This window comes from Melanotaenia boesemani, chromosome 24, assembly GCF_017639745.1.
Source record: "Melanotaenia boesemani isolate fMelBoe1 chromosome 24, fMelBoe1.pri, whole genome shotgun sequence".
NCBI lineage: Eukaryota > Metazoa > Chordata > Actinopteri > Atheriniformes > Melanotaeniidae > Melanotaenia > Melanotaenia boesemani.
Window position 1 is genome coordinate 20,536,512 of NC_055705.1, and position 144,179 is coordinate 20,680,690.

At 38.2% G+C, this 144,179-nt stretch overlaps 6 protein-coding genes across 13 annotated transcripts; 3 read left to right on the forward strand and 3 right to left on the reverse strand.

The window, feature by feature from the left end:
* Positions 1-5,195: 5,195 nt before the first annotated feature.
* On the reverse strand, positions 5,196-39,643 carry cfap221 (cilia and flagella associated protein 221). Of its 4 annotated transcripts, none has more exons than XM_041978628.1 (25): positions 39,629-39,643; positions 26,744-26,900; positions 26,495-26,595; positions 25,278-25,364; positions 25,088-25,183; positions 24,685-24,785; positions 24,422-24,525; positions 21,653-21,812; positions 20,068-20,185; positions 19,854-19,980; positions 19,604-19,715; positions 19,339-19,426; positions 15,979-16,068; positions 15,353-15,448; positions 14,141-14,228; positions 13,926-14,017; positions 13,729-13,809; positions 11,111-11,218; positions 10,859-10,990; positions 10,700-10,785; positions 10,552-10,624; positions 10,252-10,352; positions 7,922-8,011; positions 7,723-7,842; positions 5,196-5,864 (listed from the first exon to the last, which is right to left on the reverse strand). In XM_041978628.1, the coding sequence occupies exons 2-25, from the start codon at positions 26,850-26,852 to the stop codon at positions 5,747-5,749; spliced, it is 2,478 nt and encodes an 825-aa protein (XP_041834562.1). In that variant the 5' UTR covers positions 26,853-26,900; positions 39,629-39,643; the 3' UTR covers positions 5,196-5,746. The 4 variants fall into 4 exon arrangements, with proteins under 4 accessions (XP_041834562.1, XP_041834561.1, XP_041834560.1 ...); XM_041978627.1 differs by lacking the exon at positions 39,629-39,643 and adding an exon at positions 35,534-35,601; XM_041978626.1 differs by lacking the exon at positions 39,629-39,643 and adding an exon at positions 27,296-27,406.
* LOC121635472 (secretin receptor) lies at positions 27,596-37,113 on the forward strand. Of its 2 annotated transcripts, none has more exons than XM_041978633.1 (13): positions 27,596-27,977; positions 28,066-28,162; positions 29,414-29,527; positions 29,989-30,089; positions 32,521-32,630; positions 32,746-32,878; positions 33,967-34,120; positions 34,218-34,278; positions 34,373-34,442; positions 35,324-35,415; positions 36,380-36,518; positions 36,602-36,643; positions 36,723-37,113. In XM_041978633.1, the coding sequence occupies exons 1-13, from the start codon at positions 27,936-27,938 to the stop codon at positions 36,906-36,908; spliced, it is 1,341 nt and encodes a 446-aa protein (XP_041834567.1). In that variant the 5' UTR covers positions 27,596-27,935; the 3' UTR covers positions 36,909-37,113. The 2 variants fall into 2 exon arrangements, with proteins under 2 accessions (XP_041834567.1, XP_041834568.1); XM_041978634.1 differs by having other exon boundaries at positions 34,373-34,418.
* A 4,115-nt stretch (positions 39,644-43,758) lies between the features above and the next one.
* Positions 43,759-46,925, reverse strand: LOC121635475 (acyl-CoA-binding protein-like). The gene is made up of 4 exons (XM_041978636.1): positions 46,816-46,925; positions 46,568-46,685; positions 44,075-44,137; positions 43,759-43,870 (listed from the first exon to the last, which is right to left on the reverse strand). The coding sequence occupies exons 1-4, from the start codon at positions 46,819-46,821 to the stop codon at positions 43,797-43,799; spliced, it is 261 nt and encodes an 86-aa protein (XP_041834570.1). The 5' UTR covers positions 46,822-46,925; the 3' UTR covers positions 43,759-43,796.
* Positions 46,926-47,054: 129 nt separating this feature from the next.
* On the reverse strand, positions 47,055-56,048 carry LOC121635471 (metalloreductase STEAP3-like). Of its 3 annotated transcripts, XM_041978630.1 has the most exons (7): positions 55,990-56,048; positions 55,761-55,859; positions 54,934-55,176; positions 53,593-53,859; positions 52,973-53,500; positions 50,952-51,116; positions 47,055-49,171 (listed from the first exon to the last, which is right to left on the reverse strand). In XM_041978630.1, exons 2-7 carry the CDS (start codon positions 55,761-55,763, stop codon positions 48,884-48,886), a joined length of 1,494 nt encoding a protein of 497 aa, XP_041834564.1. In that variant the 5' UTR covers positions 55,764-55,859; positions 55,990-56,048; the 3' UTR covers positions 47,055-48,883. The 3 variants fall into 3 exon arrangements, with proteins under 3 accessions (XP_041834564.1, XP_041834566.1, XP_041834565.1); XM_041978632.1 differs by lacking the exon at positions 55,761-55,859 and having other exon boundaries at positions 55,990-56,018; XM_041978631.1 differs by lacking the exon at positions 55,990-56,048 and having other exon boundaries at positions 55,821-55,983.
* A 12,121-nt stretch (positions 56,049-68,169) lies between these two features.
* Positions 68,170-70,801, forward strand: LOC121635474 (complement C1q-like protein 2). Its single transcript, XM_041978635.1, has 2 exons — positions 68,170-68,968; positions 69,610-70,801. Exons 1-2 carry the CDS (start codon positions 68,369-68,371, stop codon positions 69,787-69,789), a joined length of 780 nt encoding a protein of 259 aa, XP_041834569.1. The 5' UTR covers positions 68,170-68,368; the 3' UTR covers positions 69,790-70,801.
* A 30,691-nt stretch (positions 70,802-101,492) lies between these two features.
* LOC121635399 (homeobox protein engrailed-1-B-like) lies at positions 101,493-105,577 on the forward strand. Of its 2 annotated transcripts, none has more exons than XM_041978518.1 (2): positions 101,493-102,341; positions 104,392-105,577. In XM_041978518.1, exons 1-2 carry the CDS (start codon positions 101,807-101,809, stop codon positions 104,721-104,723), a joined length of 867 nt encoding a protein of 288 aa, XP_041834452.1. In that variant the 5' UTR covers positions 101,493-101,806; the 3' UTR covers positions 104,724-105,577. The 2 variants fall into 2 exon arrangements, with proteins under 2 accessions (XP_041834452.1, XP_041834453.1); XM_041978519.1 differs by having other exon boundaries at positions 104,404-105,577.
* Positions 105,578-144,179: the final 38,602 nt, after the last annotated feature.

Below are 144,179 nucleotides of genomic sequence, written 5' to 3' on the forward strand. Positions count from 1 at the left end.
GGAAGATTAGCAGCTGTTTTCTACTTGTGAATAATTTTTCTTTGTGTATAATGATCAGCTCCAAATTGCTTGGAAATTACCTTATAACCTTCCCAGACTGACAAGCAGCCCTGACATCTCACGTCATGAAAGTCCTGGAGAGACTCTTACTGGCTCACCTCAGCAAGCAGGTGAACACCTTTCAGGACCCATTACAGTTTGCATACCGTAATGGGCTTGGGGTTGAAGATGCAATCATATACCTGCTTCAGAGAGCCCACTCTCATCTGGACCAGTCAGGCAGCACTTTGAGGGTCATGTTCTTTGATTTCTCAAGTGCTTTTAATACGATTCAGCCTGCTCTGCTGTGTGAGAAGCTGCAGAAATTCCAGGTGGATCCCTCCACAACCACCTGGATTTACGACTACCTCACAAACAGACCACAGTTTGTGAGACTGAAAGGTTGTGTGTCTGAGATGGTGGTCAGCTGCACTGGAACACCACAAGGGACTGTACTTTCACCATTTCTATTCACGCTGTACACCTCAGACTTCCAGTACAACTCTGAGTTCTGTCATCTGCAGAAATACTCTGATGACTCAGCAGTTGTTGGGTGTATCAGTGATGGACAAGAAGCAGAGTACAGAGAACTGGTCGGTCAGTTTGTGAAATGGTGCGGTGACAATCATCTCATCTTGAATACCAAGAAAACAAAGGAGATGATTGTTGACTTCAGGAGGAACAAGAACACACATAGAAGTGTTTCCATCATGGGAGAGGAGGTGGAGGTGGTGGAGGAATACAAGTACCTTGGAGTTCAGCTGGACAACAGACTTGAGTGGAAAAGCAACACTGAGTACATTTACAAGAAAGGTCAGAGCAGACTCTACTTCTTAAGGAAGCTGAGATCTTTTAACGTCTGCACCAAAATGTTACAAATGTTCTACAGGTCTGTTGTTGAAAGTGCAATCAGCTTTGCAGCAATCTGCTGGGGCAGCGGCATCAGAACCAGAGACTTGAAAAGAATTAACAAACTGATCAAGAAAGCCGGTTCTGTGCTTGGAGTAACTCTGGAGCCGCTGGAGTTGATCATCAAAAAAAGAATTCTGTACAAGCTGACGAAGATAATGGAAGATCCTTCACACCCTCTACACAACGCCGTGACGAAACAACAGAGTGTGTTCAGTGGGAGGCTTGTTCAAGTCCGATGCAAGACAGAGAGATACAGAAGATCCTTCCTTCCAGCAGCTATCAGGCTGAAGAACAAAGCCCTTAATTAATTAATGTGATTGTTTTACTAAAAAAAAAAAAAAAAAAAAAAAAAAATTACTACTACTACAATATTGAATTTCCCTTTGGGATTAATAAAGTATTTTTCATTCATTCATTCATTCATAAAGTCATGTGTTGTTGGTCACCTGACACATTTACCTACATGAATTCTTTTTTTTTCCTGGTCAGTAAAACCCTAGAGGTGAAACTTTCTTCCTGTCACAACTAACTTCAATGTTGGGATTGTTTCATGTTTCTGTTAAGCAGAAACCAAATGAGCTCATCCTTTTTCTCCAGGCTAGTAGTGATAATAGAAAATATTTCCAAACATGGATAAGGAAGCGCTGTGTCCGTCTTGGGACTTAAAATCTAGTCTATAATTTCTGTTCACTTTGCAGTCATGAAGCTTTGTCACACATCACAAGAGCAGCAGTTGCACCACATCGACGTGTTTTCAGCAATTCTGCATTGCTTCAGGCGTCGTCAAGTGTTGCAGCACACTGACATTTAAAAGTACAACACATTAACACTAAAGAAGTGTGAAAGCAAACGTGCCAAATGGAATTCCTCTATTCTTAATGTATTGTTAAGTCTCTAATTAAGAGTAAGTTAAATCAGACCAAAGGAGAATTACTTCAAATTAGCCTGTGTGGCAAAAATAGACCAAAATATCCATTATTCCTTATTAAGAAGTCTAAAGGAAAAGTTCAAAGGTTTTGACTGAAAACATGCTTGGGTAAAGAAAAAAACAATATGAAGAATTTAGCATGATCAAGGAAAAAGAAAGCGATTGAAATGACATTTAAAGGAGAGGCAATTACCAACAGGAGTCATGCATGTTTTTCCTTCTTATCCAAAACAACTTGAGCGTAAGTGCACAAAATAAAGAACAGCACCTTTACAAAAACACTCAGGAGCAGCTTATAATTTTCTAAAGGGTATTTTAAAAAAAAAGCTCTGAGCTATAAAGCAATGAACAGCCTGGCATTTTGAAAAAAATAGAAAATGACTCACACCTCGATGATAAGTGTGCAAAAATGAGAAAGATTAAATGGCCATCTTAAACCTATGCTACACTCTTAGTTTGAGTTATGATTCTGGCTTCATGTTCCCATCATGGTAAAAATCACTTTAGGTTTGATGACTAGGAGGTAGCAGAGACAATTTAAGTCACGAAAACTCTGAATTTCTAATGTTGTAAAGCAATGTTCACCAGTTTAGACCATTTTGCAGCATGAGCCCAAAAGAAACCATTGCTGCTGTTTTAATCCACCCCTTAGTAATATTAGCCACATTTTTCCAGTCAAATCAACGGCACAACTTCACTTAACAGAAATAGGAACTTTTTTTTTTTCAAGCAGGACAGGGAGTAGATCTGTGATCTGCAAACCAGGTGTTTAAAAAGAAAAGACCAAAATAGAGATGTTTGGTCGCAATTCATGGCAACATATTTGGAGAAAACAAAACGGCATATCAGCAGAAACAACTCATACCAACTGTGAAGCACGGTGGTGGAGGGCTGATGATGTGGGCCTGTTTTGCAGTCACTGAATGGACCATGAACTCCTGTATATCAACGTATATTAGAGTCAAATGTGAGACCATCACTCCGACAGGACAATGATCCCAAACACGGCAGAAGATCAGAACAGAATGACTGAAAAAGAAGTACACTTCATCCCCCAACAGAGACCATCATGGGTCAAGACCAGTTTTGCCTTAGGAGGCCTGGGTGGGGGTAGTAGGGAGTTTCTATGCTTTATGGTGGCTTCTGGTTGCCTGGTGCACCCAGCAGCCCGACCCTATGAGGGGTCACAGTTACATTTCCATGATCACACTTATCACTTCACACAGTAATGAGTGTGATTGTGATTCTCATCCTCAATAGTGCATTATTATTCCAATCTCAGATCAATAACACTAGCAGTCTGCTAACTTCCATCTATTAAACATTAACAGCTCCTCCCTCACCCCCATACTGCCTCTATCCTTGTCCACAGCCTCGTTACATCCCTTACTGATTGTTGTAACTCTCCTCTTTCCCCAAAAGTCCCTCCATAAGCTCCAACTGGTTCAGAACTCTGCTGCTCGCATGACCACCAAAACCACCCTCATATCATCATATCACCCCCATCCTACAGCTACTCTGATGGCTCCCGGTTAAGCAGAAAATGTGATTCATACTCATTCTCTATAACTTCAAGGGTATATATAACCTCACCTTTTCTTAAACGTCTGACCTCCATCACATCGCCACCCCAGCCCGCTCCCTCAGATTCCTCCGCTTTCATCAACCTTACTGTGCCCCCTGCCCACCTCAGCACCATGGGAAGCAGAAGGCAACGGCGATGTGGGCCAAGCATGTGCAGAAACATGCACCACAGAAACCATCATTTCATTTTGTGATCCAACTTGTGATTTCTATCTGGGTTAAATAACTATTTAATATCTGTTTGTTTATTTATCTGAGGTTGAATTAATCAATTTTTTTGTGGGAGAAATTCACTAAATATGTCTTCATTTCTGACTGAATAGTGACTTTATTAAAATCCAGTTCACCTGTGCTCACTTCTCGAGCCTGCCTCCATTAAAAACCTGCTTTTAGTCGGCTTCGTGATGTGCCAGCTCGGTTGTTTTTTTTCACCTAAATGCACTCAAATTTTGAGATAGCGAGAAGAGCTCAGTAGCGTAATAATAAATAGGCTTTTCAGTGGTTTTGCTTTGTAAATGGTTTGTGGCACCTGGTCACTGCCGTTGCTGTCCTCAAGGACAAGAAGAGCAGACCCAACATCAGCGGGACGCTGCTAAAGTTCAATGTAAGTGAATTTGTTGCTTCACTCAGACCTATGTTGACATATCAGTATAAGATGAAATTATGTATTGAAGTTTTTAGTCTGTATTCCAGTTACTGCTTCATATTTGACCTTCTTCTTGAAGTCTTTCCAAACATTTCATTCAAATCTGACCAGAATTTTTTAAATTTTCTGATTAAAAAGGAATGTTTCCTCTCTGAGACGCCACATTTTTGAGGCAAAACATCCCAAAACACAAGGAGAAGTGTTGGAAAATAAGTCAAATAGAACGTGTGTAGAGGACAAAAACAGTCTGTTTGAGCAGCTGGAAAAAGCGACTCTTGCTGCTGCTTATTGATGATTTGTCCCGGGGTTGTAAACAGTGGTCGATGGAGCGCAGACAGTTTCTCAGAAATGACCTCTTGCTTTGACTCTGTCTTCTTGTGGAAATTTCAGAGGATGGCCTCGGTCATGGTCGGAGGAAACGTGTCGAGCTTTATTCTCGCCACAGGGTTCTGAACAAACTCAGGCGGCTGATGCATTTGATGCTTCATCTTTCAGCGAGGATGCAGAGAAGAAGAATAGCAGCTGTGTTAAGGTTGTAAGCCTTAAAGCAAAAAGAGCTGTTAAAGGAAGGATAGAAGATACTTTTTTGGTGGAAATGTGGGTTGCAGCTCTGATTTGCATTTTATCTAAATATATACCATCGCTTTAGCTGAGCTTTCTTTAAGATTTTAACCTATAAAAAAACGCAAAAGCTGCTTATACAATTCACTTATTTGTGGAGTTGTTATGAAAACAAAAGTACTGTCCTTTAAAGAGCACCCTTTACTGTCGCCTCCCTGTATTATGACAGGGTAATCGAATGGCTACAGGTTTCAGTATTCCTGTGAGGATGCAGCCACACGTCCAAACAGTGTGACCTTCTTCGCATGTCTCTGAATGCAACGGGGAGTTCAAACGGCCAGTTCAGTGTTACTGTAGTTCTCTACAGCACACACATTAAGTGAAGGACAAATAAAATTCTATGCCCTCCTCTGGCTGTTAAACTCACAGAGTCGGAGCTCCCTCTACGGGTGACAGAGATCTGTGTGGCTGGACTCCAGCCCAGTGAGCTTGTCAGCTCTTTCCGCAATTAAATCCTGACTTTAGCTGCTTTCTTTTTTATTACAACATAAATGTGAATATTGAGGTCTGATGCTACAAATCAGCAAGCCGCTGGACAAATTAACAGCTGAATCTTCATCAGAGCTCAATTAAGACTCGTGGTGAGAACAAAAACAGGAGCATAAATTACTTTACGGTGCAAGTGCAATCTAATCAAGAAAGGGTCGGTCATGTTTTATTGTCACCAAACAGAAACAAGCTTCGTGTTTCATAACAACAAAAGGAAAAAATGATCTTTAATTGTGTGCAGTTGTTCTGTATGTTTGGCAGAATGTGCTGCAGCTGTGCTGGGGGTGGAGAGATAACACATTTCCAGCTTTTCTAAGAGCACAGGAGAAAAGCTTGCTGGTAAATTTGAGTGGGTAGGGAGAAGGTTTATTGGTGGGTGGGAAAAGTAACCAGGTTTTATTTTACTGAAGTATAAAGCAGACAAAGGAGAGCCTTGCATGTGGTGAGTGGGATGGCTGCTGCATAATGTGTCTCTGGAGTCCTGTGATAGTCTTCATATACAGTATGTGTTTGTATGGAGGTTTTGCCTATTCAGAGTTCTCTCCTGGTGAATGAGGCGATTCAAGCTGCTTCAGTCTGGTCATCACTCTTTTTCCCATCTGGCTGATCTCAGACCTGTGGGTCACCTCCATCTCTCTCTGGTGCCTATGACAGAGCAGATCAAGATTATTGATGGAGGAATTAAAGCTGCTGAGGTGAACAGAAAGATCCACCATGTCTCTCTCAAATGGATGGAAACACTTTAATGTTTGAAATTAAACTGGTCTGAGGAATTTTGTAATTAATAATATCTCAAATGTTCCTTCTTTCATCCACTGTTTCAAATTTATCTGTGCTTCATTATGTAAAAACATCATTACCATTAAAACTGGAAAAACTTATCAAATGCAATAGAAAAGAATTACTGACCAACTTTATTATATTTGGATATATCTTAAAAAAAAATTTAAGATATTATGAGAAAGGCAAACAAAGAAAGATATGTTAATATAGGTCTGTCAGATTTTACAATCAGCATATTAACAGGTACCAGGTGAGGGTGCCAGCACTGGGTATAAAAGGAGCATCTACCAAGGATTTAATCTTACAAAACAAGATTGGGTCCTAGCTCATTTCGTTGTGCCAAAGTCAGTCAGAAAATTAGAGCAATTTTTTTTTTATTTGGACTACAAAGCATCATTTTTAAAGTCTAAAAGAAATAAAATGAATAAAAAAAATAATAATAAATTTAAAAGAAATTTAAAAAATGAATTAAAAAAATTCAGCCTAAAAAATAAAATACATAAATAATATTTACAAACCAAAAGGAAATTAAATGAATTAACAAAGTTAAAGTCTGGGTAAAACAAAGTCAAAGGTTTGAATGGAGTGATATATGTCTGATAGTAGTTGCTGAAAACATTAAAATGCACATAATTGTACTTTGTCAACTTATATTTTATTTATATGTTGAAAAAAAGAAACTAAAGAAAACAGCAAACAGAACCTGTTGGCCTGGTTTGGCACATAAACCAGGCCAACAAGGATAAAAATAAATGGCACCTGCATGACTCCATATTACTTAAAGGACTACACTGTCCTTAAATAAATGTCTATAACAGACCTTCAATCCTCTAATTGTAAACACCCCAAAAGGCAGAATCAAAGAGCAGATGCCAGTCCAATAAAATAGCTTTTCTTTAATTCAGTATTTACATTAAAGCCACAACATTTAAACTCTAAAGCAGAGGTGCCCAAACTCTTTACCTCCAAGGGCCAAAGTAAAAATGTACCAGTGAGCCTCAGGCCAAAGACAGCGATTTAACGGTGAAACACAAATAAATGTAAATCATAGTTCTTTCAATTGTTAATGCATGCAAATGCATTCTTTTCCATCACTGCAAATAACATGCTACCACTTTCACAATAAACTATGACATATAAACATATCATTCATAGACGAACTGCGGCCGATTCACATGGAGACATGGCCTTGTTGCGACTTTGGCGCTTTGAGGGTTAACTTTAATCTGGAAGCTAAATAATTATTTGCTCCCCAGTGTCATCCTCAGTGTCAGAAATTTATAGTATCAACACTTTTGCATCATAAAAATGTGTTGCCTTAAAAAGAAAGGTCAAACTGTTCCCCTGCATACAGGGGAAGATACAAAATGAAGGCTCGTGAAATATTTTTAATTGTTATGACAGCAGCTGAAAACCTGCATCATACCCAGCCTGTTCCAGCTCCCGGGAAACTGTTGCTGGAAGGAATTTCAGTCACACCATTTGCTCATTCATTAACTTCATGTTTGGTCAATCCTGACTCCTTCCCCCCTAAAACCTAAACATGTTTTTTTTGGACATCTTAAAAGAGCCTTCTGTGTCTAAACTTAGACGTGCATCTTGTCCTGCATAGGAAGCGCTTCCTTTATTGTAAATATTCATTCATCAGACCTGAAACTGGACTGAATGGATGAGCAATCTTGTCTTGGTAACACAGGCATCATGCTGGTGGTGTACTAACCTGGCTGTTACTCCTGCAGCGAGGTTGCTATTGGAGACCAGAGCTTTCCCAGACAGGAACTCTGCTCTGATCATCTCTGGTGTCAGCTGGATTTCTGAACCTTCACACCTGCACACAGTTCTGCAAACACATCAAGGAGCTGATACAAAGAGTTTCCAGCAAAAAGAGCCTCATTGTGTGAAAGGTATTGTGTGCTTACTGTGTGTCCATTAGTGCTGGATCACTGGGGAGGGCAGGGAGAGGACGAGGTGCTGTGAGTGGAAGAATATCAGTGTTGTAGTCGACAGTTCTGCAAAAAACACACACAAAACACCAGAAAAGTCTCTGTATCCATATTTACTGAGTCAGGTTTGCTGGAGAAGTTTCATTTTGGGTTTATTTTCTGCTTTCACTGTGTCCACTCAACACACATCACTGTGTTTGTGTTTACAAGACAAGACACTGTGGCTATAACCGGCGAAGCGGTGACAGAAAATTAATAAGCCTGAGCAGAGAGGCTGGGGGAGATTTTTTTTCCCATCGCATGAATAAAGACAAATATTTCCGCAGTTGTCCTGCAGATCAGTGCTGACAGGCATAAAGCCAATCCTTTGCCTCACCAGGCGTCTGATGATGCAACAAGAGAAAGGTGAGGGTAGATGCTCCTAAATGATGCGGTTTTCTCATCAAATAATCACTTGAAACAGTTTCAGGCATCGAGGAATGCAGCTTCATTAGCTCTGCAACGTTCACTTTGGTACCTAAATGAATGCCAGCCTCGAGAAGGGTCAGAACACACCACCTTCACACAGCTGAATGGTAAAGGATGTGATAGAGTGCAGAGAAAAGCATTCACAAATAGCACAGGACAGCCAGATGCTGTGTTTGCTAACATTACATTAAAATATTCACTGTACTTTAGACTGAAGCCTGAATAAATCATTATTTCTCAGTGTAAGTCAGTTTGCCTCCATACAGTATGACCTATATTCAACAACCACACTCAAACACACCTTACATGGGGTAAAGCTAAACAACAGGAACACAAAAAGAGAATATTTCATAGTAATGAGTGCTTCTCTATTCCTCCAACTGAGATATGAAAGTAGTTAAATTGAGAATTTTTGGCTAATAGAAATTTTTTTCAAAATCAGAATTTAAAATTAATTAAATAGATAAATGATAATAAAATAAAAAATAAAATTAAAGGAAAAAAACAAATAAAATAAAACAGAATAAATAAAATAAATTTACACTAAAATAAAATAAAATAAAACCCAGTGCGTGAAATCCAAAATACAGAATGACTTCAAGTGCAAAATGCTGTCCCAACCAACCTCCTCCAACCCCATGAATGTAAAATGAGTTCTCCTGGATTTATTACAAATCGACTACCTGACATCCTGCAACCTGACAGGTGGTGGAGGTTTTGTGGATTTCTCTATTACATATTTATGTAAGAAAACTGCAAGAAGTCCTGTTGCTGGAATGAGAGACGATGGCTTAGATACTAAAGCTGGTAAATAGTGGTGCAAGCTGAAGGAGGACGTCGAAGAGGAGATCCTCTCCAAGAAGGTAAAAATCTAGGTACCTGAGGTAAGAATGAAAGGTTTTCAAAGGTTTTATGGATCAGGACATAAAACATAATTTGGGCCTCATCAGGTCTTAAAATAAGGTAAAAAAAAAAACAAGCACAGCAGAACGACAACACATGGCTTATAACATACTTATTTAATAAAAACTAAGTTAAAGTGTAGAAACAGTGTTAAAACCTAAGTGCAGCACATAATTCAACAACTTGTGTTTGGGATGATTGTCCTGTTTTTAGCTATTTGATTGCAAAATACTTTGGTACACAGCAGCAGCATCTTGTTAATAAGGGGCGACACCCCCATCAAGAACACTACATCTCTTAAACATAAATTATTTAAATAATGCAAACTTACTAAGTACATTAAAATAGATTACTCATAAAATGTGCCTGCTTGTGTCTGGTTGTATTTAGTTAACTTCCTGTATAAATATGTAAGTTTCATGGGTGATACCTTTACCTTTTGGCAAATATGTGACCTGAGGCTGCTCTCGCAATGGTTTTATAAAGATCTTCTCTGCGTCTATGTTAATATTGTTATAGGTTCTTTATTTATTCTATGATCTTGATTCTCCAGCTGTCAAAGAAAATTATACCCCTAAAGTTCAAATTTGCAAGGATTAAATGGATGATGAACAGAGTGATGTGAGCAGAAGACCCTGCTCACATTACCTACAGTAAACAATATTTCACCTCATATACGGGTGTTAAATGTGGGAAATATAGCCTCTTGTTTATCATTTGCTAAGCTGCTGTTATTATGAAGTCATTCTTTCTATAAATATCAGAGGCAGGAAGTAGCACAGTGTTGTAGAGGCAAACCATGATTCATTTATACCAGCAGGAAGGTAAAAGCCTTTTCAGGCTTCACAGCTCACATTTTAAAGCCGGTCCGGTTGAGGTTCAGCTAATACAGCACTTAACCGGACCAAATAAAACACACATAGTTTCTGACCTACCTGCGTGGAGCACAGTCACTGGTGACATCTGGCTGGTTGGACAGGCGATTCAAGAAAACAGATTCAAAATCTTTCCATTTCATGACCCCAGCGATCGCTTTCTGTTTTCAGGAAAGAAAAGTTTGATAGGAAACAGGTGCTGTTTTCTGTTATCCTGTTACCCCAATTAAAAAAACAAAAACAAGTAAAATCTCACTTCAATCTAGCAGAAAAAAATGCCTCTTTGAATTTCAAGTCACAAACAAACATGGTCAAGTACTTTAGAGACACTACAAGCATTTCAGATGAACTCATAAAGACCTTGTGATGGAGAAACTGAGTGTGTGGCGTTTGTGTCTTCGAGTCACATATGTTGCTCCCAGGAAGTGTGTACCTGCATGAAAAGCAACTCATTTAAAAATGTTTTAAAGCTCACCAAGATTTAAAGGTAGCTGAGGTTGCCTTTTACCTCGGCAGAGGGCAGAGGTGAAACTCCAAATCGCTCTCAAGGTATTTAGGGTGAGGTTTGTAGGTCTGAAGCCCCGGGGCTGGATTCTAAGACATTATATTACACCATCAATATGCTGATACACATGCATGAAGAATCATTGATAAATCACAGCCTTACAAAGACTTGGAGTGCGTTTGCTGGAAAAGGTCTGAGCAGAGCTTCAGGAGCCTTAAAAGAGAAAGTAACGGTCTCCTCTTCCTTTGCTTTGGGCTCCACTGCTCTGACAAATTGGGCTCCGTCTTGAGGAGCCTAAAAAGATTATTAAAAATGCAAGAAAAGAGCAGACAGATCATGTTGGAAGCAGCTTTTTCTGCTTACAGATGATCTGTTATGAATAATAGAAGGCTTATGTTGAGGTGTGAGAGTTACCGGGGCTCCGTTGCGAAGGGGTCTTGCCAAAGTTGTGGGAATATAAGAGTTAAATGCTTCCCAGGCTGAAACGGGCTGGTAACCCATGAGCTTGTAGTGCTGGGGAACCTAAAATTCAGATTATTATATAACTTAAAATTATTTTTGATGATTACAAAACTTTCATGTGGATTATTTAGGAGAAATTAACAAAAACAGCATTTAGAGAATCATTTCGAACACAGTGCAATATTTCCCATCACAGTCCATCCTCTTTGCACCTGTGAAAAAACACATTTTCCCAGTTGACTTCTTGCTTGTACATCCCTTTCTCTTTTGTGTAAAACAAAACCATTAAAACAAAGGATTGCTGAGGATTCCTGTGCTCCACTGTGTCAGCTGAAATCGGTTTGTGTTAAAGACAGCAGCAGGACGGATTCTGCTCTAGAGATTAGTTGTTTCTTTCAGGGACAGAAATCAGGTGACCCTTCAGGACTGAATCCATCCTTTAATACAGAGTCTAGTTTATCCTGTCAGGAGAGGACAGAAGCTAAGCTGTCACAGGGAATAGACACTGGTCAGTCTGCGCAAAGTCAAACAAACATATACGCTCACACCTAATTTAGAGACATCAGTTAACCTGTTTTTGGACTGTGAGAGAAAGCATGTGCAGCCAGAGAAACATGCAAACTCCCCAGTTAAGCTTAAATCCAGGAACCGAGAGGCTTTGGAGGATGTTGTTTGCCTCCACTGTCACTTGTGTGTCTTCAGCTTCAAGGTAAAAGTGAAGTGTGTAACCTTGTCAACATTTCCATGTGGTGTTACAGTGAGAGACCATGTGTGCAACCAGCAGTTAAAACCACAGACAAACATTTTTACGGACTCAGTCATGGACAAAACAAAGCTTAGTTTGAGTCTTTGACAGTTTTTCTACTCTGATTTTGTGGGATTTTTTAGCCATCTGAAGCTTTCTAAGCTAATTTAAAGCACGAAACAATTATAATCATGTAAAAAAAAAATTAAAAACGGCAATCTTAATGAACAAATTTGACTTCTCTGGGGTGGGTTTTAGTCAATGACTTGTTTTTCTGATGAAAAGAACACAATAAATGCATGAGAACAAAAGCTATGATGAAATGTATTGACACTTTGCCAATGAAAGAAATGAAAATATTCAGCAAAGACAAAATCCAAAAGACCTAATTTAGTTGTGTGGAAATGCAGGAGAAGTTGGGAAGGGGTCCAATCAGACTTTGTCTGCATGTGTGGTAAGGTGGGGACAATCAGGCTACATCCACATGGAGACAGACATAATTTCATTTTACGAAATATTTTTGTAAAGACAAATTCTTACAAGAAATGTAAACGCTGTAGTATATCTGCCAGGCCAGTTAGTGGCGCTGTAACGCTGCCACAGGAATACACTAAAACCAGAGAAGAAGACATGGAGCATGAACATAAACTTGCTGGATCTGATCAAACATACAAAGAAAAAGAGAATAGAAAACAATTTCATCAGTATTGGAGCCTGGTAGTAATACTGGATCGGATTGGCCCCAACTTTATCAAAACATTTAGTTAACTAAATCTATAGTAGATTTAGTTAACTGTAGTATTATTTTATTTAGTTAACTAAAACTCAATGAATCAGATGACAAAATTATGACAGAAACTAAATGATCATTTACTTTGCCATTAAACTGTTTAACTATACTTTCCTATGCCATGTACTTTTTCCTTTTTACTATTATCTGTATAAATGCTTTGTATTTTCTATGTATAATGTTTTTTTTGTGTGTGTTTTAGGGACTGCATATGGAAATTAGCTGAAAGCTACAACCCGGTACAAAACACATTTTCCTCTGTGATCAGTGCTACTGTACATGTCCCCCGTTCAATAAACTAACGGGACTCTAATCCAGCTCTGTTTGGAGTAGATATAGAGGTTTTGTTATACTTCAGACCATTTACATATAGGCAAAAAAATAAATAAATAAAAGATAATGACCCCAACATCACAATAACATCATAGCAATCAATAACAAGTAATAGTCTGAAATTTAAAATTGCAGGAGATCTAAATAAATCAGTCGTTCCAGTGAAAAACGCCATCCTTAGGCTACAGCTGACCTTTTTTTAACTATATCCAACTGTGTTAATACTCATGTAAAATGTGTAAGTGACATTTTTTTTCCTGTTAAAACTTGTGAAGGTGAAAAGAAAAGCCTAGAACCAAAAGGTTGAAAAGGGTCACATAAGAAATCTTATGGTTAATGTGATAATTAACAGGAGAGAAGTGAAGGAAAACAAAGCAGATGCTGAATTTTGTGAGTCATTAAAGGGAAAAAAGGCCAGCTGGGCGGACTGTGCGTGCGCTTCAGGTCCATGTCCGGGTTTTTTTGGGTGCTCCTGTCCACACAGATGCCCCGTTAAGTTAATTGGTGATGCTAAGCTGGTGTGAGTGTGAGCACATATGGTTGTCTGTCTCTATAGTAGACTGGAAACATGACGGGAGTGTGCGCTTCCTTTGGGCAAATGTCAGATGGAAGAAGCTGCTCTGCAGGAACGTCCTAGCATGACAGATGAATGGATATTTTTACTGTAAGCGTAAAAATCTAGAGAATGCAGCAAATACGCACCTGAAGCTTGAAGAAAGGAATGTGCGTTGTCACGGTGACATCAACCGGATCCACAGGCACCATCATTAAATTACTGAGAGCCTGGAAATATCAAGATAAATGGAAAAATTTGCTCAGCTGAAGACTGATTCCTTTCTCTGCAGGGCAGAGGTTGGAATAAGCATCGTTTGGTGTTGGCACTTCTGCGTTGTACTCACTAAAGGGTCATCCTCATTAGAGAAGATGGGGAAAGATGGTGGAGAGATTTTGTCTGGAGAGATTTTCAGCTCATTTGTCTTCTCCTCCTCAGCTGATGCAAAAAGAAAAAAAAAAGAATTGCAGGCAGTAGTTTGCATTTGTTGTACAACTGAATGAAGAGGGCACTTTTGAGATGAGAGTATGTCTTAAATAGAAGATCACAGGGTAATCACACCTTTCTGTGTTGAGGTAAATGTCTTCATGTTGTCTGCCAGTTTCTTCAAACAGGCCAGTATTCGCTTCATGCGACACTGGATCACAACCTGCAAGAGCGAAGACCAGCACAGCATGTTACCAGTCTGCCAAACTTACAAGTCTAAAATTGGCTTGTAAGTTTAAATTCTTAAATACTTGTCATTTCAGAGCAGGGATCAGAGAGAATTCAGGTTCACTTCAGTGTAAAAGCTTTGTGGTGCGAGTGTGACTGTCTGTGTAGTACAATTCCTCCAGTTGGTGACATACATAGAAAAATATACAACCAGATTATTATTATTAATAAGTCTATTACCAATAATTGTAATAACAATATAATGAAAATTCTTTTCATGATAACTAAAAAACATGGATAATAATGGGAACTAGGAACAAAATGCATGCTGCAGGAGTGCAGCCAGGATGTAATACCTGTTTTTAAGATGTGCATGTGGACTGCTCTTAGACCTGACAAGGACAGAGTCAGCTCTATGCACACTATTATTATAAGTGGTGCTAGGAGTGGAAATGATGCCTGTGGGTCCTCAGACCAGGATTAGAGGGAGATGACCCACAGCCCTCAAAAACAGCCCCCAGACCCAAGAAAGGGAGCCTGTTGATCAAGAACCTCCCAGTAACTGGATTATTATTAACAAATGTTCTGATCTGAGCTCCTCACCCCACATTAATGCAATCCTATCAGCACCGACCCCCAAGTGGGTCGAGCCCAAACACTCCAGTCGCAGTGGGTGGGGAAGACTTTAACAAATATCATAACTGGCAATTAAGTCAGAAGTCAGCATAATTGAAAGACCTAATAAATAAATAGAATAAAAACTGGGTTTAAATATGTCATACTATGATGCTAATTGGTATAATAATAAATATAATTATAATGCAGATTTAATCCTCAGTGGAAAAAAAATACTAAAGTCTTTCACTTTAATGAAAATATTCACTCTATTTGCTGTAGAACTTCATATTTTATTGTGTATCCCATTAACTATAAGTTATTCTTTTAGGGAACAGGGAAGAAAATGAAAAAGCAAACAGGTGAGCTCCACTGAAACGCTGACAGTCAGGAATTTCCAGATGAGTGAACTACAAAGACGAGGCTCTCATAAGGTAGAAACATAGAATGATGTGCATCTTTGCACATCCTCATGCATGTGTGCATTTTTACATGTACGTTTACCTTGCACGCTGCCTGCTGGAAGAGTCTGATGGCCTTATGCTTCAGCTCCCACTGAATACTGGTGTAAAACTGGAAGGATGGTTCTCCCTCTGGGGACTGGAAGAGGGTGGATAGATGTTCACTGCTGACTTTAACAATATAAAAGTTATAAAGTAAGAGCTTTTTATGTCTAAACTGATAAAAGGCCAAATTAAATTGTTTTTTTTGTTTTTTTTTTGGCTATGTTTCCTCCAAAAACAGTAGCATGACTGGTTGATCCATTACTGGAGAGCTCCATCTGTTTGACCAATCAGCTCATTGGATGCAGAGCTGGTAAACACCCTCCTGTACAGGATGAGTGGCCAATATCTTTTTACATTTTCTAGAAAATGGACAACTCAAGCCAGCAGGAAATCCAACAAAATAACTTTCTTTCCTTGCCGGGTCCAAACACCAGATGGCATACAGAGCAAAACATGTAAAAATCCTTCTAACTAAATCTGACTTTTGGGTTTTTGACACCTCTGTCAAGTCAATTATTCTACATTGAAGCTAAAGTTAATCTGCTCTGGCATCGCAGCTGTTTAGTAATGTTCATGCAAAGCAAAATAAATCATATTTAAAGTTTAACAAAAGTTTAAAAGAACCTGTCCTGCATCATGAAGCACCCGTCTGGAGGAAAGTCTGGTACAGTCAGAGGAAAAGTCTTCATCCTGCGTCAAATCTCCTCTTTTTACCTGCAACACAAGTGGTTAGCATTTATTGATGAAGGTTTGTGGTACTCACAGATTTTATGCACATAAAATGACTTTTAGACTGAAAAAAACACCATTAGTCGACAGTTATACCTGCATTTGAGTTTTTGTTTGTTTTAATACTACTTTGCATGAACTGGTAACTATAGCTGTACTAAAAATGACACAGAGTCTCTCAAGGCTCTATTTTGGGCCCCCTATGGTGAACAAAGGTAGGGAAAAGGAAAGCTTATCAGAATTCAGAATAACTTTGTCTCCAGAGGGAAATTTGTCAAGGACATCAGTGTAGCTGTACTGCAATCATGATATATATTTTTTTATATATATAAATCAAGTTTTGGGGTGCTAAAAAACACTTTTCAAAGATTATTTTGTTTTTACCTCATTTTGTTTAAATTTTACAACACGTACACTGTAGTGCACAACAGGACTTTATTGATTGTGAGCAAGAAACATTAACAAAGTTCAAAAGCTGATTGTGAATTTAAAATGTCCACTAAAATGTTTGTAAAGAGGATATCAATTAATATTTAACATATTTACACAAAAGCTTCATAGGAAAATGGGTGTTACATTAACTTAGAACTCACTGACTTTTTAATAGCCATGGGCCACTGGTCTTGGAACAACTAATTTCACCAGACTTTTCTATTTCACAAAAGACCATCTATTTACGATAGAGGAGAAAGCACTGGGATTTTTTGGAGACACAGAGGAACATTTGGCAATTCACACACCTCACCTACATTTTGCTGTTGCACCCAAACATTCGTTACCTGAAAGGCCTTGAACCTGTAACCATTTCAGGCATGTGGACTGTACCATATTTTCTGATCATTATTTGATCGTTTACATTTTTAGTTTTATTTCTGATCATATTTTCTGAAATACAAGTTAAATCAATTAACTGGTGCACATTTCTATGTGTTAACCTTTTTGGCTCAAAATCAAAAATCCCAGATCCCTACATGTCTGTTTTGGCCCAGTTAGGACAATGACACACTTCAGCTGGCCTGGTGTCTTTGTCCACTACATCTGGCTCAGCATCTTGGTCCTCCTCGTGTAGTTCCTCATCAGAGTTCTCACCCTCTCCTGTCATGCTCACTGGGCTTTCATCTTCTGAAAAACCTGAGTCTGAATCTCCTTTATGTTTCTGTTAAGAATTCGTTCTGCCTCTGTTAGCGAGCTGTCCACTAGAAAAATGTGAAATAAACACAAGAATAAAGTCCTGATGTGTACTACAGTATACATTGATAAATTAGTCATTAAACTAAATAAGTTTGGTACTGAAAACTTACTCAAATTACCTTTTAGATGTTCATTTTTGAAAATTGATCCAAATAAAACATTAAAAAACATTTCAAATATAAATATCATGCTTAACTTTCTTTCTTCCATAAAATGTGCCTGTTGAGATGCTAGCCATTTTGGAAAGAGAAAAAGGAAAGTTGGCAAGAACACACCCCCACACATGAGATGTCATCTTAAAGCTACGTTGCCCTCTCTAAGAGACATTAGGACATAGCAGAGTGGCATGTATAGTATGAGAGAGATGAGCAGAAAATAAATGTGTACTACAGTGCACAAATATGCATTGCTGGGTATCAGAAGGATATATATAAAGAGGCCACTGTTTTCCAGCATCAGATTTCTTGACAGGACAATCTAACATTATGATTGTTTTACAGATCTTTTTAACGTGGCTTCTAAAACTTATCTGATAAAATGTACTTTGTGTCTGCTGGTCACCCTCTGCTGCAGATGAAGCTGTAAACCTGATCACCGAGCAGAAGTGAGTTAAGATCATCAATCAAGATTGCCAGAGGACTTACAGAAGACTCAGATAACTCATCTTATCATGAAAACAAGGGTTCCCATAAAACACTAAATTGTAGTGATATGAGGTGTTTGCGTGTTATTTGTGTGCGTAATGTAAACAGCTCAGGTGGAAAGGAGACGATGGAGGAAGTGCTGTTAAGTGTCAGAAATTTCAGTCAACTATTCAAACAAAGTTTTTGGGGGATACTCGCACACACAGCCCCATATTTTTTAAAGCTGATATTAATTTGGTTCAGTCTACTTATTTTCAGGGTAACTGTAAAATTGATCACTTAAACACAAACTGCTTTTTAAAAAGGGTGAAAATCCCAGAGTGGATTTAGTCATACAAACTTTTGAATTGGGTTATGACATCGGTATACCTCGGGAGTGTCAGTGAAGTGATTAATTATCAACACATCTGGTAAATGTCACACTAAATTACAACTCAACAGCCTTCTGTCTGCAACAGGAAAACCAGTAAATTCATCCTGCAATAAACAAGCATTAAAGCAAGGAGGGAGGACGCACCAACCACTTATTCCTCTGTGCACATGACAGAGGATGAACAGATAAACCAAACAAAACTCAGACAGGTTTAATTCTCTAACTATATTGTGATTGGTGCAGACCTTCAAGAGTCAGTGGTGAGCAATTACAGGAAGCAAGATTTAAGTTCCCACAAACATTCAGCTATGTTTCAACTGCAAGAACATAAGAATTAATTCTTGTGGGTCTTATCAGGCCTTAAAATGAGCTAAAGCCTCAGATGAACAAGTTAAATAAGCTCATACACAGAGACATCTCGGTGCAGCTGCCGCAGGTTTGAATCCCATCTGGCAGCTGTTATAAAAGCCTCTTGAACCAAAATAAAAAACATCTTTGAGAAGACGGGATTTTCCTGTTAAACTGTTGAATGATTAGACACACACCCCCTGGAAAAATGAGAGGGGAGAAAAACGGAAAACATGGAATTTGGGCAAAAATGTAAAAAAATAAATAAATAAATAAAAATAAATAAATAAAAGAGTTCATAGGGCCCTACAAATGTATACGGTTGTGGGAGAACTCCGCCACCCAACGGGTGAAGGTGTCATTGCTGTCTTTTTGTTATTCCTTTACAGGAAATAAAAAAATATATATATTGACATATATATTGTTTATTATCATTTAACCAAAAAATATTGAGATATGATTTGTGATCCTTATCACTCAGCCCTATTTAAAATGTAAGAAAAAGATCTCACACAGTCAAAATACACTAGATAAAGATTAAATTCAAAAGTTTCACTGAGAAACACACTTTCCTTCCAATTTTCATGTCTAGAGAGCCATTCCAGACAGATCTCAAAAAAGAAAAATTCCCTGCACAGGGCTTGAGGATTAAAAGAAAAGGACTTTAGCAGAAAGTCCACATTAATTGAAGAATCTCACCATGTATTCATCCAGAGCTGTCTCTCTGTCATCCACTACCTGAATCATGCTCTGCTTTGACATAGGCTCCATACCCAGGTGAGTTTTCCTGTGGGAATAGAAATACAATAATGGCCATACATGAATTTATGTTTTAGAACAAATAATAAATAAATAAATTACGATTTTCTTCTCAAACTGAACGGCTATTGGTTTACATACATCTACCTCAACAATAAAAAGTTTAGCTTTTTACAGTGAAACTTAAATAAAAAGTATCTGAAACCATTTCAGCTGGTTGGCTTGTTCCTCTCTCACAGCTTCTTGGACCTTTTTTATGAAAAGCGCCTCCTTTATCTCCCGACTCTGCAGTGCTGCCGTTTTCCTGCAGGACAAAGCTAAAGCAAAGAGGTGCCAACAACACAAACAAGCAAGTTTACAGTTTTAAAGAACTAAGGTAACAAACTTAAAAGATACAAAAAAAAAACAACAACAAATCAGATGGTGTGTGCTTCAGCTTTAAGAGTAAAATCTACCTTGCTGCAGGTCTTTGGAGCTGAGTTTACTGACATCTTTTATCAGCATCTTTGCCACCCCTGCAGGGGTACAGACATCTAGTGAGGGTGTTAGTCCATGCTTAACATCACCCTGATCTCTTAGTGTCTGAAGAAAAGGGAAAGAAATAACCGACTACTGTACAGATACAGTAAATAAACGGGCTATCCCTCCGTTTGTTGGCTCTGCCTTTACCTGATCAGCCTCTTTGGTTGATCTGGTTTTGCTTCGAGGAGGCACTTGGATGGCAGGTTGAGGTCCTCTGTATTCTCCAGGTCCTGCATCTCTTTGGCTTGTCTTTCTTTCCGACCAGCTACCATGCATAAAGATTAAATAAAAACACACAGGAAATGCTAATTTGGCAGCAGTTAACATTTATAAATAAAACTGAGGCAGGCTTGCTGGAAAATTAGAACAAAGTAGCTGAAACTCTAAATGTAAGGTGATTTCACGTGATTAAAACTTTATTGTCCCAACAATTTTTAAATAAAATGTAAAAAAAAATAAATAAATAAACATTTATATTATACATTATAATGTGGTTAAAGTTTTAATGTTCGAACATTTGTTGTAATATGATGCAAAAACACCGACGTATTCTCACAAATTGAATTAAGTTGACAAAAAAAAAAACAAAAGTCAAAGTTAATTTAAGAAGGTTTATAAACGACAACTAAATGCTGCCTATTCAGCTGTAGGAAATGGTTTTCCTTACATGAACAGCAGCATAATCAGGTCTTATAGCAGAGACAGATTAGTTTAACACAAAGGGTGCTGATGTTGTGGCATAGGGACAGCTAAGAGCTAAAGAGTGTGGGGGGTGGCATAGAGGCTGAACACTGGGGTCACCTATCAGATCATCCCTTCCATGTTATTTTAAGCAAGTGCAAAACACCTCTCAATAAATTTAATTTCAAACACTGCAGAGTTGACGCTCTGACGCAGTGCCAACAAGATTAAAAGATTAATGGCCTATATTAAACAACATTAAATTTAATATATTGATAGAAAATGCAACACAGAAGCATGCTCATTAAGATATTAGGAGAATAATCTCCTCCATCTCTTTCAGATAAGCCAGTAAGGGGCAAAAGGAAACAAGCAGGTGTCAGACATTGCTTCACTCTGGCTGAGGCACACATTTTATTACCTTTCACATGCACATATCATATCTGTTCTTTGGTTCCACAGTTGGAAACAACAAGCAGAGCGAGAATGTTTTATATGCTAAACTTCCATTGAGAAGCATATCTGTCTTGCTATCGCTGCACAAGCTACCAAGTTATTTTCATGAATTATTAACTTTTGGCGAAGATAACACCAGACAGTGCAGTGGAAGGAGCTGCTGCTGTGTGATGGATAGCACCCTCGTTCTCATGGGAAGAGAATCTAACACTCGGTTTTATGCTGGCTGAAAGAAAATAAATGAGATCTTCCAATCACACAAGGCCCTTTACTGTGAATTCAGTTGCATGCATGTTTTTTATCCTCAACTAGTTTGGTTGGTAGTTTGCTCAAAAATCTACTCAAGCGTCAGGGTGTGAGATCATGATAAGATAATGAGACAGTGGAAAATACAAAAACAAGACCCCTTAAAAACAAATCATTTAGGTGACTTTCAGTTTTAGATGTTGGTATCAGACATTTCTGTGTACATTTACTGCTTCACTGTGAGACATGCTAATACACAGGACACCTACAATTCTAATAATTTTATTTAGTCAGCACTTATCTTATGTGTAAAAATGTTTAAATACTTTTTTAAAGGATTTTCTGTTACCTGAGGGCCAAGTTTGGAGCTGAGCTCCCAGTGATGGTACACAGGTAAGGTTTGGTGTTAAACTGTGAAAGAACCAGCTGGAAGGTGACTTGAGAAGTCTCATACTGGAAAGGACTAAAGGTCACGGTGATCATGGCTTCAGCCATGGCTGGTATCACACCTGGAAGAACAAGTTTAGGTCAGTGATTTGAAGCCAGAGTTGTTTAATTCTGGTTGGCTAGCTGCAAGACTGTCGCATCGAAATTAAATCAGTTACAGTAGGAGGAGAGGAGAGAAACTTTAAAGCAGTAACTCAAAGCAATTTGGTTAAACTGGCTAAGGAGAAATCTTTAAAAAAAAGTTTTTAAAAATAAAAAAAATAACTAAATCTCTATATAAACAGTTTTTTTTAAAGTCATTGACAAATAGGTTAATAATAAAGATCAACTATTTAAAAGGTTAAAAGCAGCAGATAAATTCTTCAAAATGAACAGCTTATAAAATGAAACTCAATCTCATTTGTAATTTGTAATTTATATTCCAACAAACTGTTAGATAACAGTTTGTTTAGATCTTTACTATTTTCTGAACTAAGCTGCATTTGCTTAGTAAAATGTTTTATTTCTCACCAGTAACTTTCACCACCTGTGGATGTTGGTAGTGACTGCATCGTTTATGGCTGTTCCACTGCCCTGAAGGCCACAGAGTTTTGTTTTGTCATCATTTTTTCCAGGTATGATTTACTTTTGTATAATTTTTAATGAAACAGGTAGAATGAAATAATAACATTTTTATTTTTTATTTATGTTTTAATGTTGTTTTCTGTTTCAAATATAATATATTCAGGCAAATTTTATGGGACCTTTAAAATCTTTATATAAATTTCAGAGGATTTAACTTGTATAGCTCCAATTCCACTAACGGGTACGGGGCGGTACAATACTGGTTGGTGCAGTACGGATCGGTACAGTAATCATTGTTGCAGGCAGTGTTGGGAGTAACGATATTACTTTTTTGGGTAACAAAGTAAAGTAATGTATTCATTCTCTCTCTGTAGCGCTTGGTCCAATACGGGTCGCTGGTAAGCTGAAGCCTTTCCCAGCATTAACAGGTGAGAGGCAGGTACACCCCGGACAGGTCACCAGCCCATCGCAGGGCCAACACACAGGGGATGAACAACCATTCACACTCGCACTCACTCCTAGGCAGAATTTAGAGTCATCAATTAGCCTAACATGCATGTGTTTGGATGGTGGGAGGAAGCCGGAGTACCTGGAGAGAACCCACGCATACACAGGGAGAACATGAAAGAAAGGTCACTGCCCTCAAGGCTTGAACCTCTCCCCCAGCCAAGATTCAAACTAGCAACCTTCTTGCTGTGAGGCTGCGGTGCTAACCACCACACCACCATGCAGCCCGTAAAGTAATGCATTACACTTAAAATACTGGTAACGAAATTACTTTACTGAACTACAGTAACGCGTTTTCCTGCGTTACTCGAGCCGTGTTTGCCTACGTGTAATGTTCTGATCTGTTTTCAGTGGTACAAGCATGCTGCTGCCTGTGTATGTGCTTGCCTGGACACGTTGCCATAGAGATCGATTTGCGTGACGTAGCTGATTGCAGCCGGCGCCAACCAAAGCTGGAGACGGAGACAGGGGCTTTTGGTCAGTGGCGATATTCGCATTATTTTCAGTTCAGTCCAGTTTCAGTCCAAATTTGTGGTGAAAGGTCCTGCTCGCCGGTCAGTAGGAGTCCTTCAGCGGTTTTCAACATTTCCTGGAGCGCAGCAGTCGGTCACACAGACAGAAATTAACAAGCTAGTTGCAGGGTTCGTTGTAAGACACATGCTCCCCCTGTTGACTATGGAATCGTCCAGGTTTAGAAAAGTACTAGATAAAATGATTATGAGACAAGTGTGTCCATTTCTTCCCACAGACAAGGATGTTGTCCTTGTGGTTTTAAAGACATTTTGAGTACAATATACAGTAAACACTATGCAGATAGGCAGTGATGATTCAGTTTGCTACTTGCAACTATAAAATTCTGGATAATTTCCCCAAGAAATAAATTATAAGTTTTATAATCTATGTTTAATTTGGGCTCCATTTGTCTTATTTCAGACAGGTGTGAAAATCTGGTTATAATTAAGATCATGTTCATGATTAAATAAAGAGTAAAACCAAAGTTTGTTGGTCTCTTGTTGTGTTGAAGAATGGTGGAAAAAAAAAGAAGCATATATGGGCATTTCTAAAAAGAGAAACTCATTTGTATCTCTTCTTCTCAGAGTTAAACCAGCTGTAATCCACATCCCCAGTGCTTTTTCCGCCATCTGTTATGATGCTTTCCAGACCATGAATACTGCTTTGTGTCAGTGTGGGGAAACTGGAGGCATGTCCCGTAATGACTTATGTAACACAACGCTGTGTGCCGAGGTTCTCAGAGTTTCCTGGCTTGTTCTTTCTGATGTGTTATATTCTCAATCTAGGAGGTTAAATGACAACAATAGAGGAAAAACTTTATACATCCATTTTATTTTGCATATAAATGCTTAAATTAGTCAGAATAACACTGTGTTATAATCCAATGTTTTTATATACATATATTTTGGATTTTTTATTAAATTATTTAACACCTGCTGTGGTAAATCTGTGACAAGCTTTATTATTTATTAATTATAGTTTATTTTATTACAGTTTTTTTTTCTTTTCAGTATATTGTTTCTGTATTTATTTTGTTTTTATATGCCTGTAAATAAATTCAGGTGTTAAGAGGTTAATGAGACCATACCTGTGAGGGGATGGATGGTGAAGGCCTCATGTGGCTGAACAACAAACACCTGAAACTCAAAGTCAATGGGACAGCTGCATCTCAGAGGAATGACATGGCAGACACTAGAGACCGGGAAGAAAAAGATAAAACTATTTTTTTCTGTGATTTGACACCAATAGGTGAAAGGAAGCACGCTTGATTGTATTGAAGAATACAAAGAGACAGGGAAGACCTCAGGCAGATAGAAGGTAAAAAATCCTCCATCACAGATCTCCACAAACCTTTGTCCAAGTGGTACGGCTGATAAGTCAATACGAGGAGGGATGTGCAGGTCATCGATGACAGGGTAAGCATGAACTGGAATTAACAGGTTCTCTTCCCCCTTTGAAAGTGCGTAGGCGGGTGGAATGAACAGGACAGAAAGAAAGCATCAGAGAGAAGACAATGGGTAAAAGAAGGATCAAGATAAGAGAAATCTTTAAGATGAACACAGAGATGTGTCAGGAGAAAAGGTAAAACAGCTTGGAATTGTTCCTGCTGTTAAAATGTTTGCCAGACTATGAAAGGTGTAAAATAAGAGATGTTTACGGTAGCTGGCTAGCAATGCTTTTATCTTAAATGTAAACTGTGAGAAAGAAAACATGACTTTCGGAACAAACACCATCCAAACTGATATAAGCTAACCTGGCAGTGAACACGAATGCAGTCGTAGAAGTAACGCCACTCATCTGGACAGAATCCGACCTTCAGACTGTAGGCGAGGCCTGGGATGAGTCGATACTGGATGGAAAGAAACGCTTGAATTGTGAGGGATGATGATGATTGTACTTATGGATATGTGGAATTATTAACTTAGATCCAAGACATTGAATACCTTTTTGGTGTAAGTTGTTTGGAAGTACTTGGTTAGGGTTGGAATTATATGAATATTCACAACATCAGATGAAATGTTTATCAGTTTCTGTTGCAAAGGAAAAGGAAAAAGAAGAATTCATTTGTTTTCAACTAATCATGTGAATCTGAGAAAGTAATTTACATCCAGGCATGCAGTTTAAAATCAGCCCCTATTCATTAAAAAAATAAACTTTCTCCTGGTGTAATAAATTCTTGACAAGTATTTTTTTTTCCTTTGATTTCATTACAGAAAATATGAAACAAATATATGTAAAGAGATCCATTTCAGACCTAGAAGTTCTTCCTGCCTGTTCTGTTCTTCCTGCAAGGCAAAGTCAGGGCTGTAGGAAGGTCAGTACAGTACGTACACCCTCTTCTTCCTCAGCAATGCCTTTGTAATGTGTGCAGAATGTGGAAAACCTGTGGTCTTGAAGGCAACACTTGCCTGTGGTTATAATTGCTATTGATGAATTATGTTTTTTGCAGGACTGGAGATTTGCCTGTTTCTATTTTGCATAGCATTAAAAAAAATTCAAGGAATCTGGAAGAATTCCCACATGTAAAAGGGAAAGGTGCAAGACTAAGCTAGACACCAGATTAATCCCCTTCAACCTTGATCTGTAAAGCACCTGGTGTTAAGACTTGTATGATTTTCTTGCACATTTATAGACACAACAGTTCACTGCCCATATTTGCTCTAAAAGACTCCAAATAATGACTACAATCACCTGCTTGAAATAACATCAATTTTAACTCGTAACTTTCACAAAAAAAATCATATCCCAACCTTTGTAAAGCATGTTATAGGCCTGAAATGGAAAGAAAATGAATGTATATCAGTGAGAATGAAGCTGCTTAATTAAAACACACAATGTTCTGAGTTCACACAGTTAAAAATTAATATAAAGATAAAATAAATAAGATAAAAAGTCTAACTAAATCTAAGAATCACCTTTTTCTTGGGACTGGTGATGACCATTTTTTAATCTGTGTAAATTAGCTTGAAATTGTACTCTATAAGAACCTACTGGCTCTCCCTTACTCATCACATTTGCCTGCATTTCACACCAGGGTAGAATCTATAAACCACTTTACAGCTGAGGCCGCTTAAGATTGACAAAAAAAAAAAAAGCTAAATAACTCATTAAGGAGAAAGTGACAAAAAAAAAAGTCCCAACACCAGGTGAGTTCCCTCACCAGGATCTTTACATAACTCCCTCCGAGTTTGAACCCACTGAAGTGAAGCTCTGGGGGTTCTGCCTGGATCTGACTGTTGCTTCTCAGTTTGGAGTGGATTTCTATAAGGAAAAAAAGACATGTACTAGTGTACAAATACAAATTTTAGGAGAAAATAAACAGAGTGGATTTAACACAACAAAAAGTATCTGGCACTGCTTTAACAGCAGTATGTAATTTGCAGTTTCAGAGATGATGCTTGACATATACTCGATTCCAGCAGATGATTGGGGATGCTGGCTCTGCTCCTCTCCTCCACCAGCTGGCTCAGGGGCAGTGGTGTCCCCCTCCTGAGGGGCTCAGACAGGGCCACCTCCATCTTGGCAAAAGGTCAGCTCTGGCTCCTCATTGGAGAAATGACAGAAGGCTGGAGGAGAGTCAAGGAGACAGCTGTGACTTTGGAAATCTTACAAGGGTAAACCCAGAACCAAGTCATTAGCATACAAGAGGAGAGGCGTCAGGTTATTTTTATGTGACCAAACTGAAGTTAATTAAGTGTCCTCACTTGAGTAGTTGCTACGTATATTTAAGTTATTAGCTAAACTTCCAGAATCTATAATCTCTCAACCGTATCTATGCAGTAAAACCGGCAATTACCTATGTCAAAATTAGGTTAAGCATTAGCAAGGAGGATAACATAAAGAAGCGACACAAGCCATTATTCCATGTAAGCTCACGTTAATGTCGAGAAAGGCGACTTTATACGTGCTTCTTTAACTTATAAAGACATAAAACTTCTCAGATTGTAACTCCACGACTTACTTATAATACGGACAAAAAGCTGTTCTTAGTTTCCAAAATAAACCAGCTATATTCCGTGTCTTTTTGTACCGGAGATATTTTTCGTTTGAACCATTTCTGTTAATGGTAAGGACGCCACCAAAGCTATCGTTACCATAGTGACACTTGGGTTGTGAAGGGGCGGGGAAAAGGGAGCTGGGAGCGAATGTGATTCGTTGACTGAGCTTTCAAGTAGCCTCTATCAAGCTAGCTACAATGATACCACAAGCACGTAATTTCCGTTCAAAATACAACTTTTGGTAGCGTGTAACACTAGTTTACATTCGTTTAAGAATATAAGATTAAAGTAAAAAGACATTCATTGTTATTTGTATTGAGAATAAGTCTTTTTTGCAATAACATTCACGCCCTTTATTTAGCGTGCAAATACATTAATGATTTATTTTGATTACCAATAAAGGCATTTCCGGTTGTATTCAAGCTACCTTTACAGCAGCGCCTATTACTGTTGTGATAGTGCATAATTGTCAACATTCTGCATGAGTCCATGTTTGATTTTCTGGGCTCATATATCTGCGCTTTTCACTCTGATCAGATATGTGGCTTGGAGTTTGAACCTAGGTGCGCATCCTCGGCAGATAAAGGGACCCTGTCCTAAATAATGAAGAAAGTTGTACTCATTGGGGTGTTGCTTTTACCCCAGGTGAGGAAATAGGTGCCTTATTTATAGTAATAGATGATCATTTAAAGATCAAATGCAGCATTTCTTTCTTTTTAAAAATATTTTTCAGGCGAAGTCATCAGCAGGCTGTCATCCTCACCCCAATCTTGTAAAAGAGGAAGAAAAGTGCAAGAATGATTTTTTGTTGGAGTCACATAAAGCACCAGGTAAGTCAGTTTCTGAGTTGTACATTAATAACATATTGTGATGCCCACAAAAGAAAAAATACTTATTAAAATCTGCCATTGGAAAGAATTTGATGCTCAGGTTTGTTGCTAATGTCTAAAGTCAGTATAATAATTGAATTGAGCTTTTTAATTTACAAAAAAAATAATGTTTTAGTGACAGCTAGTGGTCATAGAACAAAATGCACTTTGAAATCTACAAACTAAACCTAAACAGCCATTCACTGCACACCGGAGGACAATGATTATGCTTTAGTAACTGAGTCATGTGTAAGGTTGATTTGAGGTACAAAATCAAAAATCATTCAAGTTCAGTCCAGCCATCCATTTTCAGGACCACTTTTTAGTGTTCAAGCCTGCGTTTGGTTTGCTTATTATAGTTTATGTAATCCAAATTCCCCCAAAAAAGTTTATTAAATCAAAGCAAAAGCAGAATGCAAGGATTTGCAAATCTCTTAAACCATTTTTCATTCCAAACAGAAAATCAAAACACACATTTTACCATCATTTGAAAAATATGAGCTCATGTTAAATTTGATACCAGCAACACATCATAAGAAAAGTTGGAATAGGGGCAACAAAAGTCTGGAAAAACAATTTGTACAAATCAGAAACAACTGGAGGAACATTTGATACCTAATTAAGTTAACTGGCAACACGTCAGTAACATGACTGGGTATAAAAGGAGAATTTCAGAGAGGCAGAGTCTCTCAGATGGAAAGATGGACAGAGGTTCACCAATCTCAGACAAACTGAGTCTTAAAATTGTGGAACATTTTCAGATAAATGTTCCTCAACATAAAATTATGAATAATTTGAAGATTCCACCATCTACAGCGCAGAATGTCATCAAATGTTTCCAAGAATCAGCATCTGACAAAAAAAAACCCAGTAAAACTGCATCCTTCTGTAACTTGGTGTTGTCATGTTGTTTCTCACATCCCCAGATGTTTACAGACAGTTGCTAAGAGACAGAGAGATGCTACACAATGGTAAACATCACCGTTTAAACTTGTGATGTGTTGCTGCCTTCATATTCAAAATTAGCTAATATTTCCAATGAAATGGTAAAATGTCTCAGATTCAATATCTGATGTGTTGTTTATGTTCTATTAAGAATACTGCAAATCATTGCATTTTAAATTATATTTTACACAGCATTCCAACTTTTTTTGGACATGGGGTTGCAAACTTTAACCAGAAAATGTGCCATTTCTCTTTTTTTCTGTTGAGAAAACAACATCAGTGTGCACTGCCAGGGAATGTGGGATGACTTGAACTGCTGGCCACCTGCTTCTCTTGGAGAAACAGTTTCTCAGCCGTGCCCAGAGTTTTTTAATTCACAAGGTGAGATACGCTCATTCACACACACACACACACACACACACTGATACCTCTTATCCATACAACGCTGCACTGGTTAATTATTTGCCAGCAAAAACAAATTTGTTTTCATAAGGGAGTGAGACATCTTCCTCCTCTCAGGTCATCTATCTAAACAATCGGCCATAAAAAGCTTGTGTACACATGGTCACTTTTTCATAATGAGAAAAGAGTATTAGATTTATGTTGGAAGACAAAGGTGATAGATTCCTTCATAAATTATCTGGAGAGCTGGAGGTTTATTGGAGAGACAACATGAATGTGTTTTTTTTTTAAATCACATTCACCAGGTCTAATATTTGATGTTCAGAAACTGCACACCACTGGCCTCTTGTTTCTTATTATTCGTCATAGCATTGTTCTGTCTGATAAAATTTTCACCCTGAAATGACAGATAAACGTGTGATTTTATTTGTATTTTGCAGGCAAAGTTTATCGCAATTGTACTGTCAATGGATGGACAGACCCACTGATCCCACATGAAGATGCATGTGGTTTCAATGACACATTTCACCTTCCTGGAGAGGTTGGTAGTTTCTAAAATCTGCGCACTATGTGTAGTTTATCTTATATATAAACAATTAGGCAAAAATCATTCCTCGTTTCTTTGTATTTTACTTCCAAACAGCGAGAGTTGCTTGTAATCTTTTAAAGTGGTCTTGAGTGTTAAGCTCTCCAGGCAATCTGGACTTCTTGCATAGATTTTCTTTGGACGTATGCTGATTTAGCTCTCGTTTTCAGTGCAATCTCTGTACCTGTCCATTATCAAAGGAAAGTCGTAGATGCCTAACTCAAATGATAAACCAGTCTTAGATCAAGCTATCAGCTAAAAATCTGGTATATCTGGTGTGAAATGTGTCCTTAAAACATTTAAAGAAGCATGACAAATGGAGGATAAAAGAAGAAGTGTCAGGCCAGCATACAATCTGTATCTGAATGTGATGTCCTTAATCAAATAATTAAATAAAAAAAATATATATCCAGCAAATCATGTGTGGCTGTCAAAACAAAAGCTGCAGGAATGAAATTAGGTTAGAAAAGTTAAACAAATTAAAGAATGTTTAATGCTGAATGTTAAGAATGGATTCAATCGTATGCTAGCTGAAAGAAATAAACAGGTTTAAAGTCTGATAGTACAAGCCTGAGGTAAACCATCACATGAGGGAAGAATTGGACCAGGTAAAAACTGATACCAAAATAATTCATACTGTCAGATGCTAATATTTTGAGACAACACACTGTGGTTTCTCTTCATTAACCACCATTGACTATTACCATTACTTGAACATTACCTGGTTAAGCCCAGGGCAACACATGCCTCATCATATTTAGATGTCATTTTGGTTTTTTTGTTTAGCATAAATCTCTGTTCTTGATTCATCATCATTTGCACATTGGTACTTTCACAAGTGTGTCCATGTCCCCAAATTTCCCTGAGGGCTCTCCGAAGGGATTAATAAAGTATTTCTATTCTATTCTATGTTTTGCAAGCAGTGCAAAAACTAAGTTAAGTTTTATTTAACCTTGCTGTGCCCCCCCTCCTCCCTTGTCATGATTATGGGCCTCTTCCTCAGTTTGGGAAGCACTGAGCTAGTATGATCAGTGAGCAAATCCTACTGGTTCTCTTACTTGCAAACTGAAAGGTGGTCGACTAAGGCTGGATATCATTCCCAGTTTAGAATTCTTACTGTGGATGACAAACGTGATATTACTTGTTTAGCATAGACTCAGAAGCAAAAGGGTTTGAGCTAGCAGAGCTTTGTCCAAGGGTTAAAAAGCTAAAGTAAAAGCTAGGGATTTGAGAAGTTACATGCTTAAAGACCATGCAGAAAACAATTCACATCTGTACATTTTTAACATTTAGGTTAGTCATGTACTTTGCTTCCCCTCTTCTGGTATATGCTAAGCTATGCTAACTCTGTCCAGGCTCTAGTAATATCACTTTTAAGCAAAGCAACTTTATTTATATAGCACATTTCATTCTCTAAGGCAATTCAAAGTGCTTTATAGAAACAATAAAAAATAAAGAGATAAAAAGAAATAAAATACAGATGATAAAAAGAAAATAAAAGAAAAGCTATGCAGTGCACATGGTGAAACCAATCACAAGGCACCGGCAAACAGCAGGGTTCAGCTGAGTTTTGAAGGTGGTTAGAGTTTGGGCGCATTTAAGGTCATCGGGAAGCTGGTTTCATCTATGTGCTGCATACTAGCTGAAAGCAGCTTGGTTCTGACCGGTGATACTACCAGCTGACTTCTTCCTAAGGATGTCAGAGCCCTGTTGGGTTTGTATACTTCAAGAAGATCAGACAAGTATTTTTATACCACTGAGTGATTTATAGACTAGCAGCAGCACTTTAAAATCGATTCTGTAGGTAACTGGCAGCCAGTGTAAAGATTTAAGAACAGGACTGATTTTAGCATATAAACATAAAAGAAATCGTTCTACATAATATTAAATACACTTTTAAAGGTATCAGAAATAGAGAGGGTCAGCTACAAACTAGCTAACCCAACCCTTGTCTTGTGCATCTGTGAATGAAGAGTAACCAGGTCCCTGCTGCTATGTTCAGTAATTAAATGTAATTGCCAAACTAAATGCTTATATATCGTTATCTTCATAGCATAACTGCCCGAGTCACATTTTGGCCAACTTGTAATATCTGCCTAACTACTCTCCAACACTGATTCACTGCGTATTATTCCTTATAAAACGTTGAAACATGACTTAGGCAATTAAGCTATTAGGCTAACAATATAGCATCTGTAAAACAGAAATTGAACAGAGTTGGCATGTTATGGAACATAGTTGTGATACTTGCTACTGAAAACCTGACCCTTATCTAATTTTATATAAATTCGGCTAAAGCAGATTCAATAAGTCGAAGTACAAATATGATTTCTAATAAGAAAATGTCAAATTATTTTCTTTGTGCTGTTTATTTTGCATTGTTCAGTCCACAGACTCCCATTTGTATTTCTCTTACGTGAAAACCATGTACACAGCTGGATATGCGCTCTCGCTCATCTCTCTGGCCATTGCTATCACCATATTCTGCCTGTTTAGGTGAGAAACATTTATCCCATTCTTATCAACATAAACTGCCATGCCTATTTTTCTAGCTTTTGGCTGCACATTATTGACCTGAACACAATTTAATGCTGAGTTAATACTGTTCCAGGAAACTGCACTGTACCAGGAACTACATTCACATCCAGCTGTTTATCTCCTTCATTCTGAGAGCCATATTCATCTTTATCCGAGACACTCTGCTATTTACAGATGAAGACTTCTATTACTGTGACTATTACCCGGTATGGATGTACTACTGACTCAATGTATTTGCACTATAAAATACAGGACACTTAGGCTGAGAATGTACTTGTTTATTAATATATTTCCACTGGGGGTAAATTCAGATAGATTCAGATAGATAGAGTTTTTGAATTTGTAGAGTATAAATAAAACAATAAATGTGCCACTAATAGAGGAGGTTAGCATTTGGTACATTCATGGCAGAAAAATGACAGCAGCGGTATTGTAAGGCCACTAAAAGAAGCATGGTTTGTCTCCTCATTGTAACATTCGTTCATTTTTACTGCTTTCAATCCTCAGACCTTACGTTTGGTTAGGGTCTGCCCTGCCCCTACTGGTTACTCGCATATTGCAGTTTATGAATGTGTACCATGAATCTCTGAGGACGTCCACAAACAAACAAAACAATGTGAAAGCGTGTATATTCTCAGCCTTAGGGCTATTAGCACTAACCTTGGACATGGGAGAAACAGCTGTTGTTGTTGACTTACTAAATACTTTTTGCCAGGCAGCAGAAATCAATTTAGATTATTATTTTTTTTCATATTCTGAGTAAACAATGTGTAAAACATTAATTAGTGCTACAACAGATGCTATTAAGTGGATTCCTTAATCAAGACTAAAACTCTGTGAAGCATTTCCCCTAATTTTCCACAATTTGTGCTCTTTTTTAAATCACAATCCAACAAAGCCACAATGAGCCCCTCTCTGTGCTGCCTTTTCCTATTCACAAATCAACCAAACAAGCCAACTTAATCTCTTGCCAGTGTGTACTTTAACACTGCAGAATCAGAGGCAGCAATGGCGTGCAGTGTGCTGTATAAAATAAGTGTACAATATATCCCTCGCACCATTTTCCATCCAATGTAGTTGTAAAAGTCGTGTTGTAGTATTCTCATGCTGCGATGAAGGCTTGATTCATGAAAGAACACCCAAAGCAAGCAGGTTCTGCCTCTTTTACTCCCGTGCCCATTGAGAGTATCAGAGTTTAGTTTACTTTGACCACCATGTTAAAGGGGCTACTGGTTTTCTTTTCAAGGCTGTTACCAATGCTGAACATGTTCTCCCATCTAACAATGTGCGGCAGGTGGCGTGTAAGATCGTGCTGATGTTTTCCAACTACTCCATCCTTGCCAACTATAGCTGGCTGTTGGTGGAGGGTCACTTCCTGTTTACTTTGGTCAGCCGCTCTTTCTTCTCCTTAAAGAAACACCTCGTCTGGTACATCGTCTTAAGCTGGGGTACTGCATCATCATCATCACATGGTTTTATTGTTTGGTCATGTAATACTGTTTCTGTGTCTCTGTAACTTTAACCAAGATTTATTTGCTCACACAGGTTTACCAGTTATTGTTATTGTCTGCTGGGGATGTGCTAAGTATTTTTGTGAAAATGAAGGGTAAGAAACTAAAAATATGCTTTTTTTTCCATTTATATACATGTTTTTATCATTTAGTTTGATTTTGCAATTATGTTGTATATTCCTTCCAAAGCTGTTGGGAAACCAGGAGACACGAATGGATTTGGTGGATTCTTCGGGTGCCCGTTCTTCTAACTATATCTGTAAAAGTTTTGTTTCTTTTTTGTGTTTGTGTATGTGTGTTAGTTATTTAAATTTCCTAGCTATTACTCCATTATATCAAAAATTGCTTGATATTTTAGCAAAAGCATTTCTTCACCATGTTGCCTGTATTAAAATAAGAACAATAAAACCCCTCCTATTTGTATGCTAAATGTATAGCTAACACCATTAGCTAGTCAGCTTAGCATAGAATAAAGCTAGGAAATGAGGCAACTGCTAGCTGATTCTGTAAAAATGAGAAATAAAAAGTTTACAGCTTGTTATATCAGGAAATATCGTGCCACCATCTTGAGAACGGGAAGACACTCCCGTTTCCATGCTAAATGTAAAGCTAAACCCTTTAGCATACCATAGAATTCAGAAAAAAACAAAAAAAAGTTTGAGGTTCACTTTAACTCTGCCTCTAAAGTATAAAACTAAACTGTCAGAATCTCAAGTGACTATTAATTACCTACTCACTTTAAAGCCAAAATAAATATATGAAGTCAATAAACCTAGCATGAATGCAGCCTCGCAAATAGAAAAGCTCTTATTTTTACACACCTATATTTGTATACATTAAACAAGAAGCCATAACTATGGACAAAATGTAAAGGCAATTATGCAGCTTTTATCTTTGTGATGTCAACTATTAGCAGAGGCTCCTGCCTTGAAACATTTAACATTCACTACATTGTTCACTTTGCAAGCTAAACAGCTGTTGCAATTAGCTAGTATCATCATTAGCATAGATGTATAAGAATAGTAGGCCGATACATTTTTGTATTTAATCTTCAGCATAATACTTCATATATGTTTTCTTCAAAATATTTAATGATGTACTTTTCAAATTAGAATACAACAATACTTTTTGTGGTTTTAGATGAATCTCATCTTTTTCTTGGGTATTTTGAGGATAATAGTGAGCAAACTCAGGATGCCTGATGCACAGAGGAATGAATTCAGCCAGTATAAGTGAGTATTATTACACTGTGATTCTATTTTATCTGATCGCCAATGCACACCCCAACACTACATTTAAAGAGGTAGAGGAGCACTACACCTTAATCCCAAAAGGAAAGATAAACTTTACCTCTGCAAAATGGAGGATTAGGGCCAAATGGAAGGACCAAGAGGAAGATTGGGCCAAAGTTTGTGCTTGTAAAAGTGAAAACAATGGCTGGTTATTTTTTAAAGTCCTCCAGTTAAATGTTTCATAAAAGGTAATTTTTTCCTACCTGTAAATACAATCAATAGCATCTTTCACGTATTTCTTGTGCCATACAAATAGAAAAAGTACGTTTTTGTGAAACTACCGCTGTTCTACCTCCTAATTCAAACATGCTAAACAGAAGTAGTTCAGCCATCCATTGCTATCTCCTGACAAAGTGACGATAATGTTAGTGTCAAGCTCCATTGAGCCAGCTCAGAGGCGTATCAGCCATGGGATTACCTTCAAAACCCCATTATGACTCTGTATTTTCACACATGACATGAAGCACTAAGATGATACATCTGTCCCAGCTTAAAATGGCACCTTGCTAACTACCATCCCATACAGGTGGCAGTAGGGAAATATGGTTCATATGAATGTTGCCACATCTGAGATGCCATTGCCATAAGAGGAAGAGATGCCATAAGATGTTACAAAATCCTCGTAAAACAATAGTAGGCAAAACATTAACTTAGTTTAGGTTTCATATCAAAACTTTCTGGTAAAGTTTGAAAATGATTATGATTAGGCCACAAATATATCTTTTTTACCTTTCAATTCACACGTAGTTGCTTTTATAGCCACAAGACACTGAATATTTTTCAAACATAGGGTAACTTTGGGCTCCAGAGTCTCAAGATGTTACACTTCAATAAAACTCTTTGAATCATTTTTATAGTGATGACAGCTGTTTTTACCATTAATGCTTTGTTTTTCTGTCACCAGGAGGCTTATCAAATCCACGTTTTTTCTGGTTGCTCTGTTTGGCCTGCATTACATCCTATTTGTTTTTTTACCTGTTGAAGTCAGCAGCTCTGTGTTTAAGATATGGATGCTAGCAGAGCTGGCTCTCTCATCCACACAGGTAACTTGGTGAATATACAAAAGATGTGATGTTGCATCCACTTGGAATAATGGCAAATCTCTAACTTTTTTTTTCCCTATAAGGGTTTTGTAGTTTCTGTCCTCTACTGCTTTATGAATGGAGAGGTAAGAACCGGTCAGCCAATCAGACTGAATATGAGAAAGTGTAGAATGAATAAAAAATGTTTGACGTACACATTTAAAGGTGCAGCAGGAATTTAAGAGAAGATGGAGGAGATGGAGGCTCACTCAGCACCTTCCGACCCAACCGAGACGCTATCATGGCTCCGTCAGCCACAGTGGGTCTCCTCATACGCAGGTCTCCCTGCTGCCCTGCTCTCCAGGCAGTCAGACGACCAGTGGACTCCCAATTGATTCTCTGGAGATGTGATTCAAGTTGTTTTTGTCTCTTCTGTATTTTTCATAAATGGATGATTGAATGTTAGATATACACTTGGAAAACTTTTTGGATGCATTTGTATGTATCTGCGTTTGACATTAAAGTGGACTTTGCATGATTGTGGGGGTGGGAGGTGACATGTGAATGCTATGCTCCAGTCAAACCTATTGCAACCCCCTATAAAAGAAGAATTTTTGACAAACCCCGGACTAGTTTGAGCTAGAATTAGACCTTGAATATAAAAGGTGAAGAACACAAAATTTTGCCATAACAAACACCACAACAGGATGACTCTGTTTGGTAACCATACCTCCATCACCATTGATTATGTCATCTTTCAATTCCTCTGTATATGTATATATATATATATATATATATATATATATTTAATTTTCTCCAGTGTGGAAAAATCCCACTATGCTGCTAATAGCTTCTATAAGTGCATGGGGGTTGGTAAATAAAACTGGTTGCTCATGTGACCAACTCCTATTTTAACAGCTGTAGAAGCAACAATTACTCACCAGTTCATTAGCCTGGGGGTGCGGCGGCTGTCTATCCAGACAGGGCCAAGTGGATGAGCTTTTGATTGTAGCTGCTAATTTTAACATTACTAGCTGTGTCGCCTTTAATAGAAGTGTAACATCTTTTAAAGTTTGTTTTGTAATGCGCTTGTTATTGCTTCCTGCACCCCGCTATAATGCTTTTAATGTTTCACTTAAAGCACTTTGTTGTGTTGTACATGTAATGTGCTATACAAATAAACTTGCTTTACCTTGCCTACTTTGCCCTGTCCTGTTGGAAAGCAGCTAGCGCCCATATGATAACAGTTCTTTCTGCATAGAACATCCTCACAGTTTTTTTATAATTAACTTTAAATAGCTTATAAGGCATGCACCCGCGTGTGCTCATGTAAGTTAGTAACAGTTTCTTTGCATCATTTGAACCTTTTGCAGATTAAGCTGTTGCAAAATCTTGGAGTATACATTTTTCAACAGTTACAACGTTTAATAAGGAAAATACTCACTTAATACGTCAATAATGGACTTGCAAACACAAACCTTTCTATCTTTACCTTTTGTTGGAGAGCTGATGGTAGCATTCTGTGTAGATTCTGAAGTCCTGGTGCTGATTAGCCCCCCACCCAGTGTGTCCTGATCTAACTGCAGCTGCAGGTTTACCCAGGTCTGAATCACAGTATCATTCTCAAACAACTTCAGACCACGTAAATGGCTTCCCATGAGGCCCTGCACGTTGGTCACGGCTAAAGCCTGTGGATTTTAAAAAGGAAAAGCAACAAGCAAAGAAATGATCTTTCTTTTCTACATTCACATAGCAAACACTTCGACCCAAAGTAACATACTACTAGTGATACATTGTGGTGCAATATAGGGGTCAGTGTCTTGCCCTCTATATTTAGACTACTAGGATTGACTACCAGCTTTACGAATAAAGGATGACCAGTCTATCTCCTGACAGACTTGGGCCTATATTGTGCAGTCACACTGATAAAACTAATACAGAAAACAGAGCTATGAAAGCAGAATTCAAGCTAGGCTTACGCATTGTCCTTGTATAGCTATGAAAAGTATATTTAAGACCAACTCAAATCAAGTTTCAAAATATTTAATTATTCTCACAGTGATCACATCAGGTTCCAGACTCCTAAAAGTGTCAACATCCATGCTGATGTTCTGTGTGCTCCACCTGTCAAAGTGGAAAGGAAAGGGTTAAATTAGAGAGCAGTTCTTTGATAAATGACTAGACAGGTACTGTGGATTCTCACCTGGATAGGTCTTAATTAAATTGTAAAACTCAGGAACTGGAACGAAATGATCTGAAGGAAGAGGTACCGATCTCATAGAGGACACTTTTCTGCTCAACTGAACATGCCGTCACATTCAGAAGGTGGGCATTTCTCACAGAGGCCAAGTCTATCTTATGGCTACATGCTGACACCAACCTGATACTGTCAGAGCTGATGGTTTTTAATGTGCTGGTGTTTAAAGAGCACACGTAGGAGTTAATAATGTTCAGCTCAGTGCTGCCCAGGGACTTCCCAGAAGTGTTCAGATACTTTTCGATGATTTCTTTGATCTAAACAATATAAAGGAAGGAAACATCAAGTAATCAAATCAAGTGAAGGAAACTGGTGTTTTATAATTCTGATAATGTCTCTACTCCTACGTTTGCTGTCTCCCAGGTTCCATCTGAAGTTTTCGTGAGAGCTGCCAGGGTGTCAGTTTTAGTGATGTTCTACTTAGAGATGTCATCAAGTGATGCCACACGAGACACTGAACCAAGCATCTGGACCACCTCATCAGGAACTCCTGATGGGTATGCCTAGAAGAACAAAGAATGAGTGGTAACTCAAAACCAAAAATTTAGGGTACATATACAACATTAATCACATTCGAAAGTGCTACCTTCGTGCACTGACACCCACTGCATGATAATATTGGGATTTTGATGATGCAGAAGTCTAAATGCACGTTTGTTCTTTTTCTCCAGATATTTCTAAAATAATATATATATATATATATTTCTAAAATAATATATATATATATATATATATATATATATATATATATATATATATATATATATATATATATATATATATATATATATATATATATATATATATATATATATATATATTGAAGCCTGCAAAACCACAAAGAAAACTCAACTGAAACTCTTATGCAGCTTACCAACTCTTAAGTAGCTGTTTATGGATGTGTACACATCAGCCTGTCCAAACTCTCAGATGTTGTATGTGAAGCTGTTTCCCATAAAACTGACCCTGTTAAAAGGACAGTAATACAAAATGAGTTTCATGCCATCCATCCAGTGAAGACTTACAGTTCCTGGAAGGCGACACCTGTGGTATTCTGTACTTCAGTGTAGCTGATGAGGTTTTTAGTGAGGAATCTTAAATAGTTCTCCAGCAGCAGGTTAAACCACAAATTGACTTCAATTCTGCTGTAGCTGCTCAGCGCCAAGGGCCAGACACAAGGGAGGATCACTACCTTCAAATCATCTGGAACGTCCTCCTAAATGTGGCATTTACAGTACATGCAATTACACATTCAATGACATTAACATTAACAGATTCACACTGGAATGCTAATTCCAACATGTAAATATGGTCATTAATTTAAATGAGGGACATACTTTTTTAAGGAAGGTGGCAGTGTTGTTGAAGTTGTTGAAAATGTCACAAATGCCCGAGTTGTTATTAATCACACTGGATTGACTAAGAAACTGTTGCAGTTCTGAGGTACTGAAGGTAGATGGCAGGAGGGATATTAATGTAGGTAAATCTGGAAAGCCAAAACTGAGAAAAATGCTTCTGAGATAGATGTAGAAGCTTCCACCACTGTAACATTTCAGTGGCACTGGACCTGTTTTATGAATGAATGAATGTACATCAGTTTGGTTACAAATAAATTATAAGGAAAAAAAGGCTTTAGAATAAAACTGGATCAAATAAATTTTGTGGGTCCTTGTTAGCATTTTTAGTCATTCAAATGCAGTGCGAGTTATATCACAAACCTTGGAGGAACAGGACAATGTTTTCATAGATTTCCTTTTGGGTGTTGTTGCTCAGTGATTTCTGTAGCGTGTCAAGTAATGTAATCATAATGAAATAAATAAATAATAAGTAAAAAAAAACACCAGTTATTTTATTTAGAGCAAAATCCAAAAGTGTTTCTTCCAGATTGCAGCTAAGACAAACTTTTTTGCAGTTTCTTGCAAACTGTTAATATGGCTGCTTGAATTCTTACTGTCACGGTCTGCAGTGGAGGTGAGGACCCAAATGCAGGCAGTCAGGGCAGGAGGCAGAACTCGGTACAAGTAACAGGGTTTATTCTCTCAAAAGGCAGGACAGGGAACCAATCACAACAGGGATAAACTAACTACATTTACCGCATATGACCACATAAGAGGACATACGAGGATCTGACAAGGAGTGACTGAAATCCAAGGATATATATACACGGGAGTAATGAGAAACAGGTGAAGTGGATGAATAATTAGACCAGGTGTTCTAACAAGGCAGAAACAGAAACCACAGAGCACACAAGGGAAAAACTAACTTAACATGACAAAACCAAAAACCCAAACCATGATCTTAAAGCAGAAACTAATGACAAAAACCAGAACTATAACCCAAAACATAACTAGAAAACAAACATGACCCACACACAGCTCATGATCGTGACACTTACATCTCTTGGCTGCTGCTACAACTTCAGTTTGGTCACCAGTTTAGGAGGTCGCAGGTCATGGGTCTTGCAACAGGACAATGACCCAAAACACACAGCTAAAAACACCCAAGGGGAAAACACGGGACTATTCTAAAGTGGCCTTCTATGAGCCCTGACCTAAATCCTATTGAGCATCTTTGGAAGGAGCTGAAACATGCCGTCTGGAAAAGGGTCCCTTCAAACCCGAGACAACTAGAGCAGTTTGCTTATGAGGAGTCGGCCAAAGTACCTGCTGAGAGGTGCAGAAGTCTCATTGACAGTTACAGGAATTGTTTGATTGCAGTGATTGCCCCAAAAGGTTGTGCAACAAAATATTAAGTTAAGGGTACCATCATTTTTGTTCATTTTTGTTTCATGAGTTTATTTTTTTTAAATAATTCTGTTGAAGCATGTTCAAAAAGCAGTGTTAAATTTCATAGAATTTTTTATGTATTATTACTTTTGCCAGATTCAAGTTATTTCTGTGACCATTGAGTATTTCTTTCATTATCTGTTGCTTATATAGTCCTGTCAAAAATAACGCTATAATGGCGTTAATTAATTTATGTAATTGTCACGTGTAGCAGGCGGAGGTAACCAGTAACATTGCTACACATACAGGATCCACCAGCTCCACATTTTATCCCTCTGCTATTTATTCTTCTCAGATCGATCATATCGTAGGCCCGTTTATTTATTTAGTTGTTTCACCGGGACACCGGCCCAAGAGTAACGCAGCTCACTGGGAATCCTCCCAGACCTCCTGATTGCCTGACCCTATGTTTCAGCATGAGAAATCAGGATTAGCATGAGAGAATGAGAATTCACTCAAATATGTGAGTCTCACAGCCAATGCGTGAGAGTTGGCAGCCCTGTGTGTACCATTTCTACGATAGCCTACTGTGGCACAGAAATGGAAGGTCAGCCTCGTGGAAGAGGGGTGAGGGTGCAGGGAGAAATGGGAAGGAGACAAAACAGCGGAAGAGGAGGAAGAGGCCAAGTACATAGACGGATTCCTAATGGAATCAGAGCTACAAATGTGGATCGTGCTGTGATCACAATGGCTAAGGCTGGTGAAGGGTGCAGCCAAATGTTGGGAGAACCACTGTAAATTCAATTAATTATTTATTGTTTTAAGTATTCTTTTATAACTAGCAAGAAGTTCCTTCTATGCAAATAATAACATAACTTTAGAATTCTTTCATATTTTATTTCAAGTCTAAACTTAACCTATGTCCACTCCAAAGCTGATAATCAGAATTTGACATTTGATATTTTTTTTTTATCTTTTCAAAGAGATAAAAAGACAGGCATAAGTGTCTTGTTAGTATGCATTTATTAAGTTCATTTATGAAATAGCAATACAGTTGAAATAAAATGGAATAGAAAATAAATTTGAAAAGTTTATATACTAAGGATTAAATAAATATTAGCATTTTTGCTAATTTAATACGATTAATTTTCCCAGATCCCCACATGAAAATTTTACATTATGATTCTTGTGATGGTTTAGTTACAAATCATTTAGATAGTTTAACGAGACAGAAACAGAAATTAGTAAGTAGTTAGTAAGCACTTTTCTTTAAATGTAGGAAAAAACAGAATAATTGCTTATATTATTTAAGATGCTGAAGTTAAATATTTGTTTAGGCTGCTTGTAGTCAGATTTAAAGAACAGCTGTCAGCAAACCTTGAAGAACCCAGTTGTTAAAATTTGGTTTACACATTTTGATAAAACTAAATGTAATAAACATGAAATGTATTTTTTGGTGAGTTTATTATATTTAACATAAAAAAAAACATTTTACTCGATAGAGTTATAAAGGCCCTTCAAGACCCCTCTGCCAGGGTAAGAATTGGGAGAAAAGGGTTGACTTTGGAAGGCAATTGCACTTCCCCCTAGAAATCATACTTTGGTTATCAGACATAAAATCTGTCTTACTCACTGTCTTACAATGTGTCCATTTAAAAAAATGTCCCCCAGCACACCAATCAGTAAATGTAGCTAAAGACATCATAAAGACTTGTGGGCATTAACCCTGGTATTTTATAAGTGAAGTTGACTTCTTAAAAAAAAAATAGGAGTGTATTGAGGCATATTTTTCCTTTTTGGAGCCATTGGTTTAATAAATTTGAGATAAACTCTGAGATTTAGGTCTGTACAGTATGCTGTCTCACATATAGGACAACAGAAACGTAGTGACGCAGTTAGTATGAGTAATTATTTTTAGCTAGAAGAGGCTACATATTTCCTTTTTTTCATACATATAATAGTGTGCTATTTTAGACAAAAGTGTTTAAAATACAGGAAATTGTATTTTTTGTCAGCAAATATTGAAACCACTGCCATGTCTAAAAACTAAACATAGCTAAAGCTAAAAAGTTAGCTTAGCATAAACACTGGAAGCATGCTAAAATGGAAACTTTTGGTCAGCAGAAAGAGAGGTGGTTCATTTTACTTTTTGACAAGTAGATTGTTTCAACTGTCTCCCCTTTTAAAGCTGCTAAGTCTCTGCCTGTTGTCTTTTTTAATTAGCAAACATAAAAATTGCTTCTATCCTAGAGTCAGTTCGGAAACAAAAAGCCTTAAGTGGATTAAAAAAAGAGAATGCTTTATTTCAGTGACAGTCTAGATTCCATATTTTCCTTTCAGCTTCTCCACCAAATCAATGTAAGCTCCCTTTGCTTCTTCGCTGGACAAACCTGTTAATGAAAAAGACAAAGCAGTTGGTTTGTAATGAAAATATAAAACGTAAAACATGTGAGTCTCAGAATTTAGATGCAGCAAATTCAACTCGTTCAAGCCTATATTTGCTTCTCTTGAAAATAATTCTTCTATAAAACAAAGGTTGACTACAAATATTAAATTTTTTGCATCAGCTCTTGCAAACATTGAAGAAATTTTACCTTTTCTTTCATTCCAGGCATCCCATTTAGCTTTTCCTGTGAAATCCAACATTCCTGGACGTTCTGTGGATACAAAAGCAGACACCAGTTGCTGGAATTCACAAAAGTCAACAAACCTTTTAATTTTGATTCTTGGTCTTTCACAAATTCTAAAATGCTACACAAACCTAAACTGGTTGTTTGTTGATTCATCAAGCCTTTATTTAACAAACACAAGTACAAACAAATCATTAAGTCATGACACTGATAAATTTATTCAAAAAAATACTAAAACTATATATATATATATATATATATATATATATATATATATATATATATATATATATATATATATATATATATATATATATATACATACATATATATACACACATACACACACACACACATATAAGTAGGATGGAGAAACACACACACAGGAAAAAATTGGAAAAGAGGCAAAGGAGATGTAAATAACAGTGTCCTAGACAGTTCTCCAATCAGCAGATTAACTAGTGACAGGTAAGGGTGTCAAGATTGGGTATAAAAAGGAGTATCCACCAATTATGCTTCACACTGAAGCATTTCATGCATCAATCGTGGGTCCCTTGCTTTGCAGTTTGCAACTGTAACTTTGTAGCAGTGTAGGCAACAGCCAATGAAAATAGCCTGAATGTGTGACTGAAGTACATTTCCGTAAGTCAGGCCTGCCCACTGTTATCTCAGCATGTTAGTGAAAATCCTGTCCTAGTCTTTCTAAGCAAGGCTGGATGGTGGTTCACCCTTTTGTGGCAAATTCTCTCAAAGTTTCATCAGTGAATTAAAACTTAAATTCCTCAGTTCAAGTTGGTAAATAACATAATATGTGATCTGAAATTCCATTTGAGTGAAGGTACCATTGATTCAGAGGTGTTCATTGGAGGTTTAGAGAGGCAATATTTCCTGTTCATGTCAAATTGTAGACAAAAAGATCAAGTCTGGATGAGTGAAGTTTAACAAAGTTTCTTACAAAAAGAGAAAAGAAAATTGTACAAAGAGAATGTCAACCTGATTCTGACAAAGTCAGGTGAGGTTCTGATGGTAAAGAATGTGTGTAGATACTTTCACCCAAAGAGGGAGGGAAAAATAACTGTAGCTGTGAATAAGACAGAGTTCTGGTCGAGGCCGTTCTTATCTTGACATGTGTTGTTTTGACGCCTTGGTGCAACTTAGAATCTTTCACCAAGCACACATTGTTCTCAGTCAGGGGTCAGGTTAACCTTGTACACAGTAAGAATATGAGTATACATGAAGGATTAATAAAGTGAATAACCCAGTCAGTCACTACAATGCACAGTTACACTCACAAATGCAACTTATGTATATACTTAGCAAAAAGAAGCCTGATGTTAACTATGTCCAGCAGTGTTGTTAACTTCTCTTGGTCCAGAGGCATTCGGGACGAACCCATCATACAGTGGAAATGAGATTACTGATTGGTCTTCAGAGTTCACAACTATTCAGGCACAATGAATCCATTTGGCGCCAAAGTGAAGAATATGGGCCAGTTTTTGAGGCGGGATTTGGGCTAAGCCAGGAATAGACCTTAATCTGTCCTAGTGAAGCCAGCCAATTTAAAGCTCCCTAATCTGTTTAAGGGTGTTTTAGTTAGTCTAAGACTATGGCGTCCTGGATTAAGCTGAGTAAATCTGGTAACAATAAAAACCCAGAATGGAGACAAACACACCATGAACTAGTGTAAATCTGAAAATAAAACCATTTCAGAAGTACACCCTAACCCTCTCTTGTGTTATTGGGCAGCCCAGTTAAAAACCATTATGTTTTATTTCACAAAGGACAAAATGGAATCTTATTTTTTTAAAGTAAACTCTCACTTATCTGCATTCAGCTAGTTCTAAAACTCTCTACAAAAACACTACTAACCCCTTTGGTTTGAGGTTAATATGGTAATAAAATGGTGAAAACAAAAATTCTACTTCAAGTAAAGCAGATAATATTCCTGATCTGTTTGAAATTTAAACAGTCCAAGGGAACTTTCTTACATTGTGTGTGAAACTAGAGCTAAATAAGTTTTGGAATAGATCTATAAAATTATTATTGGAGCCTATTTTTTCCCCCTGTTATCTTAGAGTTTAGTTTGAGGAATAAAGAAAAGATCCTTATAAATTTAAGCTTGCTGCAAGCAAAACAAATGATTCCACTGCCATTGAAAAATGTGTATGTATCCAATACTGGTAAATGCTCTGTGGTGGTTTTATGCATTCAGAAAAGTTTGTGGAGATTTTAGAGAAACATGCTGCCTTCAAGGCCACACCTTTTCCAGGAATTTCACATTCTGCCCACTCAACGAAGGCGCGGCTGAGGAAGATGTCTGGTTTGGGTTGTAAGAAGCTTTATATCAACTTATCAGTGTGAGCATTGTTCACCTGACTTGTCAAACCTCATTTGTACTTTTACCCCACCCCTCTCCAACTCACACAAGAATCACTACTTCCTACACCATCTACTCACCTGCGGTAACGTCACCAACAGTGGCTTGCTTGTATAAACCGTACAGTGCACTCAGTTCTCTGTTATCCGGTTTCTGCTTCAGTACTGTCACCTCCTCGGCTGCTTTCTTAAAGGACTCCTGGTAAAATGAAGGAAAAGTCCAATTTTCATTTGCAAAACCTTTTTACTGTTTCTACCTCATTACATCTGCACATACCTGATTACGAACAGTAATCAAAGTAATATTATTTAAATAAGAGATCACTTACATCCATGACTGCAGCTGCTGGGTTCAACCGTCGTGAGTTAGTACTTGCCAAACCTGTCCAGCAATCATGTCTGAGGAAACCAAAGTGGGAGTTTCCTCACTTACTTCCTGTTCATGTGAGATGTCACCACAAGATGGCAGCATCCACCTACTTTGTGGTCGCTACTGCTGCTGATTTCAGGTCAGCCTGAGAGGAGATTCAGCTTTAATGTTGCAATCACTGCTTTATCTGGTGCCGTTAGAGATATCAGAGCCTCTGACTTGATTTAGAGATCATTAAATATGGTGCGATCGTCTGAAAAACATGAGACCCGACATCTGCAAACATCTTAAGAAACTGACACGTGCTGTGGAAAATTGTTGTAGAAAAGATTTATTCAGTTTTTCAAGGACGTTTTGGTAACGAACACAGAAAAGACACTAGTATAAAATATTTTCATTCTGACTCAGGAAATCATCTTTGGCACAAACAGAAATGAGAAATTACACTTAAATTGATTTTTGATTGAGTTATCAGCAGGTTGGAAGATAGAATCAGGTTGTTGCACGCAGTAGTATTAGGTATGGAGATAGCATAGGCATGGGGATAATAGTTTTCTAACTTATATATTCATATTTGTAAGGGTAACAAGTACAGATTCATTCTGCAAGTCAGAAAATATAAGTTCATTTTGGTTACAAAACATTTCATCCACCTTTTACATGTCTTGTCAAGAGTCAATCAGATTTCTCTGATCTTTAACCAATCATGGAGAGAGCTGAGCAAGACCCCCTCAACCATCATCGTAACAGCCCTGACCCAGCCAACGTTAGGTAAAACAAGGCATACCTCCCACTTTTGGAAACACTGCTCTGTACCTTTTTTAATTAAATATAGTTTTTATAGTTGTTTTTCTTTATAGCTGATATGGACCAATATGTCTGGAATAAAGATAAATAAATCCATAAATGATACTAGCCCTCTTCTCTCCATGATTGGTTGGGTATTAGAGAAATCTGAGTAGATGTGTAAAACATGGGACAAATATTTTTTACTTGTAAAATTTACTAGTAATTTTAGTGCAATTTGTAATACATAAGTTATAAAACTTCTGTCCCCACCCTAGCTATATAATTTGGCAGTGTGTCAGACTTTTAGGTTCCACTTGCATTTAACTTAATAGCACCAGGGTAACAGACGGGTTTATTAGTGAGGAGTTATGCTCAAAAAAGTGCCCTATTGCTGGAGGAAGACCTCTTATAACCAAGAAACTGAAACAACTTTATTTTTATAAACTACTTTGTGCTTCATGACATTAATGTCACAAATATTGTGGCTACAAATAATAAATATTAGATGCAACGGTAATGTTGTCTCCTACTTCTACTTCTGAATCTGACCATCTCCAAAAGTGTTTTTTTTAAGTTACAATATTTGGACAGAAGAGAGAAATTAAACCTGACTAGACAAATGTTAAGAACGACCAGGACGAAGCTCTAAATCACATGAGAATGGAAGTTAATTGTGGGAAAATAAGTATCTCATGAGAAAACTTTACACTTTTTCAAAGACTCCATTGGAGCTTCACATCTGACATCAGGTGACTTTCTCCACTTTGTTCTGACTTTATTATAATATATTAAGCTTATAATATATTAAGTTTATATAACTTATTTAGTTTGATCATATAAAATGTTGGGTGTGCTCAGTTTTATTGTTTTTAGTGTGCAGATGGAGCTAAATCTACACCGGATCTGAAATGCAAGCATTAAAAAAAAAAAAAAAAAAAGCCAAAATAAAGGCTAAAGATCACATATGAGCTGATTTAGCTTTGCTAAGCTGTAACAGTGATTTAAGTTAAAAACTAACACGGTTCTTCTGCTTGACTGATTCTTTAAACAAAGAAAACAAATGCATAGAAACAAACTGGTCATTGCTGACGTTTGTAGTGCTTTAAGGTTAACGATCACCCCTCTGTTGGATCTCTGAGGGTCTTCCAGCTAATTAAGGACCAAAAGAGGCGAGTTTTTGATATATTCCAGAAGAATATAAATATTTGATCCCCTTTGTGCCGATATGGAGCGTTCCCTCAGACGTTGCTGATGTCCTCCAGCCCGTTGCGGCAGTCTTCGGCCGGCAGGGTGAAACGGATGTGTCGGCTCTGCTCCCAGCCGCGGCGGATCTGTCTGAGCCGCCCGGCCACGCAGGGCACGAAGAGCGCCAGGCGGCCCAGCAGCACCAAGATGGGGAGGAGCAGAACCAGAACAAAGGTGGGGGGAAGGTAGAAGCGGTACTGGGATGCATCGAAGGCGCGATTCCACCCATAGAGGAGAGTGTGGACGGTGGCCATGAACAGGGCACAGTAACCTAATGTAGACTGAAAAACAAAGCAGATTTTTAAAGCGTGAGTCAACGACTTGGATGCAGGGACACTGGGAGCTCCTACAAGTAAAGATCTGGCAGAAAAAAAGACACAAACGACTCATAAAAATCATCCTACCTCTAAATATGTAACACATACCGCTAAAAAAACAAAGGAAGGCCGAGTCAGCCTGTTCACAACACTAGACGACTGTTTTGCAGAACACTGCAGACCCTGAGGAAACATGCTGACCCAAACACATATGACCCAAAGAGACCTCACTGGCTTATCAGTGTGTGCTGCATGCTGTACCCTCAAGGCAGGGTCCACAAATCACAAAACCTTCCAGAGAAGAGGCTGTGGGGCTGAAAGTGGCCTCGTTTTTCACTTCACACACGTGATGGCATCTTATCACCTTCAGATTATTTATAGTCTAAGTAAATTCTGCGTGTTTTGTTTACTGCAGAGAAAAACTGCCTTATTTCTCGGTGTCATAGATTCAACAAGGTGTTGGGAAGCACTCCTCAGAGGTTTTGCTCCATATTGACATGATAGCATCACACAGTCGCTGCAAGTCCATGAGAATCTCCCGTTCCACCATGAACCAAATCACCTGAACAACCCTTCACAGCTACAGCAATTGTTCGCTAGGGGAGATATTTTCCAAAATGACCGCTGACCAAGAAAAAAGAAAGAAAGAAAAAAAAAATAAATCTGACTCAACCAAAAACAAAAGAGCAACAATATGTTTACCTGTCCATGAGGGCTACCATTCTGTTGCAGTACCACTGACTCACAGCAATGGACCAAGCTGATGGGGAGATTCATTTGATTTGTATTAACATGAGACTTCTTCTTCTTTCCTTTCTGCTTTTTTCCCTTCAGGGGTCGCCACAGCGAATCATCCGCTTCCATCTGACCCGATATGGAAGTCGTGGGATATATTTGCACAGGTTTTACGCCGGATGCCCTTCCTGATGCAACCCTCTGCATTTATCCGGGGTGGGGACCAGCCCTTAGAGATCACTGGCTTGTCAGGGCTGCAGATGCCAGGTATTGAACCTGGGAGCCTCATACATGCAAAGCACGTCCCGAGTTTAAAGTGAGACTTAAGTGTTTTAATTAATGTCTCATATAAATAAAACACCAACATTAGGCAGAAACAAGCAGACTGAGTCCCAGAAACTCAGGTTTAAGAGGTAATGGAGTCTAGAGTCTGTGAGGGTGAGTGTGCACTTGATGTAAACCAGTACAAAGCTAATGGTTTATTATTTCATTCAAACTGTGCAGGTCAACTCGAAGGTGCTCTGGTAAGCTATGAGCGAGTCTTCAGCTTTTACTCACTATCAGCATGGTGTCGTGCAGCTTCAGACTTTACGTTTTGACACGTTGGGCAGAAACTTGCTTTTCTCCGTGCCGGCTGTCGGCACATGACTAATCTGACGGATTACAGAGGGAAGAAAAGAGGGAAGAACCAGCACAAGCAGACTGAAAAGTCCTGAAATACTGGAGGCCATGATGAGGGGGAGTTTGGGAAGAGAGAAGGAAGTGTGTGAGTCACAACACTTTGGTGGCTTCGTCAGAGCATACGTTCAGCTGAGAATGTGGGGCAGCTGCAGGGGCGGGCAAACATTCAGTCACAGTGTTTAGATGTGTGTGTGACGGCAAGTCCTTCACTGGGAGGTGTGAGAGACATGGAGCGCATCTGAGTGCACAAGTACTCCGTCTGCCTTTTCCCATCATTTCATTCTGTCTTCTACTGTGAGCATGACTGTCTGTGTGCGTGTGCACGTACCTGTATGAAGCTGAACTCCCTCCAGTTAACGGTGCTGGCCACTGAAGGCAGCGAGGTGACAGCCAGCAGGGAGAGCAGCCCGAGGGCCATGATGCCCACAGACAGGTACAGCTCCATCCTCCACACCTCCTCGTCCACCCACGAGTCCTCCACGCCAGCCTTCACCTGAACAAACAATGTGTTCATCTTTATACAAAGAAACATCCAGTTTGAACAAATTGCAAGAATGTAGAAGAAAATCGGATTTCTTTTTGGGGAAAAACATCACAACAATTAAAATAAAGAATCTGAAACTACCTTCAGATACACAGGCAGGCTGTTTTCTACACCTACTACTACGTACCACGCGTACTAGTTAGGCCTGAAACATTTAACCCGCTGAGAGCAAATCTGTTGACATGACCATCAAAACTAAATATCTGAGTCTAATCAAATTACTGTAATAATCTGATCTGGTATGCAGTTCTGAAATGTGATATTCATCCATTCTCAGATTTATTTTGGACGATGTATGTGCACGGGGAGGTCACTTCCTGTCATTTTCAAAACATCCGGTCTGTGTTGTGCCCGTGGCTCAATATGTGTCTTCAACCACCTAAAATCAGCTAGAAATCCTGTTTCTAGCTGAGACAAAAACCCCAGAGCACAGAACAGTCCAGCTTTTAAAATGTCCTGATGAAGTGAATAAAGACGGTTTTACTGAGTGGAGACATAAATAAAACCTACAAGTATTTTGGATCCATTTTAAGCTATAATATGACTCATAAATTCCTACAATGACCGTAGATTCAGCTTGTTCGGCTGCGTCTTCATGATGGACATTAAGTTCTCAGCATAAAACGCATCAGATAAAGTTGTCAACGTCTGTTGTACAATGTAAAATGCAGTTCTCATTACTACAGAATAGGCTATTCTTAACCAGTCTACTGCAGAATTTCTTCTCTAAATCAGTGGAAAATGTACAACTGAAAACACCCCATCATGCATGGGAAAATAACCCTGTTACAACTTAAAATGTGACCTGCACTGTGCTGTTAAAGTTTCCAGGGTAAGGTTTTAACTATTATGCAACTTTCAGTTGATGCTGCATTCACTGTACCTTGGAAAAAGGACACAGCTCTCGCTATATACTTTGCTAATGGCATCACATTTCATTATCCATCAGTTTATAATTCACTTAACCATTTTAACCTCTTCAAGCATTTTTTGTACTTTGTTTTTTTTCTATTTAGTTTTCATTTTGGCTGTGTTGTGGCTAATTTAATATAACAGGCAAAAATACAAAAATTTCCTTCATCTGTCTATAATGGAAAAACAGTTGAATCTGGTGGATTTCAGTAAAAATAACAAATATCACTAATTCTGTTACAAATGAAATGCTGACATTAAAGAATGAATTATTTTAGACTGTAATGACAGTAAAATTAAAAAATGTAGTTTTAATGTAAGTCAATGGGACATTTTTGGCCACAAGGGTCCCCAGAGGGAGCATTTGATATTCCATAAAAAAAAAAAAAAATAATAATCAGTTTTGCTCCCTATTACTAAAAAAATCAAGACTCGACTCACCATCAAAGACCCATCCTCCTAATATCTGTATTTTTTTGGAAAAAATAATGCAATAATTCTAATAATCTGGCATTAAAGGGTTGAAACCTTAAAATAAATTGATTGCTTGGTAGTTTTAAACAGGTCAAGTTGTTTAAGTGATTAAAAAAAAAAATTTAAATTTTATATATTTATATATATATATATATATATATATTTTTATATATATATATATATATATATATATATATATATAGATGATGATGATTTTATAGCAGTTTTTGTGTGTGGACATTATTGACTAAAAAGGTCACCAAATGGTACTAAATTTGAAGAAGACACAAAGGTTAAGTGAACAAATAAATGTGCTAATGATGTTCTATCAGTACTCTATTTAATGTTTTATTATATCATGACAAGGAAATTTGTCTTCTTACAGGCTTTCCTACAGACTACCCTCTGATTCATCTTACCTGTTTATAAGCCATGTTGATGAGTTTGAAGCGTGCAGACTTCCTTAGAGGCAGACATAGGCTATAAATGGCATGGAGAACAGCACACAGGAAGCTGCACAGACCAAACTGCTTCCTTGTGACGAGCCACCGGTCCAGCCGGCCAGGGAAGCGGTTATACTTTGTGCCCCACCACAGCTGGAGGAAGGCGGCAAACAAACCGGGGAGGTAAACGAGTGCCAACATCACCAAGGCCACAGAGGGAAGAGTGACATTTACAATCTCTATGGGCATTTTGTAGAAAGAGCTCTTCCCGGCTGTGATATAGGGTTGTAAGACGTCCCTGAGGAAGTTGTACAGGTAGAAGAAGATGAAAAGGGACAAGGTGCAGAGGATGGGGACGCGCCAGGAGGGAAATAGATAGAGCGGGAGGTTTTCAACCTCCAGCGAGGAAGAAAGTAGGCCCATATCAACGGGGATGAAGCCCATCCTGTGACAGATTTGCTTCACTGAGTTTTTGGCCTTCTGACTGTCACTGCAAAGAAACACCTAAAAAAAAAAAAAAAAACATCAAGTTCAGAAGATTCTTTTCTCCTTTTAACAAATTTCAAATAGATCAAAGAGATAGAGCTCCAGCCCACCTGCCTGTTTCCATCTTGAGGTCCCATCTGAAGCGTCCAGGCTGATATGGTGTTAAATCCTTTGACCACACAGCTCTCCGGAAAAAAGTCTGCCAGCATTTCAGCGTTGGAGGGGCCATCTTGGCTGATGTGCAAACCGTTGCTCACATCCACCAGAGTCTTTCCTGCCAGCACCGACTTCAGTGGCATCAGGGTGGAGTGGTGCTCAGAGAAGATGGCCACAAAGATTAGGTCGGCCTGGCTGGCGGCCTCCATCTGAGACGTCACCTAAAAGACAGATTTACATGGCGCTAGGACAGAAACAAAAGTTTTCCAACTTGTATTTCTGGTTGAGACACTAACATCAAATACAGGTACAAATTAAATCTATAAGTGGGGATTATATCTGCATTGCAGAAAATAGAAGAAAAATAAAATGTTACTTAAAATATGCATGTACTTTCCAACTTGTACAATTCACATATTTTCTGACACCTGCAGCTTATTCAGAACTCTGCTGCTCGAGTCCTCGCTAAGACCAAGAGAGTGGACCACATCAGTCCAGCTCTGAGGTCTTTACACTGGCTGCCTGTTCGTCAGAGAATAGACTTTAAAGTTCTGCTGCTGGTCTATAAAGCTCTGAATGGTTTAGGACCAAAATCAATCAGTGGCCTCTTGACCCAGTATGAACCTACCAGAACCCTCAGGTCATCTGGATCCAGTTTCTTATCAGTTCAGTGAGTCAGAACCAGACATGGAAAAGCTGCATCAGCTTCTTTGCTCTGCATGTCTGGAATAAACTCACAGAAAGCCTCAGATCAGCTGAAACACTCAGTTTATTTAAATCCAGGTTAAAGACCCACCTGTTCTCTGCTGCATTTCACTAGTTTTTATTTACAGTCCAGATCTGGATCTGGTTCTTTAAGCTGGAATCTTTAACCTTGATCATGTTTGAATATTGTTTTTCTCCATACTAGAACTTTATTTTTTGCATTTTATCTATTTTATTTTAGCCTTTTCTTTCTGTTTTTGTAAATTAATTTTATTTCTTTTAATCTTTTTAATGCATTTGTATTGCCTCCTGCATCCTGCTGTAATGTTTTATGTAAAGCACTTTCAATTGTCTTGTACATGAAATGTGCTATACAAATAAATATGACTTGTAATATTTACATGTACTTTCTTCTTTTACATTTCCCTTCAACCAGGCTTGTCTTAGATATAGTTTCATCTTCATTAAACATGTTTTCAATACAACAACGGTTATTATCCCTGGCTGGGAAAGTAAAAAGAATATATAATTATCTCTAGAAGATGGGAAACAAAAACATACATTAAATAGTGTCAGCATGTGTGCCTCACCTCGGCTTCAGCAGGAAACAGAGCCACAGAGCGCTTCGGGGTTCGACTCCCCACCACCACTTGGTATCCGGAGGCCACGAGCCTTCTGGCCAGTGATCGGGAGAAGTCACCTGTGCCCAGGATGCCGATCACTGGATCGCCGGGGTCAGACATGGGCGCTTCTAGGTGCCTGGAGCTTCCCCCTTCACCCCTTTCTCTGATTAATGGCTTCGACATCTCATCGGGCATAATGCACTTACAAGCCTGTACACAGAAGACAGGGTCATTAATATCATCTATTATTATATGTTCATCCATATCATCCTCACCTTGTTATTAAAGAGTGCAATTAATTAACTGAAAGCAGAAGCAGCAGTCTTAATTGAAGTTCCCTGTCATTCTATCAAGCACTAGACCTAAAATAAAAGCAAAACTTGAGTTAAATTTGCAAAGGGTTTTATTTTTTTTATCTATTTGCTTGTATTTATAATAGAGAAATCGCATCCCTACTATGTCTCCAATGGATGTTACACAGGCTAACAGCTAATTTTGTGACTAGTTTTAGCCAACTGGGAAAAAGAAAACAACACGCCTTTATATGAACTTCCAGTCTATTTTACAAACCGGTCCATCAATGATGGGATCGTTTTACGCTTCAGTCCTGTTTTAACCACTGGTTTTAAATCCGACAGTTAGAATTCGGGACACAAAAACTGAATATAGTTGCATTGTGTTGCTGTTATCATTATCCAAACATATGCCGAATTTAAAGAACAACTGTGACTATTCAGAAACTGCACACACTACGGTTGTATTGGTACTGAAAGATGAATAGAAAGTCATAAAACCATAAATGCTAGGAATCAATGCAGACGTTCTCTTCAGGTCAGAAAGCGAGTTGAAGCCACCTTGCTTGTTGTCCTTGGCTGAACTCGTGGAAACTTTATCTTCAACAGAAGAGACTTTTCTTAAAATACACTGAGCGAAAACAGCAAACCGACATCTACATTTCCACAAAACTAGCTTGAGATACACAAATAAGCCTCCGTCTGTGGTTAAATAAACAACTTCACGTACTCGCTGCAGTTTACTCCCCCGATCCCTCCGCGTTCTGGAAACTGCAGCGTTCCTTCCTGTTAACATGACGCAGCAGCGGAAGCCACGCCCCCACGTGCGCGAAGAAGATAAAAGACAGCACGAGCCTCCCAACGAACGTTGAGATTTTAACACTGCAAGGCGTCGGTTATTTCAACTGAAGAAGTGGTGAAAGGAGGTCCGCTTCTTTAAAAAGTCCAGCTGTTCAGCCGCCCTATTGGCTCTTCATTCACTGTCAATTGGAGCTTCTTTTTAAACCTACGTTGACAATTATAAATGCTTTCTGTGTTATAAGCAGCTTTTATGTATCCATTTAAACATGGTTGCATGTAAATGCACGTCCTGATCAGAATAACAGTATAGGTTTGATCTAAATTGTAACAGGTTGCATATAGACATGGCAATTTCACATGATCCTGATTATTTTTTCATGTTTCTGAAGAACTATATGTTTTACAATCTTCTGGAAGATACATAAAAAGTGATCATTTAAATGCATCTCCACTGTTTTCTGCTATGTATCTGGTCTGTAGCACAACACTATCTGTCTTTTGGTGCATCTGCCCACCCTTACTTCTTTCTCATACAGTATGATATAAGTCTGTCTTCGAATGCGACTGGCCACATGGTGTGCTGATAAGAAAAAAGTCCTGCCCTGCCTGCATGGATTCTCAGCACAGCTAGAGCTTCAGTTCTTCCTCAGCTCTTCTCATTCTGCAAAGAATCAGCTCAAAGGTTTAATGTTTTTAATGTTAAATAATATTCTGTCATTGCCTTTTTATTTTTTACATAACGCATCTTTAACGTCCCGACTTCATAACACAAAAAATGAACAACACATGACAAATAACACTGTCATTACTTAATCTTCAAACGCTAATTAAAATGTAATCATTTAATAGCACACAGATGACAAGGCTCCTGCAGCAGCTTGATTCTTGAGGGGTTTTTTTTCTTTTTTTTTATTATTATTAAATTTCTGTATGCATTAAAGGTAGTGCAACCATTAATTTTTTTTTGTTTTGTTTTGTTTTTGTTTTTTTAGCTGTAAACAACACAGACTTAGTTCATTGTGATGAAAACCACCTATATTGATTAAATTTGTATTTTTTTTGTTGGTGAAAAATGGCTCATAATGTCACCTACAGGGGATAGGTTTTGTTTTTTGTGATGTAGAGCCATATTTGTGCTTCACTACATCGCAAGAAAATTTTAAAAACCTCACAGCCCCCTCCTTCTAGATGCAGATAGGCAGGTCCTCGCCTTGCAGGCACAGAAAACCAGACCAACCAACGCATATGGATGGTGAAACTGTGTAGATTTGCTAGTTTCAGGCTTCTATTCTTTCACAGAGTTACTAATTAAATATTCCTGTAATGGGAAAGATTTGTGCTTCTGAGGGGTGTAAAAAGTAACACCAGACATTATTCTTTACCTGCTGATCCTCATCTGGCGACAGACAGCAGCTCAAATCGTAGCAGCAGCAACTTCCAGTAGCTCTTCCTGCAGCTGCCGCAACCTGCCGCGAGTCTCCACAGCTTTCCAGAGCTGCTGGAGATGCTGACAGGCAGCTAACCGCTCAGACTGATACAGTCCAGGGGTCTCATTTATAAAACTGTGCGTAGGATTCTTACTAAAAGTGTACTTACGCCCAAAACCGGAAGTTGGCGTACGCCATAAAATATTCTGATTTATAAAACCGTGCGTACGCACAGGTGCAAGCAATTTCCCCTTTATAAATCACACTCGTCCTTGAAGTTTGCGCAGGTGAATTTGGCTCATGTTCCGCCCACTACACACCCACTTTCCACCATAAATGGTCAATGCAAAGTACCTCAGCGTGTATTAAAATGAGCCAGCTGATCCATGTTGTGATCCATGAACAATGGCAACCGCAGGGAAGCGAACCAAAAAACGCAACTTCACAGAGGCAGAAATCGATGCATTAGTGAGTGAGGTGGAGAGTCGAAAAATTATTTTGTTTGGTAGCCACAGTAGTGGCGTGACAAATAAGAGTAAGTGTCGTGAGTGGCAACACATAGTTACCTCAGTTAACTCTGTGAGCGGGACAGAGCCTTGGTGATCACTGGGGAGGAGAATGCGTTGGTGGGCAAATTGATTATATGTTGATAGGAGATTTATTTTTCTTAGCTTTCTATTTATTTGGAAGGTCCTTAGGCTGTGTGGTTATAGCTCACCTGTGCAGCATATAACACTGCTGTTATGAATCCTTCTTATACTTTAAAGTATATCTATTCTCTATCTATTAATATTTGATATTTAGGGAAATTAGATGTGGAAGAGTGTAGCAGGACGCATAGACAGCGGAGACGGGTTATGAACTCTTGCCGGGTTGAAGTCATGCACGCTGACCAGTGAGCCGAAATCACATCTGCGGTCATACAGCCAGAGCGCAAAATTAATTGGAGACATGGTGACAGGACCCCACGCTGCCACAAGAGGACTCTGGATGCAGTGTGTTGTTAATTCCCCACCTCTCCATCTGTGTCGCCAATTCCCCCAGCCTCCAAAACCAGCGTACGCATGGGTCAGAGCTGCCGTGAAAGACCGCACATTTTCACGTCAAGTTTGTTTTTTATAAATCACAACCTTTGCGTGAAAAGAGGCGTACGCCAGTTTCAGGCCCCATTTTGTGCGTACGCAACGGTTATAAATGAGACCCCAGAACCATCCTGTTCTTGTGTAGCTGAGGAGATTCAGGAGGGGGAAAGTCTTCCACCTCAAAGATCGCTCTGTGGTGTGGGTGCTTTGGGAATCTCGCTTTGCATCTTGCTAGTGGTTGCTGAGCTGCTGTCTGTCAATCATTTCTGCTTGTGTATTCTGACCCGCCCTCTCTCCGCCCCCTGATCACCCCACACTTCCCACCCCAATCCTTGCAGTTTTTTGACATTTTTAAAATTTGGCAGTGGGTGGAGTTTATTCAGAAAGTGGGTGGAGTTACACTTTAATTGATAGATTGTTTCTTTTACGTATTTTTTTGATTGTTTGTTTTTTTAAGTTTATATTTTGCTTTTGTGCTTTGAATCGTTGTCCCAGTATAGTATCGTATGATCCATTTTCAGCCAAACTTTAGCTGTCAGAAAGATGGGCTCACATTTGACTCTAAAATACTTTGGTATTCAGAAGAGTTCATGGTCCATTCAATGACTGCAAGGTGTCCAGATCTTGTGGCTGCCAAATAACCCCAAATCATCAACCCGCCACCACCGTGCTTGACAGTTAATATGAGGTGTTAGTACTGATATGCTGTGTTTGGTTTTTTCTAAACATGCTGCTGTGCGGTACAACCAAACATCTCAACTTTGGTCTCATCTCTCTAAAGCAGCGGTTCTCAAACTATTTTATTCACTAGCCCCCAAAAAACGTACAATGGTGTTTGTGACCCGCACATAATTGTGTGATGTAACAAATGGGTCACCCTGCAACCCTCTTCTAAATGTAAGGCTGGAAAAGTGTCAGAATATTTATAAAGAAGGAGGATAAAAGGGGTTTTTAGTGGTTTACTGCTGTGACACCTCTTGAAGAGATAATGTTAAATTCAGATTTTTAATATGGCATGTAAACTAACTTTGTTTATGCGTTAATGTGTTAACAAAATAAGTGCTAATTTCAAAGATTTATCTCTTTATTAATAATTTATTTCATAAATAAAGGCTATATATTTTTTTACACTTATCTGGCAACCCTAAGGTTGAGTACCATTGCTTTAAAAGACATTGTTCCAGAAGTCTGTTGGTTTGTTCAGATGAAACTTTGCAAACCTTACAAATAAGCTATATTTCTACAAGTATTCTCGTGAACTTTTAACATGTTAATTAAGGCCAGTGGAGTTTGAAATGCAGCTTTTGAAGTCGTTTGCAATTTCTCTGAGTATTGCAAAGTCTGACCATGGGCTGAACAAGCTGGGACGTCCACTACTGGCAGTTTTTTTATTGATAAAGTTAGTTAATGATGATCAGTTAATCAGTTTCGTTTGATTAGAAGCACCTGGTTGATACTTAAATTCTAAAGCCTTGATAATGCTCTACAATAAATACATATATGCATATGGATGAAGCCATCTGTTCATCTTTTGTGTCCTTTAACTGTGCATTTTGGTCTATTTTTTTAAAGAGCATGTGGATGCATAGCCAAATAAAGCAAACAAAGTAGTACAGTGTAGCTCATGTGCAACAAGCAAAAGGAACAAAGTAGAAAAAGTTATGTATTTAAGGGTCGTACAGACCACCACTTCTTGCGTCTCTTTCTGAGAATGTACATTATCATGATTTCCTCCACCGTTGCTATATTTGCTGATGTCCAAAACTGACGTCAGAAATCAGAAGTAAACTCTGGACTCTCCTCTAGTGCAGGGGTGGCCAACGTCGGTCTTTGAGAGCCACAATCCTGCAGGTTTTCCAAATTTCCCTGCTCCAACACACCTGACTTAAACTAATGAGTCATTTTGCAGATCCTCATAGGCTGTTTGATCCATTTAATTTGAGTCAGGTCTGCTGTAGCAGGGAAATTTGGAAAACCTCCAGGGTTGTGGCTCTTGAGGACCGACGTTGGCCACCCCTGCTCTTGTGGGTATGTTCCCTAATAACCATGCCAATGTATAGGACATTTAACAATGTTTAACACTGATTTATCTATTTACATATGTAAAGGGAGCATAAACAAGGTTTAAAATCCTATGGAAGCATGGTGAGGGTGTATTCAGAGACAATGTTTTCAGATTTTGGCTTAGTTGTGAAATAAAAAATGCCCCAAAATATTATATCCTGTGTTGTTTTTCATCTGAAGTTGTTGTAATCTAATATTTACAACTTGTAAGAGTCAAACAATTTTTAACATGTCCTGTATGTTTGATCTAACCACCATTATATCTGCTTAGATCCTATCTAGCTAACACCATGGCTACAGACTCCATTATAATGATATTTTTAGTGATTTGGTACTCTGAGCTCCCCTTTTTTCCCCTCGTGCTGTAAAGCTGGTGTCTTTGATAAGCTAGCCTTGGGTTTAGCTATAAAAAAGCAAAAGCGTGTTAAAAAGATGTCTGACCGCAGGATACATACTGTCACCATGACTTCATCATGTCTGCCTTTGCCACTTGCAAAAGGTTGAATCCCCCCGGCTGCTTCAGTGCCACCACACACACACACACATGCACACACTTGCTCTAACATGCACGTCCTTTTTCTTTCATGCTTTCTCAGCCATGGCCTCCTATTTGTTTATAACCCCTAAGGTCACAGTCCTGAACATACAAATATGATTTTAAGCTTCTACGAATATAAGGTATTAATTAACCCTGTGTTCTGGTGTGGCAACCTGTTAATATTATGAAGTGCATCAGTGAAGTGTAGATTAAAAGTGTGGATTGAAAATTACTTCTGTAAGTTATCCTCCAGTTATGGGTTTCACTCTGCATGTATGTCGTGAGGTAAATAACCAAAAAACAGAGTGTGTTTATTGAGATTAGATAGTTAGGATGGAAGATGTTAAGTGTAGGAGGCAAGAAATTGTCATAAAGAGTTTGCCTGAGGTGGACAGGTGCAGGTACTTTAACATTTGACAGCATGTTACATTCAGGAAGACACTTCCATCAGTCCTGTCGAGGACTGTGGTATCTTGAGCGGCCTTCATGTGGGATTAGGGTCACACAAAAGACGAGCTGATGTTGCAAGTTCCCATCGCTGTCTTGTTGTAGTTCAGCGAGGCTTTCTCTCACATATTTATACTAATGTCCTATGACATTGCACTCTCGTTAAATTCGAGAGGGCTCACTAATGCAAAATATGTTATAACTACTGACGTATAATTAAAGCGCAGTTACTGAATCTTTAGTCTTTGCTGCCCAATGAGTTTTCATCGCTATTTCAAGACCCCAAGAGCACAAGAAGTAAGTGATAGAAGTAGCTTCTATTCTTAGTAACAACACTCAAAAGACATTTAGTGATGAAGTGATGAAGTGATTCAGGCGTTATTGTGTTCCATTTTTCCTCTGAGCCTTTTACCCTTTAATTCTTATTTGGTACATGCAGTTTCTGAGACCTATTGCAACACTTTATTGTAAAAACTCAAAACCCTGTTGTATACAGTCTGAGACATTTATTCCGCCCCCCTGGTGGATACCATTTACACTACAATAATTCTGACATCACACAGAAATAAATGGCTCATATGGAAATACTGATAATTTCTTTTATTTTCTTTCATTTAGGCTTTACAGTGTCTCGCTAAGAGTGACCAAGACATTGACTCATTGATCCACACCACCAGAACTGAATATATGTGGCCAAATGACAACAAAAGAGGGAAGGTAGTCCATACAGAGGGCATTACACTTCCAGAGGACAGAATAACAGATGTTGAGGAGAGCTACAAGTACCTTGGCATACCACAAGCAAATGGTAACCGTGAAGAAGCCACAAGGAAAGCTGCCACAGCTTGGATAATAAACTGGCCAAAGGAAGAACTTCAGACCACAGATGTTAAAACACTGAAGCTGTTCACCATGCATGTAGGGTTCCACCCCAAATCCAGGGTCCAGAGGCTGTACACTAAGGGGCTGAGTTATGACGAGGGCAAAACTGCTGCGCTATTTAACATTTGCTGCGCAGTTTTGCTCTGGTTATGTTTCTACGATTAGCGCCTGATCTATTAAGACTGCTCCTGTTATCATTTGCGGAGCAAACAGCAGTATTTAAATGAGGATTTAGCGGCGCTGTTTGCTCTGTCATGTAAGGTTCTGGAGAGCAAGGAAACCGCAAACGCAAAATTAACTTTTATCCGATAGAAGTTGAGACAAATAAAGGAGACAAATAAAAATATTGCGGAAGTCGAGGAAAAAAATCTAAATGTCGCCAGAAATGCTGCAATATAGTTTCATATTCAAGTTCAATTTATTTATAAGGCACACTAACAACAACCTTTAGGAACCAAGGTATTGTACATATAAAAACATGCAAGGGACAAATAAGAAATAATAAAGGTTTAAAAGCTATAAAGAAATAATAATAATAATAATAATAATAATAATAATAATAATAATAATAATAATAATAAAAGACAGGCATGATAAAGTCTTTAAATTTATCCAGCAATTCTAATATTGCAACGCTGGATCGTCTCCACAATCCTCTTCTCTGGCATTCTAAATATATTAATATAATAGAAAAAAATGCATTATCTTAGTCGCCTTTCATGGTGTCTGTGCCTCCTCCTTAAAATTATTACTGCAGCCATTGCGCGTATACTGTTGTGCCAATTAGCACCTGCTTTTCAGAAACGCTATTTTTAGAGCAAACATAAACACCGCAAACTATTTGCGGGCTACATGAATCCCACTGCTGCGCAAACCAGATTTATTTGCATAGTCTCCTCCCACTAATGTGCACTTTCTGGCCGGAACGCCCATAATGCATATGCAGTAGCTTCAGAAACGCAAAGTGGAGAGCGGCGCAGTTTTGCCAGGATAACTGACGCAGTTCCATGTTTGCGGCTTTGATAGATAAGCTTGGGCCGATTTTAGCGGAGCAAAGCCGTCTGCACCTGTTTTAGTACACGCAAAGCGTTAATAGATCAGGGCCTAAGTGTACAGATGGAGGCAGAGGACTAATGAGCATCAGGGCTACTATCCAAGATGAAACATCCAAGCTCCATGAATACATCAGGAAAATGGCCCCAAGTGATGAAGCACTGAGTGAGCGTCTCAGGCAATAGAACCAGGAAGAGAATGAAATGGAGGAACCATCATGGGAGGACAAGCCCCTGAATGGGATGTACCACTGACAGACAGCTGAAGTGGCAGATATGAACAAGTCCTACCAATGGCTGGAGAGGGCTGGACTGAAGGACAGCACAGAGGTGCAAATCATGGCAGCACAGGAGCAAGCGTTAAGTAAGGCCCAGATCTAACACACCAGGCAGGACCCCCAGGTGCCAGCTCTTCAGCACAGTCCGGCCCCTCATAGCAGGGTGCAAGATACTGGCAGGCAAAGAATACATGGAAAGCCATAACCAAGTAGCCAGCATAGTGTAGAGAAACATCTGTTCAGAATATGGACTGGAGACCCCTAGGTCACAATGGGAAACAGCCCCCATCGTGGTGAAGAATGAGAGGGCTAAGATCCTTCCAGATACAGATCGACAACATGATGATCATCAGCTTAAGCTGTGAGTAATCTGATAAAAATTTTTTATCATTTGACAGCCCTAATATATATATATATATATATATATATATATATATGTGTGTGTGTGTGTGTGTGTGTGTGTGTGTGTGTGTGTGTGTGTGTGTGTGTAAATAACAAATTTTTTTCTTCTTTATGGACAACAGCGTATAATCCACATTAGTCCAATTCAAAATAATTGTGTTTCTATAACACCAGTTTATCAGATAATTGCAAAGCTAAGGAAACCATTGGATTGCATGAAATCTTCTCTTTGACCCTTCCTGAGAATGAACATGAGTGACAGTGGAGAGGAAAAACAGAATGAAAAACCTCCCGCAAGATCAGACCCAGAGACTCTGAGCCAGTGCTGATTGCAAAATCCCCATCTGTACCTTGTATTGTTTAAATAATGATCATTGTTCCCTGAAATCAGGCAGAAGTTACAACTGTGCCAATTTTGGATAAACCAGATATTAGCTTCACATCTCAGTATTTATATTAGTTATCACATGGGGCATTTAATCATTGTTAGAAAAGCCAATCAAAAAAAAGAGTAGCAAAAAATTGCAATTGAGTCCGGATGCTAAACTTGTTCCTATTTTCTGAACTTCAACTGTATGTGTTCAGTAGTCAAGTTTTTGGTGGATAATCCTTTCATTTCCTTGCATTATTTTCCTATCAGCTAAAGGTTTTGAGCAACATACCTCTAATCGGATTTAAAACATCTGTTATCTAACCAAACCACTCCGAAACCAGTTTCATGTGTCAGGTTTTACCTGATTAAGCACAGTTTAAAGTCTGCAGGCCGCTCATTTGCCATAGCGTATGGTTTGTGTGCATGACGCAGCAGCGCTCTAACATGCAGGGTGATGGGAAGCATGACGGCGCTGGAGGGCAGGATAATCTCTGAGGATGCAGTGCACAATGTGGACAGTGTGTCGTGCACAGCTCACCCCAGCCTGAAGACAGTTCACTGTACTAATCCTGACTAAAGGTCATTTTATCTTGTAGCAGTTAGGGAGCATAAACGCTTTCCCTTTCTGCATATTTATTTTAAGCTTTATTTCACTTTTTTTCTGCTCCTTCAGATAAAAACATCAAACAAGACAGGATGTTTTCTGCCTGTTAGGTTTTCTTCAGACTCTTACCTCTGTTTCATTTTTCACCTGGTTTGCAACATGTCTGGTGTTCTTACTCACCTTCAGCCATGTTACAGCTCAGCTGAGCACAAGCTGGAATGGGTTAGGGTTTGGGTGGGGATGAGGGCTTCAGCTAAACCCCATCTTCATCCCCTGCAGATTTCTGCACATCACCTTGAGCTCTAAAGCCTCTGTTGTGATGTGAAGCTTGCGCTCCAATTCCAGGTGCTTATCTCTGCTGTAATAGTTTTAAGTATTTCAAGGAAATGTTTGGAAATCATAAAATGTCTCCAATGTTTTTTTTTCTGGAAATACCCAGTGATTGGCATTAATAAGTGACTGACCTGATGGCTCAAAAACCACATAATTAGAACAAGTGCACAGTGACCTCGCAGGAAGGAGAACACAAGCGATAGAAGGGGTATGTATCTGTATGCAGGGAATAGTGGTTTCACGTGCAGGGCTTGAATATTAATCTGATGCAGAATCTAAATTCAAGACCTGTGGCACTCAAGCTCATGAAACAAGACATCAAATATGTCCCTGCAGCCACTGAGAGTTTGGAGCTGATGGTGTCGACCGCCATCAGACATTTCTGGTCCACTTCCAGCACACATCAGCTGATCCTCACCCCCTCTCTTTATTCTTTCTCTGTGTATGTGTGAGTGTATGAAGTGACCAATGCAGTCAGTCAGCTGATGTCACCATCGTGAACCTGCCTTCAGCCATACGATGTGACTTTGAAAGTGCCGCTCATGGTCTGAGTCAAATATTTGGTCATGTATTCAGCTGCTGCAAGTTGACGGTATTCATTAAATCTGACTTTGACCTTGATTTATTTGTTCAAAATAAGAATAACTGACAGGTTGATTTACATCTGTCTCGTCTATACAAATGGACGGCATGGACCCCAAACAATAACAAGCAAACTGCCGGTTTTTCCACCCATTTCTCTCAACAGACTTTAGTTTCCAGAGGGGAAAATGAATGGATAATTTGAGCCCGGGAGACCATATAAACCAGGCTGCCACCATTACGCTCATTGGGGTGGGACAGTAACTGATGTCTCATTGTTGGAGTGTTACTCACTGAGTGGATTGTAAGCTTTGCTAGTGCGCCAAATTTTAATTTGTGGCAGCTAATGATTTAATGAAAATACATATAATTAAAAACATTTAAAAGAATAATGTCCTCAATGTTATGGTCTGCTCAAAGCTGCCAGATTTCAGGAGCACTACGCTAGTTGTACTATGTGAGATGTGAATAAATAACAGGCTGGTGTGGATAAAATAAGGGGTGACTGAAAATAATGTAGATGTAATCTACACATTTAATGCAGCACACTCTGCAAAATCTTTCAAATATGGATAAATTTCTAATTAAAGAAGGAAAGAAACTGATGGAAAGCCACAAAGTTCTTCAACAACTGAAGAAAGTGTGGACTGGTGTTAACAGATGTAAATGGAGAGGGGGCTTGCAGGCGGGCATCGAACATTACAGGAAAAAAAACACGAGGGAAAAAAGTGAACAACATCCAGCAACATGAAGGGGAAATTCCAAGAATAATAAAGAGTTTAATTTGTGTTTGTCCCTCATGAAATAACCCTTTATATTTAATTAGTAAACAAACTTGTATCGGTTTTGAGAGGAATGCCTGAGAGGTTACCATTTAAAAACAAGCATTCAAACAGCACGAAGCAGACGTTTTTTATAAGTCTGAAATTCTGTTTAGGAGCTTCAACAAATCTGTGGCTTAATCTTCGTCATACACATTTTACTAATAAAGAAAAATATAGAGAGATTCCTTAATTACATACATGAACAAATGACTTTTGATTGTGATTAAGCTAATGCTAGCTTGCACTAAGTGGGGTTTTGGATTTTTGAGTAGGGTGCAGGTCTATTCAGGGTTCCCACTCAGAAAGAAGGATTTTTGCGGGACTTGTAGGGGGAACAAAAAAGCAGTGGAGCCACCAATGAATGGCTGAACCATCTCCATTTTTTGTTTTGCAGCAAACTATTCAGTTAGGTATAAAATTAGTTTCATCATTATAAAGAATCCCTACATTAAAGTTAAGTAAAAAAATCATATTGTCATAAATTCCCATAAATTACCAACACATATTTTTAAATTAATATCACCAGACGAACTCTGTAACTGTCATTTACTGGTTTTCCTGAACTCAAAAAAAAAAAAAAAAAAAATTAAAAAGAAATGCCTCTTTAGTCAGAAATTACATACGATGGTTTAATTACTATAAAATAATTAAACCACTTCTAAACATAATGGTTTAATTAATCCGTTATATCAATGATTGCTTAATAACCATTTGAAAAAGTTTCAATCATGGCCGCTCTCTGCTTCCAAACTGGACATATTGATAGCTGTGAGTGATATTAATGAAACTTAATGAGACCTATTAAATAAAGGTTGTAAAAACAATAGTGAATGCGTGCGTGAACCAGTGGAAATTTCTAATATGTGATTTAAGTATGTCTCACTTTCTGTCAAGTTGGTTAAAAAACTTGAAAAGGGACTTCCTGTTTCACATGCTTAAATTAAAGCCTTTTTTAAATGAAACAATAAATTAAAAGATTACAAGATAGATGAATGAACAAATGGTTTAATTTTAAACTTTTCTCCCCTTTATTTCCTCCTCTTTGCAGTCCATATTCTGTTCTCCTCCTAGTTCTCTTGTCTGTGGGACGTCGTTACAATCTGAAGCGTATCTTCCGGTCTTATTCTCGCAAACAATCGGACACAGCTGGACGCAGCTGTCTGCGCGCACTCAGCCAAGACGCGCGCCCGCTTTGCGGTCACAGCCGCTGCCCAGGGGCTTCAAGACGCAAATCAGAGCGGCTGGACGGAGTTCCGCGCACTTTCTCAACTTCGACTCCCATCTTTTTGTCCTCCTGATCTCCCTCCTGTTATCCGTCACCATTCCCCTCCAGAGAGGCTCCACGGGTTTTCTGTCGTCCTTTGGTCCCCGAACGGAGCGGAGGAAGTGGTCCGTGGTCGTCCTGGTGACCGCCGTCGTGATGGTTGTTCTAGTTCTGACCATCGCTGTCCCGTTGCTGCTGCTCCGCTCCTCAGAGACCTCCGCTCATTACTATGAGATGATGGGCACCTGTCGGATGGTGTGCGACCCGTATAGCTCCAAACCGGGAGGCACCACTGCCATGGAAGTGATCCAGAACGTGAATGGCGCAGCTCCGCAGCCGCCGATGGCACAAGGGAGCCGCGGGGAGCCTGGACGACCAGGGAAGCCTGGACCTAGGGGCCCTCCGGGAGAACCCGGACCCCCGGGTCCGAGGGGGCCGCCGGGGGAGCGCGGGGACAGTAAACTCGGGTTCCCCGCGATAACGGGATCAGTTGGAGGCGACAACGGTGAGACAGACGGCGTGAACTCCACGCTGAACGGGTTCAGGATCGCCTTTTACGTCGGGCTGAAGAATCCGCACGAGGGATATGAGGTGTTAAAGTTTGACGACGTGATCACAAACTTGGGGGACCATTACGATCCCAGCACCGGGAAGTTCACCTGCCATGTGTCCGGGATTTATTTTTTCACTTACCACGTGTTAATGCGCGGAGGAGACGGGACCAGCATGTGGGCTGACCTGTGCAAGAACGGACAGGTAGGCTCGGGTTCTAACCATGAAGTTAATTTATGGCCTAATGTAAAGCAAATTTCGATGTAAACAATTACATGTATGCTAATTAAAACAAAGAAAACGCACGATTTACACTCAATCTATCATCACACAAATAAAAAAATACAGCTTTTACGCAACAAATACGCACAGTATAACTGAAATCTGACCCTTCTACTTTGTTTAACGTAGTTATATAACAGCATTATATCTCAGATGAACTCAGTACAACATCAGTGATGTTTGTGATCATCTTACAGCCTGTCTGCCTTCACTGTTTTCCAGTGGCGCTCATGCGTAAATCCTATCTGGATGAGTGTTTCTTCACAGACGCTTACAGAAGCTGGATGCGGGTCAGACTTCAAACTAGCAGTTTATTTAGTCATTAGAGCTTGTCATAAAAGATTGCTTTCAAACTTATGTAAGCAGCTGTGGTAAATTCGATTTTACTCCCAGCTCGTGGTAACCTAGTTTGCTCTTAAATTTGTTCTATAATTAGAATCTAATCATTTTACGCACCACTGCTGTTTCACTTTGCCTCTCAGGTATATGTGAACTTTTCCTTAGAGTATCTATGTCTACCATTTTTGGTTTCTTACGGTGTTTTTCTCTCTCTTTTAAATCAGGTTCGAGCCAGTGCCATTGCTCAGGATGCAGACCAGAACTATGACTACGCCAGTAACAGTGCCGTGCTGCACTTGGACTCTGGAGACGAGGTCTACGTCAAACTTGATGGCGGCAAAGCTCATGGAGGCAATAACAACAAGTACAGCACCTTCTCTGGCTTCATCCTATACCCTGACTAAACATACTGCTGCAGTGCTTGGACTATAATCATCAACTTATCACATAGATCAAAACTGTTTTCTTCTTTTTCTTTATTCTTGGACATTTTTTTGGACATTAACGCTACATAAACAGTCTTATCTGCAACTATACTCTGTTCATTTAAGGAAAGAACCCTTTGTATATATGGCTACATTCATTTTAACTTATATTCAACTGAAGATTAGTGTCATGAGTGAAAATGTGAGTAAATTGATGTCTTATTACCTCATAAATGGCCTGAGAGATGTTACTGGAGTAGATTAGGCTACCTTACTAAAATCCTTTTGGGGAAAGTTGACAGACTTTAATATCTCAATAGTATTTCCAAGGAAATGCAGACAAATTTAGGTACATATTAAATGTCAGATGCACAGTTTTAACAGCAGGAAATAGTCAGTAGTTTTTAGCCCTTTCAGCTGCACTGATTTGTCTCCACAAAAAGCCAGCGGTTTAACTGAGATAACTGTGATCCATCAGTTAAAAGGAGGCTAAAATTTGAGCAAAATTTAACATCAGCCTTGGTAAGATTAACAGTGCTGAATCAAAAGTCCCAGGAAAAGATTTTAGGGCTATTACATTTAGTTTTCTTTTTTTGAGAGAACATCCATTAATATGTGGAAAAGTCTGAAAGTCACAACAGTCTGGAAGTGCTTAAGACTAGACAAACCATAAGAAACCTGTTGAGGTTCCTCTAATATCAGCTCGACCTATTTAAACAAAGTTGTTTGTGAAATAGCAACAAAAATGGAGGAAACTAGTGAGCGAAGGAATCCCAAGGGCTTGTAAACACCAAGCTGACAAGAAAAACCAGCAGCGACTAGAGGCTTCCTGCCAGGTCATGTCTAAGCAAACAAAATAGCACACAAACACATCACAAAGATGACTTTTACCTTTCAGCCAGGATACGCAATCTACAACTGGTAAAGGACCCAGTTCAGAAGCGATTGGTGTGCTGAATAGCCAATCAGAATAAACTCTCAAACCAACTGATCTGAGACTGTTGAGTATATATATATATATATATATATATATATTTGTGTGTGTGTGTGTGTGTGTGTGTGTATGTATATATATAGGAGTAGGAGAAAGAGAGAAACTAGAAAATCACAAACCCATTGTAAAAATATGCATCATGAGAATACCATCCAATTTTAATGATAATAATTAATAAACCACACATAATGACACGACTTTTCATGAACAAGCCCACTTGAACAACATAACTATCAATTACAACAACTAATAGACACAAAACATTATTATAATGGGAGCAGCCATCTTTAACCTGCTAACCCATGAAAAAATAGTAAGAAAAGTCCAACTTTTTAAAAATATAAAGTCTTTATTTGGCCCTTTAACAAAATGTAACAAAAAAGTTAACATTTTTTTGGGGGGGATATCTACCATTTATTACCATGTGATATATTAAAAATATTATAATATGGTTTTCTGCTTCTGGATATCTATTTAGGGACAGAAGACAAGTATCAGATTGTGTTCAACAGGATTTTGAGCAAAGTTTTTACCATAAATTGAAGCAAAATGTCTCAGAAACTGTATGTGACAAATATGTCACATCGGGTTCTTATGGGTTAAATCTGGAGTTGCTGGATCTTCTGAAACTTACGGGTTTGCCGTTCGGAGAAACAAGATCACTTCATCATTTCCAGCAAAAAATTCTCTGAGGACAACAATCATTCTCACATCAGTGACAAAGTCATACCCACCTCGCCCTCTTTCATGAAATTCTTTATTAGATAAAAACAATCCCAGTCTTGTGAAAGAAAATGTTGGGGTCAGCACAAAAGAAACCAAGATGGTTTTACTGAAAATTTCTAGAATGTAGCTAACAGAAAAATCATGTTAGTGGTTAGCTTACTAGCACCACCAAACTTTGTTCTAGTAATGTTATAAAAGTTTGTAAGAGTAAAACTGTGAAACCACATATTCACAGTGATGACCAGATGTGACTGAATGCTATTTTTAAAGTAACATTATGATATCAATATCTTTAAAAATTAAGGTATGTTTCCTTTTTTCCGCATTGAAAAACAAGCATATTTTCCGGTTGGCTATGTAAGGTAAAATAGGCATACAGCTTTATGTCTTAAAGCCGGAAGGTACTTTTATGCAAACTGATATGATTTTTCGTCCATTAAAACAATAGTTAAGGTGGAATGTGTTACTATTGGTGTCTGTTTTATAAGAAGATTGTTAAAAAATTACAAAGTCAAATTTCATGAACCTTGGTGTAAAGGTAAAGCAATGCCAGATGGCGAATCCCTTAAATTTAGTTGAAGATGTGCATTTGTTGACAAGCCGACCCTTTATTAACTTTGGCCATTAAGAATGCCTTTCTACTTGGGTTCATTTTTAAGCAAGTGAAAGTTCAGTATTTGCCAGTCATATGTTTGTGTGTATGTTATACTTGCACCATAGATTTTGGAGGACACAGATAACCTTTTGAATATCTTTATTACCGCATAGCCTGTGTGGACTGAATGTTGTAATGGCCATTATGAATACAAGGAGAAATGGTAACATTTAGTGTGCTGAAATGGAGACTGCCAAACCTGAAAAACCTTTATATATTAATTAGGTACAGTAAAATGCAAAAGTGACTAATTGGTTTGTTGTAGCAAGCATAACCAAGGTGCTTTGTGCTGTGTTTAATAACCAATTACATATAATCCATTCTGATATTCCGTTGTATTTATTTTGTTCTCATATATACCAATAAATACAGTTTAAAAAAAGTTTCTTTCAATTTATTTATCTGCTCTCAGATGTTTGGTATTTCCTTTTTCATTTATTAGCAGAGCTGTGTCTCTGCCTGAAATCTGTCTGCACAAATTCTCTTCCACATATGCCTGAAAAGCATTGCCTGTCTGAATGTGTTGCACAGCGTTGTCACATACGAACCCTCTACGGTGCGTCCCTCAGGTCCAAGGTTCCCTTTCTGAATGTCCTTTAGCTCCACTGTGACTTGAAGACATTTTCAGAGGGCTAGCCCTATTACAAGTCTAACCATATTAATAGCTTATTGGTATTCTCAGCAGTTTGTCAATTATTTCCACAAGACATTTTTATAAGCACCTTATTATTTCACTTATTTATTTATTTAGCAGAGGGGTGCCACCTTTTGACACTTGGATGACATGATGAATAAGTTATGTGCAGCCGTAGAACTTAATTATTACATGGAGCTACGGTAAGTTTGGGAATATGGAACTTTATTTGAAAAAGTAGAAAATTTAGACCCACAATGTCCACTTAAAATATTACTTACATGGCTTTCAATTTCAAGGTCTGCAACTGGGCTCTATGACACAGTGATAACACATAAATAAAGAGCTTTATTCAGCTTTAGGTGTTAAAAAAGTCATCATAAACATCCATAAAAAATAAAATGAGATAAAAAAACACTGAGTGGAAGCTGTTGCTGCAGGCTTGTGTGTTTCACTCTCAATTAGCTTATATTGATATTTGCAAATGCTCCACCAGACTCAAATATTGCTGTAAGCCCTCACTGAGATGATAGCTGTTTTGTGTGTGTTTTGGATTTTCTTTTTTAATACCCCTTCCCTCTGGGACTCAAACAAACCAGCTGTTTACACACCACTCTTGTCACTTTAAATGGAAATTGTGGGAAACAAATATTAGTATGTCTGCTTAGATAAACCTCTATTAAGGCATTGGCTTATTTTCCTGCACCCTACAAACAAACTTTATCCCCTTTGAGGGGATTGTGTCATTTCTGAGCTTCTCAAGAATATTAACCCCAGGCTTACATTTGTCTTTGCCAGGTTATATGCATATTTGGAAAAACAGGGTATGACAGTTTAGTGTATTGTGCTTAGTGGTTTGAATTAGTTTTTTTTTTTAAGTATTCAGTTGAATTCATAAAAATACATCATGTCAGCCTATCAGACAAAAAATAAAATAAAATAAAATAGAAAAGAAAAAACCTTAATCCTTCATTCAGATTTTTCTCATATTCAATGTTACATCAACATGTGTTTAGTTATTTATTTACTCCTTATTTGTTTGGTTGTCTTTTAAAGAGTCAGTCTGTAGGATTTAGTGACATCTAGTGGCAAAATTGCATACTGCAAACAACACATTCACCCATTCTCCTTGGCACTGTTTTTTTTTTTAGAGCTACTTCTTTTAAATCAGTTTAATAGTAATTCTGTATTATTTTATTAAGTTAAAAGGGTAAAAAGTTACTTTAATTTTTGTCTCCCTTTAATTTAGTTATTTATAAAATAATTGAATTCTCTCAGCTTTACAACTTTGGTCAACAATTGCCTTTTTAAAATTTGACTTGATTCCATAAAAAAAAAGGATCCCCACAAGAACCAGCATTTCAAATGATGCGGGAAAATATACATATAACAATGGCCTTATGGTTTAAGACTTAGTGCTGGAAGACACTCAAAATAAAATTAGGACAAATTTTGGTATGTGTTACATTTATTGACAAATAAAAGATTTCTTTATTCTTTCTTTAAACAAAAGGAAGGTTTTGTGAAGAGAGATCAGTTTTCAGCCATTATAAGAAGTTTTTCATGAATGACTTGGAAGCCACAGCCATAAACACACTGCAGACCTCTGCTTCTGGAAACCATACATAGATGGCAACATGCACAGGAACTCACAGGAACACCATCGACAGCACAAGAAACATGAACACAAGAACACAAGAAGAAGAGACAAACCAAAGAATTTGTTTTCTGGACATAAAAATTCACCACAGTGATGACAGCAGCATAAAATAACTGTATACATAAAGCAACACACACCAACCAGTATTTACTCTAGACATCCAAACGTTCGAAAACACATAAACTATCAGTTGTCAAAACACTTTATGAACAAACTGTATCATAATGGCAAAAGAAGACAGATGGGAGAAGGAAAAACACATCCAACACACACTTAGCGTGCAAGTGTGTGTTGGATGTGTTTTTCCAATACCCGACTTGGGCCATAAACAAAAGAAAATATCAAGTCATAAAAAAGCAAAACAGACCAAAAACAAAACCTAAACAGCAACCTGAAACCTAAAGCAAGGACATAGTGATCATGCCATATATCAGAAGTATCACAGAACCAGTATAATGGGTAATGGAACATACAATAAACATAGTAGTAAAACCACACATGAAATGTACACACTTACTGGTTCATCCCTAGGACAAAATGTAACAAAAACTGCAACATAAGATAAAATACAAAATAATGTGCAAATCATGCAATAAAACATATATTGAAGAAACAGGGATGTCACTTGACAAAAAAAAAAGAACACCAAAAATAATGCAAAAAGAAAACAGCAGGATGGATCTCAAGAACTCAAAAAGAAAAAGCAGAACATTCACAATTAAAACTAGCCATAGTAATTGGTAAATGGTCTGTATTTATATACAGCTTTACTGTACCTGGAATACCCAAAGCGCTTTACATTATACATCACATTCACCCATTCATACACACATTCACACACTGATGGCGGAAGCTGCCATGCAAGGCGCTAACCACGACCCATCAGGAGCATCTTGGGGTTTGGTGTCTTGCTCAAGAATACCGTGATATAAGCTCGACAGGCCGAAGATCGAACCGGCAACCCTTAGGCTACAAGACAACCTCTCTACCCACTGAGCCACGCCGCCCCAATTTAGTGTAATTACGGTGAAAAATTATAACAGAAACAACCACATTTTAACAATGCACAAATCATCAGAGCAGAGATTACCAAAAACAAACGATGGAATAAGAAAGCCAAAGAAATCAGAAAGCAGGCCAAGGACACCATCAACTGGATCAGGGAGTCTCTCCTCCAGAAATCATGAGTGGTGGGGGGCGTGGTAAATCTGGTGGATTTGCCAGGTGATAAAAAGCTGATAAACAACACATCACAACAGTCAGATGATGCCTCTGAAGGTAAAAATGAACATCTGTTTTAGTAACTGTTTGAAAGAAGAAACAGTGAAATGTACAGTATTGTTTTATCCCTTCTGGGCTACTGTAGAAACATCGGCACAAAAAGCCAGATAAGAAAAAATGTTTTGTTTAGAAACAAAAGCCTCACGTGGTTTATCAACCTATTCACCTTCTATACCTGTATTTCCTTCAGCGCAGAGGTCCCCAACCCTGGTCCTCAAGGTCCACAATCCTGCAGGAAGACATCTAAGGCCTGTAGGATAGTATGCCTTGAGGACCAGGGTTGGGTATGTCTGCTTTAGAGTAATATATGATACATTTCTGCTGACAGATTCCCCGAATACAGATTGAAATTCATGGAAGAGTCCTTCTGTGTTATGATTACATAAAACAGAAAAAACACTCATCAAGTTCAGCAGATTCTCAAACCGTCTCTGCCCCTGGTGTCCTCTGATTAGTCATCCAAAGCAGCCTGACCAAATGCCACCACAGTAGAGTGATTGACCCATAAACAGATGGAATTAAGCCAAGATAAGAGTTACTGTAAGTCATGTTGGTCTGAGGGCTATTCAGTTATTCAACCTTCTTTGGTCAGCATGGAGAATGAATGAGATGCACTTAGTGGCAACAACTGGGAATAAGAGACCATCATACCCACATCTCTGCTGATTCTGTCATCACTGCAACTCAACAGTTACCCATTAAGTTCAGAGACATTTGTCAACATTAAATTCACCACTTTGTTCCTCACTGCTGTTTATATTCCTCCAGATGCTAATTCAAAAAAGGAATTGTGTAATTAACGCCATGATCAGCAGCCACGTTGAGTCATGTGTTCAATGGACCAGTTAGGTAATTCCAGATGTCTTTCACCTCAGGAACACTTTTCAACTCATACTGGGGAATTCCAAGGTGTCCCAAGCCAGGTGGGATATGCAAATTATGCGTCCACCACATGTAGTCACCTCCAAGATGGGGGAACCCCGAACTGCCAAAGGAAGATGCCCTAAAGTTGCTTTCAGGACTCAGTTTGATTGGGCAGGAATTCCTAAAAAGAAATTTGCACCTTCCTTTGGTTTGGCTTGTTTTAACACTGATTTTCATTGAAGCAGACCAAACCGTCTGGACATCATGCATATACAATAACTGCTCATTTGGGGGCGATATCCCCTAAAACAGCCGATGACAAACAAGAAAGAAGAAATCCCACAGCTCATTCACTGCAAGTAAAAAATGCAGCAGCACCAAGTTTATTTAGTCTTGGGGTTTCTGTTTGATATTAAAACCTAATGTGTCTGTCCATTGTGAGCAGCAGAGGAGGCAGCTGGCTATCCTACATGTTGCATCACAACACATCCTAGGTCACTTCCTGTCTTTGGTATCTTTGCATCTGAGAGGTTTGGCATAAAAAATATCACACAAAGACAACTTGAGGACCAAATCCAAACCAGTGGGAAGTGAAGATCAAAGCAGAGGGGTCTTCAGCCCCAGGACATGCATATTCTTCAGGAATGCACAGCTCTCTATTTTCTGCTGATATTAGGTTTTGTCTTCTCATTATTTGGGGGGTGGGAAAGTGTTAAGTTCTCTTGCTGTTAAAATGTGAGCTGTATTCTTACTTTAAAAGTTTAAACTGAACATAAAAACATGATATTACAAAGAGACTGTGGTGGCCACAGACCATCTCCCCCATCTTCATCCTTCCTGGCTGATTTTTGGTTATGTTTGTATTTCGCCAGTGGCCTCACCACTAGCAGTAACATGAGGCGGTGTATGCAACCCACAGAAAGTGCTCAGCAGCTCCCCCAGGATGGTACATCAGTGCTCGCTGTGGCAAGGTTTGCTTCATCTCCCAGCACAGTATGGAGAGCATGGAGGAGATGCCAGTATACCAGGAGACGTGGAGTGGGTCATAAGAGGACCACAACCCAGCAGCAGGACCATTATCTTCTTTGTGCAAAGAGGAACAGGAGAAGAACTGGCAGAGCCCTACAAAATGACCTCCAGCAGGCCATTAATCTGCATGTTTCTTCTCAAACTGTCAGAAACAGACTCCATGAGGGTTGTGTGAGGGCCTAACATTCACAAGTGGGTCCAGTGGCCACAGCCCAACATCATGCAGCCTACATGGTGTTTGCCAGAGAACACCATGATTGGCAAATTGGCCAATGGTGCCCTGTGATCTTCATAGATGAGAGTAGGTTCACATTGAGCTCAGGTGACAGATGTAAGAGTCTGGATACACTGTGGAGAACGTTCTGCTGCTTGCAACATCCTCCAACATGACTGGTTTGGCAATGGGTCAGTGATGGTCTGGGAGGCATATCCTTAGAGGGCCACACAGACCTACATGTGTTAGCCAGAGGACTCTGACAGTGATTAGGTACCGAGATGAGATCTTCAGACCATATACTGCTGCAGTGGGACCAGAGGTTTTCTGATGCAGGACAAGGCTTGGCCTGATGTGGCTGGAGTGTGTCAGCAGTTCCTGCATGACGAAGGCATTGATGCCATGGACTGGCCGGCCCGTTCACCAGACCTGAATCCAATCCAGCACCTCTGGGACATCGTGTCTTTTTCCATCCACTGCTGCCACGTTGCACTACAGACTGTCCAGGAGTTGACTGATGACCTGATCCCGGTCTGGTAGGAGATCCCTCAGGAGAACATCCAGGGTCTCTTCAGGAGCCCAGATGTTGTAAGGGGTACATCCAGGAAAGTGGAGGCCACACACACTACTGAACTTCATTGTGAATTGTCTTGAGAAATTTCCACAGAAGTTGGATCAAGCTGTGATCTGATCTTTCCACTTTTATTTTGATTATGATTCTGAATCCAGACCTCCATGGGTCGATGATTTTTATTTCCATTGATCATCCTTATGTTATTTTGTTCTCAACACATTCTACTATGTTATGAATAAAGATTTTCAATTGTAAAATTTCATTTATCAAGATCTGTGATGTCTTCCCTTTATTTTTTAAGCAATGTATTTTACAATTAGTCATAAGATTCTGCTGGACATTCTCCAAAAGATCCTCTGATGTGGGTTTAAAGATGACTGATGTTTGATATTTTCTCTGAATCGTTTCAGTTTTGCTATAGTCTAACACTTTAGGTTAGTTTTATTCACTAACTGATTCAGACCATTTCTGTTCATACAAGTTTAGAGATGTGAACAGAAGCGATATCACCAGTGGAGGTCCTCTAAATTGTTTAAACATAGCTTTGCAAAGGCTGTCAGCCCCCACTGCAGACACATTTAGGATAAAAAGTGGAGTTGCTGACACCAACTGAGACATCAACAACAGTACGTGTCACGGACTGCCTGACGGATTTTCACATACTCACGTATCTACTAACAGGATAGATGATTGGGATGCTCCATCCCCCCCTGGCCAGGGTGACAGTGAGCGATTGCTGACTGACAGGCGATGTAGTGAAATTCTCTGATGGATGAGATAAGTGGGCCAAGGCTTCGCGAACACACACTCCTTGTTCAGGGGAATTCAGCCTGACAGGCAGCAGAGCAACAGGCATCATACTGGAGTAATGATAGCACATGTCATCAGGCACTCCAGCTGCTGAGCTCTTCCAGGTTTAGGGTGGGTGTGTTGCTCTAGTCGCCATTTCCACTAATGATCCTTTTAATTAATTACAGTGATTATAGAGTTTAATCTTTCAGTGTAAAACACACATCAGCAACACCTCGCCGACACGTGTCTGTGGAAGTAGACAGCAGTCTGCTTCACTTGATTCCAGCGAGCGTCTGATTGCCAAACCAGCATGAAATATTACAGCTGACAAGTCCTTCGCACAGGCAGCCAATCATCGAGGCATTTTTAAAACCTCACTTCATTTTTTCACTCCAATGATTTCATCCCTGCGATGATTGATCCATGTTCATGCTTCAGATGTAAATGCCAACATGGCATGAGTGAAATATAAAGGGAACCACAAAGAGGCTGCACACCAGGAATTTTCACTTTTACGCCTTTTGCTCATCGTCTTCTGTTTTTGTGTAAGTTGCTGCATTTAAAGACCCCCACAGCTCTGAGCGGAGACCATCATTAGAAAACCAAATGAGATACCAACAAGATTAAACTAAATAAAGGAGGTTAAACTGAACATTATACCGCAGGTTTGTCTGTGAATGGTGAAAATGACTAGGGATAGCCCTAGCCATTATGGGGCCCAAGCATAATTTTATTTGCCCTTTTCCCCAGGCCACCACAACACCACTGGTGCTTAGCTTTTACTGGTGCTTGATCTTTTTCTATAAATGCAACACATCTGTTCATTTGCGTTATTTATAGTTGGATTGTGTCATACTGGTGTCCTGACAACTGCTGCTCACTGGATAGTTTTTCTTTTTCAAACCATTCTCTTTAAACTTCTTTAAAACCACAAATTCTCTTTAAAACCATTGTGGTTTTCAACCTTAATGGGGTAGCAAATTTAGAAAAATGGTTTAGTATTAATTTGCACTTTAATATGCTGTGTGATATATGTGTGTGGCCAGGAGCAGACTGGGCCAAAAAAATCAGCCCTGGCATTTTGGCCCAGACTGACTCATAAATGATCATACACACCACAAATCTTTGCACTTGCAAAAATGTGAATATCACCTGTCCAACTCCTTAAAGCCACTAAAACCATGCAGTGAGTTAGCAGGAATCAGTGAAAGCAGACACGTTAAATACTTTGCAAAAGTGTCATTTGTTGATTAAATAAACATCTAGAGTTCTAGCACGGTTATGAATGTCAGGGCAGCATCCATCCCACTGTGTGTTTGAGGGAAGAGAAAAGAGAAGGAACAGACAGAAAAAATGATAGCACAGATGAAAACTGGTCCTGGACTAAATGTAGAAACGGTGTATGTCTGTATGTTTCTGCCCTCCTCTTCTGGAGATAATATCTTTTTATTGAATGAAGATTTTTCTTTTATATAACATAATGATTCAGTCAACTACAGAATTATTGGATTCTTTTGTAAAGAGTAAACAGATACATCAGTATGGACTAAAATGAAGGTTAAATTGAAAAAAAAAATCTTAAAGTGTTTTATTTTTGTGTCCTTCAACACAAAGAAGCTGCTTCTAACTCTGGATTCTGTGTTTCCATTATATTTTTCAATATACTTTTATATCGACACATCTGAAAAACCCCCTCATGTGAGCGTGAAAACATTTTAGTGATATTTTTGCACAATTTTTTTTTTTCAATATTTAGATTTTGCACAATTCTTGGATTAATGGAAACACAGCTACTGTTTATGTTGATGAATGATGGTAAAAATCATGTGCTTGTTTTCAGTGAGACAATTAGGTTCAGGAAGACATTCAAGAGGGGTGTACGGGTATGAAGGGAGGCTGAGTGGCGCTTGGGGGGTGTAGGGGGAGATACTGGGGTATGGTTAAGTGTGTGACTGAGAGGTTGGTGTGTGAGCGTAAGCGTGCTTGTGTGTATGTCTGTGTGTGTGTATATGTGTCAGGATAAACTGGACATAGGTGTGGAGATGGGCGTGCCTGGGGATGGTGGGTCATAGATCTGGGCTATACCACTATCCTTCTCCCCCTCCTCTCCTTCTCCTTTAGGCATATGGTGGGTGGGTCGGTGACCGCGACTGATTGGCTGCAGTTGTGTATGTCCTAGTCGTGGGGGGTTGCTGCTCCTGGCCTATCCAGCCCTGGGGTCCTTCTGGGAGAGGGGGTGCCTACTGCCGCCACCAGCTCATCCACTAGAGAGAAGTTTGCTTCCCTCTGGTCTTACATCCCCAGACCTCTCTCCTTCCCCGCTCTTTCTCACACACACTCATGTAGGGTCTTGAGAGGTGTCCACGTCATGCTAGGTGGAGCGGCTGCGGTCATCTAAGTGACCTCCTTGGCTGCACCCTGTGGCAGCTCGCCTCTCAGTTTTAATTACATTTAGACATCAAAACACAATAAACACAACACAAACAACTTTTGGAGGGCGTGCCATGTAGTGCATGGTGGGTGGGGCTGCTTGGGTGGCCTTGCTCCCAACATGGCGTGGTCACTGCCCCTCAATTTTAATCGCAAACAACACCCAAACAGTCATGGACAGGGAAGGTGAGGGTAATGGGGTCCTCTCAAACCCCTGTTTCCTGGGTGACACCAGGGAAAGGGCAGGAGGAGGTGATTCCCCAGGGATCGGGATCCATGCTAGATCCGCTGACAGGGTGGCTGTACAGGGCATGAGTGAGGGGTTATGGGGTGGATAGATGAGAGAAATGGGTAGAGGAGGGAGGGTGGGTGGAGGATGGGGTGGGGGGGGGTGGGGGGGGGGGGGGGGGGGGGGGGGGGGGGGTGGTCCTGGTCCACCAGTCTCCTTGTTATTTCATAATGCGCATTCAGACAGAGAAGTTCTAAGAACGCATATCACACTGACTTTTCCTGCCATCCTGTCCATTACACCTAGAGACCCTCCATCACAAATAACTTCACCTCTGCCTGTCAAGCTGCTCGCTCTTCTGCCTCCTTTGTGCCTGTTCCTGAAAGACTTCAGGATGTTGAAGCTGCATCACTTTGCCTCTGCTGTTCAGCATCTAACAGCTTGTCCTGCACAGCAGCCAGAAGAGTGTCGGCCCTTTTCCCATTTCATGGAAAAAACAAAGAGGTTGGAGACAGCAACTATAATGAAATATGTTGAATTGTTATAGTGACACTCAACATGTACAATGCAATAGGATGTTTTTACCTGGCAGCTGGCTGGTGCTGGCTCATGGTTGACCCTGGCTCTGGTAGTTGCTGAATGGATAAACATTTTAGACTTAAAATACAAGTTATAAACATGAAGGATGGCTTATAAAGCCAACCTTTCATTATAATATATAGTGTAAAAAAGCAGTCCGCTTGTGATGTCATAAGGCAAGGCAAGGCAAATTTATTTGTATAGCACATTTCATGTAGACAAGACAATTCAAAGTGCTTCACATAAAACATTACAGCAGGGTGCAGAAAGCAATAACAAATGCATTAAAAAAAACAAAGATTAAAAGAAATAAAATTTATAAAAGAAACGACAGAAAGAAAGAGCTAAAATAAAATAAATAAAATGGAAGAAAGAGCTTTATAGACCAGCAGCAGAACTTTAAAGTCTATTCTCTGACGAACAGGTAGGCATTGTAAGGACCTCAGAGCTGGACTGATGTGGTCCACTTTAAGTCAGCTGCAGGTGCCTAACTGATTTTTTAGGTAGAACCTGTGAAGACACTGTTAGAATATTCAAGCTGACTAAAGATGAAAGCATAGATTAGTTTTTCCAGGTCCTGCTGAGACATCAGATCTTTTACCCTCGATATATTCTTAAGGTGATAGTAGGCTGACTTTGTGATTCCCTTAATGTTTTTCTCAAAGTTAGGGTCTGAGTTCATCAATACACCATATTTTTTGCCTGGTTGGTGGTTTTTCGGTGTATAGACTGAAGCTCTGTGGTGACCTTTAATCGTTTGTCTTTGGCTCAATTTTGTTTTTGCTTAACTGAAAAAAATTTAGACACATCCAGTCATTAATCTCCTCAATGCATTTACCAAGAGCCTGTACGGGGTCTCGATCTCCTGATGACATTGTAATATATATCTGTGTGTCATCTGCGTAGCTAAGGTAACTAATTTTGTTTTTCTTAATGATCTGTGCCAGTGGGAGCATGTAGATGTTAAACAGAAGAGGCTCCAGGATGGAACCTTGGGGAACTCCACATGTAATTCTTGTCATTCAGATGTAAAACTGCCTATTGACACAATGTGATTTCTATTCTCTAAATAAGATTTAAACCAGTGTAGTCCAGTGCCAGAGAGACCAACCCAGTTCTCCAGTTGTTCAAGTAATGTGTTGTGGTCCAATAAGACTAAGACTGACATTTTTCCATCGTCTAGATTCAAACATATGTCTTTAATGACTTTGGTCAGAGCATCTTAGTGCTGTGGTGCTGTCTAAAACCTGACTGGAAGACTTCATAGCAGTTGTTTTGTGTTAAAAAGTCATTTAGCTGATCAAAAATAGCTTTTTGATGATCTTACTTAGAAAAGAAAGATTTGAGATTGGCCTGCAGTTACTCATTTGTGTCTTGATTGATCTGATTGTCACACTTATTTGCATGGAATGTGTATGAAATGCACATTTGCTGATGAGAACATAAAAACAGGATACCCTGGGAACTCTTCTCAAAAGCATGCATTTTGCCTAAAGCTTTTACTTTAATATGTGTTCTTAAAAACTTTTCTTTTCTCATGCGCCTATGCATGAAATCTGCACGGTAACTTTTTTTTAACTCATCTTGCTTTTAATCATTTTAATGTAATTTATTATTTTATTGTGATTATGTGTTGATTATGTGTTGATGCCTTTTACTATTCTAAATATCTGTAATGTCTTTGTTTTATGTAAAGCACTTTGAATTGTCCTGTACATGAAATGTGCTATACAAATAAACTGCCTTGCCTTGCCTTGCCTTGCCTTAACAACAGCTGAATTTAAAAATGTTTTTACTTATTAAATGTCTATCTTTTTAGAATAGCTAGTTTAACTGGCAATATAAATAGTCAATAATGTTTAAGCACAAAGTGTAATTTGGTGATTTATAATTAGGTCTAATTTAAATATGGTCACAAAGATTTATCAACTTGAACACTTGGGGTCCCCAGAAGACCCTGCTCTACTGAATATATGTCCATTGATGGCATTGGATACATCATGTTTACCAACCCTTCAGCATATAGTACAAAAACTGTGAGTCAGGAACAAACACTGAGATGTTGCGCTTCGGTGGAATTAATACTCGGGATTACAGCTCATATGCTTCATAATGATTTGGCCAAATGCTGACTCATTTTGTCAGTCAGTCCGCACTTTGGAAATCTACTCTGTGGTTTAATCGGCCAAATGGGGGAAAATAAAGAAAAAAAGAAGGGAAGAGATAATCTATTCTGTGTGGAGGTAAATAAGAGACGGACTGCAACCCCTGGAAGGGTTTTAACTGAGAGATAAGCATAATTTGCAAATGTGTGCGTCAAAAAAATACAATACGTGGCATCTTCTGACAAATGCTGCTCATGGCATTATTTTCATCTATTCTTCCTAGCCGTTTATTCCACAGTGTGTAAGTGACCTTAAACATTTCTTTAACCTCGTTTCTAACAGTCACTAACATTTGGGGTTTTCAGAGATCCTATCAGTCCCTTCTGAATCAATAATTCAGTTATTGATTTTTCCCGTTTCTAAAGCCTTAAAACATTTTGTTGATAAAACACTCAAAAACTGAAAAAAAAAGAAAAAGAAAAATGGAAATGAACAGCAACAACTGAAGATACTGATCAGTTGTATCAGACCACTGTTAGTGCACAACAGTGTGGTTAAGTTATTGACATAAATTATTCAAACCTAATATCTAGAAGTGAGTAACTGATTGAAGAACGATAATATGTGGTGATATACCAGCCTTCAGCTGGTTATTGTTGGGCCTTTGCTGGCCGACCCACAACGCCACAGACCAAACAGCTGAGAAACAATTCAGCTGGAAGCAAATTTAAGCAATGACCTTGAAAGCTTTATACATTGCTGTTTTCCGATTACTCCAATTAAACATAATTTTTTAGATAAAGTGGTATTTTCACTATACTTTCTGCTCTCGGCTTTTCAGTCTCCATTAGCAATGAATGTAGCAGATGCTGCTTATTTTTTGGTGTTACTTAGGATCTTTTGACTTTGTTTTAGGTCCTTGCATCTACCCCGGCTACCCTGTCTTCCATAAAGATTGAAGAGTATGGAAAGACAGGAAGCCACCTGCTCTCTGATTGGATGATAACAAATCAAACTGTCCAATTAGATAGAGGTTTAAAGATGGGGGCAAAAAGGGACATCTATGAACAGATGTTAGCAAAGGAACTTCTATTATTCTTTACAAATGGAAATCTTTTTATTTTACAACCATACAAATCATTTTCTCCACATTCACATATTTACAAGATTACAAAACTTGATTTATAAATACAAACGCTGAAATTTGCTAACATTCATTTACAGCTGCAAAATCTTTATGTCTTTATATTGATGCCATAGGAGCAAACCCATAGGGAAGGTTTAAAATAAACAGTAGGATGGCACAGATGAGATATTCTGGCACCCTTCACAGTTTTTGACTGCAAATGTGAAAATAAATGTACCCTCCCATCCTGGATCAACCCACACCCATTAGTGGAAATGGGGCTTAATTCTATTCTGTTCTATTCCATTCTATGGAAAAACCATAATAATGTTAATATGGTGTTAATAATAATGTTACAGGTTAAATAAGCTTGTAAATAAATGAAATGAACAGAACCAAAATACTTGGCTGTAGAAAATAGCTGTAAAAATCTCTGTGAGGGCATTTATGTTAATATAAAGGACTAAAGCTGTTCATGTCCTCGCATACAGATGATTTGAAGGCAGGCAGTAAAATGGCATAACTGTCAGAAACACATCTCTGTCTTGTTCTCCGAGCTGGGCCATAATGAGAGGCTAAAGGGGATCAATTTCGCTCTCTCTGTCCTGTCAGACATCATCTACCACTCCCTGCTAAGTTTCTCTCACACATTTATATCCTCATTATTTATGTCCTGTCATCTCCCTCAGCTTGTCATGATTGACAGCAGCTTTAGAGCGCCATTCACCTCCGCCTCGATCTAAAGCTCTCCACACGAGGCTAGCAGGCTAATTAATCTGAAAGATGATGTTAATTTACTTTTATTATGATTACATCTTTATTTTGCCTTCAGTTCAACATTTTATTAACAAAGACGTCTTACCAGAACTTGACAAGTGTCACACTAGCTAAACATCTCAGCATGCTACTATTGTCACTGTTAGCATGATGCTAGCACAAAGAAAAGAAAAAGAAACATTTAAATTAAAATACTACAACTCAAACGGCTTCTTTTCAAATCTGATAATAACCAATAGAGATTTCATTAATCCATCATCTATAAGTCTGTCATTTCTTAGTGTTAAGGAGAAAAGGTTAAAGAAGCCGTTGAAGCAGGTGGTTTTTATTGTTGCAAAGCCAATAAGGACTGTATGTTTTATCTCTTCCGGCTGATGACAGCGACAGGCTGAGGCTGCCAGATGAGAGAGATCCTTAGAGAGTCGACTGAAAGGTTAGATTGGCCCCAAGCAGCATGGCTGATGAAGACACACATATTCACACAGACACACACACTTAGACCTCCCTTCAGTCATGCTGAAGGCTCTGCACGATTTGCTGGATGTGTCATTACACAATCTCTTAAACAAGTGGAACAAAAACACTCCTTTTACTCATTAGGTCATAGTTTTAAAAATGATGGGAAGAAAATGTAAATGTTTAAATCGTATTTTCATGAGCAGATGTGTTGGATCTATGATGGCTTTTAAGATCAAAATTTGTTCAGAACTACTGGCGGCTTTGAATATTAAGCAGAGTATAAAATATACAAGTGGAATAAGAAAGATGAGAGCACTTGAGGTGGCTGCTTAACAAATTTAAATTGGGTCTTTAAGACAGAACTAGAAAAAAAAAAAAAGAAAAAAGAAAAAAACACCTGTTTCTAATTTTCTCAGTTTGTATGACCTAATCTAATCAATGAATTATGGTTTTGCAGCAGGAAAAGGGGCCGTATTCATACTCTGGAATCTTCTTGGATATCTGCAAGTCAAAATTTTAAGATTAAATTATTTTTAAAATATCACAATACCACTACGTTAATCCAAAACATATCATTTATTTTCACTTCTAATAGTTTTAGGCAATAAAATTACATGCAAAAACCAGCTCTGGTGTTTTCCTTCAGTGGCCTCCATGTCATGTGATTATGGTAGCCTATCAGATGTCCTGATGTCATCATGAGGATGATGCTGCTATTGTTAGTTGTTGTGTTTAATATTTTACTGGTTCAATGCAGGTTCTTGAGTACCATGTTCTTATAATTGTTGAAATTATATTATTTAAAAATATCTATTTTCATCTTTTTTTAATTTCATTTACTCATTTCACTATAATTTTATAAGCTTTTCTTTCAAGTATTACGTTCATGAGTTTTGTTCATATTTCATATTGCCCTTGCAATAAAAATATTAATGTACACTGTACAATTATGTGATTGTCCTTTAAAGGTAAAAAGTTTTTATATCTAAGAAAAAGTACCACAAACTAATAGTATTATATAAAAAAAAATAAAACTGTTGCACATCACAAAACCTATCTGATTGCTTCTTGGGCTGCATTCACACCAGCCCTTCTGAATAAAATCCTAGTTTGTTTGCTCAGAAATTATATTTCATTCAGAAAACTTTAAATGTAAAACCAAAAACATTTGGACTGCAGGCAAGCCAGTTCAGCACCCAGACTTCTTCTCCGACAAAGTCATTCTGTTGTAATAGCTGCAGTATGTGGTTTGGCATTGTCCTGCTGAAATACACATCTTTCCTGAAATAGACATCATCTGGATGTGAGCGTTTGTGGTTCTAAAATATACTTTTTAGTATACAAAAGTTCCTTCTAAAACATGCAAGTTGCCCATACCAAATGTACTTATGCATGTCCATGCCATCAGAGATGTTGACCTTTGAAGTAAATGCTGAAAACACACCAGGAGGCCTCCCTACTCGTTGGACATAGCATTCATGATTACCAACAAGAATATCAAATTTGGAGTTGTCTGACCATAAAAGAGTCATTTTACGAAACGGGTGCCATTTCCACTTTGTAATTTAAACAATTTCATCAAAGAAATCCACAAGATAAAAGAGAGGTTAAACTTCCAAAAGAAGATAATTTCCCACCTCAGGTATAAAATATTTTAATATTACCTATAATATTAATATTACCTATATTTATTCAGACCTGGGAGTCATTCCCATCATGGACAATATGCACACAATGACCAATAATACATTAAATAATTTCTAAAAATTGTGTGTTTTCCTGCTAGTAAAGTGTCCCTTTATTAGATATTAGTATTTTAAAACATAATTCAAGTTTAAAACAACTTCACAGGTGTATATGATTCATGCATGCCACCCCTTCACAATGAAAAAAGTGGTATTTGACTGGGTGGTAAATTTCAACTTAAAATGGATGCCAGTTCACTGCATGGTAAGCTAGCTGACTCAGCATATTATATTTTAATCAGAAATGTCATTTTATTTCCATTAATAGTGTTTTGTTTTTTTAAATAAATTTTTCCTGATCGATTTTGTATGATGGGGTGGTAACATAAAGCTTGACGGACCCAATCCAACCTATAAAACATCAAATAAACAATTTAATATAGTGTGGGAACTTCCTGCTGTTGAACTTGGCTCCTAGAAAGGTTCACATGATGTCATTTCCTGTTTGTGATGCCATGTAAAAAAGAGTATATTTTATTTTATAGACTAGAAAAGTAAGTGTGACAGGGTGGTAAGTCAAACTAAGGGACACGCTGAATTTGCAATTTCTTTTTTACTAAAAATAATGTTTATTCTTTTAATAAATATAGTTCATACTATCAAGGATATTCATTTCATGCCAAAAACAATAAAAGGTTGATAATAAAAAAAATTTTATTTTTAAAAGTAAATCTTTTTTGTTGATATGCTACATGCAAATTCCTTGTTGGTCATTGCGGACATGGCAAAAATGGCCACGTGCTAATTAAAAATTATGAAAAAATTTTATATTTTTCTTTTAAAATAACATCGTCTCTTAGTGTGTGATTAAGAACACATATCAGCTTGAAACTTTTGAAACACAGTTGAACACCCAAATTTCCCTGAGGACTCTCCAAAGGGATTAATAAAGTATTTCTATTCTATTCTATTCTATTCTAACACATTTTTATGGATTTTTAATCTCATCAAATGTTGTGGACTCAACTGGCGCCCATTTCATAGAATGACCCAAAACACGTTCCCATTTCACAAGAGTCCATTACAACTGAGTCCACAGGATAGAATGGTGCTACTGGACACTGTTCAAATATGGCTTCCTTTTTGCATGATAGCGCTTTAGTTTGCATCTGCATGATGAGGACTGTGTTAACCGAATGATGAGGATCTGTGGTTTCTAGAAGTATTCCTGGGCCCACTTAGTAAACCAATAAAGAGAGACAAACATTAAAATCAGTCCTTTACACTTTGGATGCTGCAGTCTGGCTCTGGAGGTGCTCTGCAGGGCTGTCAGTGTCTGCAGGGCTGTTCTGTACTAGGGTGCCTCAGCACAGGAACAGACACAGATGTCAGATTATGCAACATCCATCACTGATCAATATGTCCGATTTACTTCTATCAACTCTGACGAAGGCTGAACTTGCAACGTGTCTGTTAAGTTTTAGCAGTCACTCATTCACATAATTACACAAATACACCATGACTGTAGCCCCTCCCATTAGCTGTCATGGGGACTGTTTAGATCAGGTGTCACACATTTACTTTCAATCCCACCTTAATCATTCAAACAAACATCGTTTTCTCAAGATAATGAGATAAATTATCTGATTATCATAACAAAATTATCCTCATCATCTTGAGATAACAAAACATTAACTTATCTCAAGATGAGAATTAAAAAAAGAATAATAGCCGATAATGGCCACTCTCAGCTTCCGTAGTTATGTTATGTATGTTCTGTTGTGAATAAAATATTAGCTCATGTGATCTGAAGAACTTTTAGTTTTCATTTTGTTCAGATTTAAAGAACACCCCAACTTTTCTGGAATTCGGTTAGTAAACTTTGGGGCTCAGATTAGCTAAGTGCCTAAAAACATCAAATTGAATCCTTACCTTCGTCTTTTCACAGGATCTAAGACAAGATGAATCATGAGGTTGTAAAGAAGGAAATTGCCAAATCACATTTTCACTTCTGTGTAATTTTATCAGGAATTTTTAAAATCAAAGATCAAGCTGTGAATGCATTTTGAAGATGTGCCACAAAGAGCAAACTCAAAGCAAACTGAAAAATAGCTAAACACAGTAGGGGTACTATTATGCTGTGGGGCAGCCTAGCTAGCTTCGCTACGAGAGACACTGAATGCACTAAAGGAAGAAAGAAATCAAAAGGCCACCAGAGTATTAAGAGCAAAATGTGCAACCCAGTGTCAGAAAGAAAAGTGTTAGGTGCACTTTTTCAACGTTAAGCACACATCTGACAACAACCAGATCGCCTTGTCATCATAACATCTGTTGGTGTTCTCAGTACAGGCTCTTTCCATACATGTGGAGCAGACTGATGTCACCCTTTCATACCATCACAAAATGTTCACTTAAAACCTGAGATCATGATAGAATCTATGTCATGATCAGCTCTGTTTGCGTGGTGCCTAATTAGATCCACCTGCTCTTTGTAATCATGCTAATGCTACTCACCTGTTCTCCTTTGCATTTAAGCCTCCTCATGTTTCTCCTCCAGTGCTAGATTCTCTGTTGTCACTTGCTCAGCAGTCCAGCGTCAGTCCACACTGAACCGCTGAGTTTTTGACCTTGTTTTCTGCATCATGGATTCATGCCTCAGCTTTGCTTCTTGGTAATTTTCTTTGGATCTCTGCCTTCATGTTGACGACCTTTGCCTGTTCGACCTTGCTATCTTGCCTTACTCTCAACCAAGTCTTGTAAGTCAGGTAAGTCTTGTATTTTTATTCAGACAATAACTTTTTTTCTGGTATCCTGTTACGCTTCTGGATTACGGGTTGGCTTTGTGGATTATCTGTTTGTATTAAGTCTCTCACCCTGTCGCCCATTCATTAAAGTATCACTAACTTCCTCTTTGCCTTCACTGAAAGCCGTTCTGGTTCAATGGCTTATCTCAAATGTACCTGCCCTTTAGTTGGACATCGGTGCTCCCAAACTGCAGTCAGTTTGGCTAGGCCCATGAAACTTGGCTGCACATTTTTCATTGTTGTAAAATAAAACTTAACTTTTCAGTCTTTTGGTGGTGTTTGAGTCCAAAGATTGGAGACCACCAGAAAATTTTGGACATGTAGACAGTTGTACCAAAATGCTAATACTTGGTTGTTGTCAGGCAACACAGTCTCTTTGTTTAGGTTTAGGAACCTAAATAACTTCTCTATGGCTGGGAAAAAATCAGAAAAGATTTTTTTTTTTTTTTTTTTTTTTTGGCTGCTTTAAGAACTTTAAAATTTTAATTTAATCCTCCCATTTTCTTCTTTTTTTTTTTTTTTTTTTTTTTTTTTTTTTCTGTACCCACCTAAACCAATTTAGGGTCCTGAGAACATGGGTCTCTCCAAACCCAAGGGGTGAGGACACCCTCCTGAAATTTTCCATTGGCACAGCAGGTACCTGTTGTCTCATACAGGAGTCTTTCAGACAGATACCGCTCTGACTTCATTCTGTTGTCTCAGGACCTTGATGCTTTATGCAATCCAACCTGCATTCACACTGTTTAACCAGAGTCAAAGTGGGATTGTTTTGTTCCGCAGAAGCAATCAGAGGTAAAGCGCCAAATCATGTTTTTTATTTTTAATTTTTTTTTTTTTTTTTTTTATGTAGTCAACTTACTGTCTTCATTTGTGAAAGACCCAGGGTTGGGATGTGGTAATCAGGCACGTTCTTCTTTGGTTGTGGCTGCTGCTGTAACTGAATTTTGCACCTCTGTTACCAAGTTTTCTGGTCGATGGACCTTTCACACTGTATCCAGCAGCACTTTTCAAGTTCTAAACTATTTTCTGTTCTGCTGGTTCTGTAACTAGCAACAGTGGTTCAGTTCTAACAGAATGTATGGCACAAAATGAATGAATGAACAAGAAAGCCAGACCAGATTTAAACCCCACTGAAAACCTTTTTGGAGTTGCTAGTGGACATACAGGCTGTGCAGAATTATTAGGCAAGTTGTATTTTTGAGGATTAATTTTATTATAGAGCAACAACTATGTTCGCAATGAACACAAAAGACTCAAAAATATCAAAGATGAATATTTTTGGAAGTTGGAGTGGGGCTTTTTTAGTTTTAGTATCTTAGGAGGATATTTCTGTGTGTGCAGGTGACTATTACTGTGCATAATTATTAGGCAACTTAACAAAAACCAAATATATACCCATTTCACTTATTTATTTTCACCAGGGAAACCAATATAACAACTCAAAATTTACAAATATACATTTCTGGCATTCAAAAACAAAACAAAAACAAATCAGTGACCAATATAACCACCTTTCTTTGCGAGGACACTCAAAAGCCTGCCATCCATAGATTCTGTCAGTGTCTTGATCTGTTCACTATCAACATTGCGTGCAGCAGCAACCACAGCCTCCCAGACCCTGTTCAGAGAGGTGTACTGCTTTCCCTCCCTGTAGATCTCACATTTGATGAGGGACCACAGGTTCTCTATGGGGTTAAGATCAGGTGAACAAGGAGGCCATGTCATTATTTTTTTCTTCTTTTAGACCTTTTCTGGCCAGCCACGCAGTGGAGTACTTGGATGCGTGTGATGGAGCATTGTCCTGCATGAAAATCATGTTTTTCTTGAATGATGCTGACTTCTTCCTGTACCACTGCTTGAAGAAGGTGTCTTCCAGAAACTGGCAGTAGGACTGGGAGTTGAGCTTGACTCCATCCTCAACCCGAAAAGGTCCCACAAGCTCATCTTTGATGATACCAGCCCATACCAGTATCCCACCTCCACCTTGCTGGCGTCTGAGTTGGAGTGGAGCTCTCTGCCCTGTACTGATCCAGCCACGAGCCCATCCATCTGGCCCATCAAGACTCTCTCTCATTTCATCAGTCCATAAAACCTTAGAAAAATCAGTCTTATGATATTTCTTGGCCCAGTCTTGACGTTTTATCTTGTGTGTCTTGTTCAGTGGTGGTCGTTTTTCAGCCGTCCTTACCTTGGCCATGTCCCTGAGTATTGCACACCTTGTGCTTCTTGGCACTCCAGTGATGTTGCAGCTCTGAAATACGGCAAAACTGGTGGCCAATGGCATCTTGGCAGCTTCATGCTTGATTTTCCTCAGTTCATGGGCAGTTATTTTGCGCCTTGTTTTTTCAACACGCTTCTTGCGACCCTGTTGACTATTTTGAATGAAACGCTTGATTGTTCGATGATCACGCCTTAAAAGCTTGGCAATTTTAAGAGTGCTGCATCCCTCTGCAAGACTTCTCACTATTTAGATGCACATCACCTGATATGCTTAATTGGTAGTAGGCTTTCAAGCCTGTACCGGTTGGAGTAGAACAACATGCATAAAGAGGATGATGTGGTCAAAATACTCATTTGCCTAATAATTCTGCACACACTGTACGTACAAATTGTTTGAAAAACTAAGTGTTTTTTTTTTTTTTTGTTTTTTTTCTTGACACCAACCAATTAATCTAAACTCTCAGCATTTTTTTCTAGAGTCAAATATACTTTAACCTTTTAAAACTTGAAGCTCGGATGTTGAGAACAGATGTTGCCAAAATAACCTTTTTGGACACATCACCTGATGCTTCACTTAGTCAGAGTTGGCCGTTGTAGAGAATCTTTTGTTTAATGATCTGATAGAGGTTAGATCTACAGCTGCATCATTCCAAAGAAATATTAATATAAAAAGATTTTTTTTATTTTAGGCAAACCTGAAACTTTTTTATGTTATGTACAATTTTCCTTAATTTATTCTTCAAAAGTAACACATATGATATTTGAACATATCTGACAAGAGTCCAAAAGTATCCAATAAGCTTTCAGAGACTTACTCATTTCATTATAGGTATGCAGTTTTGAAGCAGATGTCTAAAACATAGGCACATGGTTCAAATGATTAAATACCTTTCACCTCATCTTTTAGCTGATATAGCTGGCCATTTTTACTTTTGTTTTTAGTTTTGTATATGAGAAAATTGCAGTGGATTGGCAAACTGATAATTCACTTGACTGGGAAAAATGGAGTGAAATGTCAAGCTTTAAAGAAATCTCATATCTAAGAATTTTACCCTCACTGTGGTGTAAATAAAAAAGAAATAAAAAGACAACCAGGGTCACCATAGTCACAAGGATTCACACTCTGGGGATGCTATGTGTCCAAATGTCTGCACAAAGCAATCAGTGGTTGTTTAGATATTTCGGTCTTTACTGGCAGCGACACAGACAAGTACTTAACAGAACACCTGCATTGATTTCATTTGCCAATTACCAGATGGAGCCCGTTTATCATCACCTTAAGCTTCCCTAAACCTCTCAGTAAGATGCAACAAGACTATGGTTCAATCTGTCCCCACCTCTCATTAGGACTCTAACGAGATCCCCAAAAGCTTAATTATTCATCTGCATTAATATCCCTTCAATTATTAGTGTTAAGGTGAGTGTGTATGTGTGTGTGAGGGCCAAAGATCAGCCCAGCGTTGCCTCGGTCTCCCTCCTGATTAATGGATGAGGGAGAGGAGCCGTTCATGTATTATTACTGGAGAGAGCCTGGACCTTGAAGAGAGATATAGACAGAGAGGGACAAAGGAAGAGAAGGAGAAAACCCGGTGAATATTAATCGCTGTTCGGTATGCAAACAGCACATGTACATCACCAGCATTTCAATATAAAAATGTACCTTTAGGCTGCAGAGTTTGTGAAATCTCTTTATTGTTCAAGTTAAATTATAGTCAAAATAAATAATTTCACAAGTTTTATAACTGATTTAAATTGATTGTTTGGGCTGTAAATGTCCTTTATTAATCATTGCTCTCTTTAGTTCATTTATTACCACATTGGCAGCTTGATTTTATCTCACTGGTTAAGTTCTGATCTCCCAGACAGCTTGACTGTAACTCTGACATTTTAAATGATCAGTTGTTATTCTTTTTGACATTTTATAAGAAAATAAAGTCTTCTTTATAGGCTTTATTTTTATTTGGAAGGCAGAGAAATGTCCCTCTTCCTACTGTTAGCATAACATTAGTCTATTGATAGATGAGCTTTTAATGTTCTTTTTAGCTGGAGATGAGCACAACACTTTTAGCTGTTCTACCCTGACATCTGGTGGACATGCAGAGTACTGCAGGTATTTTTAAAAAATCCTAAAAATCTTAAAAAGTGCAGTTATCAAATTCTGTTTTGCTTTTCCTCCCAAAGATTTCTTATAATTTCTTAAGCTATATTTTTTTTATTCAAATTATGGCATTGTGTTAATTTTATTTGAAAGTTTTTGGGGAATGCTTTATACTTTGTCATTTTTGTCTTGAAAACATGTCTGAAGAAGGCCCTAATGTTTGAAATGTCACATGGTATTTTCTGCTTTATTTAGTGCAAATATCACAATATAGCAATTTAAATAATACAATTATGATTTTTTTTTTTTTTAAACTGCATTTTGTACAAATATACTCTACATGAAGATAACAGATCATTATAAGTAGTTTTACTGTATGTTTGTTTACATGGAATCATAAAACGTGCTTGTTTCATTTATACTTTCTAATAAATTCCTACAAAACAACCAGTTTTTGAATAACTTAATGAAAGCTAGTAATTCAAGTGGGCCCTTGGGCTTTGTTCATGTTGGTTGCCATCCTTTGAACTTGAACCCCAGTTGTATAATAACCTTAAATTATATGCGTAGCAGCTGAGCTAAGAGCTGTTCAAATTCTCTAAATACTAAGGAAGGGGTTTTTTTAATCCTCCACTTAGGTCAAGGAAAAGCTCCAAGAAATGACAAGCAGTCATTTATTTGACTATTCAACTGTATTTCTTGTGAGTGACGAGAGCACATTACTACAATAAGACAATACACATTAAAACCACTAGATGGCGACAAAGTAATGCTTTTAACTGCACTGGTGTGGACGCTTCAACAAACTGGTGCAGGACAAAAACAATCTGATTTATTTTATGTTCGGAAGAGTTTGAGAAGATCTTGAAATGGATGGTGGAGGGAAATAAAATTAATATATCATCTGCTTATGTGTGGCAAGATGGTCACTTTGTGTTGGAAGGACACCGATCAAAAACTGTTCAGCGGTCTTCAAAACATGCAGTTTGAGACAAATTGCTCAGTGGGTGTGTGTTTGTGGGAAGGTAACTAATATAACAGCAGAAAACGCCCCGTTTAAGATTCACAAACACCATAATATACAGTTATCACGATTCAGAAAAATGAATTATGTCCAGCTCTGACGTCTCTAAACTGGCTTCTTGTCTGTTAATGGGTTCATTTCTTAAATTATCCTTATAAAATTGGCTTCTAGGTCAACAGATTTGTTCCCCATCCCAGAGTCAGAACTGAATATCAGTTTTTATGCACCATTTATGTGGAGAGGTCTTGTAGATTGGTGGCTCCCAACCTATTTTCACATAAGATATTCATTCCTTGAGGAACAAAACGCCATGGAAACTGCTCCATGTGTTATGCTTTATTCAGCTAGCTTCTAAACACAAATGATGCATCATGGTGTCCTTTCCTGTCTTTGATAAAACCAAAGTTAAGGTAACTATCAACATATAGCAATACTTTTCTCTCTTTCAAGTAAGGACAGATCATGTGCACATAATTCAGTTTTATTAATTAAATGGTCAAGGAAAAATAAAGACATGAACTCAGCCACTGTTGCAGCTCTAATGGCCCACTAAACCAAATAGTACAAGGATGAAAACTGATTGGATGAACAAGGTGTGGCAGACGAAGTACTTTATTAAAAAAAAAAAAACAAAAAAAAAAACAAGGAATATATGTTTAAAATATTGTTTTATTTCAGATTATAATGACCCCATCTATTCACTTTGGAACCTGATTTAAAAAGTCTGTGTTTTTAGGCTCCCAAAACACTGGTTCTATGTAAATAAAATTCACAAATAAATATAAACAAAACAATACACTTTAACTCGTCTCTGTGTGGATTTTAACCGTCAATCAAAGCCTGGTGGACTCTCTGTGCTCTTTGGGGAGCCTCTTAAGGGGTCAAGGACCCCAACCACTGTCATCCAGATCTCCCACTTCTACTGAAACTTTGACTTCTTTTAAATAAAATTTAGTTTTCTTTCTAAGCGCCTGTACATTTTCCCTTTAAAGCATTTTGTGTTATTTGTAAAAGACTTTGAATTACGTTGCGGTTGAATTGTACCGTATAATTTACCTCATCTTCCTTGTAGTTTTCTCTCCTTTTTAAACCATTTTCATGGTATATGTGTTGCATAAAGATCAACATGCTAAAAGCATCAAGAATGCAATGAAATTCCTAAGAAAAGAAAAGCTCACAGGCTTTTCAGAAAGACAAAATAAGAGTGAGACTTGATGTTAGGATGTGGATGGACCATTACTCAAGGTATGGCACCTTTGAGCTGGAGGGAATTGGTATGGGGTGTTTTAATTAACCCCTTCACAAGGGGTGATAAACCACTTCCAGTCTTTTTATTTGAGTTCTTAAATTTTTTTTGTTTTTTTTATTCAGTATTCCTGTTTATATTTTTTATTATTACCTTTCATTTATTTATTGTTATTAACTTATCTATTTTTTCCATTTGTTTTCCAGTCTTCTCTACTTGTTTTTATTTCCTTATTCTTTACTATATTTTGTCTTTGTAAAACTGTAAAACATTTCAGGCATTAAAGAGATTAAGAATAAACTTTTACTTTTTTCCTTTTTTAAAACCTGGTCCTGCAGCATCACATCAGGCAGAATGATGGTTTTATAAGGATTACCTTGACACTTCAGCATTGTTCTTTTATGTTTTAATTTTGTTATCGTTGAATATTAATGCTGCACCTGACGGGTGAAACAAAAGAAGGGGGTAGAGTGAGGGGAAGAGAGGAGGAGAATGTGAAGAGAAGAAAAAGGAGACAAAGGTACAAAAGACAGAAAACAGCAGAAATACAATCAAAATAAAAACCAGAAAACCAACTGCTACGTCTGTAAAGAAACTTAACAGAGAACATCCTACAGCTTCTGTAGAAACAAAGCAGACCATCATCAGGAGCACCCATGAGAGGACAAAGTGAGAAAAACATGTACAACCATCCAGTCTAATAGACTGACTAAAAATAGTGAAAATCCACTCAATGTAGATCCTAATGTTAACTTGTAATTTCCATTTAAAAAAATTATCTGATTGATCACAAACTGTATGAAACTGTGAAGGTTTCAGGGGATTTTTCTTTTTTATGTTGGGCCTTTTATTTAAAAATTGAAAGCAGATTAGTTGTAAAATAGGTCTGTAAACTTACACTTAGTATTTCCTTGAGATTCGCTTCCCCTTGGTTATGTTATTTCCAAATTTGAGGTTGGATTGTGTCTAATAAATGTGTCCAATAAATTTTTAACTAATTTCCACTGTTGTTTATTTATTTGTGTAATTCTTTAATGCTTGAATGATTAGGAAATTTTGTCCCAAACATCCTGTGTAAATGACCTTATTGCAATTTCTATTTTCCACCACTAGGTGGCATCAGAATCAAACAACTACGGAACTGAGACAAATTCAGTCCAAACTTCTCTGGTCCAACTTTCCAATCAGTATCATCTGGGACATTTATTAATGTCTCAGATCAGTTGACGACAGACCACAAACACCTACATCTGTGGGAGAAAAAAAGAAAAGAGGAAGAAGGAAAAAAACAAAAAAAACAAAGTAGGAGTGGTCCTAAAACAAAGGCACAATCATTTCAATAGTGTGTGAATGTGAGTGTAAATTGTATTGGGGTTTAGGAAGAAAATAACTGATCACCTTATTGTAGGCTATACTTATATTTGGAAGAAAATTATTTGACTATAGAAAATGTGTGTATATATATATATATATATATATATATATATAAAAGAAAAAACATGTATAGGCCTTGTAACTTCCAAAAGCAGAAATTTAAAAGAAATGTCGTTAATTTCAGAAGATTAGAAAATAGGGTTTTGTCTTAATTTAACTATAAAATAGGGACTATTCTCAAATATCACACAATGTTTGTAGCTACTTCTAAAAGAGGGGGTAATTTAAGTGCAGCGTTTGAAGCAGCTTTTCTTAGAAGGAGTCATTTATACTGGACAGACGAACCAAAACGGAACAAAACCAGTCCAATTTGGGGAAAAAAGACAGTACAAGAAAACAAATGTGAGTTTGTTTTTATGTGGCGTAAAGAGGCGCTTTTCTTTCACACAGTAAGGAAACAATCATTGCCCCCCCAAAAAAACGTAGAACCCAGTCCCCCCTCCACCACCACCCTATTTTCTATTTCTCTGGAGAAACAGCAGTTCGTGAACAGTCTACACACACTGTCATGCAAGCCTAGCTTTATATCAGCTTCAAACAAGGGGCTCCTCGTGACTGCGTGTGTGTGAGAGTGTGTGTGCGCTGTGGCACCTCGAGTATGGGCTACTCAATAAAAACTGCGGCTGCGATCCGTCAGTGCATTTATCATCCTATTACGGCGACAAACCCGGCTCCCAATACATGAAAGGTAAAATGAATTACCAACGTTAAGCCGTCAATAAAGTCATTTCTGTAAATGGTGTCTCCGAGGGCCCCCGCTATTATTCAACAAGCTTTATCAGCACCTTGGAAATTACGTACGCGGCTTGTAGCGCGGCCTCTGCTTCACTTTGATTAAGGGCCCTGCCAGGGACCGGTGACAGCGCTTTTGACTCGGGTTTTATTCAGTCCCGCTCCCTGTGATGAACACCGGGCAGTTCGGGCGGAATGAAGACTAATTAAAAGCTATAAATTATCTTTTGCAGCCTCCTCTCAAGCAGCCTCTCTTTGCGGCGCCAGATAAGAACAGACTGAGAGCTCATTTACCCACAATGGCGCTGCGGCTAAACAGCATATTGATACTGTCCTAATTGGAATTTAATTAAGTAGCCATGACTTCCCGCTCCGGCCTGTGGGATAAAGATTTCACTGCGGCAGAGTTAACCATCAACACGTCCCCACTTTCATACTGTCCCTAAAATGATTATTAATATTATTATTATTTCAAATCGCCAATTAGAGCTTGATGACAATTTTATTCAAAGTGAATTTTTACAAATCTTTATTGTCAAAGCACAACCTCATAGGCCTTATTGAAGATGAATACACCCTTTCCCCACATGTATTTCCCATATTTGCTATGCTAAAGATGTCCTTTTTTATGTTTAGATCAAACATTTCGTTAAACACGGGCACTTTATCTGACAGTAAAACAAGAAAACAATAGATGTGGTACTGAATATACCAGACCACACCAAGATTTAGCATGGTTAACTAATTCAGTAGCATTTTGATATGGATATTTTCCATTTATAAATAAATTCGAAGTCTCTTTTGCTCCTCTACAGTAGCAGAATTTAATGACAATATGAGCTGATTTGGGGGCCTCGTGGTGCCAAAGATGAGGTTGGTTTGCGTAAACTAGAATTAATATATATAATATAATATATAATATAAAATAATACATTAAAGCTTTTTTATGGTTGCAGATGTTAGGCTAAAAAAAAGGGGGGGGGGGGTTAAAACAATAGAAAAAATAAACAACTGTAATCTATATTCTTTCTTTGTTACGTTTATAACTGCTCGCCCCGCATTTGTTTTTGTTTTTCAGTGTACGTGTGTACGCACGTGCTCTTCTGCATTATTGATCCAGCTGTGCGGGCTCCGAGCGCGCGCATGCTTGCTTGCTCCAGCGAGCAAGTAAATTTTGATTGGACGTCGTCAATTGTGACAGGGACGAGCAGCCGTCCGATTGGTCCCTTGCACGTGTGTACGCGCACACGTGCTTCCGGTTGGGTGTAGGAGAAAGGGAAAAACAGAGACCGGGAGGGGAGGCGGGGGGGATAACGGTTTTAGGAGAGTTTGGGAAGAGGGACTACAGAGATATTATGCTGCACCGGGGAGAGGCAGGGCGCTGTTGGCTATGCCAGGTTTCGGAAGACAATTAGGAAACATGTCGCGACTGTAAGCGATATTAAAGATCAACACCGCTATTTGTTCTGGCGATAAAGATTATTTCCTGTTTGTTTTTTATTTTTGGGTGGTTTTCTTTTTTTTTTTTTTTTCATGAAGCCCGTCTAAATTGGATATCGAAGAGGGCGGGAGAGTCTGAGCAACAAGTGGAATTTGCCGTGGAGATTTTCTTCCTATCACCAGCTATGGAAGAGCACAAGGAGCCCAGCAGCAGCCGGGACTCGACCGAGGACGACAGCATGTCCCTGTCGCCGAACCTCCCATCCCCTGCCATTATCTTACCCCACCAAGTCGCCCAGCAGGCCCACAGAACCACGAACTTTTTTATAGACAACATCCTCCGGCCGGACTTCGGCTGCAGAAAGGAGTCTAGCTGCCGCGACCGGAGCCAGACGCCGGGCAGAGAGAACGTGAACCCGCTGGGAGCGAGGCCGACGCTCACCGGCAGCCTCTGCCTGGACTCCAACTGCAGCAGCGACAGCACCTCGTCGTCGCCTTCCTCGTCGTCTTCCACGTCCTCGTCGCCGTCGTCCAAGCAGAATTCGTCGAAACAAGGCGAAGCAGCGAGCAACGGGACTGGCAGATACGCGGACAGCCCCTCGTCGATTATGGTTATTAGCGGCAACAACGGAGCGTCTCCTCCGATAACGAAGGAGAGCCAGCCGCTCCTGTGGCCCGCTTGGGTTTACTGTACGCGGTACTCGGACCGACCCTCATCTGGTAAGACGCTAGTAGTCCCCGAATTACCCAGAGCTTGGGTTTAACATCTGCTTTTCCATGTTTAAAAACTTATTTGTGGATTCAGACACATTAAAAGAAAAAAAGGTGGATGTTTAGCAGAACAGCAGAAATGGGGTTTGACAAACATAATTAAAACCAAATGTGTTTTACTATATTTAACATTCCTTAATAAGAAAGCTTTTTACTCAAAGAATTAAACAAGAATATGGTAAACAATAGAATCACATAACATCCCCGTCACTCCTCTAAAATAATATAATTATGGGTTTAATATATAATAATGTTTATCTTAAATTAAAGAATAAAACTAATAATTGAAAACGCAATTCAGTTTCTGTTGCATATGTTTAAACTATTATTTAACACAATTACCTAATTATCATAAGTGGTTTTGTGTATATTTGGTAAGATGCTTAAACACTAGTTATGTAAAAATGATTACATAAATAGTTTGAAGTAAAAACAACACAGCTGACATTGTAAACACAACCACCAACAATGTCAGTCATTCACTAAATATTTCGCATTGATAAATGATCAATAGTTTCATTTTTCTTCCACCATTTAGACGCCACACAAAATATATTTCAAATTCTACGTTTCTAAATTGTGTTCTGGTTTCATTTCACCTTTATTATACGACAGGCTAAAGAAAAACAAGCTTGAGTTTTTTTGGCTGTTCTTTTATTCTTTAAATGGTGTTTTTTGTGACCATGTTTTGTGTTCTTGGTATATTGTTTATATTTGGGTGATTAAACCTAAAACAAAAGTTTGGTCATTAGTGTAAATATATGAAAAGTGGAGAGAATTCCCGCTGATGATTGTTGGAGTGTTTCTTTGTGTTTAAAGCTATAAAACTGCGGTTTTAATGGATTTGTATTCGTTATTGTGTGTTGAAGAGAAAGTCGTGGCCTCTCCGCTTCTTTATTGGTTACACGTAGTTTTCTGGGCCTGGAAGTAGGTTCTAGCATTCAGCAGCGTTAATGTTGAGGTGTCCTGGACACAATGTAGACCAACTGAATCACTCTCACCCCAAATGAAGCATCATTAAGCTCATTAAATGCACTTTCTAAATAAGTGATTTCTGATTCCGGTCCACGATGAACCCAGCTTTTAGATGTTTGCCAGCTTCAACACTCAAAGTAATGGCTCCTTGTACAAAAGTTGACAAGTTGCAGGATCCATTTAATTTTGAATCAGGTGTGCTGGAGCAGGAAGGCACCTTAAAAACCTGCAGGACAGCGTTTCTGAGCCGCGTGACCTCCTTTAGATCTATGCTACTTCAGCTGTAGCCTGTTTAGATGGTTAGGCATAAGCCTGGTAAGAATTTGGGGAGAGCTATGATGAGGGAGACCTGTCAAATGTGCAACTCTAAGGCAACGTAATTAACTGAACCATTTTGCAACGTGGTGACGTAGCAAATCAGCGTAATGCGTTGTTGTTGTTGTTATTATTATTATTATTATTATTATTGCTTGTGTTGTGTAGCTGCTATTGAATGCAGACGCGTGCTCCTCTCTGATTGGCCGATTTCTCTCCCGCATTGGAGAAAGTCGTTAGCGCACACCTGCTGCTAATTAATAATCATGCGTTATGGTCTAATAAACTCCGCCAGACATTAACCGCTGAAGCATTTATTTTGTGACTTATAACGCGGCCATGTTATATATTATATCTAGTTATATGTTTTATGTAGCTTGTGAATAGCTGCAATAAAAGTATTTGTCTCAGTTTCGGTTTTCAGCTCTGCTGCTGGTGTAAAGGAGGAAGGAGTAGAGGCCGTTTTCATGTTGGTTTTAAGTAGTTTAGATTTTTGGAAGAGGCTTCTGAGTAGATGATAACCAAATCATTCATACCTAGTCAGTTTGCTGACCTACATTTGAGCATACAGGGCAGATAATTAAGCGCCATCATCAGTCATCACTGAGACGCTGAGTCGATACGAGCTGGAGATCAACCCCCGCGCGCATCCTGTGTAACTCTGTGTCCTTGCTCCAGCCTTAGAATAAATATTTTATTTCCATTGTTGTTTCCACGCCAGGCCCAAGGACACGGAAACTGAAAAAGAAGAAGAGCAGCAAGGAGGACAAGCGGCCCAGGACAGCGTTCACGGCCGAGCAGCTGCAGAGACTCAAAACCGAGTTTCAGGCGAACCGGTACATAACGGAGCAGCGGAGACAGTCTCTGGCCCAGGAACTCAACCTGAACGAGTCCCAGATTAAAATCTGGTTCCAGAATAAGCGGGCTAAAATTAAGAAAGCCACCGGCTACAAGAACGGCCTGGCCCTGCAGCTCATGGCTCAAGGACTTTACAACCACTCAACGACCACCGTGCAGGAGGAGAAGGAGGAGAGCGAGTAAAGGAGGCCCGGACACTTTCCCCACGGGGCCGCCGTCTGACTCTTTTGGAAATAAAAGAAGGGGGAAAAAAAGAACTGGAAGTTGGGAAAGGCTATTTAAAAACACAGATTTCTGTTTATGGTAACAGTATATGGACATAATTATATAAATGGACGATCGTTATTAAAGTTTATATAGCCACAGTTATCATGTTGTATACAGTATATTTGATTTCAGGATCATCTCTCATCCGGTTATTTCCAGTCTGTTTTTAGGATGTCTGGCTCTATAGGTTCTCGTGCTCCTCTGTCTCCTCCTCCCTTTATGTTTGCGCCATATTTTCCTTCAACAAATCAGACTCAAAACAAGCCAAAGATTTTAATATGTTCACATGTAGTATGAAATAAAAAGAAAAAAGGATAACGGACTAAATTATTCTTTCTTTTTCCATCCGTTCACAAGGATGAGGGCGGATTATAAACATTTGGAAATAAAATATCACATTATTATTTATGGTTTTAACATCCATGTGAACGTCTAAGAGCACAATTAATAGGAGCCTTTACAATTGTTCAGTTGATAGTTCATATAGGCTATAGGTTATAACGTGTTTATGGTTTTGATATTTAAGAGAAGTCTCCCTCAGTTCTTGTTTCACGGACTCTTGTTTCTCCTTTTGAATAACATTTCACCTATTAAACTATTCTGGTCACCTGTAAGTGTGCCCATCTCTGCTCTGCTTTACTCAGATTAGCTTCTTTAACCTTCAGACAAATCATATTTTCATGATGTGAGGAAGGGTCTGTGTGCCGCACAGAGGCCCTGCCATCAAACCCAGAAAGGAGGACTGGTTTGGACCCTGGCCCTGGGTGACCTCGGGCTGAGGTTGGACAGAGTCCAGCTGTGAACTCTGTGACACGGCGTGTGTTTGGGTTCTGGGATAAAGCGAACCTTTATTTTTACTTGTCAGGCAGTACGAGTTTAATAATGATGCCCATTCTTCTGTTTTTTGGCTGTTTTAATAATAATAATAATAATAATTTACATAATTATCACATCAATAATCTTAATTCGCTTTATTTCAGTTACATTATTCAGTATTTCCACCATTAAAAATACCCCAAATCCTCCAAAAATCCCCCTTAAAGCTACAAAATGAAGGACTTGAGGTCAAAACATTCCTAAACTACAGTCAAATATATAACAATATATATAAACAAAGCCAGAAGATGGGAGGTCTCACTTTGAGCTCATTTTTAACTGAATGTGAACTTAACACGGGACGTCTTGAAATCAGGATGTAGAGAATTCAACTTCTCTGCACGTGCGCTGCTTTTATTATTTATTTTTATTTCTCCCGTTTGTTTGCCGCTCAGCTGATTTCAGGTCATTTTTTAAATTTAATTAGGCGCTAACGAGCCCACAGAAGTCCACAGCGGAAGAGTTCACGGCCTCGTGTGTTTCAGGCCTTTTAAATAAATTATTTCAGGCGTTGCGTTTACGTTCAGCTTTTCTTCTCGGAGAGTTAATAAGCACAGTGTACAGCGTGTTGGTTAATAATTGATTTCAGTAACGAAAAGGGACTCGCTGACAGTTCATAGACGGGCTATTCCGCAAGATTTAAAATGTAATTATCAATTAATCCCAGAAGTGATCAATACTTATTTATTGTTAGCTTCTATTTATAGATGATTTAATGTAAACGTACCAATTAGTGAGAATTTAAATGAATTGCAAGTAAAAGGTGAAGTTAAAAATAAAGAAGAGGATTTTGCTGTTAATACAGATGATCTTTATCATATTAAGTTCATTTGATGAATCAGAAAACAGTAGCAATATATATTAAAGCGTAATGCTTCCCTGCAGCCACGAAAACCTCCAGGGGTCATTTAAAGGGGTTTCCAAGGGACCTACGGTGATATTAAGTCTAATTTAAAGTCACTGTTCTTATAATATATGAATGAATATTCATAAGAGTTGATTGGACTTTATTTTAGGTTTTACGTGACTAAAACTGAAATACACATTAGATTAATCTGTTAAAGTCTGATCGTTTAAATGAAGGTTCTTGTCTTCAGGAATTAAATAAGTTGTGGTGGAAATGTAAGAAAAAAACACGCTAATGTGAATCTAAATGCAGAGTCTTTGGCCATCTGGCCTGCATGTGTGATCAGAGGTGAGGAGGCTGTCTGCCTCTTCACGGTCAGCTAAGCCTGTAGCTGTAATATTATCATGATAGTTTCATTCCCTGCTGTGAATGCGGAAGAGGCTCTTATGACAGTGTATTTAAAATTCATATAATTATGAAACAGCGAGAGGATTTTTCTCTGCTCCCCACATTCTCATCTCCCTCCCACCTTGTCATTGAGGAAGCCGAGGGTTTATCTGTAAAACAAAGAAAAGCCAGGGATCGTTTGCATAGTTAGCATAGTCTGCCTCGCAGGCACAATATGGATTTAATTTATATGCAAATTAAAGCAATAAAAGGAGAATACACACTGGAAATCTCTGCTGTTTAAAAGAGGAAGAGTTGGATTCAGAGCAGGTAGCAGGCAGCCTCGAAATGAGCCTCTACTGAGAACATCAGTGTTATATAACGTGCAGCAAAAAGCAGTGGCATGAAAGTGTAAAATCCAAAGAGTTTGAGGGAGAATTATTAAAGAAAATATCACAATGCACCAAAATGCTTCAGCAAAAAGATCAATAAGTCTGGCACATCTTTTAAGATATACACACACACACACTGTAATCTCCACTTTTCCATCGTGTTTTCCACATCAAAAAGTCACAACAGTGTTTCTTTGCTTTAATATTTAATAAGTGTTGCAAACTTTAGTAGCACCGTAGATGAATTTAGTTGAACTTATGTCAAAGTTCAAGTTACATTTGCCTTTTGATAAAAGAAGTAAACAAGTTTAATTGAAGTCCAATAAAATGCAGCCTGATTAAATCTAACAGAATCCAATTGGAAACAATTAATTCTAATGATAATTTAATTAAAAACAGTCCAGTTCAATCCAATTAAATACTGCTTAATCTAATTCATTCTAATGAATATATTACAGTACAATTTATTATAATTGCATTTATAGAATACTAAACACTTGTCTTGCTAAGGAAATCAATTGATGACATCTAATGCAATGAGACTTATTATTATAAGATTTGACATATTTTAAACTTACATTGTCTTATGATTCATTTAAAACATTTATTATATAGTCACAGAATTAGTCATCTTAAAAGCTCAAATATTTATTTTTAACAAATTCATTAAAAAAAAAGTAGTCTGATCAATACATTTTCCAAAAGGTAAAATTTTAATTCAGTACTTTAATGATAGCAAAATTGTTTTTACTATTATTTTATATAAATATCAACTGAAATTGAATTTCTAAACACATACTAAGGTTATTATATTAGTTGCGAATATGTCACATTGGAAAACTACATCAGGTTCAATTTTGGTTTTGTTGTTTTGATTCAGTAATTCAGCAATAAGAACCAGACAGTGACGTCCACGAACTGGGGTCCTTGTGAGAAAGCCGGCAAACCACTTTTCAAATAAAAGTGGGGTGACCCTGGTAGTCTGCAGTTTAAGTGTTGTTTCATCAGTGTGGTTCATGCTTTTTGGAAAATACCCATTTACACAGAAGTATGAAAGCTATGAGCTGCAGAGACGGAGATAAACACACAATGAATCGCTCCCATGCAGAAACGCACAGGCATGCACAACAAGGCAGGAAAAGTCAGGGCTTAAACACAAACACACACACACAGACTAAGCCATTTAAAAAGCTTCTTAGATCACGACCCTGTGGCAGCGGTGGTGCTAAGTATAAGTTCAGAGTGATTCCTTCCCAGCTGCAAGTACAAGAGTGGAAGGAAACAAAGACAGATGTCTTTCATGTCTCCTCTATTTCAACCTTTCCTTTTAAAATTACTGCTAATACTAAGCTAATATTTGGTTTCACTTTTTAAACAACATGCATAATATATATATATATATATATATATATATATATATATATATATATATATATATATATATATTTAAGAGGGAGAGAATATTTACTTTTTGCAGCTTATACGACACCATATTTTGAATCTGTTTAGTGTGTCAGTGCACTTTTTCACCCATGTGGAAACATCTAAGGAATCTAGCAAAATCCCACAGAAATGTCAGCATTAAAAAAAAAAAATATCTTCAAATGTCTTGGTATACTCAGTAAAAACATTAGGAAAAAAGCACAGCTATGATATTCTAGATACTGTAAGTCTTGGCTGACACAAAGGCTTTCATTTACACTACAAGGGAAAAAGGAAACATATTTTTGTTTGTTTGTTTGTTTAATTTGTGCATTTTAACTTCAGCACTTTATTAAATTAAACATTATCCCAGACATCCATCTTAGTATTTAAATCTTTAAATATTTTAAATGATTTGTTATCCATTTTTAAGTGTGATTTGAAGACAAGTAGCTACTCAAAACTACATGAATCCAACTAGCATCTTTAGCTAAATGTTAGCTTCTGGAAGCTACACAAACTTTAAGCTAGGTAGTTAGCAGTAGCTTGAGCAGGTGGGATTTTAGTTCTTATCATTTGTAAGTTTGACTAAAATTCAATTTTAACAAACTAAAGACAACATATGAGTTTATCTTTTCTTGGTACCACATGTTTCTACACTGAACTAAAAATTAACTAAAAGAAAATACAAGTAAATTTAGTTTTAGCTTTAGCTAAAGCTCATTGTGGCTCATAAAAGTAGTCTTTAAGTATGTCTTGTAACCTTTTTTAGCCAATAGATCTCATTGACCTAAATAACTTAGATTTTCCATTACAAAGAAATTATTAATCTTTTACAACATATTAATTTAATTGTAGTGTGTCAGACAGAAAGAAGCAGAACAAAAACAACAGCTAAGACCTGTAAAGGAGGCTACAATGTGAATTAAAATGAAAGAGAAACATGTTAATGTAGGGAAGTTTCACTCGTCATTGTGTTCAAATTTAAATGGTTTGTATGTGAACTGTTGGTGGGGGGGGGGGGGGGGGGGGGGGTCAGTGGCATCTATAGTGTGTGCAAGTGAGATCAGCCTTTATATGATGGCTGCTGGCTTTCTAAGAAACTGTAAAAATAAATTTTAAACTGGCCTGACCCTCATTTTATCTGAGTTTTCTTTAGCTGCAGGAGTACACCGATCAGCTCTAACCGTGGAGGGAAAATTTACTCTTGGCTTATTGTGGCCTGTCAACGGGACCGCGCTATCTCAGACCCACACACACATCTACAGACAAAGGTGGCTTTGAGAGGCAACCTCCCACAATGCAGCTGAGCACCCAGGGGTCTCTCTGCTCCAACAGCCGTGATCTCACCGCGCTAAATCCAGATTACATGGGGGATATACACAGCGCCACTTGTTTACTCTGCTCGTAGGGGGGTGATTTGAGCAGGTCGGGTGTGGCGAGGACGGGTGGCATCAGGCGACAACAACCCACTGTATGTAAGCTGAACTAAAGTCATGGCAAAGTTTAGGTCTTTTATTCATTTATTTATTTATTAATGAGGAGCTACTTTAAAAAATACACTGATCTTAGTTGTAAAATCTATTAATGTGAAGATGTTGCTTCACATAATTAAAAAGCAAGTTTAAAAAAATGCAGGTAATATTGTTCTTCAGAATATAAAATCCACACAAAGGCTGGTGTCTGTTTCTCCAAAAACAGTGTTGCAATGAGAGTTTTGAATTGAGTTTATTTTACTCTGTACTTTAAAATAAAGATATTTCTGTGTTTAAAACCCAGCGCCCTCCTATTTAATGTACAGAGATAAAAAAGAGATTTTTTTGTCCCTTGCTCCTCTGAACAATTTTCCAGCTCTGCAGAATTTCAAAGATTTGGTGCAAAAAGAGGCAATTTGCCCAAATTTAAGGCTAATTTTATTAAAAGATGCCATTGTTTTAACAATTGCATTTCAATTAAGGCTGTTGGTGAGTTTTCTCTAACCTGCTCTGTCATGCAAAATCACTACTAAAAATAAATAGTTTCTTTTACCAAAGGAGGGTAAAAAAGTACATTTTAAGACTTCCTTCTCCCCAAAAATACTATATATAACACAGTGTCTTTTTCATTTAGCCTGGAACAAAAGAAAAAGTTTATATACAGATATGTGTGGGCTGTGTGATGACACTTTTATCCTCATGGTTTCCGACAGAAGTATGTACACACACACAGTTTTATACATAAACACAATGAGAACAAAGGCAGGGGCACCTGGGATTTCATTGTATGGGTGGTCACACACACCTCTGTCTCTTCTTCATGCCTTACACATGTGGAAGCACTTTACCTCCTTAATGCCTCTCTCACTCAGTCTGTGTGTGTGAACCACTTCACTCTGAGAAAACTAAAAGCTGTGAGAACCGGATGGTTATCGATAAAATGCTGCCACGTCCAGAGGCTTCAGACGAGTTAAAGCAATGCATCGTATTATTTTGGAGATTGGCATGTTGGTCTGTATCCACTATAACCCATCAAGTTTAAAATAATCCTGTTTATTTTGTTTAAAACAATTGGCATGATTTCTGTCTGTTTGGCTACCCTCTCACTCTCCTCTCCAACTTCAAAAGCCGACTCTCTTGTGGATTTTCTGCCTTTCCTCCTTCTCCAGTCCGTCTTTCAATACAGCGGCCCAGAGGTGGCGAGAGGTGATCCAGGGAAGCGATTAGTCATATTCAATTTACATACGGCTGTCACACAGCTCCTCCAGGCTGAGCGCTGATGTCATCTGTGCATGGGGCCCTCTGTAGCCACCCGGTGCATGGGAAGACTCCTTTCGGTCATGGGGGGCAGAGAACCTTCCCCCGATGGGAACATCACTGCTGTTTTAGTTGTATGATGAATGTGGGGCGCCACTTTTTGTGTGTGCATGTAAGTGGTGAAATTTGTGCTTGTGCAATACGTTTCCTTCTTGAATAGCAGAAGGGAGAAAGTTTGGATTTTCTTTTTTTTTTTTTTTTTTTTTTGTAACTGAATAAAAACTACTTAAAACAAAAAATTTAGTATTCAGACTTTTCTGGTGTTAAAAATCGTATGAATTTTATTTTTTCATCTGACAGATTATTTTCGTGATGTTTTCAGATAAGGGTATTTCACTAACAGCAGGAACTTTGTTGCCTATATAGGTTAATTAATTATAAGATGCAAATACTATGATGAGACTTTTCTGATTTCAAATAATACTTATTAATAGTTAAATAAATTCCTAGTAATAAGAAAAATGAACAAATTTTTGCTCTTGTTCCTCTAGTCGTAACATGAAAAACTCAACTGGTTATAAATAATCTTGGCTGCGATGGACTGGTGATCTGTCCAGGGTGCCCTACCTGATGCCAGGAGGTGGGACTTCAGCTCAGGGGTGTTCAGCTTAGGTCCTCCTTTGGATGTTTAGGTCCCTTTTAAGTCCACCCTTTTGAATTTTTCCTGCTGCAACATCTGAATCAAATCGATGGGTCAACATGTTTGGGCAGAACTTGATAACATGCTGTTAAGGAGAGCCATTCAATTTAAATCAGGTGTGTTGGATCAAGAAAACATCCAAAACCTGCAGGACAGTGGCCCCGAGGACTGACTCTGGACATCCCTGCACAAGCTCCTAAGCCAGTTATCTCAAGTCTTTTTACTTGATATATATATATATATATAGTAGGTTAGTTAAACTTATATTAGTTAAGTTAAAATGTGTTGCATTTTCAGTCATAGGATGATAATAAAGCCATGAGGTCCTAATGCTAACTGTTGCTGTGTTTTAATAGTTACACCATTAATCATTACCAGAGGAAGCTAATGCTAGCTAGGAATCTTTCTTTTAGGTACATTTAGAAGTGTCTTTATATTTGCTTGAGCTGCCAAGGTGGCAATGATCCAGCAAATGATAAAAAAAAAACACGAACAGAAAGTTATGTTAGCAAATTCGTTTAACAATAGCCTGTTAGCTGCCTCTCTCAACACGTAGCTTCCATCGACGCACAGAAGCAAGTTTTCCATCACATAAAATGTATTTGGTTAAATAACTTTTGAAGGCAGCTTATGGGAGGTCCACTCACATTCATTAAAAAAAATACATCAGGAATGAAAATGTTAAAAGTGTGTAGGAGATGTACGCTAGTAAAAAGGAGAGCTACCAAGCTAGCTAACTTGTTAGATTTGTTTTAGATTTTGTTTTAGTCATGTTATATCAGTATAATTACTCTCAAAAGTTCTGTGTTTTATATTTTCCCAATCCAAACTGAAATACATTTAATTTGGTTAGATTTAGATTCAAACTGAAATTATTCAAGTTCACCAACCTCATTTGACATTCCCAATTCCAACTGCTTACTAGAATTTGGGCTGCATCTGTTACTTGATGTTGTTCGACTTGTAACGGATAGAAATGAAAGAACAGAATAATTTTGCTATAAATACAAATAATGCGTGTTATAACTGCAATGGCCATTATTAAGAGCAGCATCTGCATCAAGGGCGATTCTCATAATGCTGGCTATCCCAAAACCATTATCCTATTCACAGCTGCAGTTCATTTTATGTCTGAACTGTTTAAATAGACAGAAGTCTTAAATCACAAACAGCGTAGATAGTCTATAAACTTATTAAAAATGGAAAAAAAGGTTGTACATTTTTATCACCGCTCTGGCTTTCTATGTCAGAAATGTGCCTCAGTACAGGGTTAGGAAAATTTGAACAACAGAAAAATATTATTGCAGCAAATCCAGCTTTCCTTACAGGAATATCAACTCAGTGCGGACATTAGAGACTTTCTTCCTCCTGTTGCATTTGAAGGTCTCTCTCCGAATACACCATGAAACCTAAATTTGGGAAGAATTTGAGAATATACAACCCATAATAGCTCTACATAAAATAAATGAAATGAAATTATGTATGAATAACAAATCAAGCGTGTATGGATTCTCAGTTATGACATTGGTCTTTAAATAAAGTAAACACATAGTTCGATGGCGGCACTTATAGAAGTCCACAAGGGGTCAAGAGCCGGCAGTCCATTTTAAAGTCAGCTGCTCAGATAAAACCATGGAGGTTGTGTAGTTTATAGTGAACAGCCATTGGCAGGCATCCAAAAGAGGAAGCCTAAGTTATTTATGAAGCCTCACTTGACAAAAGACAGCATAGCTTCCCATATTTAACAAGGCTGGCTGTTTCGCCACTGACAATGAATGGAATTTGACACCAAGTATTGTGTTCAACAAGTAGAATCTGAATTCAGTAATCAACATTATTTTCTTTTAACACACAAGACATTTTTAGGTACATACACAGAGAGAGAGAGAGAGAGAGACACACACACACGTACAGAGGCCATCAGTTCAGGTTACAGACCGACTCATCTCTGAATCTGGGCCGCAGAATGCGAGACCGTGAATAACTGTTTTAACACACAGCCAGCAGAATGTGTGGTCTACGCTGAACAATCTCAACCATAACCGACTGTCCATCCACTTGTGTGCGCGTGCATGTGCGTGTTTGGGGTACATGTGTTTAATCTTCATCATTCTGTTCTGACGTTTGCAGGATTGTGTTTGTTGTGATTACTGTTAAATAAAAATTTGCTTATACATTCTGCTGTAATTTCATCTTTAAATGTTGAATTTTACACATGAATTAAGTCAGGGAGAACAAATGTTCATGTATTCTGAGTTTAAACTTTTAAAGCTTGAATTTGAATAGATGGCCAAACTGGTCCAAAATAGCCATTTTGGAGACGTCGCCTAAACTGTTTGTGCTAAAATGTTTCTAATTTTGTTCTGCTTCATTTTATTAGAGTTGAACCTTGTAGAGAAAGTGTTCAAAACTTGCATTCTGGCTTGATAAAGGTTTAGAGATACAGCTGCATTCTGTTTATTTTATGTTTTTTAGGCAAGCCTGAAATTTTTTTAAACTTTGCTATGTGCCGTTTTCATTTATTCTTCACCAGTAACACACACACGCACACACACACACACACATATATATATATATATTTATTAATAAGTCTCAAGTGCTCCCTTTACTATGACTACAACTTTAGCTAGTTTAGCTTAAAAAATATAAGTCATATCACAATATATCACCAGGATTGATAAATTCAAATGACCTGTTGATGTGAACTTTGACCAAGAGATTACTGGCTTCAATTTAGACACACACACACACACACACACACACACACACAAAAACTGTTCTGTTAGTGTTTTTCTGGTCAAAGGACAATTTCTGAATGTCTATTTGCAATTTGGAAGTTGTGTCCCCTCTACTTTTTGCTAACAGGTGTAAAGCTGAGCACCTGCATGCTGGCTGTGACGAATCAGAGAGGGTGAAAGTTCAAACATGCAATGTGGAAGACATGTTCCAGTGTCAAGACGTTACGCAACACAAAAACCCAAAGAGCAGGAAAATAAAGCAGAAGCTATGATCAGAATGTGATCTAATTTTCTTTTCTTTTCACCTTTGCCTGTCTCTGTATTAAAGTCAGTATATCAGAAATCATCAGGAGCAGCTCTGAGGCAAAAACAAACATCACAAGGAGAATAAGAATGAAAAAAGGGGAAAGAAGAGAAGAGCATAGGGGAGATGAAGCTCTGCATTTTCCGTCAAAGTGCAGAGACGAGCTGCAGATGTTTGTCGACAGAGGATGAGCCATTTCTAACAGCTGGTTGGGGATCAGATTTGTGTCAGTATGCAGACGACCTCCTGCAGCGATATAATGTTTTAGAAACCACACACAAAGTGACTTATTGGTAAAGAACAGTATGATTTTAACAAGTCAAAGGGTTTTCTTTTTGTCCCAGATTGGAGCCAAAATCATGCTGATTTGAACTTTAGAAACACCCAATAAAATATGCTTTTAAAAACTTTTATGCTTTAAAAATTTCCATTAAAAATCTGGAGAAGGCCTGCGGTTATCGTTAGTTAATTACTATATACTTTTTACACCCAACTCTACTGCTTTGTGATAACCGCGCAATAAAAGCAAAAAATTTAAATGTCAACTTTTTGAACGATGCCAGCCAATGTTGGTCGAAGATGGGAATTTATAGATTGTATATCCGTGTGCATGTGTTTTTCCCACGCAACCACAAAAATTCATAACTACAGACTTCATGTATATGTGTCCCTGTTCCTTCAGTCTGTATTTAAGCAGAACTTTTCTTATAGGCTCCTTCTTCGTTTATTTCAAATGGACACAGTCCACCACACTAAGATATCTGACACCGAGTTTGTAGGGGAGCTTGTGGGCACTGTCAGGTCAAATGCAGTCAAGTTCATTTGCAGTGATTTACTGCTGCAGCTGATTTAAAGTTACAGTGTATCTTTGAGAAAAAAATTGGTTGAATTATCAAAAACTATGTTTTTCTAATTGTTTAATTTAACTATTAAATTTAATTATTATTAATTTAATTGTATCTGTTTCCATAACACGTCCAGAAAAGTACTATATAGAGAGAGACCAAAAAAAAAAAGTCACTTATTCTGGATACTGTAAAGTCTTCACAGAAGGAAAAAAGGAATAAACACTGATTTGGTTTTTTCCAGTGAAACAGGCAAGAATTAAAGTTCTTTGAAGTGATTGAGAAGTTTCTTGTTTTTCTATGAATGAATAATATATTCTAACCACATGAATTAATTTTATTGCTTCATATTGTAGGATAGTGGGTGGTGTTTGAGATGGTTGCATTTTCTATCTCGACTACTGGATGTCAATAACTTATGTGTTGTTACTTTAAAAAAGACCTTTGTAATGTTTTGTGGGTTGATGGCATACTGACATTTATTCTGTGCATTCCTGGGGTCTCAGCAGAAATCGCTAAGAAATCGTACTTCATCTGTTTTTTGTTTTTGTTGTTTGTTTTGTGTTTGTTTTTGGGGTTTTTTTTTTTTTCTGGGACTGTGAATCATTCTACAACAGCATTTCACTTTATGGCACTTCATCACACACCTATAACTGGATATCAAGAAGCCTGCCATTTTAAACACACACCATGGCTGATTCAGCAAAATCTAAGAAGACATTAGGGGAAAAGAGGAAAGGAACAGAGTAAAAGATGGCACAAGAATCAACATCAGACTTACTTTAAAGCCTGTTTATGTACATAAAACAGAACGTCTGTTTCAAACGTTGTCCTACATCGCTGTCCTCATACTTCCATGTCCCTTTTAATGTTGCCATGGTCAAGCCAATTCCTCCACTAGTGGGTTGTGCTGAGTTCAGAGTTCACTCTGAGCTACCATCACATGATCATTTTTTAGATTAGACATCATTTTCAGACACCAGTGATGCAATGCTATAAAGTTGTTTCCATCCAAAACGCTCTAAACACTCGCATACCCTTTCTTCAGAAGCTTGTGCAATTTGTTGAATCTTCCACTCTTTTTTCTTAATGTTCCTCCTCTTTTCTTGTTTGTTTCTTTCGCTGGTCACATGCCAGCTATTCTGCTCAGCACTGCCCCCACGAGTTTTGGTGGTATTACTCCATTTTCTGCATCAAGATACAGATAGCTAAGCTCAGTGAAAACTAACTAAACTACGTGAGTAACTGATGCAGGAGATGGAAAACAATCCATCTGTCTGTGTTTCTGTCTTCTGATTCAAACGTAAAATAGGTCTTAAATCACTCAGAGTAGAGATAGGATGCAAGATGAATGCTGAATTAGCCATGGTTAGGGGGTGACTCAGTGAAAAAAACCTGCTAAGTAGTGTGGCTTTGGAGTTTAAACTATTAAACCAAACCAATTAGCTTTAATTCTTAAATCTCACCATATACTTACTACTAAGAATGGGAATGTTTATATTGTTTTTAATGCCTAAACTAATCTTACTTGTTTCTAATATCTAAAATCTTTCCATAATGTTTAAAGCTTAACCCCATTACGTGGTTTTCAATGCCTAAACCTCACCATGTCTAAAGCTTAACCACATTATGTTGTTTTCAGTCCCTAAACATTACCATATAGTTTTAATACCAAAGCCTCACCATGTTGTTTTCAAGGCCTAAAATTTACCATAATGTTTAAAATCTAACTACATCATTTCAAATTTCTAAACCTTATAATAATATTTTAATGACAAAGTCTTTCCACGTTGTTTTTAATTCCTACACCAAACTTATTTCTGATTACTAAACCTTACCATGATCTTTTAATGCTAATCCATGATGCAAGATGGATGCCAAATCAGCCATCATTAGGGGTGACTCAGCGAATAAATCCAGGGTTCAGTATTAAGTGAAGTAATTTAAAATATTTTTTCCAGTTGGGAGAAGTTAGTATATGCAAAACTGGAAGCATTACATATCATCTGGCCTGGGACCATCTCTAGATCCCCCAAATTAAAATAGAAAATGCTTTTGCTATCCCACTGCCACTAAGACACACTTTCATCAAATGTAATAAATTACATGGTTGATTGTTTGGTTTTCAGCTTTTGAAGATGGGTAGAAAAATAAAGATGCATATTTTTGTTCAGGTGTAAAAAAAATTACAGGGATAAATCGTAACTTTACTCCGTATAGCTAAGCAAGGTCCAGAGCTATGGTATTGTGCATGCTGGATCGTTAGCTGGGTTTTTGGCATTATTTGATATTCGTGTTTAAAATATGTAATAAGAAGAGTTTAACCAAAAAGGTAAAAACTGAAAAATACTTTGCCATAGGGGGAAAACACTGGCCATTTGGAGGAATGACTTTTCCTAGAAACAAAACAAAATATCTCTCCATTTTTCTTGTGTGGATGTCCACTGCAGTTGTTTATTGTGTGTGTTAAAACAATAAATACCACAAAGTGCTACATTCAAGGTCACGTTTTAAGTTTATGATGTTTTTCTGCAAAGATATTTCCTTGGTTTGAGTTTTGTTTGAAGACAGATGTGAAAAACCACAGTTTTCATTATGGTTTTAAATCAAGCCACATTGCGTCGTGCTTGGATTTTCACTGACTCCTGACCGAGTTAAAAAACAGATCTATTGTGCTATTTTATGATGGGCATGCTAGACACTTTATTTGTTGTTGTTTTTGTTTTTTTACCTCCTCATATTTTTAAATTTAATTTTCAGTTTAAAAAAGTACCAGAACAAACACTTAGCATTGTCTTTTCACATGCACACACAGTAACAGTGCAACAACACACAGTCTATCCCATTTTCTCTCTAATCAATGAACTGATATCTATGCAAGCCCCTTAAACACTCAATGGGAGAGCGAGGTGATTGTTTTTCTATTAAGTAATATTACTGCTACACATACAGCCACAGGTCGATGCAGAGCTCATTATGGCTGCGGGCTGGTAATAATTAACTGCTAATGTGTGTAGAAACAGGCCCCTGATGGGCTGAGGGTAAAGCAGTGCGCCCCCTGAGGAGCTCACTTCAACTGTTTATTTGGCTCACTTGCTTCACAAAGAAACCAAAGTAGGCCCCGCAGACTTTAAATGGGATTAAACAGATGAATTAAGCAAGAATAGAAGCAAAGGCTGTGGTGAGTTTTGCTGTCTATATGCTCAATTGAGATGGACGTGGCATTGAAATTTATAGGAAAAATGTGTATAATTTTTATTTTAATAATTTCAGAAACAAGATATATTTAAGGTATTTGTATGGATTGTAATAAATAAGTAATAATAAGTTTAATTAAATATCGGTTAGTTAGAGACCAGTTTTAACCCATTATTGTGAACAAATACTGAGCTGCCAATCACATAAGTCATTCCAAAAGGTTACACTTCTTTTGTACTAAGATCAATACAAAGTCTGTAAATATAAATTTTATATATCAGTATTAAAGCCAATCATGCCACCAACATATTTATCATTAATGCAATAATGAGAAAACAGGAAAAATATTTAAATTCAGTACTTAGTTTATTAGTTTCATAAAAGCAAGTTAATGGTATTTGAATGGACATCTATTGGAGCTTTAGGACCAGCACTTAGTGGAGGTTATGATGTGGAGGTACAGCTGTCTTCTTGTCGGTGCTAACTAATATATATGTGTGTGTATGTATGCATGTTTAAATATATGTGTGTGTTTCTGTGTCTATGTATGTTGTGTGTGTGTGTTTGTATATATATATATATATATATATATATATATATATGAGGGGAGCACCTAGTGTGGATATTTTTAAAAACAGACTCAAGACCCACCTTTTTAGTTTAGCATGTTAATCATTACTTTTATTATTACTATTGTATTTATTCATTTATTTATTCTTAACACACAGGCTGTATTCAGCTTCTATTTATTTATCATTTATGTATTTGTTTTATAATTTTGTATTTTCTTATTTCATGGGTTCTCTTATTTTATGGGTCTTAGTAATATTACTTTTATACCCAAGGTTGGTTTATAGATTGTTTTAGATTTGGTTTTACAGTGTTTTATCTCAGTGTTTCCCCAAACCACTAGACCCCAGAATTTATGACAGCGTTTCCTTGGTCCTTTTAACTTGCTTTTACCCTCTGTGATGTGTGTGTGTTTGATGGGAAGGGGTGGGGGGTGGGCTTGCTGCTCTTGGGTTGGGGTTCTGGGGGATTTTTATGTATGAAAGGTGCTATATAAATAAAGTTTGATTTGTTTTTTTTTTTTTTTTTTTTTAATCTGTGGTTTTATCTTTTTATCTTGGACCCCAAGTCTGTAATAAAGATTGGATTGGATTCCTGGCTCTTAAAGGGACTGCACTTTAAAGGTGCCATTTGTAAAATATGACAAATCACTGGGTGTCGTATTTGACCAGACAAATGACTGAGGCAAACCATACCCTGCAGCTTAACATGAGTAGATAAAATAACTTAAATCATGAACTCAGATGGTATGAGTTGTTGGGTGTGTTATTCAGAGGAACAAAAGCTGAAAATGTATTCAAACATCATTGTTTTGAAAACAAAGAGTTTATAAGCAAGAAATATGATACAAGATAAAATATGATCCAAATACACTTTTGGAAGGTTACACTGTTGTTAGCTTAGCATTTCTGTTGTTTGACTTAGTGGCTTGTCAAATTCATAACAGTTTTTAACAAAGCATTTGATGCTTAGTCACTTATTGTGCGTTCCAGTTGTCTGTGGAGATCGTTTTTCTAAAAACTGTTTTGCCATAATTGACTAAGTGACCTTGTTTCTCCCAGAACGTAGATATTCAACGTTCCAGAGAATCCTAAGATTCCAAATTTAAAGATGGCTGCACCCAGTACCACCTGTAGTCCATTGCTGTCTTCATTAAATGTTTTTTCTAACATGTTTTGTGTCAACTTAGTGTCTTGTGGAAACAAAAGGACTCAGTTGCTGATCTCAATAATTGTGTTGTCATGGTGGGATTGTTTGAGAAATGTCATAAGAATATGTAGGATGCTGCAAATTTGCTAAATTGGTTGGTGTTTTCATGGTGCATGTTTTTACTATTGGTTTGTGATTTTCTGGATTTTGACACCATATTTATATTTGCTAACAAAATTGGCTACCCCTGTTGGATCATAGACTTTTAAGATGGCACGAATAAGCAAGACAAATTTTCACTTTAAATGGACAACTGACATTCAGTTTCCCCACAAATGAATGGATGTTAAAACTTTGAAGAAAATGCGACAATTCCAGTGCCTAGCAAAAAAAAAATCTACCAAACCTTTGAGCAAAGTTGTGCTGAAAATGCTCTCTTACACTGCCCCTAGCTAATTTAACCCAGTAAATAAAATACGTACCCTTTCCTAAAGTTTATACTGTCTGCGGTTTATGTACTAGATGTACAGCTAGTTCTGTTTCTGTTCAGTGGCCAAAATAACAAGGTTGGAAGAAGGGGAGTGTAGGTACTTTCTGCCAAAAATGGAAAAAAAACTATTTATACATTAAATGCAAGCGCTGCTCATTTTGAACTATAAATTATCAATAAGCATTCACACAGATTTTATTAACATTAAGGGTGTACAATGTGCAGAGTGTAGACTCCAGTCTACAGCTTGAAGGGTGAAAACTCAGGATGAATTCATTAAGACTTCTACTAATCAACTGTTTATGTAATCCAAGCTTTAAAATGATAACAAAAAAAAAAAAAAAAAATGTGTGAGTTATTAGTGTGTGAGTAAGTTTAAGCAAGATGAAAGTACGTTTGTCCATATTTACGTGGACTAAGTAGTAGAAGCATAAATAAAATGAGAAGCAGTTGGTGAAAAACAACAAAAGTTGATTCCCTCTTAGGAAGTCTGGGAAGCCAGATGTTCATAAGCCTCACGCTCACTGGAGTGCACGTTTCAGTACCAGCGTGCCTTATTGAGTGTGTGCATGTTTAAGAGTAAGAGAGGCGTTTCCTGATGTCCTAGCCAGATGTTGCTGATCCCTGCCACTCCACAGAGGCTGGGAGTTTACAGCACATCAGAAAAGACAACTGGGACAAGCAAAGTCAGACCCACTGGACAAATTTAGCTCCCCATTAAAGGGAGATTGCTTCTTTGATTTTGTAAGTGGGTGGTGCTTGATTTAAACAAACATTAAGAAAGTCAGAGGTTCTCAGAGAAATTTGGTAGCAAGAACAATGAGTATCACTGACCTTCTTGTTTATGTACACATTTAAAGAAAGTAATACAAGATGATGCAATAACGATTTTATTTATTTTATTTTAGAAAGTTAAAAAAACAACCAGACATTCACTGACATCACATATCATTATGCTGTTTTGGATCCAGGCCCATAACTGGGAATAAAATTAAAAATTAAGCCATTAAAACAAAATATTTAGACAATAAATCTCTGGAACAGCCATTTAAAACTTAATGGTCATTGTTGTTAACTTTTGTCTGATGGTTATTGATGTCTTTGTTTATCTGCTAGTTGTTAATGTCTGTGCATCAACAGACATTTAGCTTTATTGTTTTATGTTGTCATGTGTTTCTAACCTCTTGGCCAGGTCACCCTTGTGATCAGGATCTCTTTCACAAGGGCCACTTGTGAAAAAGATCGTCTGTACTGGCTAGCATGCAAACCATACTGAGACCTACATTTAACAGAGAAACAAACATCTTGCCATATTTCTTAAAACTGGTCTGGCAAATAACAGGACCTGAACGGGTTTCATCTGATTAAATAAAGGTCATAATAAAAGGTTGCTATGAAAAGTATATGGAGACTGGATACATTTTAGATCAACAGGTTGCCAACATTTAAATATTTGGTTTTTGTTTGTCCATTCACTGATTATGAAGAGTAAATTCAGATTAGCTTGATTTTACCCTCCCCATGTCTCAGCAAAATGTAAAATAGTCACATAAAACAATAATTCTGCATTTTTTTTTTTTTTCGTTGTCCAGCATGCAATTGAAGTAATGCCTTTGGAGGGTTTTTGTCTTTTGATATGTTTTTAAATTTATTCCATGACTTTCAAATGCTAAATTTAACCACATAGTATTTAATGTCTAAACCAAACCAGATTATTTTAAATACCTGATCCCACCATAATCTTTTAAAGCCTAAACCTAATCGCGTTGTTCTTAGCACCTAAACCAAAGAAATTAGACAAGATAGACACGACTGCCATTGCTCTTGATTTTCGTGCACACTGGCAGTCCTGATGGAAGCAACTTTAGACCATCAGTCTTAAAGGGTTAATGCCTAAACCTCACCATATAGTTCTAATACCAAAGCCTAACCGTATTGTTTCAATTTCTTAACCAAAAACCATCTAAAATCACTCCAACCAAATTGAATGAAAGACCATATATATATATATATATACACACACACACACGCACACACTTGTCAGGTCCACCAATAATATGTAAATTCAGCATAAAATCAATTTAAAATGAAAAATAATACTTAGGTGTCAAGAGGAGCCTTAAATCTATAAAGTTCCTTTTGGTGCAAGGACAAATGTAGACGTGTCCACCTGTTACAGCTGATGATTGCTTACTGTGTAACATAGCTGTGCGGCTCTAGTTTTCTGTGTGGTTAAAAAAAAACAAAAAAAAAAAAAACTTCCATTTTCTATTCTCGTGAATGAATTGAAAACAAATTTCTGAATGAATGTGTTAAAATATGAGCATGACAACAATGCAATCATATCCATTCACCAAAGGAAAAGACGATTATCAAAAGTTTGCTCTAACTGGGATAAGGATAATAAATTAAAAGCAAACCAAAGGCAATCTACAAAACTGTTGAATGAATCTGTATTAAAATCAAATAATGAAGATTTAAGTACTAATTAGATATAATTAACAATAATTTCAACCTTAATTGCAATTGACTGAAAAATTAGACCAATGAGAAAATTAAATCCACTTTTCACTACCACTGATTTTACTTTGAGCACTCTACCCACATACAACTGGAACGATGCCCATCACACAGCATTTAAAAGGGAATTATGAAAAAAATTTAAAGCATATGTCGTAGTTCATGGCAGTTGCTTGAATGCTCTCCTTGTTCACTTGTGAAAGCTCAGTAACGCCTGTGTGGTATGACATAGATCAGTCTGCTTGTCTGTGGAAAATGTGCATCTGTGTTGTCCTGTGTCGGCAGTGAAATTCAGCTTGTGTGATTATGTCAGTGGATTTCTGACTGTCAGCTCTGAATCTAAGTGTATTTTTGCTCCGGCAAATCCACACTTGCATCTGCTTTTGTCCTCATGCATGCTAGCATGCACACGTGTGCACTTTCTCCATGTGTGTGTTCAACCTTGGGTGGGGATCCATCTGTGTCAGTTTAACCCGTTGGGAGCCTCTCGCAGCAGGTAGTCCTGCAGGGTGTAAATCATCTGGACGGCCAGAAGCGTGAAATCTTTCCAGGCCTGGACAGATGTCTCTCTGTTCAGCCCGGCTCAGCCTTCAGCGACCTCAAGGACCTTTAAAGACCCACGAAGCAAACTTAGTCTCCCAAAACATGGACCTGATCATGGTCAGGCTATACTGAATTACCTCACCTTCAACAAAAGTTGCCCACAAACTGGACTATGGAATAAATTAAATTTTAGCTGAATGTCAGGTAAAAGCAGAATGCAAATTGAAAATCATAAAAATACAACATCCATCATTATTTGCAGATTTCCCCCCCATTCAGTCTGAAATAACACTACTCACACCATGCATGAGTTAAATGTGACTTAAAACAATTAATTTATATTTTTTTACATGTATTTAAATTTTGTACAATTGTTGTAATTAATTATATACCTTTTTGTTCACATCTATTTTCTTTTTTATTATGTTTAATTTATCAATTGATTTATTAACTGGACTTAAAGTCCTGACAAAAACAATTTTTTTCCCCCCTCATTTATTCTGTGAAATAAACTGTACCCCATGCTGAGCAAGTTGACTGTGACATTAAAGATTAAACTTAATTCCTATTTTACATTTTTTCCTATAATTCTATTTATTTATCAAGGATTTTTACTATGTTTTATTCTTTAAAAAATGTATTAATTTATTTAAGTATATTTGAAAGTAAATAGAGAAACCTGCTACCACTTGGTCTACATGCTGGAAGAACTGACATGATGCCAAGGCCAGGTCAGCCAAAGGCTACACCAGCCTGTTTTGGGGTGGGGGGTGGGGCGGTGTTGTCAGAGGCAGTAAGAAGCCGAGCTCTGCCCTGAGTGACCTAAAGGCCATCTGCACACATGGCCCCACCTTGATCTTTCACATGAAAACAGGTACCTGTAATATTAAATGGTTAAATAAATATGTAGAACATGAAATGGGAGATAACTGGTGATAAACACACAGAAACATCACTCAGCTCGTTGAAGTTCTGTTAATTATTTTACAGGCTTACCCAGCTCTGGTTGCATCCTGCAGCTTTAATGACTGTTGTGTCAACTTTTAAGCCTTTTTTTTTAGTTTTATTACCATTTTCTGATGCAACCGATTAGCAAATTATAGGAATGTTTTGGTTAAAAAAATCTATTGGAGGCTTCCTGTACCAGCTGACTGAGCTTGTGTTGCGATATTCGGTCTGTGTGGCTGAGCCATGGACCTAATGGATTCCAGCTGGGATTGTGTGTCGGCATTAAGGCCTCTAGTGGAAAAGTGGCTGTAAAGTCAAACCACCTGGTGAGGCTGCGCTACCGGGGAGGTGTGAGGTGGTGGTGGATGAGGTAACCCCTGGTAAAGCTAGCGAGACATGGTTTCTGTTTCATTTGAAGCTACCGCCACTTCATGTTTTTATTCCCTGAACAATTAAGGCTTTAATCTGCTTCTTCACAGATACATCCTGTGTGTGTTTGTGAATCCGAGACCGCTTCGGCTGATGCCAGCTGTAGTTTCATTGACCTGATACTTGCAAGAGCTGCAGACAAGAGCGAATAATTCCTGTACAAGCTGCATGACAGGAGAGATGGCAACCAACACAAGGAGACAGCTCGCCAGGAAATAGAATTTGGCGCAAGTACGTAGCGGTTGTCACATTATGAATATCCCTGTTGAAGCCTGCAGTTTTAGCAGAAAAATGACATTAGAAGATATTAACTCACTGTGCGACAGCTTTGAAGAATATCTGAAATGCAATAACTAATTTAAGACTTCTTCCCAAGGTGTCCCAGTTAATATTTCCCCCCAGCAATTCCAGACTCAAACTGGCAAAGATCCTGTCTGTTAAACAAACAACAAAAAAAGATACCAATCACAAATTTGAAAATTTGCATGTCTTATTTGAACACTTTGCTTGTATTGCCAACAAATTTTTAGGTACAGTAATGTGTAGCTCTGCGGGGTCAATTTTGATAGATAGCTTAGCCTTTAGTATAAATCCCATCCAGGAGGTTCACAATCCAGCCACAAAATGTAGTGTTTACCCGGGCCGCCTAAATTCATATGCTACACACATATGCTCACATGCAAGTGCACATACGCATGCACACTGGCTAAGTTATCACCAAAGTTCAATATTCTATATTCACACACAACTATAAGCCACCAGTCCAGAGGTTTTCTCTCTCCTACTCTCATTAAAAGACTCAATACAACACTCTAAACAGGACGTGATTTTTCATATCATATTATGTTAATCTGAAACAACACGATTGAGTCATTTTGTCAGCAAATAATTTAAATGCCAGTTTACCATAAATATAATATGTTAACATCAATATTCACTGCAACAGTAAAACTGAAGAGGTCAACAGCAACTCCACCTGATGTGACTCAACTAAGAGAAAATGAAGAAGCTGTTCAACCTTAAGAGGGGTTCCCAAACTTTTTTATATAGCAGCCCACCTGTGGAGGTGTGTTTGGTCCAGCAGGACCCACCAAACACTATGCCAGCATAAAACGCTGCAATCACATAATTTACACCCAGATAAATCCATGAAAAAATTATAACCTCAAAAAGTTTTATCGTTAGCTTTTAACCTGGACTAGAAAAATGTTCCACATTGACCCAGTTTATAGCTGTTTCTGAGTTGAACAAGGACAGATGTGGACAGATGTGAACAGTAGCCTGTGTACATACTAGGGTAGCTGAGTATTTAAATATCCACCCATCACTTTAACACAGCACATAATTATCTATGATACCCAGAACTCCCATATATGTATGTATGTCCAAGGTTGGAATAACCAGAAGTTTTTATGTTTGGGTGGATGAGAGATGTTCCAAACCATAGAAGCATTAGCCATAGAATTAAGTTTTGACAATTTGCTCATCATGTTATGTTCAGATAAAAGTCTGCAGCTGGTAACACACTTTTATTAAACAGTGAGCTCACGTGTCGCTGTTGTTGCTGCTGATTTGGTCACAGCTGATCCATGTGTTAGTAATAAATTCCTTTATGCTGCTATATCTATTGATACATTAATTTCACGTCATTTTAGCCTCATAATCTGAAAACTGAGGCTGTCCTGAAAAAGTAATGTGTGAATGTTGACTGTGGTTCATTTCCATGACAACAGATGGAAATTAGCCTTTGGCTAAAATCTGGGGTGTTTACATAACATGCTTCCACATCCACTGTCCCTTCCAAATAAATAAAATAATAAAAATAAATAAATAAATAGGTGGTCCAAAAAAAGAAAGAGAAAAAAAAAAAGAAAAGACTTTGAACTCAGGAAAAAGAAAAGTTTCCTTTCAATTTCATGAAATCAGAAAAACTAAAAGAAAACTTCTGGAAAAACAATAGTTTCAGTCATCTGATAGGCTAACATAACAAGCTACCATTAGCTTAAAGACTGGAAAATGAAATAAGTTATTGCCCATTTGCACTCGCGGTTTGTTGTTATCAGCGTGCCACACTGCATCCATCACAGCTCGTCTCCACCAGTCCACAGCTCTCAGGCTGGAAATCGCTGCTGCTGATGAGCTGGCGAGAGATATTTATGAGGATCCTCGTAACCGGTCGGACAGATCTCAGGCAGATGACTCCGACCCCGGCAGCTTGCCTTGTTTTTCTTCTTCTTTTTTTAAAATCTGTGATAACACTTAACATGTTACGTCCAGCTGTCATTTCAGGGGGTAAGATTTGTCTTTCTTTAGATTAGTCAAATCTAAAGCAGGACAGTTTATAAATAATAAGCCCATTTTGTTTATTAAAGAGTTAAATGCTTTAAAAGGAGTTTTTTTTTAATAGAGCATGAGGGTAAAAGGTAATTAACCCCAGCCCAGAATGGGTATCCTTGTGTGTAATGTTGTTGCTTTGGACTCCATTTTATTTTTCAAGGCGTTCAAGCTTAAGAAATCAAAGCTACTCTGACAAACCCAAATTCAAACCCTTAGCAAGTCACAATCCAAGAGGAAATCATGTCAGTAAGCTACAGGGGGAAAAAAAAGGCATGTCAAAGTAGGTTATTGTGAGGAGAGGAAAAAAAAAAAAAAGTGACAGTGCGAAGCAGCCAGTGTGATTTGGTCTCCTGTTAGGGATTCTGCCGTCTGGATCCTGCTACACAAAACATGTTGAGACCCAAAGAGATTGAGAGAGGGAGAGGAAATAGAAATCCCTGTCATCCATCTGGCATCCTTATGCTGCTGTTTAGGCCCTGTGGTGACTTCAGAGATAGAGGATGAGCATGAAAGAGAATTACTGCAAAGCCCTTTCACTGATTCCAAAAAATCTGCTCCAAATTACTTTGAGAGCAAATATCAACTTAAACAGGCTGCATTTCCCTTCTCCGTCTCTCCAAGTTCACAACGTGCTCTGCAAACAAGGCCAAAAGTGGGATGAGATGGGGACCAGCAGCCACTTGGGTGCACCTCTGATAGATCGAACATGGCACTTATGCTAATTCGCCTGGTTTCTTTGGCCAGCACCACGTGCATTCTTACTCAGCCGAGACTTCGTTTGGAATGTGCAGTTGTGGCAGTAAAGCAAAAACACCCGAAGATGCTGTTGCTGCTGCTTACAACCAAACTGTTTCTGCTTACTGCTGGAGCTGGATGGTAAGCAGACTCTGTAAGCAGAGAGGACAGTAACACATGCAGCTATAGGCAGGGGGTCAAGCTCACAGTGTATGTGCATAAACAAGCGGGGTGCCTGGATAAAAGAGAGTTTCCCAGAATATAATAATAGAAAAGTAAACTTTAACATCAAAAACATGTGTTATGTTGGGTTATCTGCTGTACTCTGGTATCAGATTTTAAATTTTTCTCAACCCATATGTTTTTAAGACACATAAATATTACTTTATATATTTTTTTAGTTTCCAGTTTCAGAGGCTAAGAAAAGAAAGATTTAGAGGCTAGCTTTGGGTTTCCAAAAAAACTTAATATATAATATATATATATATTATATATATACTTCAGTCAGAATGGTTTACATTAAATCCTGTAAAAAAGTTAGTGAAATGTAAAAGTTTGTATCTGGTATATGACTTCATACAGGACTATAATGTCACAGCCTTCTCTGAAATGCTTAGAAAAAAAACTGAGTTTGAAACTTTTGCCATCTGATTGTACTTTTCATATCTATGTGTATAGGTTAGGTTTAGGAAAACACCACCTTGAGACAGATACTCTCATAATACCAACTACTATTTAGATGTTTGTTCTGCTTTAAATACCTTTTTGGTCCACTTTAAGCAAACCTTGGTGTGCTTTCATGAATCGTAGACAGGTTATTTGGAGCAGTGTGAATGCCCATTTGCACTCTGGTGTGGACCAAATAAGCAAACTTTGAAAACTGGGCTCAGTTTATTTGAACCCAGATGCGGTTTGCTTGCAGTGTGAAACCAAACAGGAACAGGAAAGAAACAAAGAGAAGAAGTGACGCAGAGCATAAAATATTTTTGTTATCGATGTCATATTAAAGGTCAGAGTTCCGCGTTGTCTTAAAAGTGAACAATATAAAGAAGACCAGATAAATACAGTAAAGTTTCAGCATAAACAGTAAAAACTAAGTTAACTTTATGATTTTTTTCCCTTAGTATTTCAGAGCATTAAAGTAAATTTTGTTCTTTAAAGCCCCCACGATTGAACTTCGGTAGATTTTCTCATTGAGGTTCCCCAAATGATGGCTAATTTCGTATCCATCTTGAATCCTGTCTCTTCTCTGAGCTCTTTTCACCGAGTAAAAGTCAGTCTGATGTTGATTCTTGTCTTATCTCTTGCTCTGTCTCTTTTATTCCCCTTATTTTTCTCTCTTCCTCCATAAAGTCAGCTTGGGTTTCTTTGCTGAATCAGCCATGGTACACGTAATAAAAACAAAAGATGCAAAGTGCAGTTTCTCAGCTGGGTAATGACGGCTCTGCAATTTGCAATCAAAGGGACACAAAAGCATAACCCTGGTCTGCTTTCACGGATTGTACAGTCCATTTGGAAAAGTTTGAATGTGCATTTAGACTCTGGTGTAGACCAAAGAAGCATGGGTGTTATATGGAAATATGTCATAATCTGGTTTGTATTCTACAGATGAAAACTATTATTAACCAATGTTAAAAATGTATTGACCAGTTTTTGGCCTTTGTGAGCTGAACAATCTGTTAAAACTTTTTCTCTAAAAGGAAAGTGGATAATATGTTAGCAAACAGTAGTTTCTGCCCACAATCAGTACATGTGATTAAATTTAGCCTTCAATCTGTCTTTAATTTAACTTTTAAATGTGCTTCTTTTGCTGCTAAATGTTCCATATGGTAACAAGTTAGTGACAAATTTTATTAACCTGAGAGAAGCTGATGAGAGAACATGAACCAAACGTTTAAACAGTGAGTTTAAAGACTGTTAAGATACTTTGCAGGGCTCATTATCGTCAATATCAAAAGTACTTTGAGCTAGTTGTCAGTTTAAACTTATGAATTACTGCAGCTGCAGGCTATGAGAAGCCATGATACCCCATTCTCCACGGTGAAGCAGCTTTTGTAGAAATGTGCCCTGCTGTGGTCCTTCTATTATCTAAACACACATCTGCTCTGATTGATATGCTTGAAGTGGGCCAATTTCACCTCCCTGCGTGATGTGATAGCCATTTATTTGTTCAGCTTTAATTGTTGGAGCTCCTGTCAGCAAGGCACAGGAGCGCAGCTGCATGGAGGTGACACGCTGGCGCAGGATCAGAACAATTCGATAACGTTCTGTGCTCGCCTTCGAAATTAGCATGAGACCGAATCAAAAAAATTCCTCTATGGACACACGTGGCTGTCGGATGCAATGAGATAAAGGTAACACACACCTCGCAGCCATTACAGCAGTTTATGTGTAATGCATATTTTAAACACAAGCTTTATCTCTTTAGGCTGCAAATGACATTGTCAGCAATGATGTGGAGCTGCAACACAATCTGCCTCTTTTGCCCTCTCATTCTCGTGCACACACACATACACACACACAGGATCATATACACAGTGAAGCCTTGTCCACATGTCTTATATTCATGCAAGGATTGACAGATACAATTGCATGCACATGCAGTCGCCTTCTTTCAGCTTAATTTGAAGTCACTTGAGGGTCAAGGATTTCTTTCAATCAAAAACTCAGCTCTGACAAGAGGAACGTCTTTATCCTCTGTCATGAAAGCAATCTGAAAATTATTTAAATTAAAAGTGAAGGAACTTCATGAACATCTGGGAGCTGATGGGCAACTTTTCTCCTGTGCAAAACTTCTCTCTCTGCAGGCATGAGACAATAATAAGCAGTGAGATGAGTTTGTGTCAGCGCAGCTCAGGAAAATAAGATATCATGTCTTGCTGTCGGTTTGATGTCAGGCTCTCTGAGTCGTACCCGAATGCCTCGTCCCATTGAGGCTGCAGCGTGGGCCGCCAGAGAGAGGGAGGGGTTCAGCCAGAGTTCATGTCTACAGCCACTAACCAGCTCTCGCTTCCCTCTCTTCATCAGCGCTGTCTCTTTATTTACCTCTTATTTCTGTCTCCCTCTTGGTGTTTGCCTTCTCTGACTTCTCATCAAGTGGTGTAACACAGTGCTCTGAGCACTGAGCGACGTCTTCTTTAGAGTATGTTACTCAGCAGAGCCAAGCCAAACCAGAGGAACGGCCTCACCCAGTCCCTCAGATGTTCAGTTAGACACTTTGTTTGGATCCAATCGTGGCCGCTGGATGACGGTTTGTGATCTGGAATAAGTGGCTCGTCCCACGTTTTGCTGGTCAAGAACCATCAGCGGAAAGGGCAGGACAAGTACGTGGCAAGCTGTTGCACCAAATAGAAAGATACAGATAACCACATGTGAAACTTCAACCCTGATTCAAACCATTCACAGACAACCTTTGGACCTGTCATGATTTCATTTGTTAACACACATCTATTTTTATATTACAGGCTCACAACCAAAAAATTGGGACAGAAAAGCTTAAAACCAACTTAAAAGGTGCTCGGGCATTGAAGATACTAAATGAAAAAGAGATCCAAGTCATATTTTGTTCAATTATTCCTTCAAACACTTCTTGAGGATTGGGATCATCAGGCTATTTTTCCCCTTTAACCCTTAAAATTCCAAGCTAATCTTTACTATTTTTGCTCCACAAGTATCGTTTTTTGTTTTTGTAAAAATGCAAGTAGAAGCGCAATCAATTCAACGATAGTCAACATGCAGACATTATTTTTCCAGGACAGCCTCAGTTGTCAGATTATAAAGCTCAACTGATGTAAAGGCCAACCAAAACAAGAAAACAGGATTTATTACTACCAGAACTTTGTAGAAATAACACACAGATCAACAGTGACCAAGCCTTTTCTCATCTGCACATCATTCTCTCAAGTCTTGGCTTTCAGGAGAAAAATATTGGCATTGAAAGAAACACACAACAGAAACAATTTACATATTTACACTTTCTCCTTATTTACAGTTATTTATGCTACTATTCATCTACTAAACTCACAAAACACCGAAGGCAGTTGAGTCCAGTTCCTATACTCACTTTGACCTCAGGAACCAAATGTTCAATATTAAACTCTTCTACATTGGGGACAATGATTTAACGTACTCTACATTAGAACTAAACACAACATGTAAGGTCAATGGCTGATAAACAGAGAAGGCTAACCAGCAACCATTAGCATTTATATCACAATCTAAATATACTTGATTCCACAAAATGCTAACAAATGTTTGCTATAAAACAGCAGAGAAAGTTGTTATATTAAAAAAAAACACACACACACACACAGTAAAAATGATTACTATATCAAATACATTTACAGCCATGCTAATACTTCTGCCTATATGTTAACACTGGAATGTTCACGTCAGAGCAACAATGTTAGCATACTGAATGTTTAGCAGAAGTAATGTTGGTAATGTTTATTTTAGCATAATAGCATGCTAAGCTAACTAAACAAAAAAGAAAGAAAATAACAGAATGCTAACTGAACGACAGTTAAAGCAGATGTTAGTAGGCTAACTGAAAAACCCAGTCTGAAAGGAAAGCATCTGAAGCTAACGGGAGGGTTCAGTTTTTTTGGCAGGTATTTGGTAATAATGAACAAACTGGTATTAGGTCACCACGGCACCTACATTTTCTTAACACAATAAAATTAACATCATGCAATTTCAGTTTGGGCAAAAACAGTCAACAAAGACTGAAATAATTAGAGCTAGCTTGACAACAGACCTATGGAAACGTATCCCCAAAACAATATGGGCAGTGCTGAAAACAAAGCTATGAAACATTTACAGTTCTAAGTCTTGTGACCTTTGGTGTTGAATATATGCCTCATTGTTACCAACTGTGAGAAAAGTTGCCAAAGAGGATGGTAAATAAAGGACAAGGACCCTCTAACAACACTTTTGTGGTAAGTAAAAAAACTAGGTTTCTCTCCCGTATCTCTGCTCAATTTCTTCCTGATTTCTTCATTTATGTCATAAAGCATCTACATTTTCAGAGGATGGCTGCCAAGCTCACATGACCACCACAAACTAAATTATTTCCCAACACTATGAGCAAAAATTATTTAACTGCAGTCAGACACTTGCATGTCACTCAAGGAGAAGAGAACAGCAAATGAAAACTTTTTCTAATGGTCAGGTTGTCCAAAGCCTGACCTTACATTTGTCCTCAATTAAGCAGAATCATGCAACTCAGCATCTACACTCACCACAAACGCAAACCATACAGCAATGGGAATGTTTGAACAGAAGAGCAAAATCATTTTCATTTCCTGTCTCGTGCCCAAATACATCTGCCATGTTATGTGTCAGATCAGATAAGCAGAAAGCCTGCTCTGACATCTGCATTTGGGATAAGTCGATGCACAGCTTCTCGTGCGCTGCTACACAACAGCAAGCTTGAGGTGGGATTTCTGTTGTGGGTTTGCATGACATGAACCATTTATTGTGCTCAGATGCATGCATTCCCAAAAGAAGAGGCATTTGCAAGAAAGAAAAAACTAGCTGGGCCATTTATCTCCATCCAAAAACACAAGCAAGAGTAGTGTTAAAAAAATCTGCTTGAGTTAAATGCAAGTTCATCAAAATCCATGACAAGGACAATTAAATCCAGGTTTCCTTAATTGAAACGCACTCCCCCAGCTCCCTGATTAATTTATCCTATGAACATGATCTAAATTGACCCATCCAGCCGCAAGGTATACAAGTAGCCTTGCTGCTGCAGCAGACTGATATGTCATTAGAGTCCCGCTGCGATCGTGGCCCCAATTTTTCATATGGTGTTATGAGTCACTATCAGGTGACTCCTGCCACACAGAGAATATGAAATTATCCCTCATCAGTGGTAAACAAACATGCTGCCAAGCCCCCCTCCAGCTTTCAGCAGACGCCTTGAAGAATTTAGCAGCATAAATTGATCTGATTTTAAAGCTGATACTTACGCCCCCCTCAGCCCTCCCACCCCCCACTATGCACTCTCATCTGAGCTAGGCGTCTGCCTCCCCGTCATTCACTTTGTGCTAGATGATACTGATTCAAAGACACACACACATGCTGAGATATGCCAGGTTGTTCGCTAACATCTCTTTGGGAATTAACTTGTTGGTGCAAAAATATTCTTATGTTAAACTGTGTTTTTTGGTATAATTTATGCATCTAACGAAATAGGAATACATGCCTAAAGATACAATAAAAAAGGAAAAAGGGGATCAGGCACAAGCAGCGAGTTGAAATTTGTTTTAAAAAAAGCCAACATAGACCTTCAGAAAGCCGAGAGAACTGTTGCTCAAGACCACTTTAAAAGATTATGAGAAAGTCTGGCTCAGGACGTTTGCACGGTACTGTACATTTTTAAACAACCTCCTTGGCATTTCAACATTTCCAGCTCTTCATCAGCCTCTAACTGTTTCACTTAACCTTTACTGAACTCAGGGTGTTTGCACAGCTTTTTTTGTCTTACCAATCACACACAGCTTACAATCTCTCAACTTGTAGCCCTGTAACTTAAGAGGTGGCTGTCATCCCCACAGTTCACATTATATCTGACTATGCAGCTTGCGACACTCCAGATCTGGCTTCTATAAAGACATTGGATAAGATTACAGCTAAATCAGTCTTGTGGCTTTTCCCCGGGAAAACTTATGTCCTAAAACTCCTCTGGTTATGAGGGAGCCCAGCAGGGCTGCAGCCGAACATTCCCTAACGGAGCAAGAAGTGAAATATAATACAAGCGTCACTGATCCTCCAAATAATAAGGCACTGACAGTGTGGAATGATAGCATGATAACTCATAAGCTTTTAAAATCCTACACAGGTACATGACCCTCGCTTTGTAAAGAAGTCATTTTCCATGATATATTCCTCACTAATTCATCTGGCACATGCTTTATTTTCTGCTCTCCTTAACTCTGCTTTTTGGTCTATTCCTTTTTCTCTTTTTATGAAAAGTGGAATTATTTGCACTGCTACACACATGGCTTTGGATCTGTAGGTATCCCGTCTGGCTTGCTTTTATTCAACACAAGTGGGGGATAAAAAGAAAAAAAAAAAAAGAAAACTATTGGTGCCCTGGTACATTTAATGAAATGAAGAAGCAGCAGTGCCACTGTTGCTTTATAAGAAATCAATTTTGAGAACAGCAGGGTTCCAATTGGCTGTTCATGCAATCAGCAGCAGCCAACAGCCGATTTTCATTAACCTTCCATTACTGTCTGCGCAGTTGCTGGGGAAAAAAAAATGATATGTTTGTAAAGAATATAAAACAAGACCGAAGTGAGGTGCAGATGTCTACATATTTAGTCTATCAGCCAAGGATCTCCAGTGACTTCACATCAAAGCGCAGCACAGGGAGCCAAAAGTAACACTGTCCCTCATCTTTGATCAGCACGTGATAGCTGTTTATTGGCACTGGAAGTCAAACGAGCGTGAGGATCAATCCACCATGAGAGAGGGAATCCCACTGAGGACTAGGTGTGATTTTATTAAATCAATATGGAACCACGTTCTGCCAGTGGCCATCAACTCATCGAGGGGAAGCAGCAACTCGAACAGTGATTCTTTATTTAAATGTGACTCACCACAGACACATTCACTCCTGCTGACGATGCAAAGTTTTAACCTCACGAATCTGCTTTGAAACTGTATTATTGAATGCCAACTGATCGCAGAATCCTCAAGGAATGTCAGACACTGGATTCACTGCTTGTCTTTTGACTGATTTTAAACCAAAAATAATGTATTTAAATAGCTTTAAAAAAAAAACAAAAAACATTTGTACAATTGCAATAACAACTATATTGAAGCCTTGCATCATCAGTGCCCAGAGGACATTTAAGTCACTATGACAACACAAAGGGGTAATACATCCTCAATTGTGTTTTCTTGAGCAGTAAACACTACAGTCTTACTTAATTGTGAAAAAAAACACCTACACTGTTGATAACATTTTTTAAATTTATTTAAAAAAACAGGATTTTGTGAGTAAAAAATGGCTCATAACACCAGGGTTCAAATTACAGGGGAGCTATAGGGGAGCTTGGCTCCCCTGAAAGGCAGAGGAGCTCTCCTAAAGACATTCAGCTGATACTTTAGGGGGAACCCTAAAAATCTTCCAAACGACATGGATGACCCGTTCAGTTTCCTTCAGCACCGTGGACAGCAGCATTGTTGTGTCCACACAACCACCTGATGTGCTTCTTTTTGTGGTTAAAGAACTCTCCGTCACTGTTTCTGATTAAACAAGCTGCATTCATTAGTTTTTTTTAATACTAATCATATGTGCACTAATATAAATGCGTGTGCAAGTGACGTGTAAAGTTGCGGTGCATGTGTGAAAATAAGGCTCCTCAGAAAGCCTTAGTGTAATTCGAGCCCTGCATAGTGCTCCGTACAGGATAAAACCAGGTTTTGTTTTTCATGATGTAGATCTGCACTTGTGCTTCTCTATGTCACAACAAAATTTTAAAAACCTCACAGTCCGTCCCTCCAGATGCAGATAGGCAGATCCTCGTTTTGCAGGCATAGAAAACCACGCCCACTAATGCATATGAAGGGATGTGAAGTTATATGGTGTAGATCTGCTATTTTCAGACTTCTGTCCTTTCACAGAGTTTCTGATTAAATATTCCTGCAATGGGATGAATTTGTGCATTTGAGGGGTGTAAAAGTAACCCCAGACTTTATTCTTTACCTGCTGATCCTCATCTGGCGACAGCTCAAATCGCAGCAGCAGCAACTTCCAGCAGCACTTCCTGCAGCTGCCACAACCTGCCGCGAGTCTCCACAGCTTTCCAGAGCTGCTGACAGGCAGCTAACAGCGCTAACGGCTCACACTGATGTGGTTCAGGACCACCTGGTTCATGTGTAGCTGAGGAGATTCAGGAGAGGAAAAGTCTTCCACCTCAAAGACGCTCTGTGGTGTAGCTGCTTTGTGAATCTCGCTTTGCATCTTGCTAGTGGCCGCTGAGCTGCTGTCAGTCAATCATTTCTGCCTGTGTATCCCGTCCCGCCCACTCTCCGCCCCCGATCACCCCTCACCCCCCACTCAAATCCTTGCAGATTCAGGTATTATTCAAATTTGGCAGTGGGTGGAGTTATGCAAAAAGTTGGGGGTGGAGTTACACTTTAAGCGCTAGCATTACTCTGTAAAGCACATGGTATGTTGGACCACAGTTTCTGATAATCACATCTCTACAATAATCAGTGTGTCAGCCACACCCAATTGCAGTATTCTCTGTAAAGTTTAGCATGTATACATTTCAGGACTCTAAAGAACAAACAAAAACACTGGCTCATCCATTGGTTAATGCAAGAAAACATCCGACTCCTGCAATAGGTTCGCTTGAAGAGAACCGAAAGCTACATTTTTTCAGACGGATCAGAACTTGCTTCTTTGTTTTAACAATCATACCTCCCAAAATGATTCAGACTTTCAGGGCAATCGAACTAAGGTTCGATTAAAGCCCCATTAATGCTCTTGACTAAATACACATATGAATGAAGACTTCGTTCTAACCTCTGCATCCTTTATGTGCACTTTTCTGTCGGTTTTTTAGAGAGATTGAGTATTCATACTGCAAATGGAGCAGTACCACCGGAAAACTGTGGGAGCAGTGTTGAGCAGTATAGTTGAGCATACAATCTTGCAGCTCACCCATCTTTCCAAACAACACCCAGCTTTTCTATCTTATTCAAAAAGTTATCAAAGACTTACATATCAGAGCTCTAATAGGAATGCAGGTCAATCAAACCTTTAGTCTTACATTTAAACCACTAAAACAGTTTTCTGCTTCACTTTCGATTCTTCTTCCAATAATCCCTACCTCTTTTCCTGCCCTTTAACCAGCATTTACAGTAACTTAAAGGGTAGTAGTCTGGATTCCCTACTGTGCGGCTACTCCTCTACTAACACCAAGGATACTATTCGGCATTATATTTCCAGAACATAATAGAAGCATATCATCTTCTCCCCCTTGAACCTTCATAGGATCTATTCAGGATATAACTCACCGTCCACGGTCTCCACAAACCAACAGCTGGTAACAATCACCATCGACCGGGACTTAATGAAGCTTTGACATAAGAGCTCATACTCTGCTCTGCTGCAGACAGACAATCCTACCTGGGCCAGACAGTGAAGCAACCTTTTCTATTTTGGATTTATGATGACAAAGTCATAATTTGTTACTGTCTTTTTTTTTAATGCTTGTTCAAGAGGTCAGATTTTAAAGCTGCTGTGTTTAGTAATCATTAGGAGCAGTATATCATTGCCAAATTACCTGCAGCCTCTGGGCATTGTGACACACAAATGAGATCATGGTGGACATGATGTATGTCAGTTCTAGTTATGTCAGCATTAGAACCACATTTTCCCAATATTTCCCAGACTGTATTTCTTCTTGGATAGATGTACAAGTTAGGCATAGTTTTGTTGCTCAAGAAAATTTAAAAGCATCTTTTTATCATAAAGAGCTCAGGTTGATTTCAAGAAAAATTAATCAAGGACCCTTAAATGCAAAAATATGCAGCATGTGTTTAATTTATGATGCACAATAAATAATTTGTGTGCAAATATTTACATTGACTGACTCAAAACATACACACAAACATGGATTGCTTGCTAAATTTAAAGCTGTATCTCCATCTGTGATAAAAACAGTATGCATACAGCATTTTCAAGGCTTCAAGTGCATATTTCAAATGTTTGTTTAACTTCCACTCAAGTCTTCAGGAGTTGTCGTCCAAGGGAGTTTCTGCAACAGAAGACCTGTTCAAGGCAGATTAATGGCTTGTTAAATACACTGGCCATAGTAAAGCTGGCTGTTCAGACCAAGAGAATGAAGAAAGAGCTGATGTATGCAGTACAGCAGAGCTGTCTTCATTACCCTTCTTGTCTGTGGTCCAACACTCCAACCAATGACAACTGTTGAGAAAGAATGAACTTTAAAGTCCTCAGACTACCTTCAGTTCATACATTTTTATGATTTATTCTTTCTACAATATCATCACATCACAATGACTTTAACAAAAATATCAAATTAGTTATTTGTACATTTGTGATTGGTCTTCTACATGAAAGTCATACTATCTACGGTCACAACCACCACATTTTATCATACTGTCAGCTGCATATGAAGCACAAATTCCTGTGTTGGTAATTAATTTGTCATAATGTGTAATTCCAAAAAGATCTAAGCTGCTGTGATCAAAAGTTCTGGGTTGTCAAAGTTGGCATGATGAGGTTTATGCTGTGGCTGACAGAAATCAAACTGGGACCACAGGGTCAATTAGATTCTTGTTAGCCATTAAAACTTCACTTTCAGCATGTTTGCGTGACACTAGAAAAAAAAACATATATATATATATGTATATACATATATTGTCCTAAGGCTACTTTATGGTCCCTTTACATACATAAATGGGTATATCTTTGTTAAATGTTACTACATACTCCCATCTTGTTTTACGTTAGCATGGTTTTTAGGCAATACATCCACTAGAGGGCAGTGCAGAGTTCACTTCCATGTTTCAATGTCAGTTTCAATAGCAATACGGCAAGCATGGTGGCATTGGAGGAGATCATGGTGATGTACATTCCCAGAAAGACTGATGAAAGAGGAAGCACAATAGATGGTGGTATATACGGCCTTTAAATACACTGTGGCTGCTTTTTCTTTGTTCCATTCACTGGTTGCAGATAAGCTACACTGCACAACACTGTCCCTACAGTTTCCAGCAGTCCTTCTCTGCTTACTGGATCAGCCTATGCATCGGAAAGCTCTGAAAACTTGCTGAAATACACACAAAATTAATGCAAATGATGGAAAGAAGGCTCCGTCCATATGTATATTTATTGTTAAACATGAATAAGCCCATAGCAAAATTGCCTTTTTGAAATGCATGCAAAGAATGTTAAAAGTTTACTTCTGCATGCTTACATTTAGTTAGACTCAAGCTCCAAACTTCTATATGTGGTAAAAGATATTAATATGTTTAAATTCCTAAATAAAGCTGCTTTCATCCTCATATTTTCTGTAAATATCAGATGGCTAAATGCATCCTAAATTAGGGCTAAAGAAAAGCCCATTAGGACTACGAGTAAACTCTCAGTTGAAAAAAAAATGAAAACATTCCTGGCGGATTCTTTGCTAAAATTATAATCCTTAATCGATAACCTTGCAATTAATGGACTCATGGCCATGATTCCAGTAACTTAACAATGTCTGTGCAAATACTTTGGCTATACTTACATGTATAATGAATTCCCACAGAGAACAGACTTTTAGAAAGCCTCAAAGTTTTCTACATTGAGGATACCTTGGCCAAAACAGTTCCATAGTATGATAAAACCTCCACCGTGCTTCTTTGCAGGAATGTATGCCAACTTCCTTATTGCCATGGTGGGTTAAAAGCTAATCCAGACATTCCCAAGATTAAGAATTAAATGCCAAGTCCACGTTAACAAAAACTAAGTCAAATGCAGACTAAGTAAAAGTGTAGCTCGGCAGAGGCTCCGAGTTGTTCGATGAAAGACAGAAAAATTTAACAAAGGTAGTTCGGTGTGTTGTTGTCCTGTCGCCTGATGTAAAGTGATGAATCTCCAGCACGAAAACCCAGGTGTGATTACTCAGAGGCCTAATGGGTTCTGCTGGGCTTCGGGAAAGCTCCAGAGTTGGGGGAGATTAATTAGTTAAACTGGGGCAGACATCAGTCTTCTAACAGGTCTGCTCTGTCAGTGGGGATGGAGAAGGAGGGCGAGGAGGAGCGCGATGAAGAAGTGTTGCTGAGGCAGGAAACATTGCAGCCAGAGCGGAAACTGGAGGGAAAAAAAGGAAGCAAGGAAAGGAGGGAGGATCTGAAGCTCATCCCTCACTCTTATCTGGACAGTAGGGGCTGTCAGGTCAAGTGTACAACCTTCCTGGTGCCACGCTAATAATGCTCCCCCACTTTTCCTCTGGGCAGCAAGGTCAAGTCTCCAACCTAAACGCAATTTATCATCCATCAGCAGAACCCTGCAGCTTTGACACTCGTAGGTTTTAAAGGTGATTTTACTGTGCTGGCCATGATCCAGTATGCATTCTTCAGCCATCTCTGCACCATGAGAGTGGGCGCAGTAAAAATCCTTGAAATATCTTCAAAACAGACAAGAATAATCTGCTGAACCTACTTGTTTAATTGTAAATGACTCACCGTCTTCACACTCCTACGTTTGCTTCTTTTGTCCTCCATTAAGGAGCTCGTTTGAGGTAATTAGTGGTTCCAAGCCATTCAATCATCCCTCAGGGATAATAGCTCTGAAAAGGTAACCACACTTTTAGCAGAGGATGTAGGATTGGAGGACGTGATAAGCTGCAAACACGCGACAGATGTTTTACTTTAATCTCCAGCAGACTCTTGGTGCTGCTTGTCTCTGATTGTATCACTACATCCGTGTATGCATGTGTACCGAAGAGGTGAGAAGGTAAAGCTTTGTTCTGAGTCCCGGGAAGATGCAAAAATATATGAATTAATTCATATTAATTCTTTTGCAACCCGTCTTGTCTATGACCACCACATAACGTTGCCTTCAAATACCTCTGAGGTGCAACATCTATTTACAATATTTTCTCTTATAAATTTTTGATTTGAAAACCTAAAAATCTAGCTACCAAATAAATAAATAAAAATAAATAAATAAATATAAAGTTTGAAAAACAACAATAAAAAACCAACTTATTGTAATTAAATTATCTTTATAATTTTGTTATTTAATTCATACTTAAGTGTTAATTTAATATTTTAATATTAATAATTACTTGTTTAATTATGTACTTTAATCATTCTAATTAATTCATACCCTGGTTGAAAATTACATGATGATAAAATGTAGGTTAGCACAGAAACAGTGTAATGAACTGAAAAAGAAAACAAAAAAGGGCAGCAATTAAGATTGTTTGCCTTTTCTTATTTTTCATGTTTATTTAATGTATGATAACATAGTGATGCATGGAGACAACAAAACACTATTTAATCAGAAGTTAACTGAAAAAAGAAATAATTTATTTTCAGTCTCAAGAAAAGCAAATCAACACAGAGGGAAAATAAAAAAAGAAAAAACATTCAATAAATAAAAACTGCGCTGAGCTACACTCTACAGGGTACAAACTACACAGATGAAACTAACCCATCAGATTATGCTAACAGTGCAAACAAACCATTTTACCTCTTTAAGATCCTTCTGAACAAAATGCCTTAATTGGATGAATAGAAAATGCATCTTAGATACTGTCCAGTCATATTTGTGCATTCTTTGACATTTGTGGTCTACCAATGAAATATGAAAATATACCTACTTGCCTTGAGTTTCTCTGAAGCTTAATTTGTGCATGTCACGTCCCCAGGCCCTTGGCCTGAGAACGTGGTTTAAGCAAAGACTACTGTGCGGTCGCATATCGGCATTTGGCTGCCGATCCGGCTGACAGCGCCCTCCTTCGTCCATCCCGGTGATTGGACCTTCGTCAGACTTCAGGCCAGCCTCTACAATGACGATTGAACGCTATCACTCCCGCACTTCCTGCCCTGGGACCAATCGGAGGAACCCTGGGTATTTAAAAGGAAGGAAGAGACTTCATTCGTGGCAGCTGTGATCCATCAGGCCCATAGTTTGCCATTGGGATTGTTTGAAGAGACGCTGTCTGTGTGTGTGAGAACCTTGTGGTTTGAGCCATTAGATTTCCCTTTTGAGTAGCTTGTATGTATGATTGTGCTTTTGTGTTGAGAATTGAGAAGAGACACTCTCGTTGTTTTTTGAGTAGCCATTTGAGTTTGTATTTGTTATAGAATTGTAATCTCAGTAGGAGACTTTTAGTTTGTCTGGAGAAAAGACTTTCTGGTTGTAACGTTAATGGTAATCATTTCAGTTTGGTTTTGGTAAAGGTACAGCTATTGTTTTGTTTGTTAGATAATTGTAAATTGTTAACCTTAAATTAAGGACACCTTTTGTTAATTGTTTTTCTTTCATTTACCGGACAGATATAACCTAACCTAGGACACTTTTTGTAGTCAGTAGTGGAACTTCTTTTGTTTGAACCTGGGAATTGTAAATAAATATTGTTAAATCTTTTAGTTTGGGTCTGGCGTGTTTTTGTTATCAACCCCGTGTCCCCTAGTTAGAAATTAATGAAAAGTAAGCTGAAATATGTG

Coding starts and splice junctions, on each gene's coding strand:
- LOC121635475 (XM_041978636.1), bottom strand. Junction 44,138..46,567: donor TGTTGGTGACGTTACCGCAG/GTGAGTAGATGG, acceptor TTGTATCCACAG/AACGTCCAGGAATGTTGGAT. Junction 43,871..44,074: donor TGCCTGGAATGAAAGAAAAG/GTAAAATTTCTT, acceptor TTTCATTAACAG/GTTTGTCCAGCGAAGAAGCA.
- LOC121635471 (XM_041978630.1), bottom strand. Junction 53,860..54,933: donor TGTTTCCTGCTGAAGCCGAG/GTGAGGCACACA, acceptor TCTGTCTTTTAG/GTGACGTCTCAGATGGAGGC. Junction 53,501..53,592: donor CTCAAGATGGAAACAGGCAG/GTGGGCTGGAGC, acceptor TTTTTTTTTTAG/GTGTTTCTTTGCAGTGACAG.
- cfap221 (XM_041978628.1), bottom strand. CDS start 26,852: ATGGAGGTGGCCCTGTCTGAGCCCCTCAGGAGGGGGACACCACTGCCC. Junction 26,596..26,743: donor CAATCATCTGCTGGAATCGA/GTATATGTCAAG, acceptor TTTTCCTTATAG/AAATCCACTCCAAACTGAGA. Junction 11,219..13,728: donor TTCCTTTCTTCAAGCTTCAG/GTGCGTATTTGC, acceptor TCTGAATTTTAG/GTTCCCCAGCACTACAAGCT.
- LOC121635472 (XM_041978633.1), top strand. CDS start 27,936: ATGAAGAAAGTTGTACTCATTGGGGTGTTGCTTTTACCCCAG. Junction 28,163..29,413: donor GGAGTCACATAAAGCACCAG/GTAAGTCAGTTT, acceptor TTTTCTGTTGAG/AAAACAACATCAGTGTGCAC. Junction 30,090..32,520: donor CATTTCACCTTCCTGGAGAG/GTTGGTAGTTTC, acceptor TGCATTGTTCAG/TCCACAGACTCCCATTTGTA.
- LOC121635474 (XM_041978635.1), top strand. CDS start 68,369: ATGGTTGTTCTAGTTCTGACCATCGCTGTCCCGTTGCTGCTGCTCCGC. Junction 68,969..69,609: donor ACCTGTGCAAGAACGGACAG/GTAGGCTCGGGT, acceptor CTTTTAAATCAG/GTTCGAGCCAGTGCCATTGC.
- LOC121635399 (XM_041978518.1), top strand. CDS start 101,807: ATGGAAGAGCACAAGGAGCCCAGCAGCAGCCGGGACTCGACCGAGGAC. Junction 102,342..104,391: donor CTCGGACCGACCCTCATCTG/GTAAGACGCTAG, acceptor TTTCCATTGTTG/TTTCCACGCCAGGCCCAAGG.